The sequence below is a fragment of the Thamnophis elegans genome, unplaced genomic scaffold (assembly GCF_009769535.1).
Source record: "Thamnophis elegans isolate rThaEle1 unplaced genomic scaffold, rThaEle1.pri scaffold_92_arrow_ctg1, whole genome shotgun sequence".
Classification (NCBI taxonomy): domain Eukaryota; kingdom Metazoa; phylum Chordata; class Lepidosauria; order Squamata; family Colubridae; genus Thamnophis; species Thamnophis elegans.
The window spans coordinates 1-144,179 of record NW_022473915.1 but is presented as its reverse complement, the minus strand read 5'-3'; the positions used below and the strand labels follow the sequence as shown (position 1 = coordinate 144,179).

At 42.4% G+C, this 144,179-nt stretch overlaps 1 protein-coding gene across 1 annotated transcript; it reads left to right on the top strand.

Moving 5' to 3' along the window:
* The first annotated feature begins 54,281 nt into the window (after positions 1-54,281).
* On the top strand, positions 54,282-144,008 carry LOC116523681 (short transient receptor potential channel 6-like). The gene is made up of 12 exons (XM_032238811.1): positions 54,282-54,494; positions 102,039-102,813; positions 106,271-106,450; positions 108,951-109,115; positions 114,909-115,125; positions 121,613-121,846; positions 122,922-123,186; positions 125,330-125,525; positions 127,176-127,379; positions 130,319-130,402; positions 132,174-132,249; positions 143,582-144,008. The coding sequence occupies exons 1-12, from the start codon at positions 54,352-54,354 to the stop codon at positions 143,731-143,733; spliced, it is 2,691 nt and encodes an 896-aa protein (XP_032094702.1). The 5' UTR covers positions 54,282-54,351; the 3' UTR covers positions 143,734-144,008.
* Positions 144,009-144,179: the final 171 nt, after the last annotated feature.

The window sequence follows — 144,179 nt, the reverse complement described above, 5'->3', positions numbered from 1 at the left end:
GCGCTTTTTTATTCTGGTGAAAGTAAGAGTGGCTATCCCAAGGTGTGATAGCAGAACAAACATTGACATGGGGTGGGGGGGGCTGATGCCGCAGCGTCAGCAACATCATTGCCCTCCTGGAGAGGCCCAGGGAAGGGCTGACTTCAGATATGGGAGACATGGAAAAAATAACAGCGAGAGGAGACAAGACCTTGTAAAGTGAGAAACAGAGACAAAAGTTGTGAATCAACAGAAGAAGAGAGATAAGACTCACACAAAGAAGTTATAATCTGAGTCACATAAAGACTAGCAAGAATTAAGTTAAACGGTTGTTTGTCAAATAACTGAAAGGCCAAGATGGAAGTGGCCAATTAATCTCTTCGAGCAGATTTTTGTGGCTCTGTGAGCTGGGTGTGCCATGTACCATCCTCCTGCCAGGCACATGCTCCCATCGGCAAAGACAGTTATAGCGTCTTTGATAGAAAAAAGCTGTTGAAGGAGGCTTCCACTGGAGTGGAAGGGCTTTTGTAATTAGGGCTGCAAAAAGGGTGGGTATCTGAGAAATAGTGGACAAGTGTCTGAGATTTTTCAGCACTCTAAAAGGGAGGGCTTCATAGACGGGAGCAGCGCCCGTTATGTCAACGGGAAAAGCAGAAAGAAGTTCCAGATCATCTGGGGTAAGAGAAGGATCGGCTCGGGCAGAAGCCAAACCACGGGCCACAGCACTGCCAGCCATAGTAGGGAGAGCGAGAGAGGATGCAAAATAAACGCCGGCAGGATCAGAAGAAGGAGGGGGAGATGATGTGAGCGAAATGTCGGAAACAGAAGGAGAGGGAGGGGGGGAAACAGAGGGAGAGGAGACAGACGGGACAAAATTTGAAGGGCGATCTAAATAAGGAGGCGGGGGAGCAAGATCAGGGGGTTCTATGGGAAAAACAGGAGAAGGATCAGAATAATGGAGTCTAAGAGCAGCAAGTATGACCTTCCAAGTCAGGAGCATCGGAGTAGGAGCACGAGGTTCCTGATGGAGATATGTGCCTATTTTCACCCATGGTCCAGGTTTAAGGGAGCCATGGTGAGGATAGGAGGGGCAGTTTTGCCAAATGTGTATTAACAGTTGGCGTAATTCAGATTTGGTAGGAAAGACAAATTTCTTTGTTAATTGACTTTTAGAAGCTCTGAGAATCTGGCCAAGTTCTGAGCTACCTGCTCCTTGGACAGATCCGCCCCCATACTTACGAAAGATCAGTCGTTTCCACGAACGACGACGAGCGCGCGGGTAAGCGATGGGGTCTCAGGCACGCGGCGGCGAGGCTGCGTCGGTCCGGCGGAAAAAATCACGTCGGGGTCACCACTTGTTATGCCTCAGTCCGTCCCTGGAGGAAACGGCTTCTCCAGGGCGGCACCTGGGCACAACAATCAAGGGGGGTCACCCACGAAGCCAATCCTAGAAAGAACTTGAGGACACGAGATCTCTCTGGGTGAAATGACAACTTTATTATGTAGCAAAGCTGAATATATAAACTTTCATACGCAAATGAGGTTTGCAAACCTTGCAAATGTCATTGGTTACAAATTATGCATCTAGACCAATAACAGAATTGATAACTGCGTGCTTCCTAAGTTTCACATGTGCCCTACTTTAGCTGTTTTCCAAGCAAGTACAAAACAAGCAGACAGGTGTCAAGAACAGTTTGTGGTCGGCTACATCCGTCCTGTGTGGCTAGACGTGCAGACTTTGCAAGTCCTACCTAGCTACCTGTCTAAACAGTGGAGGCATGCAAGGAAAGGCATTCTCAGAGAAATAGGATAGCGACACCTGCGGTTATTTTTTCTAAAGGGTTAGGGGTGCAAGGGTCTTGTAACTTGACAGCTTTAAGACTTTCACACTTCAATGCCAGAGTTCCTGAGCCAACATTTTGGTTGCTAAGCAAGAGCGTTGTTAAGTGAGTTTCACCACATTTTACAAGTTGGCCATGCCCACCCAGTCACATTGCTGGCAAGCCACTCCCACCCAGTCACATGGCCGGCAAGCCACTCCCACAAATCAGGCCACACCTACAGAAGAGGTTCTAAAAAAATTTGAAACCCACCACTGCCTTGCACATATGTGCTAGTTGGTCCCGACTCTAGGGGGCGTGCTCATCTCCATTTCAAAGCCGAAGAGACAGCACTATCCAAAGACATTGCCATGATCATGTGGCCAGCATGACTAAATGCCAAAGGCGTACGCAACACTGTTACCTTCCCACCAAAGTTGGTTCCTATTTTTCTACTTGCATTTTTACATGTTTTCAAACTGCTAGGTTGGCAGAAGCTGGAACAAGTAACGAGAGCTCATTCCATTACGCACCATTAGGGATTCGAACTGCCAACCTTTTCTGATCGACAAGCTCAGCATCTTAACCACTGAGCCACTATGTCCCTCAGGACAATGTTAATAGAGGACTGCAAATACTCATACCTTGTACGGCTCAACATATACATTATGAACATGAGTTTAGTTTCAGGATTGTTTGTTTTAAGAGGGATACCTGGGTAATTCTGCTTAGATATTTGAGACAAATCATGAAGCCACTGAGGATATTTTAATGGGACATTTAGAGCTCTAAATTCCTTTCAAACTAAGACTATGAAATGAAAATAGGAGTTTAAATGTTCCAGATTTTCAGTTGTACTCTTGGGCATATGTAATATTTTCAATGTCTTGTTTGTTTTTGGAATGTAAATGAATTTGAATATTAACTCCTCTAATAGTTTATTATTTGGAAAAACTTTGGAAATCCTATCAAGTGCTTGATTCTAATTTTAGTTGGAATTTAGATGTTTTCTCAGCATTAAAGTCAACAAGATATATTTGGAAGTTATTGGGAAAAAAATTAAGTTTCATCCTCATGAGAAATTAAATCTCTGGGATAGTTTTATTTATAATTAATTTGCAAAGCGTTTTTGTTTTTATCTGGGTTAAAATGGGGTTAATAATTTAGAAATGCTTATTGCTAACAACAATTTAAAGAATTTGATCCTCACAAAAAAAATCCCACCTTCCTAATAATATAACTTGCCTGATACTGTTAAAACTAAATTAATAGCAAGAGGTAGAACAAACAACTTTAGAATTGACAGTGACGATATTGAAGTGACAGACAACTTCTTCTTTTTAGCATTAACCGTCAACAATAAAAGAATAAGCAGTCAAGAAATATGCCACAGATGTGCACTTGGTAAAGCAGTCATGAAGGCCTTGAAGAAGATATTCAAAAGTTGGGCTGTGTCTATACTGTACATTTAAAGCAGGGGTCACCAATCTTTCGGACCTCAGGGACCACTAAATTCATAATTTTAAATCCTACGGACCACTAATATGATCTACCTAATGACTGTCCAGGTGGGCGTGGCTAAGTGGTCATGTGACTGGGTGGGCTTGGCCATCTCGATGTCATTCACATCGAGGGGCACCTCGCCAGCCTCTACTCGCCCCTCCCCTCCCAGCCATTCCCTACCTGCCTGCATGGGATCCTTAGGGCCCCAACAGGAAGCAGTTGCTGGAGCTAAGCAGCCACCATGAGAAAGAGCTGGCAAAATAGCTCAGTTCAAATTGGATCTGACCGAGGAGGAGGCTCAGTAGGTGCACCTCACTGAGGACTATGAGCATAGGCTTTCCAAAAAGAGGGAAGACCTGCAGGAGTGCAAGGTCAGGTGCCTGGAGGCTCAGCAGACTGAGAAGGTCATCCAGTTCCAGGCCATGATGCAGTCACAATGGAACAAAGCCCTCTGGCTCTTCGCCACCAGTGGCGCTTCCCTCCAGCCTTCGCCCAAAGCCTGACACCAAGAGGCTGAAGCAGACCCCAAGTCAGAATTTCTGCCCCACTCTGACCCGCACAAAAAGACTCGGAAAGGGGAGACTCTCTGCAGCAACACAAACATTCATTGCACGTATCTGGCCCAGAGGCTGTAGATTGAGGACCTCTGATTTAGTGCAGTATAAAAATGTAAATAATTTTTCTGCGGACCACCCAAGCCGAGGTGGCGCAGTGGTTAAATGCAGCACTGCAGGCTACTTCAGCTGACTGCAGTTCTGCAGTTCGGCTGTTCAAATCTCACCGGCTCAGGGTTGACTCAGCCTTCCATCCTTCCGAGGTGGGTAAAATGAGGACCCGGATTGTTGTTGGGGGCAATATGCTGACTCTGTAAACCGCTTAGAGAGGGCTGAAAGCCCTATGAAGCGGTATGTAAGTCTAACTGCTATTGCTATTGCTAAATTTTCTCACAGACCACCAGTGGTCCACGGACCACCAGTTGGTGACTGTTACTCTAAAGCAGCATTCCCCAACCTTTCCGGCCTGGTGGCCTGGCATGGAGAGGAAGAGAGGAAGAGGGGATGGTTTTGCATGAGGATCAGATGCACGGCCAGTGGTGGGATTCAGCCAGTTTGCACCACTTCGGGGAGAACCGGTTGTTAACTTTCTGAGCAGTTTGGTGAACTGGTTGTTGGAAGAAATCATTAAGGCAGAGAACCGGTTGTTAAATTATTTGAATCCCATCACTGTACATGGCCTATTTGCAGTCGGGCTGTGTAAACAACACTCTAGCCAAGAATTTTTTCATGATAAATGTTATGACTGAATCTATAGAGATTCTCAGTCATCCAGGTCATGGTTGTCCCAAAGGTGCTTTTTTAGGAGATATCTGGACTTTCTTGTTTTTTTCTTTTGAAGATGTTTCTCATCCATTGATATTCCTTGCCGAAAACGACCCTCTGAAAGGATGCAAATGACCAGCTGTCTGCAGGGAATATCAATCCTTCCATTTCCCACCATTCAATCAGAGCTGAAGAAGCTTCTCGGATGAGAAGCAAAATGTCTTCAGAGGAGAAACAAGAAAATCCAGTTGCCTCCTGAAAAAGCATCTTTGCGACAACTATGACCTGGATGACAGAGAACTTCTACAGACTTTTAGCTATACAATTTGGGACGAACACCCTTTGAAAGGATTTCCAGAGGAAAAATGGCAAACTATAGGAACCAGGAGCACCACTCAGGTGACCCTGAAGATACAGATAAACCCCCAAATGCTTCAACGACCCTCTAAAAGGATGCAAATGACCAGCTGTCTGCAAGGAGTATAAATCCTTCCATTCCCCACTATCCTGTCAGAGCGGAAGAAGCTTCTTGGATGAGAAGCAAAACATCTTCAAAAGAAAAAGAAGAAAGTCCATTTGCCTTCTGAAAAAGCACCTTGGGACATATCATAAAATAGGACCAATAATTTTATTTTTAAAATAGCAAGAACTATTAAGCAAAATGTCAGTCATCTGGCCAGCAAGATTTAGACTGAGTTGTGCAGCCAACCATAAAAATTATAATAATATTGATGAAAGAAATGTCCTTTTGGGTTTGGCTCCAAGTGGGGAAAAAGACACTGGAGACATGGAGGCTGCTTGGAAAGATGGTTTATTGGTGGACAGGATCACATGGCTTGAGTCCTGAACAGAAAAGGTGATCACATGCTTCAATGTTGGTGGAGAAGAAGAGAAGGGCTGAGGGAGGGGCTTGCTAGGCTTTTTATAACCTGTTCAGTCCCACCTCTCTGTTTCCTGTTCCTGTGTAAGAAATGTATTCTGATTGGTTGTCAGACTCCCATGGGGCCATGCAGGGGCAACTCTCTAAGCTGTGTTTTGAATCCAGGTTTGGTTGAGTTCTCAGATGCCATGTGGTCAGTTGGGGCCAATATTATCATGCTTTAATCCCATCCCCCTGGAGCTGAAGTGGAGAAGCCTTTATTATGTAAAGTGGACTAGCTTGGCCTTCTTAATGGCCCACTGACAAAGTGGGGGTGGGCAGGAAGCTACAGGCAGCTATTCTGTCTTTTAAAACATGTTTCTTTCTTTTCACATCCAGAGAAATATTTTGCCTTTTCAATATTTCCTAGGATATTTCATTTTTCTCGTAGAGGGCTGGTGATAACTTCCTACAATAGCAAGCAAGCCCATTGAATCAATAGTAAGATCTAGGGACTCACTCTTGGATACGTTCACTAAATGAATAAATATGTAAACATATTGTACACATTTCTCAATTCGTCCAGTATTATATATAAAGCAGAACTTGCAATTTTTGCAGACTAAAATCTTTCATAGTCCAGCATTTTCTTTGTAAAATGGGTAACCAGACCTCTGGCTCCTTTGTGAAATAGCTAAATGTATAAATCCACATTAATTTATAATAATACATGGATTCAGTCTACCTGTCCCTCATGACAATTAAGTTATTGACATACAAAAGTTTATAAGATGAAATTTAATTTCCAGTTTCTGTCCTCAGCTGTTCTTTCACTGAGCTTCACTACATCTATTGGAGAAATACAGATTCCTGGGATGGATGTGATCTCATTTTTATAGCTGACAATGTTTGTCATAGACAGACTGGTTAGGAAGCCAGAGATGAATGCGTCCTCCAAGACTAACATATTAACTTCAAACTTCTAAAATTGATTGGGAGATATGTCAAGAGCCAAGATATCATTGTCAAAGCTCTCTGCTTACAATGGATTTCCATGTCACAGTTTATGAACTATAGCGAGACAGAAGGCCTAGATTCTACTTACCCATAAAACAGAGATGCTGTATAAGATGTACCATATCACTCTCTCTATGCCATCTGGATGCATTCAAAATTGCATAATGAAATAATTCAAAAGCATTAACAAATACAAGGACTTTAATATATATCTTTCTCTTCATTTTGGGGGACCAGGTCCCTCAGTGGCTAAGACGCTGAGCTTGTCGATCAGAAAGGTTGGCAGTTCAACGGTTCGAATCCCTAGCACCACGTAATGGAGTGAGCTCCCATTACTTGTCCCAGCTTCTGCCAACCTGGCAGTTCGAAAGCATGTAAAAATGCAAGTAAAAAAATAAGGACCATTTTGGTGGGAAGGTAACAGCGTTCCGTGCACCTTTGGTGTTTAGTCATGCCGGCCACATGACCACGGCAATATCTTATGACAGTGCTGGCTCTTCTGCTTTGAAGCAGAGATGAGCGGTGCCCCCCCTAGAGTCAGGGATAACTAGGACATATGTGCTAGGGGAATCTTTACCTTTACCTTACTAATAGAGTTAAAACAATATACTTGGCCAACATCTGTAATAAAATCCATTCAGTCATCATTCATTCATTCATTTGTGTAAAATATACCAAACACAAACCCAAGAAAATTACTAGAGATTAGTCTGTGCATTAAGAGTTAGAGAATATAATGGCAAAAAGTACAATTGTGGGGTTTACTGTATCTAGGATCTACTGTATAGAGAAAAGATGACACTTGGGATGTCTGCAGAAGAGACAGTAAATAATCAAGATTATAGTTTTGCTTGCAAGGTTATGGCTACTGTCTGGACTATTTTCATCCAGTCTTTATCTGACCCTGATGTTATGTGACATCCATGCCTTGTGATATCAGGTGAAAAAACAATTTAGGAACAATTAATAGACTTCTAGGTAAACCTACCTTCACATAAACATAAAAAACACATAAGGTAAATTGGGAAACCCAGGAGAAAGAAATAAAAAGTGGCAAGTCAGACTTGCCAGTACCCTGTTTCCCAAAAAATAAGTCCTCCCTGGATAATAAGCCCAATCGGGCTTTTTAGCGCATGTGCTAAAATAAGCCCTCCCTCCAAAATAAGCCCTCTCCGAAAATATTGCAACACAGCAGCAGCCATGAGGTGACAATGCTCACTACCTCCCGCACCTCAAAAATAATAAGACCACCTTGAAAATAAGGCCAAGTGCTTATTTTTTTGGGGGGGGGGGTGTTCAAAAGAAAATAAGACCCTGTCTTATTTTTGGAGAAACATAGTAGAATTTAAAATCTTCAGTCCATCACAATTTGTCCAGTCATAATACTGGACTTTCCTGAGCACAAAGAAAAAGAGAATTAAAAATCCAGTTGGTCTATTCAGTTCAAAAAGGTTTCTTCAAGCAGGTATCCAGCATGATTGGAACATAAACATTCTCTATGGGCCTCCATAAACCAATTTTCCACACCGAGGCCTTCTGTAGAAGAAATACCTTAACTGTCTGGGCTGATTAATAAAATTCAATCTCCAGTGTATCTTCTCTTGCTTTCTTCATTGTTGGGATAAAAATGTTATCTGATTGGACTGTTGCTTTTATTGCCTGAGCTCCTGTATTTTTGGCCACAGCAGAACCCCAATCATCCAAAGTGAAGTGATGCCAAATGTGTGAATACATCCCCATTTTCCTCTTAATAATAGCCACACAGAATACATTTTTTTCAGAAAATGCATGCGCCTGTATGCATTGCCTCCTGTATAAATAGCTGCAATTCTAGAACAGGGGTATCAAACCCGTGGCGTCACATTGTCGTCATGTGATGTACCGTGACTTTTTCTTCCTTCGCTAAAATGGGCATGGGGGGGGGGTGGCCAGCATGTGACACATCCGGCCTGTGGGTCAAGAGTTTGACGCCCCTGTTCTAGAACACATTTGGAAGAGCAAATCATTATGAGGACAGAAGAACTATATAAGGATTTTTAAAAAAACAATTGTTGCGAATTCATGCATATGAATTTTAATGCTTTAACTTTCATTAATGTAATTAAATATAAATGTATATATGAGAGCCAGTGTGGTATATTAATGAAGGCATTAGGTTCAAAGAAGGGACACTGTGGATTTTGGACTTGCCTTAGGCACAAAGCTAGCTGGGTAATCTTGTTACTGAAGGGGAAGAAGAGACAGATATTGCGGGCAGAGTCAAGAGAGGATTCAGCCTGGAATCGTAACATGTCCACAAAATGCTCTAAGTCAGGTCCAAGTTGCAAGAACTGGGCCTGACTGGTCTAGTGAAAAGAAGGACCAGGGGAGACCTGATAGCAGTGTTCCAATATTTGAGGGGCTGCCACAGAGAGGAAGGGGTCAAGTTAAGCTATTTTCCAAAGCATCCGAAGGCCAGACAAGGAATAATGGATGGAAACGGAACAAGGAGAGATTCAACCTGGAAATGAAAATTTTCTGACCGTGAGAACAATCAACTAATGGAACAGCCTGCCTTCAGAAGTTGTGGGAGCTTCATCACTGGAAGCTTTCAAGCTTTCAAGGAGAGACTGGATTGCCATCTTTCAAAAATGGCGTAGGGTCTGTTGGGCGGGGGGTGGGTGGACTAGATGACCTACAAGGTCCCTTCCAACTCTGTTAATCTATATCTGTATCTGTCCCCTCTTGGATTCTGTCGGCTCTAATCTAGTGCCAGTTTAGTACTGATCGTTAGTTGACTAGCTTCTTATGTGTAGGTTTGAGCAATACATCATCTTAACTTAATGGACGATCCTGATTTTTGGTGCCTGAAAGTCACTTTCTCTCAGTCCTAAGAAGGGGTGTAATGGAACGTAGGATAACCTTGAAGAAAGGGAGGAGGAGAGGCTGCCTAGGAAATTATCAGACAAGGGAAGCAGGGATCTGCAATCAGTGGCAGATTAAGACTCACTGGTGTCCTAAGCACTGACAAATCTTGGTGCCCCCCTCCTTTGTACATACTGTACAAATCTTCATTGGTTTTTATTTCTCTTTCTCAACTTTGTGGTGCCCCTTTTGGGCCTGGTACCCTAAGCACATGCTTAGTCTGCTTAATGGTTAACACACCACTGTCTGCAATGATGAGAGGAAAAAAACTGGAAGGACCTGCCCGGATGGATCCTAGTAGTTAAAAGTGATGGGCAGAAGACTATACTTCCAAGACTTGCAAGAAGGGATGGAGCTTCTTAGCTGCAGGAGATGCAGAACAACAAAAAAACAGCACAACGATGGTGCATTTTTTGTTCCTTATTCTCAGCATTTCGAGTTGGCAGAACTGAAGCCTGAGGGTCGCATTTCAATCTGCACCTTAGGTTTTGGTGAATGAAAATGGATCTTGTTGATTCAACCACTGTGAATTTCGAATCAAAAAGTCATTTTACATATAAGTAGGGCTGGCGCGTAGCCCTTTCTTATACATAGTTCTAGCCCTAGAGAACTTTTAACATCCCACAAGAATGGAAGAAATGGGTTGAACCAGCATTTGAATCCCAAGGCAGGAGGGCACATTTTTTCCCCCTGAAACTCCTTGGCAACACATCCCACACAGCCTATTTTGAAATGAGCGGGGCATATGTAACAGCTATCCAGGAGTTTTATGAAGAAAAAGTGCTCCAGCTCCCATTTTTCTGAGGTAAATAAACTTCTACTTAAGCCAGCTGAGAAAATAATAGGCTTTTCCGTTCTGATGGGCAACACGGTTTTAAGGCATTAAAGCAGCCCGGGGATCCTTCCTCTCAAAGTGTTGCCTTTTGTGGTAAATTGGTAATTGCTCTATTACTTAAGGGAGTTTGTATATTGGATTTCGATGGTGATAAAAAGGAAAGTTGATAAAGCATAGCCCCCAAAATGCAGAGGGCAGAGGAATCATTTGGGGAGAACAAAGAGGAAAATGTGATTGAATCTTGCCATATAATCAACTCTGTTTTATTTATTTATAATTGTATGTACTTTATGACAAAGGAAGGAGGCTTTTGTCCCTGAGCTTACTTTTTCTGCTGGAAAATGTAAAGTAGCAATAAAGGACCCCAAATATAGCACCTGATTATAGAAGCTATTGTGATAGAAATCCTGAGTGATTATTTTTTTCCCAGGGCCAAGTAAATATGTAGCCCATGATTATCACGTAACCTTTCAGCGTGGTTTTTTTTTTTAAATAAAGGCATCACAATTTCATTTGGGGAGGATTAAAAAGAAAAGAAATCTTATTCTTTCCATCCAACAAAGGGGATTGGAAATATGAAAGATTTAAGGAAAGTGCTAAGTCCTAGAAGATTTGTTTTCTTAAAACAACTAGGAACATAACTTGGATTTCTCATTGTTCTTTGTACAAATGGATTAAAGTCAATTTCGTGGGAGACACATTTGCACAAGTCTTCACAACCTTCATGCAGCAAACAGAAAACCTCCACAGCACCAAATTTCAGTGTTCCCAGATATCTTCATTTGTAGATTATGGAATATACTATATGCCATAACCTGGAATACAGTACCCAACTCTGCCATCTAAAATAAGACGTGATTGCTGAGAATTATGAGGAATAGACAAGAATACTGCGTTTACAGGAGACAATGAATATTTGTTATTCCCAAATAATCCGAATTGAGGATGAGGAGATTGTTACATTTAGTGAGAAGAAGAGAAGTCAAATGTTGAAGCCAAATAAGGTAGAGATGTTCATAGATATCATTGCTGAAAAGCATGGATGCCTCTAAAACTTTGGGTGCTTGGTAATACACTCACCCATACAACCGATGGGAGGGACATTGGAACTTCCCCCACCTGTCTATCTTTCCCCAATTCTTTTTTTTAAGGTTTTTATTGTTTTTATTAAAGAAAAAAAACACACACACACAAACACACACAAAAGAATCATCTTTCATTGCATCTTGTAGAAAGCCTGTCAATTGGTTACAGGTACATTTCGTATGTTTCTTCCAAAATCATTACATATATTTCATTCAGGTTAAGTTGTACATTTTAGAATTTATGTATTTTACTATCACTGTACCACAATTTTCATTTAATTAGGGTTTTAAGGACACAACCACCTATTGGCATTTTTTTTTTTCAATCTCAATGAATCTGCCATAACTTTACATCTTTATAACATATTCTAAAAGAAAGTCGGTTAAAAGGATATCTAACATTCCCTCTCCTCCCCCCCCCAACTCACAGATTAACGCTTCTGTCCATTTTACTTTTACTAGTACAACACACCTGTATGTATCATTAAATATTATCCATTAACATTTCTTCGTTATTATTGTAGTTAGCTAAAAATTATTTACTATTTATCTTACCTCTCCTTTCCACAGGCCCAAAAGAGATTTACCTTTATAACCATCTCTAAACAGAAATTTATTAATAAGATTTATAGGTCTTTTCCCTAAGTCCCAGATTAGTTAATTACGTGTTAATGAAATAACCATTTAAAATCTAAGACAATCTAAAAGATGTTAACATTTCTACTTAATAATCACCAAAAGTATGCATTAACATTTACTTATTATTATTATTATAGTTAAAAGAATCCCCAATTCTGACCTGCCGGGTCCCAAAGGACTCAAGATTTCTCCCACACCTTGCTCCACCTTTCTTTTCTGAAGTCTGTCTTTCCAAAAGACAATGCATTTCCAAAATGCATGTCGCATTGGCTGCTCACACATTGGCATGCTCACGCAATTTTCCATAGTGTATCCTCTGTTGCAGTTGTCTTGAAGAAAGAAACTAATTTGAAGAGACAATGCAGTACCCAACTCTGCCATCTAAAATAAGATGTGATTGCTGGGGATTATTAGGTTTAGACAAGATGCTTTCATTATTGTTTCATCTCCCTGCATCTGTCTAAGACAGTTTCTTTAGTTGACTGATGGTGGGTCTGACCTTGCATTGGTCTACCAGATCTGGGCTGCAAAACATCACTTGATGGCAGTCTTATGTATCTTGTATTGTGTGTGTGTGTGTGTGTGTTGCTAACTAGTGGTTGTCCAGATTTTAGTAGTCTGTTAATTCATGCAACAGGAAAATCAACAATCTCTGGACTTGGTGAGGTTTCCTTGAATAGCATAATATATATATGATAAAGTAACCCTTGCACAAATATAGTCTGGAGATCCTTAATGGAAGTACTTAATATAAGAGGGAATCTTTTTTCAGAATGAAAATCAGTTGAAAGATAAAAGGTAAAAGGTTCCTCTTGCACATATGTGCTAGTCGTTCCCGACTCCAGGGGGTGGTGCTCATCTCCATTTCAAAGCAAAAGAGCCAGCACTGTCTGAAGACGTCTCCGTGGTCATGTGGCCAGCATGACTGAACAGCAAAGGCACACGGAACGCTGTTACCTTCCCACCAAAGGTGATCCCTATTTTTCTACTTGCATTTTTACATGCTTTCGAACTGCTAGGTTGGCAGAAGCTGGGACAAGTAACGGGAGCTCACTCCGTTACGCGGCGCTAGGGATTTGAACTGCTGACCTTTCTGATCGACAAGTTCAGCGACCTAGCCACTGAACCACTGCTCTGAAAATCAGTACTACTCTTCAATAAAAATAGTGAGGGCTTAGAGAAAGAGACCTCAGCTAAGCAGGACCTTGACAAATACAGTATTTTTTTTGGAGGTAGACATATGGAGAAGAATACTGCGTTTACCTGAGACAATGGATATTTGTTATTCCCAAATAATCTGAATTGAGGATGAGGCGATTGTTACATTTAGTGAGAAGAGGTGAAATGTTGAAGCCAAATATATAAATGAGTATAAATCTTCCATTCTCTAACATATAGTCAGAACTGAAGAAGCTTCTTGGATGAGAAGTCAAATGTCTTCAGAGAAAAACAAATATAGACCACCTGTGGGATAAAGACACCCTCTAGCAAGTGGCATGGGATGAATGAAATCAAGTATTCAAGATGTTAAATATTCTTAAGAATATGAAAGTCTTTACATTAGCTAAGCTGGGCTCTATTTTCTGCTACAAAGAACTTTCAAGATATGATGTTCATAAAAAAAAATATTTGTTCCAGAGCTGAGGGTCATTTTATCCCATACATGTTAGGCACTGAATTTATGCAGGGAGAGGAAATTAGAGTCAGCTTTAAGGAGATCTTAGAATGAATAACCTGGAGTTTTTATTTCAGGAAATAACAGAAATAAGACGGTGACGTTTGCAAACCACCTATTTGTTTCTGAACCAAATTGCAGTGTGGGAGGTAATTTGGGGAACAAATTTGCTAGTTGGGGTGGAATCCATTTTGCCCCTGAGTGGAAAATGCTGCTACTTAAATCATATAAGTCACCCAATAGTAATGCATTAGAAAAAGCTGGAGGCTATTTTCCCACTAAGATTTAAAGGTTGAACAGAGATTGTTGCCCTGTGCTTTTCATAAAGTCTTGAGATGAGAGCAACTCCATTTTCTTCCGTATGAATTAAAAAAAAACCTTGCAAACACCACAATTCTACAACCCGAACACCTGCAAACTCCATTTTAGCAACTTTATTTATCATTTCCGTTTCCAAAGCATCTGCTTGGCGATGACTCTGGGTGGTTTACAGAGGATTAAAAACAATGAAAAAGACCGGAATAAGAATAATGAATATAAAGTGGCCCCAGCAGTATGGATAACAAACACAGTAAATCACTTCTATTTTAAATGGCATTCCTATGTTGTTCTGTAGGAAGTTAGCACCCATCCCTTTCCTAGAAAAATTAAATATCCTGGGAAATATTCAAAAGGCAGAATATTATATATCTCTGGATCAGAAATGGAGAAACATGTTTTAGGCAGGAAACAGGCTCACTCTTAATAGACCCCACCTTTGTCAATGAGCCATCAAAATGTCTGTGCTACTCTACATAACAAAGGTAGGATTAGCCCTCTACATAACAAAGGTAGGATTAGCCCTCTACAGAAACTAACCACTTGGCATCTGAGAACTCAACCAAGCTTGGTACGCAAAAGGCGCACAACCTAGAAAGTTAGCTAAGACCCCCTGCCCCTGGGAGTCTGACAACCAATCAGAATACATTTCTTACACAGGAACAGGAAACAGAGAGGTGGGGCCGAACAGAGAGTATAAAAAACCCAGGAACTCTCAGCAAGCCCCTTTTTTATCTCCTTTCTTCTTCACCCAACATCTGGAAGCATGTGATCCCCATTTTCTGTTCAGGAGCTCAAGCCATGTGATCCTGCCCACCATTAAACCATCTTTCCAAGCAGCCTCCATGTTTCCAGTGTCTTCCCCCCCCCCTTGGAGCTGAACCCAGATGGACATTTCTTCCAACAGTTGCTACCTGTGGAAATAGCCAATTCTTTAAAGCTCTGTTAAAGCAGGATCAGAGCCATGAAGACCTGCTGGGAAGATGCAACATTCCCTGAACATTTTTATTTATTCACTAGGGGTTTTTTATAAGTGCTAAAATCATGTAATAAACTCAGTGTACTTTTGTGTGGGGATTTCCCTAATGTAGCAACAGCAATAGCATATAAACTTGTATACCACTTCATACCTAGTTTATTGCAATGATATAAGATGTCATTAGAGGGAGAAGGTGCTGATTTTTATTTTCTCTATTTATATTTCGTTTGCTAATGGCAAGGTTTAAAACACTGAGGTTATTATATAATCAGATTTGTATAGCTGCCCATCTCATATAATGACTCTGGATGGCATACATAATAAAACAGTCAAAATACACTAAAAACTATTAAAAAACACAATTAAAATTTCTTCTTCTTCTTCTTCTTCTTCTTCTTCTTCTTCTTCTTCTTCTTCTGCGTCTTCTTCTTCTTCTTCTTCTTCTTCTTCTTCCTCCTTCGTCCTTCTTCCTTCTTCCTTCTTCCTTCTTCCTTCTTCCTTCTTTTTTCTTTCTTATCTTCTTTCTTATCTTCTTTCTTATTCTTCTCATCTTTCTTATCTATCTTATTGTTTCTTATATTATCATTATATTATATTATCATTATATTATATTATTATATGTTTTATGCTGTATGTATCTCATTCCAGCATAACTCTGGAGTGCCTCGAGCAATTTACTGGTGGGGGGGGAGAGACACCACTGGTGTGTGTTTGTGTGTTCCAGCATAACTCTAGAACACCTGGCCCATTAAGGAGAACGAGTGTGGTGTCCTAGAGTGACAATTGTCTGTAATATCAGTTCCTTCTCAGCTTCCTCTGGAAAGCCATCCATGACATTCACCCTCCAATGGACCAATGGGGAAGCACCTGATGGATTTGGGGCAAAGTGCCAGGATCGCACACAGGGCGGGGAAGAGGAGTGCATGGAAGGGAGAAAGCAGAGGGCAGGGATGATGGGGTCCCAATGGCTCCCTGTCAGACAAATGCTTCAATGTCTATAGATACCCGGGCAATGCTGAGTTATCAGCTAGTTAAAAATAAAAAAAACAAGATATAAGCAAGTAAAAACAGAATGACGGCAAAACAGTGTATACCACTAACTGTCCTACTGTCAGGCGTGAACAACCACACCCACACTTGTAGAGTTCAAACAAGCTACTTTATTGTTCTATGCCTATTTCACAAGAATCTCCCCAGACTGGTAGCTTTCACCTGGAAAAACTAGATAAGACTCAAAGGCATTTAGGAAGGGAACCTGTCAGATTTAACCCTCTTGTGTTTACATAATGATTCCAGACTAAGTTCCCATTTGTATCCTCCTCCTCCTGCTGGGATGGTTGCTTTCCAACATATCTAACAGGCTCCACCCTGTAATTACCTTACTGGCAGAACCATGTTTTATGTGCCTTCTGGAAGACCAACAGGGCTGTGATGTCAGGCTCAAGGAATTAAGAATGACATGAAGAGTTACTCAGAGTATTTTCTTTATAAGCAAGGAATCTTGCCAGACGAATGCATAAATCTGGATAACTGTAGATCTATCCTGTGAAGGGTTGGGGAGGGGTTCACCCTGGCTCTCTTTCTGCATGCCAAGGATTCCAAATCTCATTTGGGAAAGAAACTTTCCTTCTGTGTCTCTGTACCACATTCCACCACATGAGGCCATCTTCATCTCGTGATAATTGATATTCCACAGGATGGGGGCCATGGCAGAAGAGGCATTCTTTGAATGTTCTCCTTGGCTAATGGAACCTATAACAGTGATGGCTAACCTTTTCATCGCCAAGTGCCAAAAGCACATGCATGCATGTCCATAATGCAATGTGTGCACCACCCATGCACCTCGCGCACCCTCCACATTCTGCCTCATGCACCTCCACCCCATTTATGTGCACCCTCCAAATGCCCCCCATACACATGTGATGCCCTGCATGTGCGCACATGACCCCTCCCATGTGCACTGCACCCCCTGCTCATGCACAGTAGAGACCTCAAAACCAGCTGGCTGGCCGAAGGCACGTGTGCTTGTGCGATGGAGCTGAGCTGGGATGACAGCTCGTATGTCAGCAGAGAGGGACCGTGACCCGACAAAAGGGCGAACGACAAAACCGCGCCTGACTAAACCGTGTCGCTAAAACCGCAACGTCATCAACGCACCGACAACAGCGCAGCAACAACAGCGTGGAGACAGAAGGGCGCTTTACAACAGCTTGGAGACAGAAAGCCGATTTAACTTAAGGTAAGGGTTAGGTTTAGGGTTAGGTTTAGGGTTAGGTTTAGGGTTAGGTTTAGGGTTAGGTTTAGGGTTAGGGTTAGGGTTAGGTTTAGGGTTAGGTTTAGGGTTAGGTTTAGGGTTAGGTTTAGGGTTAGGTTTAGGGTTAGGGTTAGCGTTACGTTTAGGGTTAGGTTTAGGTTTAGGTTTAGGTTTAGGTTTAGGTTTAGGATTAGGGTTAGGGTTAGGGTTAGGTTTAGTTTTACCGCACGCTTCTGTCGCCACGCTGTTGTCGGCGCAATTCAGCGCTCATTCATCAGAGCACTTTAGAACAAGTGGTTTTGTCACCGCGGTTTAGTCAGGCGCGGTTTTGTCGTTCGCCCTTTTGTCAGTGAACCAGAGGGACCTATCTTCTGGCATACAACATATAGCATGAATCTTCTGCTGCAGCTGATGGAACAAATAGATATAACAAGAGCGGCAATCCCTAAAATATCCCAATCTCATGACATGTGGGGCATTTAATTCTTTTTAAAATGTGTAAAATAATCACACAACTATAACTTGGTAGTTTGAACTATAGCTTCAAGGAGATTCAGGGCACTTCCAAAAAAAAACCCCGCAAACCACCCCCACACGTAGGAGTTGCCTTCCTACAAATGTTTCTCCCAGGTTTCTCAGCCATCAAGTCTTTTACTCAGCTATGATTGCAAAGAAATGAACCAGAGTAGTTCACATGATTGGCAGCCCAATTAAGGTGAATGAGATTTGCATGCCTATGATTCACGTTTTAATTTTGTAAACTGAGTCATAAATTCTTGAAACAAATGCCCTTTTTAAAAAAGAAAGAATTAATCAGATTCTCATTACTAAAACCCAAACCAACCTTCCAAAAATCTAATCAAGCAAACTCAACCTGTTGAATTGTATAAAGTATTATTTGGTTTCTTCTAGATAACCTATACAGAATGAACATTTCCTTGTTCTTCACATGAAGACATACTGTATCTATTTATTATTTAAATTTTTATCCTGTTCATCTCACTATCCAAAGTGACATACAAAGATGATATGACTTAATTTTCAGAAATGCTTTTCTTAAGGAATTATGTCCTGGTTTCCGATAAGCCTTAACCTAGTGGTCTTAAATCAGATTTAGGATGATATCCAAACCATCACACAGAGGTTCAACAAATCAGTTTTGGTTTGTAAACCTAATTTCTGTTTAATTTTCCTGGTTTTCAAGTTTGTGCTTTCCAAAAATTCAACTTATCTGTAGTTCTAAAGTATACTTTATTACTAAACTCAAGAAAAATTATTTGCCCTATGGTCCAATGAGCTTGTAATGATAATATGGATAATTTAGAAATAATAATAATAAAAATTATTATTATTTATAAAATTTATATGCTGCCCAATCCCGAAGGACTCTGGGCGGCTTACAAAAAAGAGGGGAAAAAAGACACATAACGAACACATAACGAGAAAAAAAAACGGTTTAAAATCGCAACTCCACATACATTCATTCTAATTGGGGCTGGACCTCAACAGTGAGGTCAACAGCCCCAGGCCTGCGGGAACAGCCAGGTTTTTACAGCTTAAATATAGTATTAGAATTATTTCCTCTTTCTTTCCCAGGCTTTTACAATTGATTCTCTAAAAGGTGGCCTACTAAGTCTGTGGACATATTGCCAAATATTCCAATCTGGCCCTAATTTGTTGTTAAACCTAAATCTAGTCAGCCTCCTACATTGACTACTAAAAGAAATGACGGAACACACATACATAGAACAAATACGCAAAGCATGGTATTTAAAAAGGCACTACATAAAATTCTTGCTGGAGGAAAGGAAATAATTGATTTTCTTCTTAAACTGTAATAAATGAATTTTTTTTTATTTCCTCAAACCAGCACCATATGCTGTGCTAAATTTTTATCTACCGCATGGGATAACTCACTACTGTAGCATCTGCGCTGCTTTATTATTAGTTATACAAAGTCAATTGAAGGGATTATTTTCCAGATTAGATACAAAAATTCCATCTTCTTGTAAGAATCAATTTTCTTTGCAGCAACCAACTTTGGGCTAATAAATAGAACACGTTGATTGGAAATGTTCATTGGTCAGAGTACATGAATCTTCGCGTGTTCACTCAAGCTCATTTTCAAACAGGAAATCATATAGATTAAGTTGATGGATAGATAGAATTAATTAGAATTAGAGAAGGAGAGAAGAAAGGAGGGAAGGAAGGAGGGAAGGAAGGAGAGAAGGAGAGAAGAAAGGAGGGAAGGAAGGAGGGAATGTAGGAGAGAAGGAAGGGGGGAAGGAAGGAGGAAAGGAAGGGGGAAAGGAAGGAGAGAAGGAGAGAAGAAAGGAGGGAAGGAAGGAGGGAAGGAAGGAGGGAAGGAGGGAAGGAGAGAAGAAAGGAGGGAGGGAAGGGGGAAGGGAAGGAAAGAGAGAAAAAAGGAGGGAAGGAAGGAGGGAAGGAAGGAAGAAGAAATAGGATTGTTGTAAGATAAGATGGATTTATGGGATGGTAAGAAAGCAATTTCAAGTATATTGTCAACTGTAGGGGAGAAAAATTGTTACAAATACATATTATTAATAACAGTTATGAGGTCATATAATTGTGAATGTATATATGAAAAATTTATAATAATAATAAAAAAGATAGAATTAATCCTCAATTTATAAACACAAATGGGGCTGGAATTTCTGTTTTACGTTAGTGTGGTCATAACATGAATAATCAGGTAACTGAAACTGAATTTACAACAATTTTCACTACGGGCGTTAATTGAATCGTCCTTTTCTTAAGCAAATCCACCTTCATCTGGGAAAGTCACAAATTATGATTCTGTAAGACACTACAACTGTGATAAATGCAAGCTGTTTTGCCAAGCACCTGAATTGCAATCACATGACTGCAGGGGTGGCGTGACAGTTATAACTTCAAAGACAGGTCGCAAGTGATTTTTTCCTGAGGCCATTGTGACTTCAAACCAGTGGTGGGTTTCAAATTTTTTTAGAACCTCTTCTGTAGGTGTGGCCTGCTTTGTGGGAGTGGCTTGCCAGCCATGTGACTGGGTGCGCGTGGCTAACTTGTAAAATGTGGTGAAACTCACTTAACAATGCTCTTGCCTAGCAACCAAAATGTTGGCTCAGAAACTCTGGCATTTGAAGCACGCAAGTCTTAAAGCTGTCAAGTTACAAGGCCCATGCACCCCTAACCCCTTTAGAAAAAAAAACCCAGGGGAGTTCAAACTTGACAGCTTTAAGACTTGTGGACTTCAGCTCCCAGAATTCCTTCTCCAGTCATGTTGACTCAGGAACTCTCGCATTGAAGTGTGCAAGTCTTAAAGCTGTCAAGTTACAAGGCCCGTGCACCCCTAACCCTTTAGAAAAAAAACCCAAGGGACGTTCAAATTTGACAGCTTTAAGACTTGTGGACTTCAACTCCCAGAATTCCTCCTCTCGCTCTTCATCTTGATGATGTGCGGACGGGTGGGGGGAGGGAGCTGGAACCGGTTCTAAACGGCACTGTAGATTTGTGGAGCCTTTTCTATAGAAGAGGTTAGAACTGGCAGGAACCCACCCCCGCTTCAAACCATCATTCGATGGATGTTCCTAAGTTGAGGAGTATTAGTAGTTCAATAGTTAGAGTTGAGCTGGTTAAGTAAGTAAACCTCCATTGCTAAGCAAGAGAATTGTGAAGTGAGTTTTGCTCCATATTTCGACCTTTCTTGCCACGGTTATTAAGTGAATCGTTGCATTAGCAGTATGGTTGTTAAGTGGATCTCACCTCCCCATTGACTTTGCTTGTTAGGTCTCAAAAGGTGAATGTATGACCTTGAGATAATGTAACCCTCATTCATTTAGTCACTGTCCGAAGTTACCACACCACTGAAAAATGTGAAATGCTAGTTACCAAGTGTCCAAATTTTGATCATATAACCATGGAGATGTTGAAACAATTGTAAGGTCATTGAAAAAGTCTTTTTTTTTTCAATGACCTTATAATCATTACAACATCTCCATGGTCATGTGATCAAAATTTGGATGCATGGTAACTGGCATATCACATTTTTCAGTGGTGTTGTAACTTTGAACAGTGACTAAATGAATGATTATAAGTCGAGGACTACCTGTAGTCTATCCAGGTGATAATAAAGGCATACTGTATTTTTTGAAGTATAAGACGCACCTTTGCCCCCCCCCATAAGAGGGTGAAAAATTGGGTGCATCTTATACACCAAATGTAGCCCTCCTCCCCCACTGGCCCCCACCTTTTGGCTTCTGCCTCCCAGCAATTTACTTCCTTGTACCAAACGGAGAAAATGGGGCTTGCGGAGGCAGCAATAGGCTATGGCAATCCCTGTAGCCTGAAACAACTGATCATCAGGAGCTGTGCTTAAACTGAAATTGAAAGTGAAACTTGCTGTTTGCTGCGACGAGGCAAGTTGCTGGGAGGCAGAGACAGATTTTTCTTCTAATCAGGCTAAACTGAAACAGGCTGTTTGCTGCAAGGAGATAAGTCAATAACTATAAATGCCTACAGAATGTTCAAATTATTAGACTTATTTTTTAAAGACTGCTTTATTATTGTTCTAGACAACTTAGCAAAATGAAGAAGCCTTTTTGAAATAAACGCTTGATCTGAAGAAGCCCAGTGCTATTGTATCTTCTTTTAAATAGCAGAGAATAATGTATACTTCCAGAAAGCCACATCAATTTTAACAGCATCTGTACAAGTATAGCCTGAAATGTAACACCGTAAACAGTGTATATCTTCTGGGTTCCACCACAAAACCGCGGTAGACTAAAGCGCGCTCGACGAAAGCGCGTACGTGACGTCATCACAGCGCGACGAAAATAGCACGCTGTGAGCGGTAAAGTTAAAATTAACGCGTAAATCTAAACCTAACCCCCCCAAACCTAACCCTAAACCTAACCCTAACCCTAACCCTAATCCTAACCCTTAACCTAACGCTAAACCTAATGCTAACCCTTAACCTAACCCTAAACCTAACCCTAACCCTAACCCTTACCTTTACGTGAATTGGCTTGCTTTAAAAGCGCTTTTTAAAGCACCCTTTTTTCTCCGCGGTCGTATTTGTTGCGCTGCTGCTGATGTCACGTACGCGCTTTAATCGGGCGCGCTTTAGTGGACCGCGGTTTTGTTGTGCCACGTATCTTCTGTACCGTTTGCTGTTTGCTTCAAGGAGGCAAACTGCTGGGAGGCAGAGGCATTTTTTTTCCTCGTTTTCCTCCCCAAAAGCTAGGTGCGTCTTATACTTTGGAGCGTCTCATACTCCGAAAAATACGGTGAGTAATTCTAGCCAGGACCTCTTGCAGAAGATAAGACCATATTTGATGTGCTTACCAAAGATGGCAAGGCATAGTTTTCACTTGTTGTTTGAACAGGGGCCATGAATCCAGACGGACTCCCAAATCATGAACCTGCTTTTTCACAGGTGATGTTTGCCCATTCTGTCTTTCCTTGGAGGATTAAGTGAAATATGCCGTGTTTTTTTGGGTGTCGCATCATACGTACAAAACATCCTTGCACTTTTGGTTTTGGTTTTGATGATTTCCCTTGGTTTTGCCAGGCAGCTTATCAGTTCCTCATTTCTGATTTTGTCAGCCCAGGTAGGGATGCACAGGTAGGGATGATTACCGTATATACTCGAGTATAGGCCGACCCGAATATAAGCCGAGGCACCTAATTTTACCACAAAAAAACTGGAAAAGTTATTGACTCGAGTATAAGCCTAGGGTGGGAAATGCAGCAGCTACCGGTAAATTTCAAAAATAAAAATAGATACCAATAATGTTTTTGAATATTTATTTCAAAGAAAAACAGTAAACTAGCGGTGTATTCAATGAAATACTTCACTCACCTCATGATGCTGATGTCCCGCTGTGATGATGATGTCCCGTGCAGGCGCGGGAGCGATGTCCCGCCTCCTATGACACACGGCACAGTGATTCCTATCATTGGATCACTGTACCAGAGGAGGTGGGACATCGCTATGTGGCTGCTTGCCATAACAAGGAGGAGGTGGGACATCGTTGCAGAGCGGCAGGAGGGGGAGGAAGGGGAATCGTAAGACAGCCCTGCATTACATTAGAACGTGAGGAGGGGGGATGGTGCGGTGTGCGCTGCGCGGCAAACTGACACAGAGGGAGGGGAAACTCACAGGGGCACTGGGCCATTCACGAGTGTCACCCAGCGGCATGGCCCCGCCCCTTTTTCTCCTCCATTTCGGGCAAATTTTTCACTGACTCGAGTATAAGCCGAGGCGGCTTTTTTCAGCCCAAAAAGTGGGCTGAAAAACTAGGCTTATACTCGAGTATATACAGTAAATAGAAAATACTGCTGTTAAATAATTCCACCAGGCGCTAAGGAATTACTTAATTCACTGAAATTCATATTAATTCATTGCTCCATTATGTATGCTGAAAATATGGTCTCTGATATTTGCAGTGCTTGTCTTCTTTTTGTTTCTTGATGAATTACGTACATCTGTAAAATGACAGCATAGTCATTAAAAAAAGATAAGTTCCAAATAGCTCACAAGCTGATCTTAAGATTTAATGTTCCACCGTTAATTGAATCCTCATAAAAATTCCCTTTTCTGTGCTTTAACACCAAAAACACCCTTTCATTGAACAGATTTTCAAATGAGTTGCTTTGTTGCTCCTGTTACTCCTTTTGCTTTGAGAAGCAAAATGAGCCTTTCCAACACTTCAATCAACAAATAGAAGGGGGAAATATTATCTTATTTAACACCATTAATCCAGTACAAACACTGATTTATAAAATGGTGTGGCACAGAAAAGAGAAAAGTAAATCGAATTTTAGGTAGTACCTAAAGTTTGTTCCTAAAGGATGTGGTAGCTCAGTGACTAAGATGCTAAGGTTGTTGATCAGAAAGGTCGGCAGTTCGGCCCTTCGAATCTCTAATGCTGCGTAATGGAGTGAGGTCCTGTTACTTGTCCCAGCTTCTGCTAACCTAGCAGTTCGAAAGCATGTAAAAATGCAAGTAGAAAAATAGGGACCATTTTGGTAGGAAGATGACAGAGTTCCATGCGCCTTTGGCATGTAGCCATGCCATCCACATGACCACCGAGACGTCTTTGGACAGAGCTGGCTCTTCCGCTTTTAAACGGAGATGAGCACCGCCCCCTAGAGTCAGGAACGACTAGCACATATATGTGAGGGGAACCTTTACCTTTAAAGTTTGTTCAAGGGAAAAGTATCCCAATTCAGGTAAACTCATTTTTTGAGAGAAGGATGGGGTGAAGTTATTTTGCTAACTCAAGATAGGAGAAGAAGATGTGCCAAAAACAAAATACAGTTATCAGTAAAATCTTCGCATTGCCCAAACCGAGAAACAAACTGTCTCACACATCACAGCACAGGAACATTTTGGCTCTCTTAGAATTCCAGGCTGTCCGTCTGCCAATGCATCTATGGGAGCTCAGAAAGACTGGAAAACAGTTTAGTGAATATGGCTTAATAAAATGTGGGGATTTAGCAAAGTTGTGTAAAAATAAAAACAAAGAAAAATCAACAGGGTAAATTGGAGCCAATTTCTCATTCTCCCAGCTCTGGGTAGGAAACAAGGACATCAGAGGTGGTATTCTAAAGTTTCGGCCCAGTTCACCTGAAATGGTAGTGGAAATAACCGGTGGCCCCACCCACCCACACCCGGCTCTATGGCATCCCACGTAGTCCCTTTTTTCACCAAAAGCACATGCGCGGAAGGCTTTGGGCATGCACTCACATTTGCGAACTGGTAGGGAAGATAAGTGCATACCACGCTGAAGGACATGCCACTTATATAAACAGCCCCCCCCCCCAAATCTACAGGGACTTTTCCAAGGAGTCGCCAAGAGTCAAGATGGACTCAAAGGCACAAATATGCTACATACTAAATAAACAATAAATCAGGATGAGGTCATTCAACAGCAAAACCTGACTTGGGTCCAGGGTGGGTTGCTGCCAGCATTACTGCCAGTTCGGTGCCTCAAACATTTTGTGCGCGCTTCACTCGCATGCCAGATGTGCGCTCTGTGCACGGGCACATTTGCAAATAAAAAGGTCTGCCCATGCGCAAAACCTTAAAGAATGAAAAAAATAAATAAATATTTGCACTGAAATTTGTTCTGCACATGTGCAAAACCGAAAAACAAGATGGCGGCCCTGTGGGAGAACTGGTTCGGGGCATAGCAGGCCTGGGTCACTGCTGGTTCCAATGACCCAGGCTGCAAAATTACTACCGTTTCGGCCAAACCTGCACGAACCAGTAGGAACCCACCTCTGCTTGGGTCTTTAACAGAGACCTGACTGGAAGAGGCTAGGGATTGAATTGAGACTTCTGTAAGTTTGCTCCTTGCCCACTGTCTGGTGGACTTCCTGACTGAGATCTGGTCTCAGATTGGTGTGCGATAGAGATCCACTGGGAGATTTCACTATCCATTTTGGATGTGGTTTATCTAGAAGGACTCATGAGTTTGTAACAGACATAAAAACTGCAGTACAATTCCATTTGCGGGAGTGGCTTGGTAGTCATGTGACTGGGTGGGCGTGGCCAACTTATAAAATGTGGTGGAACTCACTTAACAACCCTCTTACTTAGCAACCAAAATGTTGGCTCAGAAACTCTGGCATTTGAAGCACGCAAGTCTTAAAGCTGTCAAGTTACAAGACCCTTGCACCCATAACCCTTTAGAAAAAAAACCCAGGGGTGTTCAAACTTGACAGCTTTAAGACTTGTGGACTTCAACTCCCAGAATTCCTCCTCCAGTCATGTTGGCTCAGGAACTCTGACATTGATGTGTGCAAGTCTTAAAGCTGTCAAGTTACAAGATCTTGCACCCCTAACCCTTTAGAAAAAAAACCCCCAGGGTTGTTCAAACTTGACAGCTTTAAGACTTGTGGACTTCAACTCCCAGAATTCCTCCTTTCACTCTTCATCTTGATGATGTGTGGATGGGGAGGGGGAGGGAGCTGGAACCGGTTCTAAAGAGCACTGTAGATTTGTGGAACCTCTTCTATAGAAGAGGTTAGAACTGGCAGGAACCCACCCCTGCCATGTAAGAACATGTATCCTATTGGCTGCTGTAGGGGTCATATAGCTGGCTCTGTATTTTGATCACAGAGTTAATGCACAATGCAGGTCGCATCTTGATTTGGCATTTATTCAGAGCAAGGATATGTTCCATGATTGAGGTCACCCTAGGTTTACCTCCTGGCATTAGCAGAGTGGAAGTTAGGTTTGGATTACAGGTATCTGAAGGGATAGTGCATTTAGGAGAGTGTCCATTCTAACAGGTTGAACAATTAATTAAAGTTGTTATTGCTGTTAGTTAAAGTTGTTGTTGAGGTGAGGTCCACGATAGATAGTCTAAAGTTAAAATTATGGGGGTTTGGGGATGCAACAACAGAGTCAGGTAGAGCATTCCAGGCATTGACCACTCTGTTGCTGAAGTCGTATTTACTGCAATTGAGTTTGGAGCAGTTTACCTGGAGTTAGTATCTCGTCTTGTTGGCTCGTGTATTATTGTGGTTGAAGCTGAAGTAGTCATTGACAGGTAGGACATTGTAGCAGGTAATTTTGTGATTTGCGTTTAGGTAGCTCTAGGTTTTCCAAGGCCAAAATTTCAACCCTGGTGGCATAAGGTATTCTGTTGCGAGCAGAGGAGTGGAGGACTCTTCTCATGAAATACCTCTAAACTGTCTCAGTGGTATTAATATCCATTATACAGTACAGATTCCAGGCAGACGAGCTGTATTCTAACAAAGAATACAGTCTAGCAAAGGTTCCGAATACCCCGGTTTGCAGTACAATATTACTCGAGAAGAAGCTTCGCAAGATTAGGTTGACAATAAACTTCAACAAAGAAAGAATTTGCGGTTGTTGTTGGTTTAGGAGGGGTTTTTTTTGTGGGTTTTTTCTTTTCTGCAGATATGGCATTTGTGAATTCATAGTTGGCTGAGTTGTGAAGGGGCAGCTTTCTCCTCTCTCTTTTTTTTTTTTGCTCTGGAGCCCTCAGAGGTTTGTTATCACACCTTGAATTAGTTTTTTTTTTTGCAAGTGAAATCTTTCGTATACAAGTTGATCAGGGTGTCAACTTTGAAGAAGAGTCAACTAGGGGTTGTATTTAGTCACTCCTCTTATATAACTAGACTGGAAGAATTTAATAGAGCCGAGGTGGCGCAGTGGTTAAATGCAGCACTGCAGGCTACTTCAGCTGACTGCAGTTCTGCAGTTCGGCTGTTCAAATCTCACCGGCTCAAGGTTGACTCAGCCTTCCATCCTTCCGAGGTGGGTAAAACGAGGACCCGGATTGTTGTTGGGGGCAATATGCTGACTCTGTAAACTGCTTAGAGGGGGCTGAAAGCCCTATGAAGCGGTATATAAGTCTAATTGCTATTGCTAATTTGTGATACCCAAGAATGTGAACAAAGTGTTCGGAGCAGTGTATTCTATCAATTGTCTCCTAGGTCAGCTTCAGTGGTGGGATTCAAATAATTTAACGACCGGTTCTCTGTCCTAATGACCAGGTGGGTAGGTGGGGCTTAGTGGTCATGTGACCATGTGGGTGTGGCTAACTCAACATTACTCAGGTTGATGTGCACTTCGGCTTAGCTGTTACAATGTAATAAGGGTTAACTGGAGAGGCAGTTTCTGTAAGGAGGGCAATAAAGGTAAGGCTAGAAACAACACCAGAGTTTCCTTGCTGCCTTCCTTACAGGATTAGCCCTGTAAAGCAGAAAAAACCAAAAGGAAATTTCTTCCAACAATCGGTTCTCTGAACCTCTTAGAAAGTTAAGAATCAGTTCTCCCAAATAGGTGCGAACTGGCTGAATCCCACCACTGGTCATCTTGGTCTATAACCTCTAGATGGGAAGTTATTAAAGATGTCTTAGTTAACATCTGTCGTTATATTTTTCCAAATCTGTGAATAAGTATTTTTAATAGCTCTTACTGCTTTTTGTCAAGTAAATTCCCAACTGTGAAAAGAATATGAATAATATGTGGAGGGAAAAGTTACAATGTTTTTCCCTTTGACATGAAATGATCCCATCTTACAGCCCTAATTCTGCCCTGCCTGGAATGTTTTAATGACTGAAAATCTATTATAGGTCTGTTTAAATGCCTCTACATGGTCTCATATTCTGAATCTGCTATCATAGTGGCCAGTGTTGCATCTGCTAAATAACTCTGGTCTCTGTACTCGTGTCATTGACTTCTCAGTGGTAGAAGAGCAATGGTGGGATTCAAAATTGTTTACTACTGGTTCTGTGGGTGAGGCTTTGTGAGCATGGCAGGGGAAGAATACTAAAAAAAATCCCCATTCCTTCCCCACTCTCAAAATTTCCGCTACCAGTTCTCCAGAACCAGTCAGAACTGGCTGAATACCACCTCTGTAGACATCAATGCAAAGAAGTAGTTACAGTTGGTGTAAAATATTTAGATGGAAGTCTACTTCAGACTAGAAGTTTACTGATTGATTAAGCACAACCTCACCCCCCCATAGGATTTTTGTAATGGGTGAAAAATTGAAGTAACCACTGTGTACAGCATTCCTGTTGAGTTTCTAGAGAAGGGACAGAACCAGGGGTGGGATTCAGCCGGTCTGGTCCGGTTCAGGTGAACTGGATGCTGATTTTACATCTGGTTTGCTGAACCGGTAGTTGGAAAGACTGGCTGGCCCTGCCCACCCCATCCCTCCCCTCCCAGGAATCTCCACACGGCCCGTTCATCATACCAGGTAAGTCCAGGGCCCATGCAAAGGCTTTGGGAGAGCAAAAAACAGGTCTCCCAGAAGTTCCAAAAGTCCGGAAATGGGCCTGTTTCTGGCCTCCGGAGGGCCTCCAGAGCCTGGGGGAGGCCGTTTTCACCCTCTCAGAGGCTTGATTAAAGCCTCTGGAACCTGGGGAGGGCAACAAATAAGTCTCCCGGAAGTTCCAGAAGTCCAGAAATCGGCCCATTTCTGGTCTCTGGAGAGATTTGTACCATAAAATCTGTCTATGTCTGTGGTCAGCACATCTAACCTATGTTTCACCCTCTTCCCTCACACACGCGTACAATTTTTTAATGCAAATCTTTTCAGCGATAAGCTCAGTGACCAGTGTATCACCCATAGGCAATAAGTTATATGTTACAGTATTTGTTACAGATGAGAACCCGTTATTCCTCCCTTCCTGTATTATCCACTTCTTTTCCTGACATAATAAAGGAAGGTCAAGAAATTAAATTGCGCATTTGAGCAGTCAGGACAAAAAAACAAAGCAAGAAGATAAGACACCAGATTGCCAGAGATTGCCAAATGCAATAAATACATGTTATACAAGCCCGAAGAGCAGTTGAGGTTCATGAGAAATTATAATATGATTACATAACTTGATTGCTTGCATAATAGTGTCATCGTGCAACTATGATGTTAATGTCATTGTGCTTTTTAAAGGATAGCATGGATAGTAATATGGAATGGGTTTATGGCACATGCTTCAAAACTTTACTAAAAAGAATTACCCTGCCTTCATAGAATTTATTGATTGATTTGACTGACTGATTGATTGATTGATTGATTTAATTTGTATGCCGCCCACTCTCAAAGAGACTCAGGGCGGCTTACAATAAAAAAGGGGGAGGGGGACATACAAAAACAAGACAACATTAAAAGAACACAACATTCACAACTAAGGGTGGGGCTGGACAATTCAACAGCCCCAGGCCTGCCGGAACAGCCAGGTCTTGGTCACTTTGCGGAAGGCCAGAAGGGTAGTGAGGGTCCGGATCTCAATGGGGAGATCGTTCCAGAGGGCCGGAGCAGCAACAGAGAAGGCCCTCCCCTGGGGAATCGCCAGCCGACATTGACTGGCAGATGGAATCTGGAGGAGGCCTAATCTGTGCGATCTTATAGGCCTTAGGGAGGTAATTGGCAGGAGGCGGTCTCTCAAGTAGCCAGGTCCGATACCATGTAGGGCTTTAAAAGTAACGACTAGCACTTTGAAGCGTGTTCAGAGACCAATGGGAAGCCAGTGCAGCTCGCGGAGGATAGGTGTGACGTTGGTGTACCTAGGTACACCCACAATCGCTCGCGCAGCTGCGTTCTGGACTAACTGGAGTCTTCGGACACTCTTCAAGGGCAGCCCCATGTATTATTTGCTTACAGATCAATTTTAGCAATAGCAATAGCAGTTAGACTTATATACCGCTTCATAGGGCTTTCAGCCCTCTCTAAGCGGTTTACAGAATCAGCATATTGCCCCCACAATCTGGGTCCTCATTTTACCCACCTCGGAAGGATGGAAGGCTGAGTCAACCCTGAGCCGGTGAGATTTGAACCGCTGAACTGCAACTAGCAGTCAGCTGAAGTGGCCTGCAGTACTGCACTCTAACCACTGCGCCACCTTGGCTCTTTTCAATATATTATTTCAATTTTCAATATATTAATTTCTAAACAAGTTTATCGCCAATCAATAGGCTTTATCCCTTAATCAGGGGGCTTAGAGCTACAATCTTCAGTTGTTCAAAAGAAACAATTTATCAGAAAAAGGCATTATTGAAAAAAAGGATTTTTTTTAAAAAAAAAATTATTTGATTTTCTGCCTACTGTCAATTAAATGACACACAATACAAAGGATTGAAAGGAAGAGTAACTTGTCTCCTAATTCCAGCTTTGATTACATTAGATTTTCACTTAAAAGAAGCTCAATTATATTATGAGGAAGTCTATTTTTGTGTCTATTATGAAGTTTTAATGGTGTAATCATAAGTAGAGCAAGCAATGGCAAAATCATAGTTTTTTCTTTCCTCTTGAATGGAATGGAACAATCTCATTACATTGTTTATAAGAACAGTGTCTGATGTTTCGATATTAAAGAGTGAATAATTCAGGAATATATGTATATATAAAAAAGAGGTGAAAGTTTGCATACTTTGCCTAAATAGTTCTTGTTCATTCTGCATAATGTCTAGGCATTATATACAATGCCTAGGGAAAGTATAGCACAAATTAAAATAACACAGACATTTAATACTTTGTCTAAAAACATGATGATGATGATGATGATGATGATAATGATGATGAAAATCTGCCTATGCTGTTGTTAAAAATCAACAGCAACTTGGGCACAAAGTCAGCTCTTTATCCTTTGGTGGCATAACAGAAAACATATATGAATGACTTTTCTATCCTAAAGTTTTGTCATGGTACATACTATAGTTCTAAATGTATAAATGAAAAAAAAAAACCCAGACTATTTTTATTATGTAATTTTTCCTAGGACATTTATTAGCTTATGGTACTTGTGTGTCTCTGTGACCATTTAATCAAAAGATAAGTTCTACTCTTTTTTCAAAATACAGCAAAAGGATTTTAGCAGCATTATCACATTTTGCAAAAAGCTTGCTGGAATTGATTTTTCTTCCTTTTTTTTTTAGGGCAAGTTGTGTAAAGGTGGCTCAAGGCAAACCAAAACAAATCTCAAGTTTTTGGGTCAATGTGCAAAGCAATGTATTAAGATACACATTATATAGCACAGGTAACAAAACAGCTGAATTCTAAGTGAAATCTGTGAAGATTCTCCTGCTCAGAGCCTATAGCAACTGCATAAAAGTTGGTCTTTGTTTAACAGTTTATGTGATAAGATGTGCACTTCAGAGAGAAAGTAAGAAAAAAAATGCAAGTGGTACAATGAAAAAGTGGTAATAAAAAGGGGGGGGGTGGAGGAGATAAACATTTAGGAAGTGAGATGCCAAGAACTCCTATGATTCCAGATTATGGTATATATTGATGACTCAATAGAAATCAGATGCTAGGTATTTTGTTTGTTATATAATGCCTTAGAGCAGGGGTGTCAAACTCAATTTCAATGAGGTCATATCAGGATTGTGTTTGACCTTGGAGGGTCTGGGGTATGTGGCCAGCTGAACATCACTCATGTCGGGGGTGCCTGTGGTGGCCCGAGTGCTCCTGAGCTCCATTTTCAGCTGCCACGGCCTCTTGCAACCCTCTGCCAGGGAAAATTGGCTCCCAAGCTCCATTTTTGCTGGCAGAAGCACCACAGGCCGGTCACTGTTTCCAGGGTGGCCCCACCGACCAGATCTAAGTACCCTGTGGGCCGGATCTGGCCTGCGGGCCTTGAGTTTAACACCCCTGCCTTAGAGAAATATCTTAAGGACAAAATTTTCCAATTTACAGAAATTGGCGTATCATCTGCACTAAGTAAAGCACACTTATATGTAATTCCAACTTTTGCCCATTTCAATAATATCCTAGAGTGGTTTTCGAAAGGGAAATGCAAGCATATCTTTTTAGAGCAATTGAGAGTAACATTTTGGAAGCACTCATGCAAAATGGCTGGGAAGAAGGTGACGTGTGTGAATGGGGTGAGAAGAATATTTCTTTACAGAGCGACTTGAAAAAAATTCTTTCAAAATAATTCTCAGGCTGTTGCTTGTTTAAGAGTGGCATCAAAATCAACGGCACCATTATCACAATTACCTGAGATTGGCACCATGATATTACTTAATGTCTTGTCATGCAGAGAACTTCTGTAAAACTCCTCTAAGTCTAGACTGGCAAATCTTTCATGGAAAGCTGAGTGAGTTTTAGTGTTTTTTGTCAGGACAATCTGGTCTACCCAATTATGGGACGGAGCATACTGCTTCTGTTTTTGCCTTTCAGCCCCAATCCAGGAGCCTTCACAGGCAGTCGCTTTCATGACAAACTATTTTTATGTTGAATTTATCTTCTACCGACAAAGAAATAAAGGGAGACTAATAAAAACACTTAATCTTTCCCCTGGTATAGTCAACAAAGGGAGGCTTTGAGGGTAATAAAGTAAAGGTAAAGGTTCCCCTCGCACATATGTGCTAGTCGTTCCTGGCTCTAGGGGGTGGTGCTCATCTCTGTTTCTAAGCCAAAGAGCCAGCGGTGTCCGAAAACGTCTCCGTGGTCATCTGGCCAGCATGACTAAATGCCGAAGGTGCACAGAACGCTGTTATCTTCCCACCAAAGGTGATCCCTATTTTTCTACTTGCAATTTTTACATGCTTTCGAGTGCTAGGTTGGCAGAAGCTGGAACAAGTAACGGGAGCTCACTCCATTACATGGTGCTGGGGATTCGAACCACTGAACTGCCAACCTTTCTGATCGACAAGCTCAGTGTCTTAATCACTGAGCCGCCATGTAATACATCTACCTAATATGCAAGTAGCCCAGGTTCGAATCCCACAAAAGTATTGTTAGCTGATGAGAACTAAATAGCTTGAAATAAATCTATATTAGTCTTCCTTTATTCCTTTATCGGTAAAAACATAAATTCAACACTGAATGACTTTTCTTCTTCTTATGGTTCCATTTTCTAGGGCAGTGTTTTTCAATGTTAGCAACTTAAAGATGGATGGATTTCAACTCCAGAATTCCCTAGCCAACATGGCTGGCTGAGGAATTCTGGGAGTTGAAGTCCACCCATCCTAGAGTGGCTAAAATTAAGAAACTCTGCTCTGTTAAACTTTCCCAATGGCCCTGCTGAAGGGGAACTTCTGAGAATTAAACTCAAAGTGTGATGATCTGTGAGAATAACTTTGGGAAAGCAGAGGAAGGAATACAGCCCAGACAATTGCTGAATCAATTGTCACACCTCATGTAACTGGTGAGCTCAAAGAAGGCCTTTTTAAAGCTAGTCAACATAAAAACATCATCTTAAAATGCGGAAGAGTAAATTTCCAGGCAGTTTTAGAGCAAGTCAATGAAGGCTTAGCAGTGTCCCCTTCCTACAGTCCACTCAACTCTCAGACCCACTGATTCCCCCTCTGCCTAGTTTCCACAGTCCCTCACATCAATAATGACCAATCGAGGTAAAAAAAGCATACAAAAGGAGGCAAGAAAAGTAAGCTGATCCAAGCTTCCTGCTTGTCTATCACAAGGATGGACAACAGAACATTTGGGGAGGGGAGAAATGAATGACTTCATTCTCAGCCCTTCCCTAAATTCTGAGTAGAGACCTGAGTTTTCTCTCTCTGCATCCAAAACAGTGTTTTTCACCTTTTACTGGTGTAAGTAGGGCAGTCTGGATTGCCAGCTACACTTTGTGTTCTACTAACATTTTCATTGCAATGTACTGTTATGAGATCTGACAGATCTACCACCCAATCAATCCCTCTCCCTGCAATTGATGGCTACTTCAAATTGACCTGCCTGCCATGAGATATTGAATATATTCTTTTTTTTAAAGGTACAGTACAGAGGTGGTATTCAGCAGGCTCTGATCATTTATGGAGAACCGGTAGCAGAAATTTTGAGTAGTTCGGAGAACCAGTAAATACTACCTCTGATTGGCCCCACCCCCATCTATTCTCTGCCTCCCGAGTCCCAGCTGATCGGGTGGGAATGGGGATTTTGCAGTAACCTTCCCCTGGAATGGGAAGGGAATGGAGATTTTATAGTATCCTTCCCCTGCCACGCCCACCAAGCCATGCCACACCCACCAAGTCACGCCCACAGAACCAGTAGTAAAAAGAAATGAATCCCACCATTGGTACAGTAGCGATATAGTAGTGGAGTTCTAAAATGCTATCCATGCATTTTTATTATTAGTTCATTATTTTTAAAAAACTGGATAAAAATCTACTAGAGTTCTGCCCAATATCCCCTTTTAGTCCAAGTGGTAGGAAGAATTGGAAAATTTAGTTGCCACAATGCGTTTATCGACAAAGATCAGAATTGTGCAAGGATTTGGTATTCCCTATGGCAGGGACGTCAAACTTACATTGTCACGGGGTTATCACAGGATCCATGGTGACATTTTCCTGCTTCGCTAAACCGGGCGTGGGTATGGCCAGCGTGTGACGCACCTGCCCATGGGCCGCAAGTTTGACAGCCCTGCCCTATGGCATTCTGTGGAAGTAAAAATTGGACTTTAAATAAGCAGGATAGTAGGAATATTGATGCAATCTCCAAAGCCCTGTCACCACAGTTGTCCCCCCCCCCAAAAAAATCAATATTACAATTCCCAGCCAATTTGAGCCAAGTTCCAAGCAGGTAATAAAGAAAATTGTTAGCACATAACATGCTAACGAAACATTCTTAATATAGTTAAAAGGCCTAAAAGGAAAAATAGTCCAAATTAATTAATTCATTCATTCTTGAAAATCTTGATCATTGTGTGACCCAACCCCACACATTTCTATCTTTGCTGATACTTCATTTAAACTAAATTTGTACACAAAGTACTGGGACTTGCAAATTGAAATTGAGTGACTGTGGAAAAAGAAATCGTGTGTTGTCCCGATTGTAATTGGAGCTCTTGGAGCAATACCTAAAGGGCTACCTTGGTATTTGGAAATTTTAAATTTATCAGACTTGAACATTTTGATTCTACAAAAAAACCACCCTGCTTGGAACAGCTTATATCCTCCGACGTTACCTTAACAGTTCCTAGGTCCTTGGTTAGGACTCAAGCTGTTGAGCTATCAACCAGCCCCAAAGACTGTGAATCTCACCAAAGATTAACCAAATTAACATAATAATAATAATAACAACAACAACAACAACAACAACAACTCCGCCGTTGCCGGTCCCAAGCCTGGATGAGAAAGGAGGAGGGTTGGGGTCAGGTTGGCAACTGGCCCCATAAAAAACCCTGCCAACCCATACAATATGGTGAAAGAAACGAATAAAAATTTTATACCGCATTGGTCGTCGCACGGGTTAACAAGGGCCGCGGCGGATGTTGGGGTCCCTGGACATCCGTCGACAAGTAGGCTACAAGTGGACCAGCCAACAAAACGACAAAAATATAGTGCAGGTGAAAACCGTGCCATAATGGCCTGTTACTACAACTCAGAGCCAGAAAAAAGAGGTTATTTAAAGCGAATGTATGAATTATGGAAAGAACAATATCCAGATTTAAATGTTAGTGAACAACGACTAGCAGATCAAAGGCGATTTATTATACGGAATAAAGTGTTTAGTGAAGTTGAACTTGAGGAAATTCAGGCAAATTGCAAAACCAAAAAAACAATATCACAAGCAGAAATAACTGATATTCAAGACACAACTAAAGACATTATAATAGAACTCCCAGAAGAAGCTGTCGGGGAGGAAATAACACCACCACCACTAGAACCAGTTATCACTGAACCAACTGATGAACTAACTCAAAAACAAAAAGAATTGAAGGATAAGATCATGGAGCATTTTCTGCTTAATGAAGAAAGGCAACGTTTACCATCACTAAAAACTGTGCCTAAGAAAATTTTGGCCCCTATCATGAAAATGGTTAATGCAGTGTTTTCAACAATTGAATCGGGATCCATCTTGGAAACGAACCAGTTAATGTACAGTACAGCTGTAATAGTCACTAATGAACTAGGCATTAAAATCAAAGTACCTAGTCACACAACAGAAAAAGCATCAAAGCCAAAGTGGAAAATCCGATTAGAACAAAAAGTCAAAAAATTAAGGGCAGATGCTAGTAACTTAAAGAACATGCATGAGCAACAGCTTAAAAACAACAAAACCATAGATCGGCTAATCAGAAGATATAGATTGGATACAAGAAACATCAATGAAGCTGTAGAGATTGTAAAACAGTGGATAACAGCAACAGCTAGAAAAATTGAAAGATATGAGGCACGAATCATCCAATATAAACAAAATCAGCAATTTCGATCAGACCAACGGCGTTTTTATCAAAGTCTTAATGTGAATGGTGACACCAAAAGTGAAAAACCAGAAAAGCAGGCCACAATTGAATTCTGGAAAGAATTATGGGAAAATGCAAAGGACTACAATAAGGAAGCAAAGTGGATACATGATTTTGAGAAAAGCATTGGCAACAAACAAATGCAAGTATTAGAAATAACAACTAAGATGGTCAAAAATTGAGTAAAAAAGGTAAAGAATTGGACATCACCTGGAAAGGACCAATTACATGGTTTCTGGCTCAAATATCTGACCAGTTTACATGCAATATTGGCCAGGCAACTGAATGAAATTTTTACAAAAGGGCCAAATTGATGAATGGTTGACAACTGGAAAAACATACTTGATTCAGAAAGATGCAACTAAAGGAACAACACCTGAAAACTACAGACCAATAACATGCTTGCCAACAACCTTCAAATTACTCACAAGCATTATTGCAGATAACGTGATGGATTATTTGGAAACAAACAACATCTTGCCAGTAGAGCAAAAAGGCAACAAAAGAAGGAGCAGGGGCTCAAAAGATCAGCTCCTAATTGATAAAATGATATTAGAAAATTGTAAGAACAGAAAAACAAACTTGAATATGGTCTGGATTGATTACAAAAAGGCATTTGACTCACTGCCACATATTTGGATCATAAAATGCTTAGAAACAATTGGCATTAGCAAAAATATTACATCCTTTACTGAAAAGGCGATGAAACAATGGAGAACTGAGTTGGCAGTAGGGAATGAGATCTATGGAATGGTTAATATCAAGCGAGGAATTTCCCAGGGTGATTCACTTTCACCTCTTCTCTTCATCATCACAATGATCCCACTATCAGTAATCTTAAAAAAAATGAAATTAGGCTACCAAACAGCCAAAGAAGCTGAAAAAAATTCGCATTTACTATATATGGATGATTTGAAACTGTATGAAAAGTCAGAAATAGAAATCCAATCATTGACAAACACAGTCCGAGTATTCAGCAACGATATTTCAAGGCAGTTTGGCATGGAAAAATGTGCCACTGTATCCATAAAAAGAGGCAAAATCACTGCATGTAAGGGAATTGAAATGCCCAATGGCCAACTAATTGAATACAATGAAAATGAAGCCTATAAATACTTAGGCATTCTGCAGTTGGATAATATCAAGCATGGAGAAGTAAAAACTATTGTCAGGCGAAAGAACACCAACAGAGTTAGGAAAATTTTGAAATCTAAATTGAATGGTGGAAATACAATCAAGGCCATAAATACCTGGGCAATACCAGTTATAAGATACACAGCTGGTATAGTTAACTGGACACAAGCTGATTTGGACCTTTTGGACCGAAAAACCAGGAAACTAATGACAATGCACTACAGTTTACATCCACGTGGTGATACTGATAGACTGTATCTGCCCCGAAAATCAGGTGGCAGAGGATTATTACAAGTGAAGCAAACAGTTGAAGAAGAAAAACATGCACTGGCTGATTATTTAAAAGAAAGTCAAAAACATCTATTAATCGAAGTAAAGAACAAAAATCTACTGAAGGCCCAACAGACGAAACAAGAATACAGAAAAGATGTGATAAAATCAAGAATGGAGAGTTGGCAGAACAAAGCACTGCATGGCCAATTTCTGGAAAAAATAAAAGATAAAGTGGACAGTGAACAAACTTGGTTATGGTTAACAACAGGTACATTAAAGAAAGAAACAGAGTCACTAATCCTGGCTGCGCAAGAACAAGCTATCCGCACAAATGCCATTAAGGCCAAAATTGAAAAATCCTCTGAAGATGCCAAATGCAGACTTTGCAAAGAAGCTGATGAAACTGTTGATCACATACTCAGCTGCTGTAAAAAAATCGCGCAGACTGATTATAAATTGCGGCACAATTCAGTAGCACAAATGATCCATTGGAATTTGTGCAAAGATTATAATATTAAAACAGCAACAAACTGGTGGGAACATCAGCCTGAAAAAGTCACTGAAAATCAGATGGTCAAGATCTTGTGGGATTTCCGTATACAAACCGACAAAATACTGGCGCATAATACACCAGACATCACACTGGTTGAGAAAAATAAGGTCACAATCATAGACATCGCAATACCAGGTGATAGCAGGGTCGCCGAGAAGGAAGATGAAAAAATCGCAAGATACCAGGACTTAAAAATCGAAATTCAACGACTATGGCACAAACCAGCAGTGATAATTCCAGTGGTAATTGGCACACTGGGTGCTATTCCAAAAGCACTGGAATTACATTTAAAACAGTTAAAAATTGACAAAATCACCATCAGTCAAATGCAAAAAGCCGCACTGCTTGGATCTGCACGCATATTACGAAAATACGTTACAACGTCCTAGGCCCCTGGGTGGGACCCGACTAGTAACCAATGCCAAATCCAGTGAAACAACTGGCCGCTGTGATACAATTGTATAATAATATGCCATTTCCATCTTTACTCAATTGACTTTGGCTGTCCGCTTTCTGCAGAATGTTAAATGTTCCTCACAGCTAACAAAAGTTTAATTACCTCTGTATAAGAACATCTTTAGATGACCTTGTGATAAAAGTATAGGACTTTTCCTTTTTCTCCTTGACTGCCTCCAAAGGAGACCAAAGAATGCATAAATAAATATAATGTGCTGAAAAAGAATTGAAGGTAATATTTAAACTTTTTTTTAAAAAAAATAATACTCTTGGCTTTCATAGAAATGGCAGCATTTTCCCCATTATGAAATTCTATTTTATTCATATCTTTCATTGATAATTCCTCATGCGTGAAATGAAAATTCATCTTCTTTCAGTCCATAACTCACAAAAGTTTGATCTGATTTTCTCCCCCACCATTTTTAAACATCTGCTCTAAATATTGAGTCATGGGAGAATGAAGCAAGATTAAACTTCTAACAGAACATAGCTTACTGATATTTATAAAGTACCAGTTGGCTATCATTTTGCCCTATAACATAATTTAGGAACCTAGAAAAGGGGATACCCTATGTGGGGTAGTTTCTTCCAGATAAAATCCTTATCTTTATATATACTGTGCGCATTTAAAGGTCTTTCTTGATTCCCTCTTGGGCAGTGTTCAATGTTATTAGGGAAGGTTTCTCACATAATATAATTTGAATGTATTGTGATGTCTGAATCCAGCTGTAATTAAAGTTTGAAGTTTTGTGGGATGTCTAATCACAGCCATAGATAAAATGCATCATAGTTTAGTCATAATAACATTCCTTTCCCCGAGAGTCAAGGCCATTCTGCCCTGCACCTGGAGGGATGTGGCTAGGAGGTATCTCCAGTTGGGACGGTGCTTTGATTGGACCATGTGATGGACATGTGGGTGCTGGGGCAGGAGCTTGAACTTTCTTTTGGGTGGGGAAAATCTGGAAGCTTTCAGATTCAGGTTTTCACAGATGTGCCAATGTGACATATCTCATAAAATGGAACTTTGAGTCTTCTTTCCTTGCGGGTGTTACTTGGAATTCTGACAGGAAGGCTGAGTCAACCTTGAGCCTGGTGAGATTTGAACTGCCAAAGTGCAGGCAGCCGGCAGGCAGCAGAAGTAGCCTGCTAGTAACCCACTCTAAACACTGCCACCGTGGCATTTACTAGCAAACAATTTCCTTACTTGAAGTATAAAGTTGGAGCTGCATTATTTTTGAGAGTTCCTAGGCTGTAAGTCTTGAGGTATTTCAACAGTCATGCTAAGGCCTGATTCTCAGTAATGGCTCTAGAATTCATGGGTTTCATAATTTCCACAGACCAGCAGGATACACCTTAGACTAACACGGAGAAGGGTCTTCCATAGATGGGTGAATCAGAGATTACTCTTTTGTTATGGACAGATTGCTATCAGGCTAGTGTTACCTCTCTTCCAGAGGAATCTGGGGTGTTTGGGGGTCCCTGAAATTGCCTCTGGATTATTGGGACTGTAGGAAGTTAGCTCCCACCCCTCTCCTAGAAGAATGAAATATCCTAGAAAATATTGAAAAGGCAGAACATTATATTTCCCTGGATAAGAAATGGAGTAACATGTTTTTAGGCAAGAAAAAGACTCTTAATAGCCCCATTTTTCTTAATGGGCCATTAGGGGCCCTGGGCTAGATAGGATTAGCTTTCTATAGAAACTCACCACATGGCATCTGGGAACTCAACTAAACTTGGGACTCAAAACACAGCCCAGAGCATCGCCCCTGCCTGGGAGTCTGACAACCAATCAGAATACATTTCTTACACAGGAACAGGAAACAGAGAAGCAGGGGCGAACAGAGAGTATAAAGCCAGGAACTCTCAGCATTTCGCTCTTTTCTTCTTCACCCAACATCTGGAAGCATGTGATCACCTTTTTCCCCAGGACCTCAAGCCATGTGGTCCTGTTCACCATTAAACCATCTTTCTAAGCAGCCTCCATGTTTCCAGTATCTTTCCCCCCACTTGGAGCTGAACCCAGAAGAACTTTAGTTTGCCACAATATTCTAACTTTAATCCTTCAGTCAAGAACTTGGTGAAGGCTTGGGATGACCAACTGGTTAGCATTTAAGCATTCTCCGACTGTCTTCTAAGATTGTAGAAGTCTCTAGATTTTGGGGGAGATGCAGACAATTCAATGCACAGGCAGACAGAGTGCAGGCCATGGTAACTCACAAATGAATATGAATGATCCACCTAACTGTCAGTGACATAAGTGGCAAAACAAACACACAAAATAAGCTTAGAATAAACAGGAAGTCTATAAGGGAAGGAAAAGTCTTTCCTCTCCATAGTACAGAATATCACTTAATAGAATTTTCCGGGTAGTGTTAAATGCTGACAAATCTTGTAAACGTTGGTTTCCTTGTCACTTGGCAGTATCCTGTGAGGTGTATTAATTAATTTTAGTATATATTTCTTGATTAAATTACTGTGGGAAGACTGAAGTAAAGGTAAGAGGGAGGAAGAGGCCAATGCTTCTGTTTGTCCAATTTTATTGGATCAATTTATGCTTAATTAAACTTGAACACATAGATGAGATGCTTAGATGAGCCCAAGGTTGACTCAGCCTTCCATCCTTCTGAGGTGGGTAAAATGGGGAGCTAGATTGTTGGGGGGCAATAGGCTGACTTTAAAACCACTTAGAGGGCTGTAAAAGCACTGTGAAGCGGTATATACGTTTAAGTGCTATTGCTATTTGTTAGTACTGTGCAGAGAGAGATTTGCTGAAGCAGGTATTACGTTTTATTAGTAATATCTCTCCTGCACGGAGAATGATGCAGCCTGCTTGAAGTGTCATAGTACATCCCCCATTGAAAAAAATATCTTTAGATTCCGTCCTCTCTGTTGAGAAATATAGACCAAGTCTCTACTTCAAAGGATTGTGAGAACAAAGTCTAATAATATCCTGCAGGTCCTCAGTTTCAGAGGAAATTGGGCTGTTCTGAGTTGTTCTATACAAGAGAACATTTTAAGATGTTTTTGTTCGCCTGGTTTCTTTTAATCCCAAATTTTCATACCAAGCAATTATATATATATACACACACAGGGTATATCATCTTTGCTGACCCTCTAAAAGACATGCTGCAGAAGAACTCAAAAATATATTGAGGAATATGAATGATAATTTTAATGACCAAACGAGCAATAGTAATCATTAATTTATAAAAAGGAAGAAATTGTTTTCTCAATCAGAAAGAAAAAAAAATCTACACAGAGGAAATAAAGAATGGGGAAAGGTTAGGAGCTTTTTTCAACAATTTAGAGGGGGGAAAAAACTGCTGAATGAAAAGTACCTTCAAGAACTTAGTGTAATATAGAATGAGATTTGATTATGTCAGTGTAGAAATGAGAGAGAGAAATAAGATAGATGATATAGAGATAAACAGAAGATGTGTGTGTGAGAGAGCAAGAGAGTGAGAGAGAGAGGATAGATAATAGAGATAGATATAGTGACAGACAAATAGAGAGATTGAGATATAATAGACATATGATAGAAATGATGTGTCTGTCTGTCTGTCTGTCTGTCTGTCTGTCTATCTATCTATCTATCTATCTATCTATCTATCTATCTATCTATCTATCTATCTATCTATCTATCTATCTATCATCTATCTATCATAATATTGTCAGGCAGAGGTGCCAGCAGTCAAGAGGGGACATAGAAATCTGTTGCTCTCTGATCATTTTGAACAGCATTTTCCCACTCCCCCCGAAAAGCTTCTGCTTGATCTATTCCATCATTACTCTTTATAAATATATTTTTAAAAAACAGTACTGATTGCATTCACACAGTAAGGATCATTTCCTGTTTAGTAATACCATTTTAGCAATCTTCACCAATGTTGTGACCTCTACATGTGTAGAGATTAAAAAACAAACAAATAGATTCCCCCATTGTTATGGTCAACAGCTAAGCTAATTTATAATCCTCCAACATCTAGACAACACCAAATTAGGGAATCTGTGTAACAATTCCACACCAAACTCTGGGTTTGACAGATCTTGGACCGTGAATTGTAGCTTAATTCAGAATTGGGAGTTACAATAGTAACAATAGGCGGCAATTTAAAAAAGCATATACCCATGAAAATCTATATATATAAAAATGGCTCTGTGTGTGTGTGTGTGTGTGTGTGTGTGTGTGTGTGTGTTCCAGCATAACTCTGGAACTCCTCAAGCAATTTCAACCAAACTTGGTACACAGATGACTTATTCTCTGGACACAAATACTGTGGGGTGAGAGACCCCTAGCACCTCTCAGGGTGTGTGTTCTGTTATGATACAATCTGTTGTGCCTGAAAATGCCTTCTACTGTACTGCTATAAAATGACTTCTACTGTACAGTGCACCAGAGTTGCCATGGAAACATCTTCACAGTAGTCCACAAGGGGGCTCCCTCTGGTAAGGGGGAAAATCCAACATTAGAAATTACATTTGGTCCAGACATTTTCCCCTATAAATAAATACCCGGGCAATGCCAGGTTATCACCTAGTACATTACCAAATAAAGAAAATACCCTTATATTAAAAATCCAAAAGTGATTCATGCAGCGACGATGTCATTTCATATTTATGTAAGATGTTGGAGGGGTTTTGAAACATATGTAGAAGTTTAATATAAATAGAGTAACAGTACGTCATCAATAGCTATTAGTTATCACAACATGCACCAATATTTCGGACAGAGGTGATCTTACAGAAAGACTATTGGGAGGAAGTACAGACCGAGCCAAAAAAAAGAGTACAAGCTTCTTCAAGATTTATTTATAAAAAGGATTATAAAATGTTAATCTTCGGTAGAAGGTCATGTTGACAAAAGGAACTTCTCTGAAGAAGATTCTGGAGGACTTGGAGAAACTTCTTCTCACATTATTCTGTTGCTAATCTACTTAGTCATCTTCTCGATCTCTCTCTTCAACAACATCCATCACATATTCTGTTGTCACCAGCCTTGACTTTCATGTTCTTTTCCACAGCAACCGACTCTAAGCTAATTGTGCCAGTTGGGCAAAAAAAGCTTTTATAGTACAACTAAAGCATTTTTCTATGACTACATTTTACCTCTAGTTTACCGCTTTTAATTCAGCCTTCACATTTAGCTTCCACATGTTTGTATGCAGGTGCATAGAAAAAAAACCTTATAGAACGCCTGCTACATTTATGAATCTTACCTTGAATTTTCTTTCTTTTCCCATAAGAAGAAAAGTTCATCTGCAATAACATGAATCAAATTGAATAGATTTTTCTCCTGGGGAGAATCTCAATATAATATGCTTCTGTAAGTCTTTTTCTAAGGGACGCCATGGCTCAGACACTGAGCTTGTCGATCAGAAAGGCCAGCTGTTTGGCGGTTTGAATCCCTAGCGCTGCGTAACGGAGTGAGCTCCCATTACTTGTCCCAGCTTCTGCCAACCTAGCAGTTCAGAAGCATGTAAAAATGCAAGTAGAAAAATAGGAACCACCTTTGGTGGGAATGTAACAGCGTTCCGTGCGTCTTTGGCGTTTAGTCATGCCAGCCACATTACCATGGAGAACGTCTTCAGACAGCACTGGCTCTTTGGCATTGAAATGGAGATGAGCATGGCCCCCTAGAGTCAGGAACGACAAGCACATATGTGCGAGGGGAACCTTTATCTTTAAGTCTTTTTCTGTATGTATATACTGATAAGCTGTTGATTGAAGTTGTTTTTACTTTCTTTACTCAATGTGAGGTTATAATGACATGGAATCTGACATTTTATATATAATCTCTAGGCTGAAGTAATTAAATAAAAATCTATTGAATTATTTTTAATAAATCAATTTGGTATGCACATTTTAAACAGTGAATGAAATAAGGAATTTGGGATCCCCATTTTTTTAAAAACTATAGAAAACTGTCTTAACTTTTCTTATAAAAACCTTAAATAGTTCTTAGACTACAGCTTGTGCAATGAAAAATAACACTTTGGACGTTGGAACTCATTGCATTTATATAGAAAGGGAATGAATAAATTATTTCGTTAATGGAGATGAAGTGGGAAGAAATCTTCATTGAAACTTCCGTGATAGCTTATGTTTGCACATATTAATTTGAATTTGAAACCAGTTTTAGTAGCTTCAGACATCTATATTATTTTAAACTACTGTACACATCTATCACATGGAAACTGATGGCTGGGCAGTGAAAATGGATTCTCTGTGTGCTTCATTGCCAAACATTGAACATTGCAAAAATAAATGTATAGCTCAAAATATTCAATTAATTGAAGATCTTATGTTAGCAGCGATTTAAGAACTCTTGTAGAAATAGACTATACTGTATGACTATTGCAATAAAATATTTATTCATTTGTCATATTTAAGAACATGAAAGTATTCATGACTAGGGGATCATCCTCTATTAAAATGTTATGTAAAACTATATCTATATCTTTAGCAATCTTTCTCTATGTTTACCTCTATATCCATATCTATCTTTAGCATATAGCGGGTGTGTGTTTTGTGACTTTGTGTCTTCTTTTTTCTTCCATTTCTTTTTTTCTGTTCTGCTCAATTAATAAGAGAAAAAATACTAATTAAAAAAGCAGTTAACTGAGCATCTTATTTCTCAGCCACTGTCATGTAATGTTAGAACAAGAGTAATAACAACAATAACAACAACAGCAACACTCAAGTACATAAAGACTTTTTCTCCAAAGTCAAATAAAATCATCACTTCATGTGCTTGGATTTAACTTCAGTTAGATATTGGCCGGTGCAAAGGGCATCTTGCATCTGGCAGTGCTATAAGCTTAATACTGAACATTTGATTTAGAACATTTGAACTTTTCAATTTAGAGAGGCTTTATTATACATTTGCCCATTATACAATTTATGCATAATTTGTACAAAGGGTAATTAATGAAAATTCATGTTTATGGTCAAATTTCAGTAAAGCCTGTATCTAAATACCTCACTTTGCTTACACTATGTAGAAGATTTGATAATGCCTTGAAAAGTCAACAAATATCACATTGATGATATTTCTACATTTTCACTGTAAAAAATGTCACAATGTTTTATTTAGGGGCTTGGAACAAGATTCCATCTTCATCAGCACAATTTAGGCTGAATGAGTTTGCCATTTTCACTACAGCCCTTCTAATACTATTGTAATTCTCTTCTAAATGTTTGTATATTAATTGAAGTATGTAACCTTCCAAGTCATAATTTCTTGTCATTGCAAATAAAAGTACTTACAAGTTATAGAAAAAAAAATCAATATTTAAATTGCAATTAAGTATAAGATGCTTGCATATTTCTGAATGCAGAGTTCACATGTACACACATTCCAACATATACCATGAGGAAATATTTAATATTATTCAGCGAAAACTAGTAAGTGGCATTTCTCAATGGATATGATCCTCTGAACTTTCTATACTAATATAGCCTCAGCTTTTAATTGGTAACTGTATCTATTTTTAGTTCTCATGCCAACAAAATGTTGTAATCTTCCCGTTTTCTTCAGAATACAGAATAATTTCTCATAATGGCCAAATATTTATAAGTTATGATGATGAACATTGACTACATTCCAAAAATATGCAAAAAAACCTTTTAAGCAATAATGTTCAAGTATGTTTATACAAATCTAACTCTAACATATAACTGTAGCTACTGGAGCCTATGATTTTAATAAACCAAGATCCTTCCAAAACAAAGTTATAAATAGTATTTACCTTATTAGATCTTACAGTGAAGGTTCCAAGTAATGAGCCCAACCAATCCGGCAACTCTTGAGACTTTTAGCTTTCGCAAACAACTGATTTATTGAGTACATCATTTCAGCACAGTTGAAAAACAAAACCAGCTCTAATTAATTCTTTCAGTATAATTTAAGAATAGACAGCTCCCTCCCTCCAATGTCACAGGTCACATTGTCCAATTAGGTGTTCTGGCATCCCCTTGGTAACCTCTTCCAGTCTCTGACCAGCACCTGTTGGGTTGACCTTGGTTCCCATGAGATAATAAATTGTTGATGTCTGGTCTAACAATCCAAGCTCCCTCCTCCCCCTAAAGTGTGTCAAGCTGAGAAACTGGCTGTGATAGGCCTGGACCATTTAGAACAAGGGTGTCAAAATCAAGGCCCAGGGGCCAGATCTGGCCCGCAAGGTGCTTAGATCTGTGGGGCCACCCTGGAAACGGTGAAGGACTGGCCTGCAGTGCCTCTGCCAGTGAAAATGAAGCTCAGGAGGGCTGCGTGTGGCCACCTCGAGATCCTTTTTCGCTGACAGAGGGTTGCAGGAGGCCATCACAGCTGAAAACAGAGTTTGCAAGGGTCGCGGGTGACACTCCCAAGCTTCTTTTTCGCTGGCAGAGGGTTGCAGGAGGCCATCGCAGGCGAAAACAGAGTTTGCAAGGGCTGCAGGTGGCACTCCCAAGCTCTGTTTTCACTGGCAGAGGGTTGCAGGAGGCCGTTGCAGCTGAAACTAAGCTTAGGAGCCTCTTTCTGCTGGCAGAGCACTTGGGCTGCTACGGGCACAATGCCTTCCCTGGCCACATTCACCCTGAAACCCCCCCCCCCCCAAATGGTCAGTCACAACCCTGATGCGGCCTTCAATGAAATAGAGTTTGACAGCCGTGGTTTAAGAGTTGACACTTACATTGTCAATCTCAATGGAAAATTCAGCATTCCATTCAAGAAATCAGATTTCACTAAACATCCTAGTTTCTACCTTTCCCGCTTTAAAGCTGCACTTAATTTCCATTTTCTCCTGGTGCAGCCATATCATGCCAATTATTTTTGTCAATTATTTATGAACAGCAACATTTGAATACAAGCAAGTGAAACCAGGAACTAACTCTTTGCCAATGGCTCAAACTGCAGACTAAAATCTTGGCCAGGATCCCAGTACTGGACTTCATAATAGTCCTACTGATGTATCAAATCCTTCTTGCTCTCCACAACTTTCTTTCATTTCCATAAGGAGAGAAAAAAAACCATATGAAAATGAAAGAGTTAATTGAAGAGATAAGGAGAATAAAAGTTTGATATTGTTTACGACAAAACATAGTAATAATGGATACATATAATGCATATTGTTTGTTACAATAATAGATTGGTAGTTGACTGTGAAGGGACGCGGTGGTTCAGTGGCTAAGACGCTGAGCTTGTTGATCAGAAAGGTCAGCAGTTTGCCGGTTTGAATCCCTAGCTCTGCATAACGGAGTAAGCTTCTGTCCCAGCTTCTGCCAACTTGAGAGACCGCCTTCTGCCGATTACCTCCCTAAATCGACCAATTAGATCGCACAGACTGGGCCTCCTCCGTATTCCATCTGCCAGTCAATGCTGACTGGCAACCACACGGAGGAGAGCCTTTTCTGTTGCAGCTCCGACCCTGTGGAACGACCTCCCCGTTGAGATCCGTACCCTCACCACTATCCAGACCTTCCGCGCAGCCCTCAAGATCTGGCTCTCCCAGCAGGCCTGGGGATAGGTTCCCAATTTACCCGCCCGAGTGTTTGATTGCTGAATGAAAGTTGTGTTTTTTACTATTTTTTCTTTGTTCACATACTGTTCTGTTTTTGACACTGCACCCCCCTCCCTTGTGGTTGTAAGCCGCCCTGAGTCCCCTCAGGGAAAAGGGCGGCATATAAATCCCAATAAAACTCAAACTCAAACTCAAACCTAGCAGTTCGAAAGCACATAAAAATGCAATGAGAAAAATAGGAATCACTTTTGGTGGGAAGGTTCCATCAGCCTTTGGGGTTTCGTCATGTCTGTCCAAAGACATTTAGAGATGTCTTCGGACAGTGCTGGCTCTTCTGCTTTGAAATGGAGATGAGCACCACCCCCTAGAGTCGGGAACAACTAGCACATATGTACGAGGGGAACCTTTACCTTTACCTTAGTTGACTGTAAACTGAGTATGAGTTAGTAGTGTGATGATGCCACAAGAAAGTCATATGCAATTTTAGGTTGCATCATAGTATAGTTCTGAGCACTACACTTTAAGAAGAATTAAGAGAAACCAGAATAGGTTTAGCAAAGTGTGACTTGGGAAGAAAGAAATCAAGTCCTATGAATGGCGATAGAAAAAACTAAACAGGTAGACTTGAGAAGACTGAGCAGTATTATGGTAGCTTTTTCTGAATACCAAAAAGATGTTACACCAAAGGTCAAAGCCCCTTAACCATCATTCCAGAGGGTAGGATGTGAAATAATGGCTACAGCAAGGCAGATACCAATTAAACACTAGGAGAATACTTTCTAACAATAACAGCAGAGGGAACCCAATATTGAATGAAAATAATTGGGCCTCCCATCACTGGATATGGTAAAATGGAGGTTAGAAAACCATCTTGGATACTATAACTTGGATTCTTGCACTGAGCAAAGGACTTGGTGGCCTAGATGGTTTATTTTATGAGTCTGGTTATTGTTATTTTTCTTGTAATTATGATAATCATTCTTCCAATCGCATGGCTATCATTTTCTGAACAATTGGTCTCACAATGTTTCACGTGAACAGGTGTGGAAAGTTTGAGAAGTTAGAGCACACACAGCTCAGTTTTGCTGTGTTGACAAATACGGTGGTAGTAGAAGTCAGCTGTGGCAATGGAACTACATCTGCATGGAGACAAGCATGCATTGGGCCACCTCGAGGTTCTGTTTTGGGCCAGACCTCTTCAATATCTTCATAAATGATCTAGAACTTGAACATTGGGCACTATCCAATAAAATGATATTCAATGGTGAAAAGAGTAAGGTTCTACATTTAGGCAACAAAAACGAAATGTACAGTTACAGTATAGGTGGTACCTTCCTCAATAGTAGCAACTGTGAGAGGGATCTTGGAGTCCTAGTGGACAACCATTTAAATATGAGCCAGCAGTGTGCAGCAGCTGCCAAAAAAGCCAACACAATTCTAGGCTGCATAAACAGTGGAATAGAATCAAGATCACGTTGGGTGTTAATACCACTTACCACTCATAAAGATGATTAGGGGACTGAAGACTAAAACATATGAAGAAGGGTTGCAGGAACTGGGCATGTCTAGTTTAATGAAAAGAATGGACATGGGGAGACATGATAGCAGTGTTCCAATATCTCAGGGGTTGCCACAAAGAAGAGGGAGTCAAACTATTCTCCAAGGCACCTGAGGGTAGAACAAAAAGCAATGGGTGGAAACTGATCAAGGAGAGAAGCAACTTAGAACTGAGGATAAATTTCCTGACAGTTAGAACAATTAATCAGTGAAACAGCTTGCCTCCAGAAGTTGTGAATGCCCCAACACTGGAAGTCTTTAAGAAGATGTTGGATAGCTGTTTGTCTGAAATGGTATAGGGTTTCCTGCCTAGGCAGGGGGTTGGATTAAAAGACCTCCAAGGTCCCTTCCAACTCTGCTATTGTAGATGAGAGGATAGCTCATCAAATATGGGGAAATTTTCTAATACTTTGGAGAATAAGATTTAGACCAGTGGTAGTCAACCTAGTCCCTACCGCCCACTTGTGGGCATTCCAGCTTTTATGGTGGGCGGTAAGGGTTTTGTCCGATACTGAAGCACTTTCCTTTTTTTAAATTTAATTGACTTCCCTACTTTATAAATCACCATTACTGTGGAACTGGTGGGCGGTTAGAAAATTTTACTACTAACAGAGATACAAAAGTGGGTGGTAGATATAAAAAGGTTGACTACCCCTGATTTAGATTATAGCAGGATGTCCAACAACTAGGGAGAAATTTACAACTTTATTCTGAATTGTGGGGAAATTACAAGCAACATCACACAAATACACAATACAGAGAGTTGTCGACTTACAACCACAATTGAACCCAAATTTTTGTTGCTAAGTGAGACATTTGTTAAGTGAGTTTCCCCCCATTTTACAATATTTCTTGCCACAGATTTTAAGTGAACCACGGCAGTTGTTAAGTTAGTAATGCAGTTGCTAAGTGAATCTGGCTTCCCCATTGACTTTGCTTGTCAGAATTTCACAAAAAGTAATCACATGACCCTGGGAGACTGCAACCGTTATAAATATGAGTCAGTTGCCAAGCACCTGAATTTTGATCACATGACCATGGGGCTGCTGCAACAGTTGTAAGTGTGAGAAACAAGTCAAAAGTTACTTTTTCCCCACTGCTGTTGTAACTTTGGTCACTAAACAAACTTTGTAAGTCAAACTTTGTAACTTTGTACAGGAACTACCTGTACATTACAGTACTTATAACCGCTAGAAATTCTGCAAATACAATCAGTAACAATAATTCAAGGGGAAAAAAACTTGTTTGATTTGAAAGTTTAAATTATTTCTTTTTCTTGCATCAATATCACAGTATATAGTGCCTTGAAATGTAGCTACACTTTATACCAGTATAGAAGTTATAGTTCGTTATTACAATACCTCAGTCAAAAGAATTGAAAATCCTTTTTTAAAAAAATGTTGCAGAAAATGACAGGCGTTAGACTTCTCAGGATACAGGAAAAGTTTATTTGGCACCCAGGTTCAGAAAGCTAGCCCATGGCTAGCATTGCAAGTTCTGAGCAACCTTAATTATCGAAGCACACATTCTTATACATTCTCAAAAGCATTGCAACATGGAAATACTTAACACATTTCTTAGTGGTTACCTTGAGGAGAAAGCCTTATAAGGAGATGAGGGTCTTACTTCTCCTTTTGTTTCAGGTATGGCTTACGTGTTATTAACAAACTTTAATTGAACTTTGGGGTTTGGACTTTTAACACAAGTTTTGACATAGGGACGTTGGCGAGAACATCCTGTGGTTAGTGAATGGGGACACTTCCTTTAAGTAACTTCTAACTGTCCCTGTTATTCTATTGCAAGTTCCAACTCTTGTCTATGTGACTTTTAATATAGAAAGGGGTTCTAAGAGGCTGTCCAGCCTGACCCAGTAGATTTCACACTTAATGTCCAAATCTCACTTTACGGCTGCTTTAAAAGAGCATAAGAAATAATGGAATATGAAAATAAGGAAGACTGCAAATGTGCAAAAATCTTTCCAAAATCATTGCTTTTGGAAGAGATCTGGATGAAGTCATTTTAATTCTTTGTGAATTGCAGACATCTGTACTGAACAAGGAGCAGAAATCATTATTTTTCTAGCTTCACCTAATGGGGTTGAATTTAATCTGAACAGTTGGCAGCTGGTCTCTTACAATAATAATTTTCTTCGATCTTATGGATATTTAGGATGTTCTGACCTTCTGCAAACTTTCCAGCAATGCTGTTGCAAGGCTTTAAAATAATCGTCAAGCCAAGTAAGTTTGCAGGTAAAAGTATTATCTGTGGGTGAAAAGCATTGCCAGAATAGACAATTGCCAGATGCATGGCACGACAAAACCGCGAAGCCCTTATCCGCGGAGACATAAGCGCGTCGCTAAAGCCGTGATGTCATCATCGCGCATCATCACCGCCGCGACAACAGCGCGGCAACAGAAGGGCGCTTTAAAATGGCGCCGCGGCAGAAAGCCGATTTCCATTAAGGTAAGGGTTAGGATTAGGTTTAGGGGTTTGTTTTAGGGTTTGTTTTAGGGTTAGGTTTAGGGTTAGGTTTAGGGTACTGAGTGCTTGGGAATGCGCGGATTTGCCCTCCGCAATTATGTCATCGCGGTAGGGTCGAGTTTTTCCTTAGCGCTTTGAACGGCGCGAATTAGTCTTCGCGCTTATGTCTCCGCGGATAAGGGCTTCGCGGATTTGTGGTGGAACCGCCAGATGCTAGTTGCACAACACAACAAACAACCCCAATTCTAAAGAGTGATGCATCCAGTCAAATGTCATTTCCAATTTGCCCATCTTCAGGAGATGGTAATAAATTTTCATTACAGAAGTTGTCCATTCTGTTCACAGTCACCAATCCCCGATTCTCCCTTTTCTTTTCAACCAAGCAACGTTCAGATTTGCTTAGCTGTTGAATGCCAATGGAGCTGATTTATCAGATGCATTGCATAACCAGGTACCCAGCCCTGAGAGAACCTGCCTCCAGAGCAAATGAACGGAGAGAGGCAGACAACAAGATACTTCGTCTGAATTCTCCAGCCTCCGTTATTCAAAGCTTTAAGATCGCTAAGCGCTGACTTAGAAAACTGGCGGTGGCAAGAGCTTTTCATTCAATGAGAAAACCGAGCCCCAAAAAACAAGCAGCGAGGGGACTTCGCCGGCGAAGTTACACAGGTTGAGGATCTTCGCCAGACAAGTAGTGGGAAGACTTCGGAATCCCTTCCTTCGCGTGATCGCCCAAGATGATGTAAAGCGATCCGAAGGGGCAGATGGAAAAAAAAACAACACGTGGGAAGAAGGGCCGGTGGTTATTTCGCCGGGGCTGGTTTATCCGGCGTTTCGCCATTGGACCTGTGGCTCTCCGCCGCCCACGCATGGCTTTCTGGCCGGCGGCGGTCGCGTAAACTTTTTAAGCCCCTCTTCCCCCGCCTTGCCTTTCCTCCCGCTCCCCACCCGTGGAGGCTTTACAAAAGCTGGTTGAGCCACTCCGGGCACGGATGGCTTTCAGAGAGAGGGGAGAGGGCTGGTTGACATAGTAACTCCGTCCTTTTTATCCCCCCCCCCCTTCTCTCTCTCTCCCTCGGTGGCTATCCGCAGGCTCGGCGAGGCGGAGAAAGCCGCCTGCTTTGGACCGGAGGGGCTGAGGTGGGGGGAGCTGGAAGCGAGACGTCCGCGAAGGTCCGCCTGGGGGGCTCGCCCTTTGCTCTCCCCCGCCACGCAGAAACGACCTTCTCCAGCCCTCTTTTAAAATGGGGACGCTGCGCCACAGGTAGCCGGAGGAAAAGGCGGCGAGCGCTTCGAGCCATTTTTTTAAAACAACAATATTGGTTTTAAACAACGCCGGGCGCGCGGGCGGGCGCGCGTGTATCTCTTTTTCTCTCCGGGCGGCGCGCGCGCTCCTGTATTTTATTTTACTGAGGGAGAAAGGGGGGGGGTTTCCCCCTTTGGGGCCCTCCTGAAGAAGAGGGGGGCTTTTTTTCCCCCCCGGGACCCCCCGCATCTCTTCTCCAGAGGAAGCGCCATGAGTCACAACCAGGTCTACGCGCCGCGGGGGAACGGCTCGCCGGTCGTCGGAGCCCCCAGGAACGACAGCCAGGACTATTTGCTGATGGATTCCGAAGCGTCTGAGGAGAACTGCCTGGCGCCTTACGCTTACTACCCCAAGTGAGTGGGTTTCCCGCTTTAAAAAAATGAAGGAATAAATAAAAAGAGAGGCTCGCGGGGCAGACCGGAGGGTGGCGGGGGGGGGGGGGCGTCGGATGTGCTGGACCAGGTTGAGGGGACGGTTCAGGTTCAGGCTGTTGTTGGGCGCCACGTGCTTAACCTGGTTACTGGATTGCCCCGTTTGCTACTGTTATATATCCAGACTAATTCTAATCTACCCTAGCTACCTTTGCCGAATACTTTCCCCACGACTCCTGAAACGGCGCGAATTCCCACTGCACACTCAACCCTGTCGACCAAGAACGAAACAAGCCTGTTGCACGGGTGCAGCAGTTCATGACCAAGCTGTCCTCACAATCACACATGCAGTGGTGGGATTCAGCCAGTTCCCACCAGGTGGTTAACTTCCTGAGCAGTTTGGCGAACTGGTTGTTGGGAGAAATCATCAGGGCAGAGAACCGATTGTGAAATTACTTGGATCCCACTACTGCGATATGCGCGTGTGGCACCCCACACTGATAAAGCGCCATGGGAAAGAAACTGGTGGAGTTTAAGCGGGGGTGGGGGGGAGAGCGTTGAGTGGGATACAATATAGCAGTGGTCTCCAACCTTGGCAACTTTAAGACTTGTGGACCTCAACTCCTAGAGTTCCTCAGCCAGCTTTGCTGGCTGAGGAACTCTGGGAGTTGAAGTCCACAGGTCTTAAAGTTGCCAAGGTTGGAGACCACTGCAATATAGCACCTGACGACTTCCTTTTTCTTCGCTCCTCAAAGTGGGTCTGACAATTGCATAGTGGGCAGAAGCCGGCCTTGAAGCTCATTTCTGAGAAGCACCTGTTGCAGTTCCACCTCTTTTATTTTATTAAAAAAAATCGGCTTTGTCAGCAGTTGGAGAGAAATTATAGAAAACTTTGAGGCGAGGAGGAGTGTTTGCTGCAAAGAAACATGGGGGATGCGAAAGGATGGGTTTATGATTGCTACCTGAACACGTGCCCAAAAATATGCGTGGGTGATAAAGGTGTTTGTGTATGTGTTTGTGAATGTATATGTGTGTGCTGTTTAAGCTTTTAAAAGGGACTTGAAGGGCCCTGGTGGGATGCAGAATGCTCATTGGACAACCCTCCAATTTTCTTCTCCCTCCATCCCATCTCTGCATTTTCCTCTCCGTTATTGTTGTCCATTAAAGTCAATGGTGCAGGAAATAGGAGCATATGGGAAAACCCGAGACATACTGAAATAACTCTTGCGATTATGTTTGGACTGATTAGTTTTACTGCCTGTCGAAGCATAAAAGGCTAAGGCGTGTTATGGATGGTCCTTCGGTGACAATCCCTCAGCAATAGGCCATGCGTAATGAGGCAGAGAAGTGGTCCTACTCGCCATAAAAATGTTTGTGATAAGGATTGGTGGTGAAGGTGGCCTTTTGTTGGGTTGTGGGGCAGAAGGGGCCCTTTGCACAGGGATGTGCAAATCTCTAGGGTTGTGGAGAGAATGGGGTCATTGTAGAATAAGAGTTTGCCAATCTCTTGTATTCATGGCACTAATATCACATAATGTCTACCTCTCCACAGCAGGGATGAAATTAGAGCTGGACTTGGCAAATAGAAAACCAGCATGAAGTCTTACAATTGCTGGTGCCATCTGATATAACATTTTTCTCCTTGTGGCCCACTGTATTTATTCTCAGATATGACAAATCATCAACTAAATGCCAATGTAAATAAGAACATTGAATCCTGGCTCCAAAAGTATGGTAGCAAAAGACCAAATGATTTTGAAAGTAAATTAAAGTATTGATCAGCCCACTTCTATTGCTGTATTGATGGCAAAGCCATCCCACAGTGCTGGAAGTTTGTTTCATGATTACGCTAACGTTAGGGCAGAGTAGTTGATGCACACCCGTTTCTGCCCTGGTTGGCATACCTGCGCTTTGGGTGAATCTGTTGTAAGATGCTTTATCTGTGATAAGCAGTATTTGTGTGTTAGTGGAACAACAAGATGTGAAGTAGAAAAGTAGATAATTCCTGTGCCTTTACTGTAGATCAAGGACATATTAGAGGTGAATGACCTGCTGGACAACACCTGTGTTTATGTGCTTGTTGACAAAACTGCAGCAGGTAGTTGAAAGTGAATGAGTGCAACATAGGGGAGAAATACAAGACAAGAGACAGTATTTGACAGGGAATGACAGCCAGGAAAGCTGCAGGTTTTGATCTACATAACATAGTACCAAATCTCTGAACTTTTCCATCTTAAAAACAGCCATGGGTGTTATATGTGCAGTAGTTTACTTCTTAATGCACATAGTTAAAGTAGAAAGGAGAAGGATTGTGTGTGTGTGTGTGTGTGTATGTGTATATATATATACACACATACATAAACATACATATATACATACATACATACATACATACACTGTGTATGTGCATTCTCACATAGTAATTGGTTATGAGGAGTGAGAATCTTAATGATCATTAATTGGTTGGAAGTATATCTCTATCTATCTATCTATCTATCTATCTATCTATCTATCTATCTATCTATCTATCTATCTACCTACCTACCTACCTACCTACCTACCTACCTACCTACCTACCTACCTACCTACCTACCTATATACCTACCTATATACCTACTGATACACAAGGACAGTTTTACCCCCATGCCATCATTCTGCTAAACAACTAATTTCCACAACACTATCAAACTATTTAGCAAGGCTGTATTACTGTTTTTCTTCTCATCTTTTCTATTACCTATCTCCTTTTCTATTTATGGCTATAATTTTGTAGCTTGTATCTTTACAATTTATATTGTTTTATTTAGTTTCCTAATATGTTTTATGTTGATTGCTTGCTTAGTATCCTATGATTATCACTAAGTGTTGTATCTTATGATTTATGATGAATGTATTTTTATGTTAACTATGATCATGATTTATCACTTATGTACACTAAGACCATATGCACCAAAGGCAAATTCTTTGTATGCCCAATAAAGAAACACTTGGCCAATAAAGAATTCTATTCCATTCCATTCCATTATACTCTGCCCCTGCCCCTATTTCATTCCATCCTTCTCCTTATTCTATTCCTATTCTTATTCTATCCCATCTATCTTATCCTATCCTATCCCATTTCCTACCCCACCCCACCCCTATTCCTATTCTATCCCATCTTTCCTATCTTATCTATCCTACCCTATCCCATTTCCCACCCCACCCACCCCTATTCCTATTCCCATTCCATTCTATTCATTTAGATGCCACTCATCACCCTGTCCAACTTGGAATATTTTGGGCAGGACCTGGAGGTGTGCTGTAGAATATGACACAGGAGTTTCTTTTTGCTAACCTTTGCTGAAAAACCATTTTGCTATGCTACTAGAAGCATGCCTCCTTTCTGACTGAGGACATCATGTGATAGAGAATTTGGATCAGCACTGTTCTGATTCAAACTGATTCAAATGTCCTTTCCCCACCTTACAATGTCTTTCATCCAATACATCATCGCAACATTTGCTGACCAGGATACCGAGATTTCTTTCTTGAAGGTGAATACTAACGGCACTATTCACTTCGTCTTCCCTTACTCTATTTAGAGGTCCTCGTTTAGCATCCACAATTAGGACCAGCAATTTAGTCATTAAGCAAAGCAGTTGCTAAGTGAAACCACAACTGTGCTTATGATCTTATTTCAGCTTCCCTTTCCTTTACAGACCTGCAAAGGTTGTAAATGCAAGGATTGGTTTTAAAGTTATTTTTTCATCACCTATGTAACTACAAAGGGTGGCTAAACGAGGCATGACGCACACGAATTCTCACTGAGCTCAGTTCTGAAAAAAAGAAATCTAATGGGGCAAAATGAACTTGAGTGAACAATGGCTAAAGTATATATTAAATGGATGCAAAGTGTGTTTAATTCTAAGGTGTCATCTGGCCAACCTTGCCTAAGCTCAGAAGGTAAACAGATTTGGTGCTGGTTGACACTGTAGAGTAGAGTAGAGTAGAGTAGAGTAGAGTAGAGTAGAGTAGAGTAGGGAATAGAACAGGGAATAGGATATGATATAGAATATGAAATAGAGTACAAAATAGACTAGAAGGGCTAGACTAGACTAGACCTTGGAGGTCTTCTAATCCAGCCCACACTCCAGCAGGAGAACCTACCATTTCAGATAAGTGTCTGTCCAGGCTCTTCTTAAAAACTTCCAGTGATGGAGTGCCCATGATTTCTGAAGGCAAGCTATTCCACTGGTTAATTGTCCTCACTGTTAGGAAGTTTCTCCTTAATTCCAGGTTGCTTGTCTCTTTGATTAGTTTTCAACCATTGTTTCTTGTCCTGCCATCTGGTACTTTGGGGAATACCGTATATTCCACCGTATATATATATTATATATATATTCCGATTGGGCGTATAAGATGACCTCCTACTTTCAGGCCCCCGCGAGCCGGACTTTCATAGTTTGAGCTCAGCGCCTTCCTCCTCCAGACTGCCAGCCAGACCTTACTAAGCCATCCCAGTGCTCATCCATCCACGTGCCCAGGCAAGGAGTGCCGAGGTTGCCGATTGAAAGGCCGGCGTCTGCGCTGGTGGCGGTGTGGCTTTTTGCTTGCCAGCGTTGCTTTTTCTTTTCTTTTGTTTTTTTGGTATGGCCTTATACCCAGCGTATAAGATGACCCCCGATTTTGTAAATTATTTTTTGGGGTTAAAAAGTCATCTTATACGCAGGAAAATACGGTAATTTGACTCCCTCTTCTTTGTAGAGAATAGAAGGACTGCAAGCTACTGCAGGTTTTGACATATTCCTTTCCATTCCTTGTGCAAGTTTAACATATTCCTAACTATCTTGCCTACTATTATAAAGATGGCAGATATTTTAATGAAATGATCTATCAGGGTTCCAAATAGCATCCTCTATAAAATAATAATAATAATAATAATAATAATAATAATAATAATAATAATAATAGCTTGAGGCAAGAAGTTCCTCAAAACACCAATTTATTAGAAGAGCCATGTTGGCACATCTGGGAAAACCCATATCTGAAAGCTTCCAGGTTTTCCCCACCCAGTTGAAAGTTCAAGACCCTGCCCCAGTACAGGTCCATCAAATGGTCCAATCAGTTACTGCCGTGTATGAAGATTCCTCCCATCCATATCCGTCCAGGTGCAGGGATAAGGCGACCGTGACTTTCTGAGAAGGAATGTTGTTATGGCTACACAACTCCCAAGCTCCATATCATCCCCCCTCCCAGTTTCCCATAGTAACTACGTTTGAATATGTGGCAGGCTTGAGATTTTTGTAGATTTTTTTGTAGATTTTATTAATATTTGTAGGCCGCCCTTTTCCCTGAGGGGACTCAGGGCGGCTCACATAAAATCGGGGAAGGGGAATACAGACATTAAGATAAGACATATAATAAAATAGTAAACAACATACATTCATCATTCGGGAGGGGAACTATCCTTGTCCCCAGGCCTGACGGGCGAGCCAGTTCTTCAAGGCTGTGCGGAAGGCCTGGACGGTGGCGAGGGTGCGAATCTCTACGGGGAGCTCGTTCCAAAGGGTCGGGGCTACTACTGAGAAGGCCCTCCTCCTTGTAGTTGCCAGCCGACACTGGCTGGCCGATGGTATACGGAGGAGGCCTAATCTATGTGATCTTATTGGTCGCAGGGATGTAATTGGCAGAAGGCGGTCTCTCAAGTATCCAGATCCACTGCCATGTAGGGCTTTATGGGTGACTAATAGCACCTTGAAGCGCATCCGGAGATCGACAGGTAGCCAGCGCAGCTCGCGGAGGATAGGTGTTATGCGGGTGAACCGAGGTGCACCCACAATCACTCGCGCGGCCGCATTCTGTACTAGCTGAAGTCACCGGATGCTCTTCAAGGGCAGCCCCATGTAGAGCACGTTGCAGTATTCCAGCCTAGAGGTCACAAGGGCCCGGGTGACTGTTGTGAGAGCCTCCCGATTCAGGTAGGGTCGCAACTGGCGCACCAGGCGAACCTGGGCGAATGCCCCCCTGGTCACAGCCATTAAATGGTGGTCAAACGATAGCTGTGAGTCCAGGAGGACTCCCAAGTTGCGAACCCTCTCTGAGGGGTGTAGAATTTGACCCCCCAGCCTGAGTGATGGAATATTGGTCGAATCTCTGGGAGGGAAACACAACAGCCACTCGGTCTTTTCTGGGTTGAGCACGAGCTTGTTAACCCTCATCCAGTCCATAACAGCTTCGAGGCCGCGGTTCATCACGTCTGCCGCTTCATTGAGTTGGCACGGGGCGGACAGATACAGTTGAGTATCGTCCGCATATTGATGGTATCTAATCCCGTGCCTGCGAATGATCTCACCCAGCGGTTTCATGTAGATGTTGAATAGTAGGGGGGATAAGACCGAGCCCTGAGGCACCCCATAAGTTAGGGGCCTAGGGGACGATCTCTGCCCCCCCACTAACACCGACTGCGACCTGTCCGAGAGGTAGGAGGAGAACCACCGCAACACGGCGCCTCCCACTCCCACCTCCCGCAGTCGTCGCAGAAGGATACCATGGTCGATGGTATCGAAAGCCGCTGAGAGGTCGAGGAGAACCAGGATGGAGGAATGTCCTCCATCTCTGGCCCTCCAGAGATCATCGGTCAATGCGACCAAAGCGGTTTCTGTGCTGTAACCGGGTCTGAAGCCTGACTGGAAGGGGTCTAGATAGTTTGCTTCCTCCAAGGACCGCTGGAGCTGGAAGGCCACCACCTTCTCAACAACCTTCCCCAGAAAGGGGAGGTTGGAGACTGGACGATAATTATTAAGGATAGCTGGATCCAAAGATGGCTTCTTCAGGAGGGGTCTCACCACCGCCGCTTTCAGTGCGGCGGGGAAGTTCCCCTCCCGAAGTGAGGCGGTGACAACCGCCTGGATCCAGCCTCGTGTCACCTCACTGCAGTTAGTAACTAACCATGAGGGACACGGGTCCAGTACACAGGTGGAGGTACTTACAGCCCTCATGGCCTTGTCCACATCCCCGGGGGTAACGTCTTGAAACTCAACCCAGAGTTGTTCAAATTGATCCTCCTGTGCCTCGGCTGGAGCTGCAGGGGTGGAGTCCAAGTCCGACCGAAACTGAGCAATTTTGTCCGCTAAGAATTGGGCATACTCTTCGGCTCTGCCCTGCAAGGGTTCCCCCGCTTCCCTTTTGTTCAGTAGGGAGCGGGTTATCCTAAACAGGGCGGCCGGGCGGGACTCAGCGGACGCAACCAAGGTGGCTATATGGGATCTTTTTGCAGCCCTAAGTGCCCTGGTGTATTCCTTGGTGCAGGTGGTTACCATTGCTCGGTTCGGTTGAGGCCCTATCCCCTGGATGGCTTTATATACTACTGTACTTAAACTCTTGTTGACGTGTTCCTTAACTGAGTGAAATAGTGCAGTACAGGGCAATAAGTTTTGACCAAGGTATCTCAATATGGGCTTCCTTACAGAATGTGTCTAAAATCTGAGACATGACTCCTGACAGAATTAAATTTGGGAAACCTGTAGCTGCTTCAGTGCTACTGGCTGCAGGTGCACTGTGGGGCTGCTCCTGTGGTTCTTATTTTCAAGGTTCTTGGTGTGTACCAAGGACCTGTGGGTAGCCAGAAGAACTGAGGCAGAGACAGGAATAAAAGGCTAACAAGTTTATTCCCTTAAAGTACAAGCTAACACTTCAGAACCGGCTTAGATAGGAACGCGCGCTGCTCGTTTGGACAGCTCCCTATTTATACAGGAGCTGTCAAACGATCAGCCAATCAGCTGTCGAGCGCTTTCCCGCTCAAACCTCTAGTCAGCGCAAGCTCAGAACACAACACTCCTCCCCCCTTAAGTTCGCGCAGGCGTAGTCCTGTAAGTAAGCTGGACGCCGCCTGATGCGGCCTGATGCCCTAGGCCCTTCTGCTTCGCTTGAAGGCTCCGGCTATTCGACCGAGGACTCTGCATCGGATGACGGCGATCGCCTGGGCCGCCGGAGAACGCAGGATGGTGCTGGCCCACCAGGTAAGTCGCCACTTCGGTTTGGGACTGAGGCTGCTGGATCTCGGCTGACCTCCTCGTTTCCTTGCTCTGCGTTGGTCGGCGTGCCCGTCGGGGTTGGCAGAACGGTTGACTGCTGCTGGCTTGTTGGTGGTTGGTGCCTGCTCCGCAACTGGTCGCAATGGCGTTTCCAGACTCTGCCGTCGAGGAGCCTGACCCTGTAGGAGCAGGGCCCAGTCTGGTCGGTTATTATTCCCGGTAGCCACAAGGGATGCCCTACATAATTCCGGGCATACACTGCCTCCCCCTGGATGAAGGAACGAGACCCTCCCCGGGAATCTAATGGGGTGGCAATGGAATAAGTGGGGTGCAAACGGTCTAAAGTTGTCCGCAACCGTCGTCCCATGAGGAGCTCGGCTGGGCTCGAGTTTGTCTCTGGCGAGGGAGTAGTATGTTGGGCTAACAAGAAGGCGTCAATCCTTTCCTGCCAGGGAAGGTGGTCTAGTTTGGATAGAGCCTCTTTGACGGAGCGGACAGCGCGCTCCGCCGAGCCATTGCTAGAGGGATGGAACGGGGAGGTGAGGGCATGTCGGATGCCTTGGGAAGCAAGGAAGGCTTCAAACTTGGCAGCTGTCAGTTGCGGTCCATTGTCGGACACCAACACATCGGGCAGGCCGTGGGTGGCAAACAAGCGATGCAGGGTCGCTATTAGCGCATCTGCAGTGGTAGTGGACATGTGGACGACCTCGAGCCATTTCGAGAAGGCGTCCACAACGACAAGGAGCATGTGGCCGTGAATAGGGCCAGCAAAATCAATGTGAATGCGGGATCATGGAGCCGAAGGTGGCTCCCACGTACGCGGCTCAGCTTTTGGTGGCAGTGCCTGGGCACCTTGGCATTTCGGGCAGTCGGCGACATGGTCGGCGATGCCTTGGTCTAGCTTAGGCCACCATACATAACTTCTACCTAAGGCTTTCATCCGGACAATTCCCGGGTGAGCGTGATGTAGCTGCCGCAAGACAGTAGTCCTCAGTGAGGCAGGTACGACAACCCTATGGCCCCATAGCAAACAGCCGCGCTGAACGGAGAGCTCCGCTAGGCGAGATTTAAAGGGAAGGTAAACGGTGTCTACGGGGTCTTTTGGCCACCCTCGCTTAACCCAGTCTAGCACCCGGGAAATTACCTGATCCCTTGCGGACTCCCGGGCGATGTCGGCGGCAGAGAGAGGAAGGTTGAGGTCGTCAATTAGGAAGACAGGCGCGGCAGCAGCAGGGTCGTCCACGGCCTCTGGCAGGGGGCAACGGCTGAGAGCATCGGCGTGGGCGATCTGCTTCCCTGGTCTGTGTTGCAGCTGATAATCGTAGGAGGCCAGGAACACAAACCAGCGGGTCATGCGTGGGGAAAGAACCTGTGGGGCAGGGCGATCTCCAGCCAGCAGCCCGAGCAGGGGCTTGTGATCGGTGACAATTTGGAATGGGCGGCCGTACAAGTAATGGTGGAACCGGCGCACCCCAGCCACAATGGCAAGAGCCTCTTTATCAATTTGGGCATAGTTACGTTCAGCGGCAGAGAGCGTGCGGGAAAAATAGGCAACTGGCACCTCTGCTCCGCTGGGTAACTGATGGGACAGGACGGCGCCCACCCCATAGGGTGAAGCGTCACAAGCGAGCACAAGGGGCAAGTGCTCGCTGTACTGCACTAGCACATCGTTGGAAACAAGCAGGTGCTTGACTGCTAAGAACGCGGAGGCTTCCCGGCGGCCCCACACCCAAGGGGCACCCGAGTCAAGGAGGCGATGCAGTGGCTCAGCGACTGTCGCCTTGTGGGGAAGGAAGACAGCGTAAAAATTAAGTAGGCCTAAAAAGGCCTGTAATTCAGCTCTGTTTTTTGGAGCAGGGGCCTCAACGATGGCTTTGGTTTTGGCAGCCGTGGGGTGGATGCCCTTGCCATCGATGAGGAACCCTAAGAATTCTATCTGGGATACCGCAACCTGGCATTTGTCTCTCTTAACCTTCAGACCCACTTTCTGGAATCTCTGGAGAACCATGCGCAAACGTGCCATGAGTTCCTCCATGGAGGTGGCTGACACAAGGACGTCGTCGAAATAGGGGACGACGCCTTGCAGTCCTTGGAGCAGCCTTTCCATTAAGCTCTGGAACAGTCCCGGGGCAATGCTGACCCCAAACTGCAGTCTCCGGCAACGGAATGCACCCCGGTGCGTGACAATTGTCTGTGCTTCAGCTGCTTCATCGTCCACGACCAGCTGTTGATAGGCTTGGGCGAGGTCGAGCTTCGCGAACACAGTCCCCTCGCCCAAAGTGTGCAGCAGATGTTGAACCACTGGTACTGGGTATGCGTGGGCAGGCAAAGCGCGGTTGATTGAGCAGCGGTAGTCAGCACAAATCCTCACACTGCCATCTGGTTTGATGGGTAGCACAATGGGTGTTTCCCATCTAGCATGGTCCACTGGCTCCAAAATGCCTTGAGCCACTAATTTGTCCAACTCAGCGTCTACTTTTGGTTTGAGGGCGATGGGCACCCGGCGAGGCTTCATCCGCACTGGCTGTACGGACGGGTCGAGGTTAAAGGAGACCGGCGTGCCAGTGTATTTGCCCAATTTGCCATCAAAAACGTCAGGGAACTCGTTGACCAGGCAGTCGAGTGCGTTGGAGCTGAGGTGGTGAATTCCGCTGATCTGCAGACCCAGGGACTGGAACCAGTCGAGGCCGAGAAGGCTGGGTAACCGTCCGTCGACTACGATGAGGGGTAGACGGCCATCAAACCCCTTGAATTGCACTCTGACCTTGCGGGTGCCAATTATTGGGATCAGGTTGCCCTGATAGTCTCTCAGCGTGAGATGGCAATCGTTTAGCTGGCGTTTAGAAAGCTTTGGCACGATGCGTTTGATGGTGCTCCACGACACGATAGATGTGGCAGAGCCGGTGTCGAGCTCCATCTCGCAGGGCTTCCCTTCCACCATGACCTTCAATTGAATTTTCCTCTGAAGTTGGTTGCACGAGAGGCCATGGTGCGCGTTGCGGAGAATGGAATGGCAGTCCACTCTCGCTTTCTTGGGGCCCTCTGTTCTGGGACGATGTGGCCGCGACCGCTCGGTCTGTGACTCGGAAAAGGACATGGGCTGTGCTGCTCGGCATACTCGGGCGATGTGACCCTTTCTGCCACAGCGCTGGCAGAGAGCTTGCCTGAATCTGCACTCAGCTCTTTCGTGGTTACCTCCGCAACCACTACATGCAGATTTAGGTCTGCTCTTCTGCCGCTGCCAGCTCTTTCTGCTCGCCTCGTCAAGGCGGTTGATGTCCTCATTATACGTTTCAGCATCGGAATCTTCGCCTTCCGAGTCTGACTGACTGGTCACTGTGTTAAAGGCATTGGCAGGCTGCGCGACGTTGGCAGCCCGGGTCTTCGCAATGGTGGCTAGCGAGGCAGCAGCTATTTCGGAGGCCCGCACTTCGTTGAAGGCTTTCTGGAACGACAAGTCTGACTTCGTTAGAAGCCTCTTCTGTAGTTTGAGGTCGCGGAGACCACACACTAAACGGTCGAGAAGAGCTTCATCCAAGTCCCGGAACTCGCAGTGCAGGGCGGCGGATCGTAAGGCAGCAACGTAGGCACTCACGGACTCCCCCTCAGCTTGGCTTCGCTGATAGAAGGCGTGCCGGCTGGCTATCTTAGACGGGGACGGAGCATAATGGCTCTTCAGTTTGGCCATTAGCTCAGGCCACGGAACGGCCTTTATAGGGTCAGGAGCTGTCAGAGCTCTGGCTGTGTGGAAAACGTCTGAGCCACACACGGACAAGAAAAACGCGCATTTCCTCTCATCTGTCAGCTCGGTAAGGTCGTGTGCGACCAGGAAGCATTCAAATCGAGCCGTGTACGACTCCCATGTCTCAGCTCCATAGTTGAATGGCGCGAAGTTTAACGTGGCCATTCCTGTCAGAACCAACGACGTCTCGTCGCGGTATGATTAAGCGCGGTTCTAGTGACTCAGCGAGTGACTTCAGCTATCAGTGACTTCAGCTTCTCGTACCTCAGTTTGGCAATCCCATCCTCGTCGCCAGTGGTGTGTACCAAGGACCTGTGGGTAGCCAGAAGAACTGAGGCAGAGACAGGAATAAAAGGCTAACAAGTTTATTCCCTTAAAGTACAAGCTAACACTTCAGAACCGGCTTAGATAGGAACGCGCGCTGCTCGTTTGGACAGCTCCCTATTTATACAGGAGCTGTCAAACGATCAGCCAATCAGCTGTCGAGCGCTTTCCCGCTCAAACCTCTAGTCAGCGCAAGCTCAGAACACAACAGTTCTGTGGCAATTTCCCAGCCAGTCTCGCAGTCCCTCATTCCCCATTCAGCAGCACCATTTACCTACCTGCTGGAAAGGAAAGAGAAGGGAGATTTATGATGCCCCCTGCCAGATTCCCACAAGGAAATGTAATGCTCTTGCTCCCACTGTTTTTTTTGCCTGCCCTTGGTCATTCTGTTTTTTTTTTATTTAAGGAAATATATCTGAAACTATGATCCAATGCGACATGGGTTGTCTAGAACAGAGATGTCAAACTCAAGGTCCGCGGGCTGGATCTGGCCTGTGGGGTACTTAGATCAGACCCTCGGGACACCCCTGAAAACAGTGAAGGACCGCCTCGCAGTGCCTCTACCAATGAAAATGGAGCATGGCCCTCCCAGGCTCTGTTTTTGGCCGTGATTGTCTTCTGCAGCTTTCTGCCAGTGAAAATGGAGTTCGGGGAGGTCATGCACGGCCTGCAGAGGGCTGCAGGTGCCCAATGCAGCCCAAAATGGAACCTCAATGAGTGATGTTGAGCTGGCCATGCCCCCCATTCCCCCCCTCCCCGAGGTCAAACACAACCCTAATGCAGCCCTTAATGAAATTGAGTTTGACACCCCTGGTCTGGAACATCTTTAAAATTGTTGAAAAACTCAGGTTCAGTCATAAATATTATAACCTATAAATCTATTTATAATAATAGTTCACAACGAAGAACACCCAATCAAAAGAAAAAAAAAGATTAACATAAACATTCAACAAAAATGTGGACTGGGAAAATAGGAGGGAAATCTGGAAAATATATTTCTGGGAAAGGATAATAAATGTGCATGGGAGGTAGCACCCTGTTGCTTGTCTCCTTCTAATTATGGTCTGTGGGATGAGAAAGATGTCATTTGTAGCGTTAGTGAATCCATATTTTGTTATATTAATCACATATCTAGTTTACCGCATCTATTCAGTGTAAAAATAGTTACATGCATATTTGAAAATTAAAAAACAACAACTAATAAAGCTAAATTGTTGTGAATTAACCCTGCTTTCTTCCATGCTTCAATCAGAAATATAGGAAAGGAAAACATCCATACAGAAACAGGTTAAATTCTGTTTGCTATTGCAAGGTAAGGAAACACTGTTTTTAAAAATAGAATCTGGGAATTTTAGGATTAAAAGGTCAGTAAAGCTCAGGGGCGGGTGAGCCCGCTTGATTGTCAGAGTGAACCAGTTCGCTCCCAGCGGATCAGTTCATCCGATCTTGTCCAAACCGGTAGAATCCCACCTTTGGATGTTACCTACCACAGTTTTTGGAGTATGAGATGCATGGAAATGTTGGTACGTCTTATACACCGAATAGAGCCATTTTTGGGCTTCAGAAGCCCCACCCCCTCCCATTTTTGCCAAAAAAAGGGTGTTTTTTGCAATAACAGAGGCATTTTTGCCTTCCCCCAGCCCCCAGAAACACACTGCATGCTTCAGCATGGCTGGAAGAAGGCAAAAACGCCTCACTTTTTGTGAAAAATGGCCCTTTCCCCCCATTTTTTGCAAAACGGGGGCATTTTTGCCTTCCCCCAGCCCTGCTGAAGCCTGCAGAATACTCCTTGGGATGGCGAGGACAAACACTTTTTTTTTTTCCACTTACCTCTTTGAAATCTTGGTGTGTCTTATACACCGGTGCATCTTATAGTCCGAAAAATACAGTATGTTTTACTTTACCATGGTAAGACAATTAAAACCATCTGTATTTTATTTTTGTTAAATCTTTACACTTGAGTTGGAGATTGTGCGAAGAACAGCCAAGATGAGAGCATTACAATTGCATTGTGTACATTTATCCTTACTCTTTTGAAGAGGCAAATAAAAAAAAAGTTTTTGCACTCTGCAGACCTCCCCAAAATGGCTCATTTTTTTTGTGAAAATTGGCCCATTTTCTTTTTAAAAAGGGCATGCATAGCCTGTAGGGGGCTTGTAGAGTTCTCCTGGGGCCTGGGGGAGGCAAAAACAAGCAAAAAATGACCCATCTTTAGCTCATTTCTGCCCTCCCCAGCCCCCAGGAGCGCTCTGGAAGCCTCCTAAAGGCTATGCTCGGCCATTTTGATGAAGGGGCGGGGTTTCAAGAGGCCAAAAATGCTGTATTTAGTGTATAAGACGCACCCAGATTTTCACCCTCTTTTTTGAGGGAAAAAGGTCTGTCTTATACTCAGAAAAATACGGTAGTTTTGGCATTTTCACTTAATAAACTTTTACTCTGTGTCTAGCTTCCACTGTCTGCAGTAAAAGGTGTGAAATGTTGACACTTAGTTTGGGATGTAGGTCACCATCATCTCAGTACTTTTCATGTAAAAACAAAATCTTGACACAATATCTCACTTTCGTCTCTGTTTCACTGCTGAACCAGGTCTCTTCTGGGTTCTGAAGCATACCTCAATAAATATATTTTCTTCTAGTGGAACAGTACACTTAGATTTAATCTTTTACTAGTTCTGTTTGGGACTATTTTAAATTGGAGTCCTAGCTTGAATAATTTTTAAAGTAGGTAACCCAGAAAAATAATTATTCAAAAAAATAATAACAATAGAATTTTAGGAATAAAAATTGATTTAGATTTTAGGATTTAGAGAAATTTCATGAAAGGGTATACAACTTTTTTAAAAAGCTCTTATTGTGCTTAAGAAGTAGTTTACAAAGTTGGTAGAAGTATTCAGGAAATGTGACATCAATTCAAAAACTAATATTTAAATGTATTAAATTGATCAAATACATTAATACAATAGTCTATCATATAGTTATTAATTCTTCCCTCCAATCACATAAAAAACTAAATTTGGTAGCAATTTGGAAGTTTACACGTGGATTTAAGATCTGATGGTACACACTTTTGAATTCTTTGGACTTTCAATAAAACCAGAATAAACATTGTGGCTTCCAATTCATTTTAATTTAATCACAACATCTTGCATACAATACTCTTCCCTTGAGATCAATAAATAATTATATTAGAAAGCATGATGAGAATCTAGAATATTCAGAGATGGCTGTAGGAGATATGTTTTCTATCTCACTAATAGTCTAACTTTGTATTTGAACTTTTTAACGTGGATCATTTTGTTATGCATCTCCTCTGATTTATACAAGTTGAACTTGCCAGAATATATTAATATAACCTAGCACAGTTTTAGAGTGCTGGTATGAGAAGGCAGCAGATTAAGATGAAGTTTAAGGTTATAAGAATAGATACTCAGAATAACAGCATTGGAAAAGGTCATTGAATCCAATCCCATTTAGTAGAGGATTTCATATTAAATCATCAAAGCCTCCATCTGTACACCTCTCAGACATAGAGACATAGCCTCCATCTGTACACATCTCAGGATAACACAGCCCTTCCAAAGAAATAATGAACAGTTGTTTAATTCTGTTAAATATTATGCAAATGTTAAAATATTATATGCAAGACTCTCGCTTTGAGATCATGTGAAGAATAATTACCAATACCTATGGGCTTAAGAACATTGAAGAAATGATAATTCTATTGGTTGGGTTCAATTGAAAGTTCATTAGGTGGACCTTGGAAAAGATGGAAATAAATTAGAGAAGTTGGAATCAGATAGGAGACAGAATGAATGTGACTATGGTTGACTACCAATTTTCTCAAATTGAGCTCATTCTTGATGCATTGGATTGCAACCCAACCACCTGTCAGATGTTAGCTGGAAGTGATGAGAATTGTAACAGCTATCACAGACTGGGAAAGGGAATGGAAAAGGGTTTTTTTGAAATTGCTTTCTGCTTTTAGAATATTCTATGCAGAAAGCTTACTTGGTGATTGAAAAGCTTTACAAACCCTAGGAAACCTTTTCTATTTTTGCAAATATTTATACTAGATGACCTACTAGATGACTAATTGCAATACGTCATGTGACATGATCGAGCTTGACATGCGTGACCTACAAGGTCCCTTCCAAGTCTGTTATTCTGTTATTTTTGTTATACTGTTCATATCTCTTATTTCAAGTGTTCTTAAAAAAAATCTTTGTGGATTTAGTTTATATTTTGTTTGTGTGTGGATAAATAGATAATAGATGAATATATGGACAAATAGATAGATAAATAGTCAGATAGATAGTCAGAGAGATAGATAGAAATTAATAAAGTGTCATCTGACATAAACTTGAGTGTTACAGATTTGTTTGTTTCGCAATAATATGGATGTTGTTAGCCATTGGCCACTGTTTCCCCCCCTCAATTTCTCAGCATGATTTGTAATCTTAGTTTAGTTTAGTTTAGTTTATTGTTTATTTGTATGCCGCCCTTTTCCCTGGGGGGACTCAGGGCGGCTCACAATCAAAAGGAAGGGGGGGACAGACTTTTACATATAAGACAGTACATGATTAAAACGCAACATTCATACCATTCGGGCGGGTTACAATCTTTAGCCCCAGGCCTGACGGGATAGCCAGATTCTAAGGGCTGTGCGGAAGGTCTGGAGGATGGTGAGGGTACGAAGCTCCACGGGGAGATCATTCCATTGGGTCGGGGCTACCACCGAGAAGGCTCTCCTCCGCGTGGTGGCCAGTCGGCATTGGCCAGCGGATGGAACTCAGAGGAGGCCTAAACGATGAGATCTAATGGGTCGTGTGGAGGTGATCGGCAGTAGGCGGTCTCTCAAGTACCCAGATCCAGTACCATGAAGGGCTTTATAGGTGGCAAGTAGCACCTTGAACCGTATCCGGAGATCGACAGGTAGCCAGCGCAGCTCGCGGAGGATCTTGGGATCTTTCATACCAGAACTAACCAGGTCCAACTCTTCCCTGCATGTTGAGGTCAGCCACATGTGGCAGGGTGGTTATACTTCATGTCAAACTTAGTTCATATTTGCTCAAAAACTTATTTGATATCCTTGCTTGGAAAAACTAGTCGAAGGATTATAGTACACTTACATAGCAGGCACTTCGGCTACTTAGTATTTAGTGCATCATATTAAGTTACTTAAGCATGGTTTGATGCATAATCTGCTATTGGTGGGGTTCACACGACGTAATAATAAATCCAAACAAAAACATGGATATATATGTTGTGCAAAATTAACCTTTTTCTTGGCTTTTCTATCTTTTCTCTGTACTTTCACACTTGTTTTATTACTAGATGACTAGATGACCTACAGCAGGCCTGTCAAACTGGCAGCCCACGGGCCAGATGCATAAATATACATCCCATTCCAGCTCTGCAAAGGCAAAAATGTTGCAATACGTCACATGACATGTAATAAAACAAGTGTGAAAGTGTGAAAAAGGCAGTAATATGAACATTTAAAAATCACTGTTGCTCCACTGCTCATCATCATCATCATCATCATCATCATCATCAATAATAACACATATTTTCTTTGACAAATAAGAATTCAGGTTCCTTGGTCCAAAGCCAACATTCTAATCCTAAATCACCCAGATAAAGCATCCTAGACCAGTGATGGGCAACCTTTTTGGCGTGGTGTGTCAAAAATCGGCAAAAAATCGAGCATAACTCGCGTTGTGTGTCACTTCGACAAAAACATAATTTTGCGCAATTTATAGTTTAAACTACAAAAATGTATAATTGCAATATATAATTGTATTTAATAAACCAAAAACAAATTATTTAACATACCTGCTTAGTAACTTCTTTGTTCATCAGTCGATTTCGTATGTTGCCCTTGATATTATTGAACTTGTTTGGGGTGCCGTGAACCAGGGCTGTGGAGTCGGCTGCTTCCAGCTCCACGTCCTCATCAACATGCCGCTCCAGCCCGCCCCAAGAGAACTCAGATATTCTCTTAATAATTGCATCTTTATTCTGCATATCGTGAAATAGAACTGGCGCACATCTTAGGAGAGTTTCTTTAATAAATTCTCCCTCATTAAGCGCTTTTGCATGCTGAGCTATGGAGTGAGCAATGCTCAAACTTGCAGAGTTTAAATTTGTAGAGCCTTTCATAAATAAACAGCGCACTGTTCCCATGCTCCTCTCCTGCGGGTCCTCCCTCGCCGCGCTGATGACGTGTGTGCGCACGGCGCGCACGCCTTACCAGCAGCCCCTGCGCTCAGAAAGGGGCGGTGGCGATACAGTAAGTGAGTGTGGGCGGGGGAGATCACACGTCCTGCCCCCCCCGTTCCTCCAGCACAGATTCTTTCATCCTCGGCGGCCGTGCAGGAGCCGAGGATGAATCGCATGAAATCCTGTGCGTGTCACCCCAAATGGCTACGCGTGTCAGCACTGACACGCGTGTCATAGGTTCGCCATCACTGTCCTAGACTATACAAATAAGCAAATATGCTAGCATGTCTTTTTGGGTTAGGTGCTTCAGATCCACTGATTTCTGTCTGACCATCATTAAAGAATGCAGAGAAAACATTTTGCTTGATTAATGTAACACACCCTGCATTACACCCTACATGTTTTTGAAGATCTTCCAGAAGCTTCAAATGGTCTAAGAATACAATGACATGGACAGTTATGGGCATACCAGTGGTGGGTTCCGGATCCTGTTGCAACTGGTACGGTGCATTGGGGCTGGGCGTCCACCACATTAACATGTGCACATGCGTGCAGTGTGCGCATGTGTACTTAATGCCCGTGACGCTCCGCAACATCTCCACAATGCTCCAGCTGCTTAGCGGAGTGTTGCGTAGGCGTCGTACACTCTGTGCACATGTGTTGAAGCCCCGAAAACCTCAAATACTGGTAAGGAGCATGGGTGGGTGGATGGGCCCTCCGGAGCACCATACCAGAATGGTACCTGGTGCTCCCAGCAGGCACCGGTACGCCCGTACTGGGTTGTAACAGGGCTGGTGTGCTCTTAGTTTATTCTCTGTTGCAGCACCTGCCTTCTAGAATGAGTTTTCCTCTTGAGATTGGGGAGGCCCCATCCTTTTGGTGTTGGAATGGGATAACTTGCTGCAGCCAACTCACCATGGCCAGCTTGCCATGGCCAACTCACCACAGGACAACTCACCATAGGACAATTCAACAATTCAACTTAATTATTTAAATTATAATTTAAAATGTAGCATATTTTAATTTTTGTCATTCACATTTCTCTTCGCCCCTCCCTTTGCAACCTTTCTTTAATGATTCTAGTGAATTATTTCTTCAATATTAGTGTAACTCTTGTCCTGTGGCTCATTGTCCCACAGTGAGTTGACCATGGCAAATTGGCCATCCTAGTAGTTTGACCCTTGGCTCTTTGTCCACATATTTGGTTAGGATATATATATAATCTCCTCCAGGGAATATGTATATTTTGTTGCTGCCTTTTTTCTTTTTCTTTTGCCATTTTTTTATTCCTTGTTTTGTTTTATTGTATTTACATTGGGCAGTGTACATAAACAAACAAATAAATGAAATAAGCATATAGATGCTGTCATTAAATCCATAGTAAAAGCAGAATATAAATTTATTGAATACAAAATAAATAATAGATGAAAGTGCAAATCATGTATTAAAGCACACTGGAGCTCCATTGAGTCATTGCCTATTTGTTTGGTTGATTTCAATGGTATGTTGTGAGTATTTCTAGTTCAGGAATCTAATTCAGGAAGTCCAAATTAAAATCTGGGATATTGTTTTAACAAAGAAGTAAGCAAGGCATTAGGACCCTACAAAGTTCTGTACTGGAAATTTAGAAGAAAATGATAATGTTAAGGACAGAAACAGGATAGCAAAAGTGTAGTGAAAAGTGTGGGAAAGGTTGACATGGAGGAGGAGATACAATTAGTGCAGGTGTAATTCTGAAATGGAGAAAATCTAAAAAAGTGAGACAAAGTGGGATGGAAAGAAAATAGATATGATAGAGGTGGAAAACAAATCTTACATAGAATCAGAGCAATGTACTAAATAAATAAGAAGGAGGAGGAGGAGGAATGATTGTAGCATTAAGCCAGCTGGTTTGAACACAGTATTCCAGTACTCTGTAAACTTGGCAAGTAGGAATGTGAGAAAACAGAACAAAATATTTTTTCCCCTTAATAGATTGCCTGGTAGATAGATTAGATAGATTAGATAGGTAGGTAGGTAGATAGATGGATAGATGGATAGGTAGATAGGTAGATAGATGATAGATAGATAAGGTAGGTAGGTAAGTAGGTAGGTAGGTAGGTAGGTAGAAGACAGACAGACATCAATCTTATTGAGAAACTGGTTACTGGTTGTTTACCATGTTTATCATGAGATGCTTCTTTAATAGCTTAAATCATGGTTTAGCTTTAGTAAGTGGCTTAAATATTTTTTTTAAAAAAATATCCATACCCACTGGGGAAATTGGTAGTCAAGTTATTATAGTAAATGATTGATTTTTAATACATTGAATAAATTGTTCTAGTTAATGTTACTCACTGAGATGATTACTTTAAATTTAATAGCAGACCTATATACTCCTTTTCTGTACGTTTAATGGAATTAATGCCTTGAAATGAAATAATGACCATGATTTTTCAGGTAACCATTATCTATTACAGGGGTGTCAAACTTGTGGCTTGCAAGCCAGATGCGTTAATGTGCTGGCCATGCCCACTCCCATTTTAGCAGAGGGGGAAAGTCATGATATATCATGTGATGACAATGTGGCACAATGAGTTTGACACCCCTAATTTATTATGTTAGTTTGCTTATGGTATTATTTACAAAGAAAAATATACATGGTTATTTTTTGCATCTTTACTGATGATCTTTATAGTAATGGCAATAAATATTTCACATACTTAACACATTACATTTCAACTGTATAAATCACCCATACATTCTCCCCAGCATTTATAAAGTTGTTATGAAGGTTTCTCATTCTTGTAATCCCATTGGTTTGAGTTATATTATTATTCTCATTGTGCAGCTGGGGACTGAGGCTTAAAGCCAATACCCTCTTCAAACTACTCAGAAATTCATGCAGCTGGAATCTCACTCATCCCATACACCATGTGATGTATAGCATACACCTAGCTATTAAACCTTTTTTCTCTTCCCCAATATCATTTTATGTGGTATGAGAAGTATGTAAACTGTAGTCTGGGAAATCATGTTTTCCATACAGAAGATCAGAGATCCACTTTGCAATATATCTAGATGAAGTCAGCTTTCTTAATTCTTGGTGACCTGTTCTGGAAGACATCTTTGGGTAGCTTCCTGAATTGATTCCCACTCCCCCCCCCACTCCCAAATCTCACAACATTTCTTTTAGCAAGCTTTATTAGGATGAAATTTTGCTATAATCCCTGCAGCAAGAGTACTTAGTTTTCAATTGGATCTCACATTTCTATCTTTGCAAACTTTCTGACCCTTTTCTCAAAGACTTATGGGGTTCAACACCAAGAAATTCTCTGTTCACCAATAATGAGGATGTTTGCAGTAGATTTTTGCATAATATTGCCTAAGAAGCCCCTCCTACAGTGGGCAATGTGGATCTAGGTAGTAGCTTCATATGGAGTTGTTTCATTAGAGTAGCTTCAATATGGTATCTCCCTAATTGATTTTTATTTAGTTATTTTTATCCTGCCTTTATTATTTTTATATACATAATTCAAGGCAGCGAACAGATCTAATATTCCTTTCTCCTCCTATTTTCCCCACAACAACAGTCCTGTGAGATAAGTTGTCCTGAGAGAGAGTGACTGATGCCTTATATTATATTTTATATATTTTTGCCTGATGCCTTAACCATTAGATCAAATTGGTTCTGCAACTTCAATTTGTGGCACTATTAGAGCAGAATTTTGGAACAGAAATCCAGGGTGGCACCGGGCCATGGCATGCCAGAAACAAACAAAGCATCATCCATGGAATGCAGACAGCATGTGAAACCACACGGTCTCCAGTCCGCATAAAAACTGTTCTCCATGGATCCAATCCCTAGTGCCCAGAAGGTTGGAGGCCACTGTCTAAAGTGCTACACAGTTTCATTGCCATAAAAAGTTCTCTTATATTATTACCATATTTTTCGGAATATAAGATGCACCTTTTTCCCTCAAAAAAGAGGCTGAAAATCTGGGTATGTCTTATACACTGAATACGGCATTTTTTTGCCTCCTGAAACTCCACCCCATTCACCAAAATGGCTGCGCATAGCTTGTAGGAAGCTTTCAGAGAGCTCCTGGGGCTGGAGAGGGCAGAAATGAGCAAAAAATGGGGCATTTTTGGCTCAATTTTGTCCCCCCGCAACCACCAGGAGGACTCTATAAGCTTCCTAATCCCCTTTTTTGACAAAAATGGGCCCGTTTTCACAAAACACGGGTCGTTTTTTGCTCATTTTTGCCCCCCAACCCCTGCCTATGAACACTCTACAAGCCTCTTAAGGGATATTCATGCCCCCTTTTTTTAAAAAAAAACAAAAACGAGCCCGTTTTTGCAAAAACGAGCCATTTTTGGGAAGTTTGCAGAGTGCAAAAACTTTTTTTTAAATTTGTTTCTTCAAAACCTTGATGTGTCTTATACTCCGGTGCATCTTATATTCCAAAAAATATGGTATATTAACAATTTAAAATAACCTTGTTGTACTTTTGAATCTACTAGATGTCAGGCTTCCAAATAACATCCAAAATTAAATCAGAGTCCAAGGCAAAGTATCCAATTTATTAAGAGAATCATGTTGACACATCTGGGAAAACCCGAATCTGAAAGCTTCCCGGTTTTCCCCACCCAGTTGAAAGTTCATGATCTTGCCCCCACACCCACAAGTTGATCACATGGTCCAATCTTCCACTGCCATGCTGGCAGTTCCACCCATTCAGTTCTGGTCAGGTGCACAGGTGTAGAAACGAAGGACGGCCTTGGATTCTAGAAAGGATTTTTTTTTATTTTGACAACAACACATTCAACTCCTTACTATTCCCCCTCCCAATTCCCCAGTAATGAAACAGCGTGGTAGAATAGAATATTAGTGTGGCAGGCGACTGCAGGCCAGACACTAGATATATCCAGGGAAAAACACTGTAGCAGTCTTTACAGTTCTCCAAAATTCTAAACTACCATGAATTATTGTGTTCTGTCACTAGTGATACTATTATGGTTACACAAGACGGATATCATTTAGTATAGAGGTCATTAATAAGAAATGAAGGCATTTGGATATATTAAGTTATTCATTTTTACTCTTTTGTAAAGAAACATTTCATTCCTCAACATGGGGATTAAACTGAAATCTCCATATATAATCCCAAGAGAAGCGACCTGACCATACATTAAAACAAAACTTAATTATAAATTCTAGGATAAGAAAATGAAGTAAGTGAAACACCCTGCTATACTTGACTTTTGCAATTAGCATGGCTAATTTGTACTTAACTCTAAATAATACTTAACACTTAACTCCGAAGCCTTAATGGATAAATTTGAGAATTTGAGAAATACAATATATCTATAGCAAACTGTAACCATATTTTTGCACTGCTGATTTTTATTTCTTCATAAATGTTTAAATAATGAATCAACTTTGAACAGAAAAAGGAATTTGTTTATTTAGAAAACAGGTTCAAAAATCTTTTCTGATGTTACAGAGTGAATGGCTCATATCTTCCACCCACTGGTTTTAAAAAATTATTATTATTATTTGCTAATTCAACCCCAAGCTATAATAATGCACAATTCCTATTCATTTCAAAGTGGCTTGGACAACAGATGTAAAATCAGCAAAGTTATATATGTTTTATAATCATGAAGCAATCAAACAAAATCAAAATCAGTCATTTCCTCCCTCTAAAGATGTAATTTAGCAAAGAATTTTGGAAGCATAAGTAATATTTTAGAATAAGACATTTAGTAGTACCAAGTTTTTACAATTTTACTAAGCTCATTTTTCTGCCTTACTTTCCAGAATAACAAATTTCCATGTTTCTTTACCAATCCAAAGAAATTTAATATATTGATCAATTCCATTATAATTTTGTATTATTTAACTAGAAAATAATGTCTTCCTTATTTTCCATCACCCAATAATCTAGATTTTTCAGGCAATATACATTTGAATATTGTCTAAATGGCTTCCAATAAGAATTTTCTAAAGCATAGTTATTCCATATTATTTTTTTAAAAAAATCTTATGTCAGACATCTCCATCCCAGTTTGGCATCCTCCACATGTATCTGGACTGAGGTTTGTAGAATTCTTACACTTTTATTATTTTACCAGGAAATACAGAACAATACAATATTTATATAGCCACAAGTTGGGAGAAGATTGCTTGCTTGCTTGCTTGCTTGCTTGCTTCCGTCCGTCCTTCCATCCGTCCATCCTTCCGTCCGTCCTTCCTTCCGTCTGTCCTTCCTTCCTTCCTTCCTTCCTTCCTTCCTTCCATCCATCCATCCGTCCGTCCGTCCGTCCATCCATCCATTAATTATTTATACATCATAAATCATGGTGCACAAATCACAAGATCAAGATCTAAGCCAATACTAAGCAAGTCTCAGAGTAACTTAGTATGATGTCTAGATCTGGCCATTGCAGAGGTGGTATTCAGCAGGTTCTGACCAGTTCTGGAGAACTGGTAGCAGAAATTTTGAGTAGCTCGAAGAACCGGTAAATACCACCTCTGACTGACCCCACCCCCATCTGTTCTCTGCCTCCTGAGTCCCAGCTGATTGGGAGGAAATGGGGCTTTTTCAATAACCTTCCCCTGCCACGCCCATCAAGCCACGCCTATCAAGCCACACCCACCATGGCCATGCCACACCCACAGAACCGGTAGTAAAAAAAATTGAATCCCACCACTGGGCTATTGTCATTATTTCTTGTGATATATCTTCTATTGTGATGTTCTTTATACTTGTTTTGTAATTGTCTAAGTTGGCCAAGGCCAAAAATCTGCTCATAAAAGACAAGATAGGAGCCTTCCTCCTCTATTTAGTTCAGCATGAGGAATTTAGAATTATACCATGGTTACTATGGTTTTAATCATGCAGATCAGAAAATTTTTGGCAGGTGAAGTTTCTCATGCTTAGAAGCTGTGCTGGGTGAAATTTGACACAGCTATTAAAGACATGAATATGAGTTTTATTGTTATGTAACAACTCTTTTTTCCCTCTTATCATACAAATGGTATTTATAAACTACCCAATAATCAATTTACATTTTCTCTTTCTGAAATGGGTACACTGTGTTTTCACTATAAACCTCCACTAAAAGGACAGGCAACTATTAGTGCTAAGCACTGATCCCTTACTATTTTTTTTTAAAGTATTGGGTCTATTATCATTGTGTTATTCTGGAGTGGACTGTTAAATAAAGTCTTAGATATGTTTCTTAGTATGTGGTACTTTGGTTTTGTGTAGCAGTTTCAATAAAGCATTTTTAATTTTTTCTTTTCTTTTGGAAAGCATGGTGAATGACTTTGGGTAAAATGTGTTTGTAGCATAATCCATTTTTGGAGCCTTTGATTGAATCGTTTCCTAGAGACCATTTCAGGAAACATTTAAAGCATTGTGGAAGCAAATAGAGTTAGTTTTGTGAAAAAAACATAAAACAAATGGACAATGTCTAGAGAAAAATTACAACAGTACAATAGTGACAACAAAAAGAGAATCAAGTATTTTTTTACTAATTGCAAGGCATGCTAATTAACAATGATCTGAGGAAATGTAAGACCTGAATGGAAAAACTCCTGGAATTGCTTTGGATGCAAATATGGTAGAAAATATGTACAGTTATTTTATAGTACTTCTATATCAACATTATAGACTAACTGAGAAGATAACTGCTATCCTCTAATTCTTAGAAAAGATGCTATTAAGCATGTCTTGGTATGTATTTCTCAATCCTATCACTGTATTGCAAATCTAATATACAACAAGAGCACATTTACAGAGTGGAAATGTAAAAACAAACTTATTGTAATCTTTTATTGTGAAACTAATATTTATCCCATTAAATTAGTTTCTATGTTACTTGCAGAAACTTCCGCTTGGGCAGATTGGAAAATTAGGCCTGTATTTTATTATAATATGTGCATTAGAACCATATTACTTAACCTAATAGTGTTCATTTTTGTAAACTTCTGTTTTTTTTTAAAAAAATGTATTAACTACATTTGTCTGGCGACAGGAAAACAAGATATAGCAGTTAATGAACTTTGCTTGTTTCCCATCATGGACAAAAGTAAATCTAATAGAATTGTAGAAAAAGCTATTCGGTACACTGCATTCAGTGCATGGATTCAAAATAAAGTTTGCACAATATTTGCCTATACAAACACTACTTTGGGCTGTTTTCGCTGGCAGAAGGCTGCAGGAGGCTGTCGCTGCCGAAAACGGAGCCTCGATGAGTGACTTGGAGATGGCCAAGCCACCTGGCCATGTCCCCCCCCCCCCGCAGCCCTGTGAGGTCAAACCCAATCCTGATGCGGTCCTCAATGAAATTGAGTTTGACAACCCTGCTCTATGTCAACATTAGGAAAGAAGTTCCAGCAAAAACATTTCTGAAAATACTGCCAAGAAAACTGCAGGGACCAGTCATAGAGTTTCCAGGAGTCAATGCTGATGCCTAAATTTCATTCATTTTCATTTCATTTCATTTCATTTGTCTTGTATGCCGCCCACTCCCGGAGGACTCCGGGCGGCTCACAACAGACAAGGGAAAGGGGATAAATAGACAAGACAACACTTAAAAAAAAAGGCGCAATATTCACAATTTCCGTGGGGCTGGGTGTTTCACAAGCCCCCCGGCCTGCTGGAGCAGCCAGGACTTGGTGGCTTTGCGGAAGGCCAGGAGGGTAGTAAGGGTCCGGATCTCCATGGGGAGGTCATTCCAGAGGGCTGGAGCTGCAACAGAGAAGGCTCTCCCCCGGGGAGTCGGCAGATGGAATCCGGAGGAGACCTAACCTGTGCGATCTTATCGGTCTGAGGGAGGTAATCGGCAGGAGGCGGTCTCTCAGGTACCCAGGTCCGATGCCATGTAGGGCTTTATAGGTAGCGACCAGCACCTTGAAGCGGATTCGGAGACTAATGGGTAGCCAGTGCAGCTCGTGGAGGATAGGTGTGACGTGGGTGTACCTAGGTGCACCCACAATTGCTCGCGCGGCTGCATTCTGGACTAACTGAAGTCTTTGAACACTCTTCAAGGGCAGCCCCATGTAGAGCGCAATTAAAGCAGTAATGGCTAACCTTTTTGTCATCCATGCTGGCGTGTTCCCTCCTCGCGTCCTTCCTCCTTGAGCATGCACGTGTGACCCACCCATGCTCCTCCCGCACATGCACACGTGACCCCCTCAGGCCCTATTTTGGGCCTCGAAGGCCTCCTCCTCTCCCCGCACATGCATGCCCATTTTCCGCATGCACCCCCCCCCATGCATGGCAGAGACCCAAAAACCAGTGGCCGGGGGGGAGGCATGCGCACGTGCGTGGTGGAGCTGAGCTGAGGGGATGGCTCGTGTACCCGCAGAGAGAGCTCTGTGAGCCATCTGTGGCACATGTGCCATAGGCTCACCATCAGGGGCGTAAAGTATTCTGATACCAATAAAATAATAGCAGTAGACTTATATACCGCTTCATAGGGCTTTCAGCCCTCTCTAAGCGGTTTACAGAGAGTCAGCATATTGCCCCCAACAATCTGGGTCCTCATTTTACCCACCTCGGAAGGATGGAAGGCTGAGTCAACCCTGAGCCGGTGAGATTTGAACCGCTGAACTGCTGATCTAGCAGTAGCCTGCAGTGCTGCATTTAACCACTGCGCCACCTCGGCTCTAGGAGAAATAAATAAAGGAGAAATAAAGAAGAAAATAAATTTCTTGTGTAAATAAATACAGACATTTAATGTTAAATGAAAGCTGTTACAGTGTGGGTATATTTGTATGCATATGTGTGTGTGTGTGTGTGTGTATGGAAATTTTGTACATTTTCCCTGTTTGACTCATGAAAAATGCAAAACTATTCACCTGTTTTAACTCTACATTTGTGTCTGTGCTGATAAATCTTTCACCCCTTGCATAACTTTTACAATTGTTTGAGTAGTTGTAAAATAGTCCAGAGTTGCAGTGCGGTCCATTTAATCCCATGTCCTTTCATGTCTGATACAATCCAACTTTCTTTCTGGAGAGAAAATTTCCTTCTATGGCTATTACTTACTTCACTGGGTGTTAGCCAGTTTTCTCTGGTAACTCCGCTAGGTTTTTCTTATTTGCCACACACAGACACACACACAACATATTTTCTGCTGCTCTCAATGCATGCATCATTCTAATACATGTCTGTGATTCCATAAAATCAAAACAGATATAAATTTATATCAGGAAGAAGAAGAAAAAATCAGAATTCTTGTGGTTTTGGTGCTTATGCTTTGCTAAGAAGCGTGGGGTGGAATGCATGAAATGGAATTGAATGGCTCATAGCCAAGCATTTGACCACTTACTTCAAAAGCTTTAAAATTTGTTTGCTTTCCAGCTCTTTAAGTTACTGCCCATTTAATCTTGTTCTTGTTTTCATCTTTCCTGCAGCAAACTATATATAACATTCAAAAAGATGAATGACAGTAATTTTAAACAAAGGGAAGCAAAATTGATAAAGGGGTAAAACAGGTTTGAAATACAGTGCATGGAAGATCTGGCACTAGGAAATAGTGAGGAGTTCTGTCACCCCATAGTGTGTTATTAGCTCTCAACAGGATCAGGAGCCTGCCAAGAGCAAACCTTTAAGTCATCTTCTGCTAGTTAGATTTTATGGAATGTATTATAGAGAATCTGGAGGCACTTAGAAACAATTAGACGCTTGCTGCTTCTCCAAAACTCGTTATAATGTTAGATAAAACTTCCTTCCTTCCTTAGCCTTTGCCTAAGTATCTCTGCCAAGTCCTAAATGCAGAGTTTGCAATCCTGCCCTTTTCCTATGTGTTTGCTGGCAGGATACTGACTTGAATGTCCTGCTTATAACCAGAAGATGGTTTCTCCTTTCCTTTGCCTGGTAACCACAAACCATTGTTTGACATTACAGGCAAAATGGAAGTACTATGGTTTGTTAATAAGAGAACAAATGCAAAAAGGTCTGAACTTGAACATTCTCTCTTTCACCTGACCTCTATAACCTGATAATTTCTAAACTTGGTTTGATATTGCATCAGTGGTGGGACTCAATTTTTTTTTTACTACCAGTTCTGGGGCGTGGCTTGGTGGGCGTGGCAGGGGAAGGTACCTGCAAAATCCCCATTTCCTCCCAATCAGCAGGGATTGGGGAGGCAGAGAATAGATGGGGGCGGGGTGGTATTTACCGGTTCTCCAAACTACTCAAAATTTCCACTACCGGTTCTCCAGAACTGGTCAGAACCTGCTGAATATCACCTCTGTATTGCATCGATCTCGGAGGAAATCAGTAATATTAACTTTTCAGCAGAAGTCAGTGAATTATTGTATTGTTCAACTAGTATCTGAGGCACACCGGAAACATGTTTTCTCTCTTCCTCCCTCCCTTCAAGAACTTCTGTTATCATGGTAAAGTATGATACAGACTGGTGAACCTATGGCACACGTGTTCAAAGTGGCATGCAGAGCCATGTCACCTGGCATGCGCGGCATCGCCCATTCCTCTTCTGGGTTTTTGGGGCGCATGCACGTGACAATCAGCTGCCCTTCGTGCATGCTTTAGTGCCAGGAACTGGAAGATCTGGTCTTCCGGTTTCCTGTGTGCGTATTTGCACTGGACAGCAGATGGTTGCACATGCATGCACACCAGTAACCGGAAGACTAGTGCATGTGTGCACCAGAAACTGGCAGCTCCTCTTCCGGGTTGCAGCCCTGATGAAAAGGTTCACCATCACTGGACTAAAAGAAAAGAAAACAGAAAAAAAATAAAAAGTGCAAAAGAAAGAACAAACAAATGAAAGAACAAGAATATAATACAGATACTGTATGTGTGTGGGAGTTTTTGACTTCCAAACTTCATCACAAGTTTAAACAAATTTAGTGACTCTTCACCCTCTCTAGGATTACAAACAATTATCTCTTCATCCCATCTCTTAGCTAAACAAATCCAAAAAATATCAATATTTCAGTTCTGGTGTCAGCAAAACCCCATAAAAGGTTGCCACTCAGAAGTAACAACGTATCTTGTAATGTATCTTGCATATAATGTATCTCCCTGGGCTTTTCCACATGAAAGAGATGAAAGCATTACAGTAATTTGCAGTGATATAATATAAGTAATTACCCAACCTTCCTCTGTGTTTTGATCAGCTCAAACTTTTACTAAAAGTACTAGATAATTGCTGAAACCTTACTGATGATGGGATATGTAAATAAGGATATTAAGGAAGCTCCCTCTGCCTTTCCCATTGTCTTTGGTGCCATATCTATCAACATTTCTTCTTGTGCTTATTAATGTTTGAAAGAAAAGTCAGTAAAACCAAGGCTTTTAGCGGAGATTTTCTCCACATTCAGTTCTGCCATAGCTACACTATGTAAATAATTTCATGCCTTTAATAATGTTTTCTCAGCTTTAAGTGAAAAAACATAAATGCCCATTTGTTTCAATGGATGACAACCACTAGGGAGCTTGTTAAGAGATACTTTTAACACATACAGTTATATGGCTGCTAATGGTCCAAATACAGAACCACTTCTGCTGGTTTGGCTGCTTTTGACTTCCTTTTCCATCAAGGAAACTTTATAATCACATACTTTTGGGATACAAGTTGAAATAAACGACAGTTTTTGGCCTACAGTGTCCAATAGAATTTCATTTAGCATAAAGTGAAATGCACTCACCACTCTACATGGGAATAATCTGCATTCTGACATTATTTGGGGGAAGAGAAAGGAAAAAAAACCCTCAACATTCCAGTTTACTGTAATTGAAGTACTGCACATTTTTAAACTTAGCATTCATTTTGTGCCAGTTTTAAAAGAAATGGTTCAAATGTTTAGGCTCTGATTTTAGATTTATTTATTGATTTAAAAGATTTAATGAGCCACGGTGGCACGGTGGTTAGAATTCAGTACTGCAGGCTACTTCTATTGCCTGCAATTTGGCAGTTCGAATCTCACCAGGCTCAAGGTTGACTCAGCCTTCCATCCTTCCGAGGTGGGTAAAATGAGGATCCAGATTGTTGGGGGCAATATGCTGACTCTGTAATCCGCTTAGAGAGGGCTGTAAAGCAATGTAAAGCAGTATATAAGTGTAAGTGCTATTGCTTTTGCTATATGGTTGCCCATCTTAAAACACAACTCTGGGCACTTGCCATAACAGTAAAACCTCAAATTAAAAACATAAAACAAGAACAAAACCCAGCACCTTGTTTATCCCTTCGGGATGCTCCAATAATGGAATAGAATTCTTTATTGGCCAAGTGTGATTGGATACACAAGGAATTTGTCTTTGGTGCATATGCTTTCAGTGTACATAAAAAGACATGAAAATATACATTCATGAAGAATCATAAGGTACAACACTTACTGATAGTCATAGCGTACAAATAAGCAATCAATATAAATCTAAGAATACAAGCAACAAAGTTACAGTCCTGCAGTCATAAGTGGGAGGAGGTAAGAACAAATGTAAAACACCCTCACTTTGCACCAGTACCTGGGTCAAAAATTTTTTTGGTCTTGATTACTTTCTTGAAGGCTGAAAGGAAGGGGACCTAATAAATCTACAGCTTTATGTTTATCTCATTCATGAAATCATTGGGAACAAAGGAATCAAAACTTTGAGAATTACAGGTGAAACTTGAAAAATTGGAATATCATGCAAAAGTTCATTTATTTCAGTAATGCAACTTAAAAGGTGAAACTAATATATGAGATAGACTCATTACATGCAAAGCAAGATAATTCAAGCCATGATTTGTCATAATTGTCAGGATTATGGGTTACAGCTCATGAAAACCCCAAATCCACAATCTCAGAAAATTAGTATATTACATGCAATCAATAAAACAAGGATTGTACATAGAACAATATCGAATCTCTGAAAAGTATAAGCATGCATATGTAAACCGCTTAGAGAGGCCTAAAAGGCCTATGAAGCGGTATATAAGTCTACTGCTATTGCTATTGCTATTGCTATTACTCAGTACTTGGTTTGGGCCCCTTTTCCAGCAATTACTGCCTCAATGCGGCGTAGCATGGAAGCTATCAGCCTGTGGCACTGCTGAGGTGTTATGGAAGACCAGGATGCTTCAATAGCGGCCTTCAGCTCTTCTGCATTGTTTGGTCTCATGTCTCTCATTTTTCTCTTGGCAATGCCACATAGATTCTCTCAGATGAGTTTGCTGGCCAATCAAGCACAGTAATCTCACGGTCATTGAACCAGGTTTTGGTGCTTTTGGCAGTGTGGGCAGATGCCAAGTCCTGCTGGAAAATAAAGTCAACATCCCCATAAAGCTCATCTGCAGAAGGAAGCATGAAGTGCTCCAAAATCTCCTGGTAGACAGCTGCGTTGACCCTGGACTTAATGAAACACCGTGGACCAACACCAGCAGATGACATAGCTCCCCAAATCAGCAGACTATGGAAACTTCACACTGGATTTCAAGCATCTTGCAGTGTGTGCCTCTCCATTCTTCCTCCATACTCTGCGTCCTTGGTTTCCAAATGAGATGCAAAAGTTGCTCTCATCAGAAAAGAGGACTTTGGACCACTGAGCAACAGACCAGTTATGTTTTTCTTTAGCCCAGGTAAGACGCTTCTGACATTTGTTGTTCAGGAGCTGCTTGACAAGAAGAATACGACATTTGAAGCCCATGTCCAGGATCCGTCTGTGTGTGGTGGCTCTTGATGCACTGACTCCAGCCTAGTCCACTCCTTGTGAAAGTCCCCAACACTTTTGAATGGCCTTTTCCTGACAATCCTCTCCAGGCTGCGGTCATCCCTGCTGCTTGTGCCCCTTTTTCTTCCACACTTTTCCCTTCCACATAACTTTCTATTAATGTGCTTTGATACAGCACTTTGGGAACATCCAACTTCTTTTGCAATTATCTTTTGAGACTTTCCCTCCTTATGGAGGGTTTCAATGATGGTTTTCTGCATAACAGTCAGGTTCAGCAGTCTTTCCCATGATTGTGATTCCTACTGAACCAGACCGAGAGACCATTTAAAGGCTGAAGAACCCTTTGCAGGTGTTATGGCTTAATTAGCTGAATAGTGTGGGACACTTTGAGCCTAGAATATTGCACCTTTTCACAATATTCTAATTTTCTGAGATTGTGGATTTGGGGTTTTCATGAGCTGTAAGCCATAATCATCACAATTATGACAAATCACAGCTTGAACTATCTTGCTTTGCATGTAAATGAGTCTATCTCGTATATTAGTTTCACCTTTTAAGTTGCATTACTGAAATAAATGAACTTTTGCATGATATTCTGATTTTTTGAGTTTCAACTGTACTCTCTTGGTCAGTGTTTCTCAACCTTGACAACTTTAAAGATCTATAGACATCAACTCCCAGCAGGAACAGAGATCCATGCATGTTATTACTGTTGGACACTTCATCCCATCCATCAAATTGATTCCTTCATGATGCAGAATACAGTAGGGTTCATGTAGTGTTCTATGTTCCATCTCTATTCCTCTGTAGATACATAAGTGGATTAAACCCAGGACTCAGATTGTTGGGAACAATATGCAAATGCAATATGCAAATATGCTTACAGAGTAAGCCACATAGAGTGCTATGGGGGCAGTATATATGTCTAAATGCTATTGCTATCGCTAAAGTGGAATAACAAACCCCTCTCCTTTTGGGTCTCTCCATTCTAATTACTCATAGAGTGTTTCCAATTGGTTCTGAAAGTTCTATGCCTTTTGATATAGATGGATATTCATAATGTAGATTGTAAATATTAAGGCCTTTATTCTTTTTATCTGGTAATTATTTACCATATTTTTTGGAGTATAAGATGCTCCGGAGCATAAGACGCACCTTAATTTTTTGGGAGGAAAATAGGAAAAAAAATTTTGCCTCTGCCTACCAGGTATTCATTTGGCTAGTGTCCTAACTTGATCAACTTTAGCACATTAATTTGCTGGTTGTGGATGAGCGCGTGCACAAAAACATGATGTGCAGAGGCCAAAAACGGGGCGTGAGGAGGCCGAAAACGTGATGCGCGAAGGCAGCGATTGGTGGCGATGTGCTCTGCCAATCCAAGCAGCCTTGAACAGGTCTCAAACAGAGTGTTTGGAGGCTGAAAACGCAAGGCGCAGAGCACAAAAACTCAAGCCATTGTCTCTGGCAATCTCTGCAGCCAGGAAGAGGACACGCAGAGGCCAAAGAATGGGGGTGGGGTTACATTCAGAGCATAAGCTGCACCCCAATTTTCAGCCTCTTTTAGTGGGGGAAAATACGTCTTATACTCTGAAAAATATGGTATGTCTCTTTTGCACTGTTGCAGTGTCTGCATGGTCACATGATCTAAATTCTGGAACCTGACAATTTACATGTATTTGCGATGGTTGCAGGATTCTAGGGTCATGTGATAACCATTTGTCACCTTCCCAGCTGGTTTCTGACAAGCAAAATCAGTGGCGGAAGCCAGATTCACTTACCCATCATGTGACTCATTTAACCACAGTATTCACTTAACAGTTGTGCAAAAAGGATCAATTGGGTGTGACTCACTTAGCAACTGCTTTGTTTAGCAATGGAAATCCTGGCCCCAATTTTGGTTGTATGTTGGGGACTATGCACATAGATTAAGAGAAAATAGGTACCAATCAAAGTAGGAAGTTATTCTGAGTAATTTTCTAATAATCAACCAATGAATAAATGTTAGGAAAATACTGTAACTATAGCAATAGCAATAGCAGTTAGACTTGCATACCGCTTCATAGGGCGTTCAGCCCTCTCTAAGCGGTTTACAGAGTCAGCATATCGCCCCCACAGTCTGGGTCCTCATTCCACCCACCTTAGAAGGATGGAAGGCTGAGTCAACCTTGAGCCGGTGAGATTACAACCGCTGAACTGCAGATAACAGTCAGCTGAAGCGGCCTGCAGTACTGCACCCTAACCACTGCGCCACCTCAGCTCTGATTTACCTATATTAGAAATGTCAGGAAGAGCTGCGAGAATTGACTTGTTTCCTTAAAATAACGTGTTGAAAGTTTTCAGAAATGTTAAACACAGAACAATTAAAGAAGTTTAATTGTTTTCAGGCTAATATTAATAAATAAAAATAGAAAATATGTTGAATCATAAATGTGAACTGGTGCTTCATGAATTCTAAGTCAACGGTGTAAGATGAAAAAGTTACGTAAGGCATAAAAAAACTGTACAGCTGCATCCCACAGATGGTAACAAACCATTGTGTTAGTATCAAAACCACAAGTCAAAGCAAGTGAACTAAAATATGGCATACATGATTAACTTGGTGGAATCATTTGGACAACATACCAGTATATTAATGCTTATTGTGTATGAACTTTGCCACCGTCTCATCTTACAATGAATAAGATTTTGAATTCTTGTATTAAATATTGAATAGGTGCAGTTAAATATCGTATTAGTGTACCCCACATGCCTTTGGATATTCGCTAGAGAATGTTTTAAAATAAAAATGAAAATGGGATTCTCAAGGATTCCTATACCAAAATTCTGTTAGAACAGAATCAATAATAGTGTCCATACAGAATTGCAACCATATGCATTGCTTTAAAAAAAAAAGCATTGTGTGTTATCAGCAGGCAGCCAATTAGCCTTGTGGTACTGAACATAATGAAATGCAGTTAGATGGGTATTTCTTCTGACATTATCCAAGTATTGGTTACTGTTCTCCAAGGATTGCCTTAGCTCTTAGCATCTTGCAGTTATTGCACTGCTATTCCCACTGGCAGTAGCATATGTTGATACACTTACCACCATCAGAGTGCATAGTTCACCACTCCCTTAATTGTACTGCCGTCTTCCACCGAGGGAGGATAAATATTCCATCCCTCTTGCGATGGTCCTTCTTAAAGAGCTACTGACTGATGCTGAAGCATCGTTTAAGAACATCTCTGCTACTGGGGCTCTGCCTTCAGTTTCTAAATCTTGGATTAGCTCTTCCTGTCTTCATACAGCAAATAACTAAACTCCATCCATTCCGAGATGAAAGGTATGCTCTACTGTCCTAGCGTTTCTGCTGAGATGTTATCTCCCATGTACAACAGAGATGACTTTTTAGGCTTTAAGATTTATCTGGATGGGCGGGTCTATAGGATGATGGTGTGAGGTGCATGTCTTTTGTTCAGACATCGTTCAGCACCTCTGGTTTAAAGATAGCCAAGAAAAGCTAAGCAAAGCCATAGAGAGGAGGTGCCAGACCAAGCAGACAATATTAGGTTAGTTGAAGAAATGGTTCAATAGATTAATAGTTTTGTGTTTGATTTTAATAAACCAACCTACTTGGCTCAATCCTGAAAGCAAGAGAATAGAATAGAATAAAGAAGTAGAAAAGAGAATAGAATAGAATAAAGAAGTAGAGAATGAACAGAATAGAACAGAACAGAACAGAATAGAATTCTGTGATTGGACACACAAAGAATTTGTCTTTGGTGCATATGCCCTCAGTGTACATAAGGAGAATAAAATACAATGGAGAGCTTTAAAATTAGGGATTAATTAGAAAAAATGGGGTGGTATGACCAAATAGGGTGTTAATTACATGTAATTAATTAGTGTGCGTTTTTAAAAAATAGATTGTAAGAAAGTTATCCTGGAAGACTTGAGTCTTCTATAGGACCAAATTATATTCCCACAGCCCTTTCCTGATGTTTTGTTATATCACTGGATGTTATGAATCTCTGTGAGGTCTTGTTTGTGTGCTTTGGATTGTCAATGTTCACCTAAGCAAGTTGACATGCTTGAAAACATGCACCTTTGTTTTTGTACAATACAGTCAACAGAGATCATTTTAGTCTTTCAGGGAAGGTATCTTTTAGAAACCTCCGGCATCAAGCAAAATAACCACCTCTAGAAACCAAATAAGGAATTCTGATCCTGCATTTCTTTGTTTTGTTAAAATAACGCCAAATTCTACCATAGAATTCTCAGCAATGAAAAACCTTGTAGCGCAATGGACTTTATACATCTGTGCCTTCTCTGAGTTCCATGTTATGATCTGATTTACAGTAGATGGTACAATATTTATTGTAAACATCAGTTTGGTGCTAAAGAAAATTTAATAGTTTTTTCTGTTCTAGGAGTGAAATCCTGGTGCAGCTGAAATCAGTGGCAAGTTTCTTGAGACACCATTATTATTTCTTGGGATACATTGTTTGGGAAATAACAAAATTAACACTACAATCCTATGCATGTCTACCCAGAAGTAAGTCCTTCTTGTGGGTCCAATTTATTGGTTGTATACATAAATATGTAGAATGATGCATCCAGATGAAGTTGGTAAGCTGGTAAGAAACAAATACTACATGAAATAATTTCCATTTAATTTCTGGAGAGTTTTAAACAAATTGCTTATAATACTGCTTATAAAATAGGAAAAATAACATTTCTCTATCCCATGAACTGAAGGTTGGCTTTTTAAATATAATTTCTCATGTTTGCTTATCAGAGTTTACTAAACTTGCAACACTGGAATTCAGTTAAAGAAAGAAAGAGAAAATCTTGAACTATGGTAATGGACAGAATATGTTTCAAAAAATATACAGTCCACAGACAAAGATTCAGATTTCTTTTTTGCCCATCTTTGCACTTGATGATCCAACCAAAGATAAGGGTTTGAATAATGTATTTTCTAAGCATTGTTTTCTTTTTGCTTTAAAATCAGATTATGTTCTACATTGTTCCCCTTCTGATGCTCCTCTCAATTAGAGAAGTGTCTTTCTGGACTCCTTCCTAATATTATCTGTATATTCTGGACTTAAAAATGTTTTAACCCTTTTGCTTAGGCAATATCTTTTATCAAGGTCACCTTCTTTATTCTACAAAGAACTATTTATAAAGATGGCAAATATAGATTTTTTTTTTTAAAGATAAAATTCTGGGAGGTCTTGCAACTGTTGTACAATTTCATTCAACTTCCATGGGTTTTTAGGATAGTTATCTAAATGCTTGCTAAATTTTAAACAGGAATGCCAAAGTATCATGAGATTTAGTGATTTCCTAAGATTTTGGCTATTTTATTCATCTATTCATTTTGTTAAAATTGCATTCGTTTTCACATAATATTTATGTCCATTTGGAAGGGAGCTCATGTACAGCACTGTCTATGGTTTATGTATGGTTTTCAAACTTTCAGTGTTAATGCTTATGTATTAGATTTTTATCCTTTTATTATTTTTATAAATAATAAAGAGCCGAGGTGGCGCAGTGGTTAGAGTGCAGCACTGCAGGCTACTTTAGCTGACTGCAGTTCTGCAGTTCGGCTGTTCAAATCTCACCGGCTCAAGGTTGACTCAGCCTTCCATCCTTCCGAGGTGGGTGAAATGAGGACCCAGACTGTGGGGGCAATATGCTGACTCTGTAAACCGCTTAGAGAGGGCTGAAAGCCCTATGAAGCGGTATATAAGTCTAACTGCTATTGCTATTGCTATTATAAATAACTCAAGGCAACAAACATGCATAATACTCTTTCTTCCTCCTCCTATTTTTCCCCACAACAACAATCCTGTGAAGTGAGAAAATGTGATTGGCACAGTCACCCAGCCAAATTTCATTTGTAAGGTGGGACTAAAACTCACAGTCTCCTGGTTTGTAGCCTGATACTTAACCTGGCTTTTCACATAAAATTATTGTGATCCATATAAAGGAAAAAGTTGGGAATTACTGTCTTAGGAGCTCCCCTTTTGTCCCGTTCCCCTCACTACATCTGCTACTATAGGGAGAAAGTAGCTGATCTTTAGTCTGTTAAACACTTATTAATTTACAAAGTTCATTCCCTAAAGTTATAATGTTAACTTTTGGATCTGAGTATTGTTCAAAAACATTGCAATTTTTCTATCTGAAATGTACAGGATTTTTGTTTAGTTGGGTACTACCACTCTCCTACACGTTTTGATATAAATTTAATTGGCAACTCCATTTGAAAGAGTTTTCAAAAAAGCATTTCTGTCCATTTAGATCTGATCTCTAATGCACTTATAATTGTGGAATAAATGGGACTTTTCAGCAAAATGCCTTATTTAAAAAATAAATGTGTTTGAATAAGTCTATTAAATTGCAACCGAAAGTCCATTAGTATGACTTACGTTGTTTATTCCAAGAAAACCGTGGCATTGTGTCATAATGGTCAGAAGCCATGATTGGATTAATGCAGTTGCTGAGAGCAACTCTTAAACATGGATTTGCTACATTTTTTTAGTGTTGGTCCTGCTTGCAGGATCCACTTGTTATTCATTGTAGTTGCCTACAGTTTGATACAGCAAAGTCATCAAGGCATTGTCATAAGGGTTTATTTTATAGCAAACTAGATGCAGAAACTGACACTGATTGGGGCTGAATGGCTTAAGGTCACCTAAATCAGGGGTCTCCAACCTTGGCAACTTTAAGCCTGGCTGGGAAATTATGGGAGTCTGCCAGGCTTAAAGTTGCCAAGGTTGGAGACCCCTGACCTATATGGCTTCTGTGCCTAAGGAATGACTGCAGGTAGTTCTCTACTTATGACAAGTTGCTTAACAATCATTGGAAATTACAACAGGCTTGAAAAGTTACTTAGAATCCCTCTCAAAGTAATGATTGCCACACAACCTCCGCAGTTATGTACCATATTTTCCAGAGTATAAGACGCACCGGAGTATAAGACGCACCAAGGTTTTGAAGAGGCATTTTTTTTTAAAAAAAGTGGGTAGGTAGATAGAGGGATAGAGAGGGAGAGAAAGAGAGAGAAATATAGTAGGTAGGTAGGAAGGAAGAGAGAGAGTAGTTAGGTAGGTAGGTAGATAAAGGGATAGTTAGATTGATAGATAGATAGATAGATAGAGAAAGAGAGAGAGAGAGAGAAATACAGTAGGTAGGTAGGGGAAGAGAGAGAGTGTAGGTATATAGGTAGGTAGAGGGATAGAGAGAGAGAAATAAAAAGAGATAGAGAAATACAGTAGATAGGGAGAGAGAGAGAGAGAGAAATAGAGAGAGAAATACAGTAGATAGGGAGAGAGAGAGAGAGAAAGTAGGTAGGTACGTAGGTAGAGGGGGAGAGAGAGGGAGAAATACAGTAGATAGGTAGGTAGGGAGAGAGAGTAGGTAGGGAGAGAGAGAGAGCAATACAGAAGGTAGGTAGGGAAAGAGAGTAAGTAGGTAGGTGGATGTTTCCAGATGTATTTATCCATGTGCTGGAGAAGGAAATCACTGAGAATCTGCAGCACCTAAGACTTTGTTTCTGCTGGCACAGCACTTGATCAGTGTAATAGCAATAGCAATAGCAGTAGACTTATATACCGCTTCATAGGCCTTTCAGGCCTCTCTAAGCGGTTTACAGAGAGTCAGCATATTGCCCCCAACAATCTGGGTCCTCATTTTACCCACCTCGGAAGGATGGAAGGCTGAGTCAACCCTGAGCCGGTGAGATTTGAACCGCTGACCTGCTGATCTAGCAGTAGCCTGCAGTGCTGCATTTAACCACTGCGCCACCTTGGCTCTCATCAATCAGTTAAAGAGCTTTCCAAAAGGGGGGGAAGTTTTTGCACTCTGCAAATCTCTCCAAAATGGCCCATTTTTTGCGAAAATGGGCCTGTTTTTTCCCCAAAACAAATATGCATGAATAGCCTGGGGAGGGCTTGCAGAATGCTCCTGGGAGGGGGGGGCAAAAACAAGCAAAAAATGGTCCATTTTTTGTGAAAACGGGCCTGTTTGTTGTCAAAAAAATTGCATGCATAGCCTTATGGAGGCTTATAGAGTGCTGCTGGGGGCTGGGGTGGGGGGCAAAAAAGGCACATTTTTTGCTCATTTCTGTCCTCCCCAGCCCACAGGAGCACTCTATAAGCTTCCATAAGGCTATGCATGCATTTTTTTTGACAACAAATGGGCCCGTTTTCGCAAAAAATCTGAAAGCCTCCATAAGGGTATGCACGGCCATTTTGGTGAAGGAGATGGGGCTTCTGGAGGCAAAAAATGCTGTTTTCTAAGACACACCCACATTTTCAGCCTCTTTTTTGAGGAAAAAAGGTGCTGTAATCAGTGGTATTCCAAATCTTTTCCCACCAGTTTTATGAAAGCACGCTTTGTGTGCACATAGCACTCCAAGAGTGCCCTTGGTGTCAGTGCTGGTGAGCTGAGCTGTTGTTTAGCTCAGCTGAGGTGCGGCAATCTGCTCTGCTCCGCAAATCAGCTAAAAACAAGGGAATATAGGACAGGGAATGGCTGGGGCAGAAGGGCGGGGCCAGCCAGAGGTGATATTTGCTGGTTCTCCGAACTACTCAAAATTTCTGCTACCAGTACGCACGAACTGGTTCGAACCCGCTGAATACCACATCTTACGTAACCATATTTCAAGCGCTTGTCAGCCAGCTTGATTTACAACTGGTTGCAGCATTGATCAGTCAAATGATCAGGTTTTGTGACTTTTTTGCCATTTCCTAGTGAAAAAAATCAGCAAAAACTGGATAAGCCGGATTTGGATTTACAACCACATGATTGACTTAACAAACTGGGATGACTTGATTAGCAATCATTGTAAAAATGGTCATAAAATTGAGTCTGGTCACATGATGACTGGATTTATGTCCTCAATGACTTGAAAACAAAATCCCAGGCTCAGTTGTAGTAATAAGTCAAAGACTATTGGTACAACAGGGGTCTCCCCAGTTGAAGTCCAGCATGTCAACTACTACACCAGAATGGCTCTCTTGCCCTATTTCTGTAGCTTCAGTTCAAAACATGTCATCCTTCTCAAGGGTTGCTTTTTATTTGCGGGGCAAAATATGGTGTTTAGTCATGCAGGCCACATGACCACGGAGACATCTTCGGACAATCCTGGCTCTTTGGTTTTGAAATAGAGATGAGCACCGCCCCCTAGAATTGGGAACGACTAGCACATATGTGCGAGGGGAACCTTTACCTTGATAGTTATGTAATTGCAAATGGGAATCACATTTTGAAAATTTATTGCCCAGCATTTATTTACATACGTCTCTTAATATGTTTTAGAAACACATTCATTGTGAGAGAATCTAAGCTGTTAATGTGCTTTTTGCTACTAAAAGAACATGCAACTGTATAGAAGAATGTGGGAAGCTTAAAAAAAAAGGGCCTGTAGATAGTACATTTTATCACTGACATTTCAAACAGAGATAAATGGTTTCATTTGATACTACCTTGTATATTTTGCTATGTGGTGTCAGAACTGCACTGGTTCACCAAGAGTGAAAAATAAAGAAAAATAAGCTCAGTGAAAATCTTTAAACATATTCATTGCAGAGCCAACTCTGCTTGGATGGGGAAAAAATGAGTATTCTGTTGAAGCCCACACATCTTCATGTTGCCAAGTTTGAGGAATACTGGAATATACTCTCCTGAATCACACATGCCTCAAATAGTTGCTAGAGGGTGATGGTATCAGAAGACAGTCCATATTCATGAGCTTCCTGAAGACCTCTAACCAGTCCAGTAGGATTGGATGAGTTGGACTGTAGGGTCTAGTGGTGGGTTGCAGATGGTACGCCCTGGTGCGGGCGTACTGGAGCCTGCCTGGAGCACCAGATACCATTCTGGTCCGGTGCTCTGGAGGGCCCACCCACCCGCCCAAGCTCCTTACCTGTGCTTTAAGCCTTTGGCGCTTCTGTGCATGCACATGGCATGTATGGTGCCTGCGTGATGCTCCACCGAGCAGCTGTAGCATTGCCGAGGCTTGCCGAAGCATCACAGGCAAATACGACTCATGCACACGGCGCACGCATCCATGTGGGTGATGTTGGGGCCGTTCCAACCATACCAGTTGGAATGGAATCCAGAACCCACGACTGGTGGGGTCCCATTGCCTGGGAGCTCAAGGACCGGGCTGGGTGCTTGCCCTCCACTGCCTAGGGCTCTGGACAACCTGCACCACCATCCAGGAGTCCTCCACATGGCCTGAGAGGGACGGCGAGGCTCCTCTGGAAGACAAGGGTTTGGCGTTCTCCCTGGTCTCACCTTCTTCCGCTGGAGACAATGGTTCCCCCAGCCCCACCCGGGCCACCACAGGCACCCCCGACACTAGTGATGTAGAGCTGGCCACACCCACCCCACCATGCCCACCCCACCATGCCCACCCCGGCCATGCACCCTGACCACACCCCCTCCCCCCCGAGGTCAAACACAACCCTGATGCAGCCCTCAATGAAATCGAGTTTGACATCCCTGCTCTAAACTGTTCTCTCTCTCTCTAACTTAGAATACTGGATTAGATGTCACAAAGGTGCCTTTTCAAGAGGCAACTGGATTTTCTGGTTTTTCTTTGAAGACGTTTTGTTTCTCATCCAAGAAGCTTCTTCAGCTCTGATTGGATGGTGGGGAATGGAAGGATTTATATTCCTTGCAGACAGCTGGTCATCTGCATCCTTTTAGAGGGTTGTTGAAGCACTTGGAGGTTTATCTGTGTCCTCAGGGACACCTGAGTAGTGCAAATGGGTGTGGAACCTTCTTGGAACTGCTGAAAGGACTATGAAGTTCAAGAAGTCTCCACATCCATTTGCACTACTCAGGTCACCCTGAGAACACAAATGAACCTCCAAGTGGCCTCAACAACTCTATCAAAAGAATGCAAATGAGCAGCTGTCTGCAAGGAGTATAAATCCTGCCATTCCCCACCATCCAGTCAGATCTGAAGAAGCTTCTTGGATAAGAAGCAAAACGTCTTCAAAGAAAAACCAAGTTGCCTCTTGAAAAAGCACCTTGGGGACAACTATGACCATGGATAACTGAGAATCTCCATAGACAGCTGTATTAGATGGGATTGCCTTTCTTTGTATTCTTAATTGGCCAAATGTATCTATCCTACTATTATTAGTGTTAGTATTATTAGTATTATCCTAGTATTCATGTCAGTTTTATTTCAGCCAGATGCTGATTATTCTGCTATTTTTGAAAAAGTTGTAATAAAGACCCATCAAATTAATTATTTTCTCTAGCAAGACATACATGGTAACAAAACTGAACAAGCATCCCAGTTGCTCTATTTCCACATGGTTGGATGTTTCTATGATAACCATTCCACGACTCACCTCCAGATTTTTGCATTCCATGTGAGTCATGTGCTTCAGTTGTTAAAATTTCACAAATGTGTCTACTTCAGACAAATTCTGTTCATTTTCTTTGTAAGTCTGGATAGGAAGTGAATTTTCTTATATGTGGGGACGCAGGTGACTTAGACTGCCTTTTTGGCAGGAAAATGTCTGCAATTCTAACTTTCCAATTTTTATTTCAAAGCAAGGCAATTCAGTTTAAGAATTTGACTCTAGGAAAGTTCTTCAGATTTTTGTTTTATTTGAAAAGATTGTCTTGCAAGTATACTTCACAGTGCATCTATTACAATATTTAAAAGTTCTGGGGAAGGATAGTGAGCAAAGTAAATCGAAGCTACTTCAGATAACAAGCAAATTTTCATCAGCTGTAATTAGTAATGATTACTAGACAGTTTTTAAAATATAAAGCTTAAGCCAACATTTCATGAACTTTAATTTATGAGCAAAATGGATCTGACAGCCCTTTAAAGACTAAAGAATTCAGAAAGGTTTTCCAATTTCCATCTAAGTCTCTGGTGCTAATCTCAGATGATATTGGAGCTTCTAATATATTATTACAGGTATATTTTTACAGTTCCAAGAAAATGCAGAGTTTTGAAAGTCACCGATTAGATATGGATCAGGTTTTGAAATAATTATCCTGTTGACCCTAAATACATTGTTTGTATATCTGAAGAAAATAATTTTCAAAGAAAAACCATATAATTGCAATCAGGTGAAGAGATAATTACAATGACATTGATTTAAGTGGAAATTAAATGCAAATGAGTACATAGGATGAATCAGTAGCCAAGATTACTATCGGCAGTTTTCATTCTTTCTTCCTTAAGGTATTATTTTAGTTCTACCGAATGTAAGGCAAATTGCAAGCAAATTCCTACAGGCCAGGAGTGTCAAACTGGATTTCTTCGAGAGCCAGACCAGCATTGTAGTTCTCCTCTGCGGGATGGCAGAGATGGGATGGATGGCTCCTGTAGCACCTTGCTGGCCAAAACAGGCCATGCGGAGGCCCTGCGATACCCCCGCATGGCCCATTTTCGACCTCCAGGAGCACTCTTCTGGCCAAAAATGGGCTGCGCAGAGACCTTTGCGCGGTCTGTTTTTGGCTAGCAAAGTGCTACAGGAGGCTAGAAATTGGCAGCGTGTGTGCGCACATGGATCATTTTGGCCAGCAGAGGCACTGTGGGCTGGTCCTTTGATATTTGCAGGTCAGCCCTGCGGGCCGGATTTAAGCACCCTGGAGTCCGGATCCAGCCCATGGGCCTTGAGTTTTACACTCCCACTAGAGGTGCTGATCTACTACTTAGATATTACTTATATGGATGTAGTTATTAGAATTTAAATAGACAGAAGTCATTTTTGTCCCATCATTGCAAAGCTGCCTACTCAGCAATTAAAACATGATCAAGCTAGGCATTTAAATATGCATTATGAGAAAACTTTGAGTAAAAAAAGGTAGGTAAAAATGTAAAGACATAAATTGCATAAATATGCAGCTTGAAAATATACTAGTGTAAAAAGTATATGATATCAAGCTTGAAAGCAACGTGAAGAGAATATGGATTAGAAATAAATTCAATATTTTTAGTGGTTATTAAAGGAAACAATTTCAATACATAAAATTTTAAATCTTTTAATACTATTTTCACCCATTTCCAGGCTTTGTGGGGTCCTTGGTGCTCTCTGAATTTGATTGGTTTCTACGTAGACATTTCATTATCCAACTAGTTAATATCATTCTACCAGCAGACAAAGGCCAAACCATGGTCATCATGAACAGATCACAATATGTACAAAAAGTCAAAGAATTACTGGAAGACAAAGCCTAACACTAATGATGACACCTGGTTGGGTCTCTGCAAGAAATCAACCAAGCTCAAAAACTACCAAGGACCCCATAGTTCAACCCTGAGCTACAAATACTCTTTTCTGAGCTTGTTCATCTGTACTATTTGGAGGCCGACATATAATATAATGGGGAATATATGCCAAACATTTGTTAAAAGATAAAACTGGATAGTTTTACTGGATAAGATAAAAAACTGGTCATTGGATTTAATTTTAATATAACATTAAATAGAGTTAAGCATAATTAATTCAATATTAATTTGACTAATACCACCCCATGAATATAAACAATTAAGTTTCCTAGCACATTAAACATTACAATATAGTAAAATATTTTGAGCATTCTGCAGCCCACATTCAAGCAGACAGTGCAAGGATCACAGGATATGCATCTTTTTCGAATATTAGTTTTATTTTGTTCGTCTGTACCCTGTTTCCCTGAAAATAAGACCTCCCTGAAAATATTGCAATATAGGAGCAGCCATGGGGTGACCCAGCTTGCCACCTCCTGAACCTCAAAATTAATAAAACCTCCCCGATAATAATGCCAAGTGCGTATTTCAAGGGTCAAAAGAAATTGAGACCCTGTCTTATTTTCAGGGAAACATGGTAGAGAAGTTGAAGAGCTGGCTGAAGATCTAGCTTGATGGTTTGCATAGAGCCTGAAGTAAGATTCCACAAGAGTCTTCAAAATGTTGTGGAATCTGGAGGTGAGTTGAGGGGAATATTGAAGAAGCTGGCTAACCTTGAGTCACTGATGGGAAGGAAGCAGCTGAAAGGAGACCAATGTATACCTAGTAATTTTGTATGTATGTGAGATTTAATGTGACCAGATTCCTGTCTACAGACAAATAGCAATGAGCATACCAATGTGTTCAGCTCCTTGTGTCTCTCTCCTTCTTCCTTGCACTTGACAAATCAGTCAGTAGTGGGATTCAATATTTTTACTACCAGTTCTGTGGGTGTAGCATGGCTTAGTGGGTGTGGCTTAGTGGGCGTGGCTTGGTGGGCATTGCAGGGGAAGGATACTGTAAAATCTCCATTCCCTCCCAACTCCAAGGGAAGGATCCCCATTTCCTCCCAATCGGCTGGGACTCGGGAGGTGGAGAATAGATGCGGTGGGGCCAGTCAGAGGTGGTATTTACCGGTTCTTGAACTACTCAAAATTTCCGCTACCGGTTCTCCAGAACTGGTCAGGACCTGTTGAAAACCACCTCTAATACCACTGTGTTCAGCTTCTTGTGTCTCTCTCCTTCTTCCTTGCACTTGACAAACGTATCCTTAAAAAAGGGAAGATGGGCAAAGCATTAATCCTCTCTTTCTTTTTAGTAGAGGTGCTGAGAATCGTCATGGCTTCCGCCAACAGACTGTAGCTAGAGAGAAAGGCAGGAGATCTGCTATTCGGGGCCCGGCATATATGTTTAATGACCACTCAACCAGCCTTTCTATAGAGGAAGAGCGTTTTCTGGAAGCAGCAGAATATGGCAATATCCCTGTAGTTCGTAAAATGTTGGAGGAATGCACATCGCTCAACGTGAACTGTGTGGATTACATGGGCCAAAATGCATTACAACTGGCTGTGTCAAATGAGCACCTGGAAATCACGGAGCTTTTACTTAAGAAGGAAAACTTGTCACGGGTTGGAGATGCGCTACTCTTAGCCATTAGCAAAGGCTACATACGAATCGTGGAAGCCATTTTGAACCATCCCGCGTTTGCAGAAGGGAAGAGGTTGGCTACAAGTCCCAGTCAATCGGAGTTGCAACATGATGATTTTTACGCCTACGATGAGGACGGAACTCGCTTCTCCCATGACGTGACCCCCATTATCCTCGCTGCCCACTGCCATGAGTATGAAATTGTGCACATCCTGCTGAGGAAAGGAGCTAGGATTGAGAGGCCGCACGATTATTTCTGCAAATGCAGCGAATGCAACAAGAAGCAAAAGAATGACTCTTTCAGTCATTCTAGATCCAGGATCAATGCCTACAAAGGTCTGGCGAGTCCAGCTTATCTGTCATTGTCAAGTGAGGACCCGGTTATGACTGCCTTGGAACTAAGCAATGAGTTGGCTGTGCTTGCTAACATCGAAAAAGAATTCAAGGTAAGATGTTAATCAATGGATAGGCATGACTTATGATTACATAACCTCTTTTGGATGGGATGGTGGCTGAGCTTGTCGATCAGAAAGGTTGGTAGTTCAGTGGTTCGAATCCCTAGTGCCGCATAATGGAGTGACTTCCCGTTACTTCTCCCAGCTTCTGCCAACCTAGCAGTTCGAAAACATGTAAAAATGCAAGTACAAAAATAGGGACCACCTTTGGTGGGACGGTAACAGAGTTCCGTGCGCCTGCGGCATTTAGTCATGCTGGCCATGCATGACGACGGACACGTCTTCGGACAGTGCTGGCTCTTCGGCTTTGAAATCAAGATGAGCACTGCCCCCTAGAGTAGGGAATGACTAGCACATATGTGCAAGGGGAACCTTTACCTTTAATCTCTTTTGGATCAGAGTAAATATCTTAAATTCTTTTCCATTACCATAAAAAAAACCATAAACCATAAAAAAGATTTTAGCACTAGCAACAGTAACACTTAAACTTATATACCGCTTTACAGTGTTTTACAGCCCTCTCTAAGCGGTTTTACAGAGTCAGCCATATTGCCCCCAACAATCCTCATTTTACTGACCTCAGAAGGATGGAAGGCTGAATCAGCCTTGAGCCTGGTGGGATTTGAACTGACAAATTGCAGGCAGTCGGTAGTCAGCAGAAGTGGCCTGCAGTACTGCACTGTAACCACTGCGCCACGGGGACTCATCAGTGGTGATGACTCATAACTTATTTTCTTAATAGGTTTGTAAATTGGCCATAAATTCCAGGGCTTCTGTTCCTTGATTGTCCATTGCTTGATCATTCAGTTATGTATTAGCTATATTTTTTTTATTAAATTCCATCTTCCTTACACAAGTAGTAACACCAACAATTTTTTGTATGATCTGTAAAAGCCTTCCATTCCTTCCTCCTGATTCTCAGTAAATCAGTAGAGTTGGTTATTTCATCAGGGTTGCTGTGGCCATCCTGTGGATGATGAATTTGCCTTATTATAATTAGGCAATCGATTCCTGGGTTTTATAGAAAATGATTTTATTTTTAACATTTGATTACTCATCTCTCTGATTTGATTCATAGACTCGAGGAGTTATGCAGCACTCAGTAGATCAGATCAACCTATAAGTCCAGGAAATATTTATCGACTTACTAAACACACCCACCTAATCCTATTTTGATATAGTCAGAATTGCTCAAAATGGAACCTATGTTTTATTATCTTGAGCACTGCCCCACATTATTTCAAGTTGTTCAGTATAGCAAATATATTTTGAAGGCCAAAAGAAAATCAGATTTTCTATCTATTTTTCATCTATCTATCTATCTATCTATCTATCTATCTATCTATCTATCTATCTATCATCTACCTTCCTTCCTACCTACCTACCTACCTACCTACCTACCTACCAACCAACCAACCAACCAACCAACCAACCAACCAACCAACCAACCAACCAGTGGTGGGTTCCTACCAGTTCGGACCGGTTCATCTGAACCAGTAGTGATTTGGCAGCCTGGGTCGTTGGAACCGGCAGTGACCCAGGCCTGCCACACCCCCGAACTGGTTCTCCAGGTGGTGCCATAGGTGGCGCCATCTTGTTATTCAGTTCTGTGTACGTGCAGAACAATTTTAGTGGCACTGTGCATATGCGCGTGGCACGCAAACCAGCAAACTGACAGTAATGCCTGCAGAACACGGTTCCACCACAAAACCGCGAAGCCCTTATCCACGCCAACATAAGTGCGGAGGGCAAATCCGTGCCGTCCGAAGCACTAAGGAAAAATGTGACCCTACCGCGATGACATAACCGCTGAGGGCAAATCCGTGCTTTCCGAAGCACTCAGCACCCTAAACCTAACCCTAAACCTAACCTTAAAGCAAACCCTAAAGCAAACCCCTAAACCTAATCCTAACCCTTACCTTAATTTAAATTGGCTTTCTGCCGCCCCTCTGTTTTAAAGCGCCCTTCTGTCGCTGCGCTGTTGTCGCGGCGGTGATGACGTCGTGGCTTTAGCGATGCGGTTTTATCACTGCTATTTTGACGAGCGCGGTTTTGTCATGCCACGGCAGAACACACCCCTGCTATTTATCTACCTATCATGCTGCCCATTTTGCCAGAGGTGAGTTGACGTGACTTACGGACATTCAGTTAAAATGTACTCTAAAGCATTAAAACAATAAATGGTCATAAAATTAAAATTAATTGAAACATCTGGCCCCCGGACCTTGTGTTTGACACCCCTGGCCTATAGCTTTAAAACATTGGTTAAATATTTTTATTATTCTTGGCACATTTATTTATTTATAGCCACCCATTTACCAGAGTTCTTCTGAGTGGCAATAGAAAACAGAAATTAGAATTTAGAAAATCATTAAGAAATTTAAAACTCTACATCTCATTACTAACATGTCAACAAAGCCACCTTCCAAAAGGATACTAGGCCCAAGCCTGTATCTTGGGAGAGAGTATTCCACAGGCAGGAAACCTGACAGAGAAGCCATGCTTCCTAGAACCCACCAAGTTAACATTACTTCACTATTGGGACCTGGAACAGGCCATTCTGCCCAATGTAATGCAATGGATGGAGACAATTGAGAAGAGACAGTCTCACAAGTAACCCATGAAAGGTCTATATAAAAGGACTGTCCAAGTGCTGGGGAAATAAGAAGATCCAGGCAGTTCAAGTGGGTATAAAGATTTATTGCAAGGTTGAGTTGTCTACAGGAATCTAAATTACTAATCATCATCATCATCATCTTCTTTCAATGACCCCATAATCCCTTGCAGGGTGGAATCTGGGCAACTGAATGGAGCTGAGTGATTACTGGCCAGATGCCATCCCTGTTGCAAATGTGGAGTTATATTTAGGAGATACACTGTATTCTCATTGTGCCCAGAGAGAAAAATATTTGCCTCTACCTGGGATCGAACTCGCAGCCTCCTGATTGGGAGGTGAGAGCTCCACCTCTAGGCTACCACACCACTCAGGAATCTAAATTACTAATGGTCAAAGTAAATTGGCAGTAGATAAGAGTCAAAGAAATTCAAGGTGGACTTATATCTCTTGTGAGCATGAAAGGACTCCTTTGCCCATTGGTCAAACATGTCATCACTCCTTCACTCAGCCCAGTTATCTTCTGCAAAGGCTGACCTATGATGCCTAAGAATTGCATTGCTATATTTAACATTGCATGCCAAACACTCAACCCCATTATCTCGTAGTCATATCTAATTACTTGGAAGTTAATGTTCACTGGTATTAACATTCACTAATCTACACCCATTGGAGAACAGAAAATTCCACAGCTAGACCCAAAGTAGAACACGTTCTGTAGTAGAGTCTTCCTACTTGCAACAGCCTACTTACTAAGAGAGTTCCTCTGTACACTTCTATTGCTGGGAACGGGAGAGACTGTTTATTTACTCATCAACTTCTTTTCCTTCAAAGAACGATTACAAAAAATTGTCAATGCAGTGCAAGGACTTTGTGGTTGGACTTCTTGATTTGTGCAGAAACACAGAAGAAGTGGAAGCTATCCTCAACGGAGATGTTGAATTGAACCATGGGGAGCATGGACGTCCAAGTCTGAGCCGCTTAAAACGGGCTATAAAATATGAAGTCAAAAAAGTGAGTTCTAAAATTAACTGAGGGGTTTTCAGTTAAGCCCCTCACAATTATTCAATACTATTAGCATGGAACACCAAAAATAGTCTTAATAGTCAAAGCAAGCATCCTGGAGCATTTAAATTTTTGATATTCATATATCCTGGAGAACGATTGGTGCTGATCAGTCTACTTAACTTGATGGCATTTTTTGTAGGCTTTCCTTGCTTTCAAGGAATTACCCACAATATGTCATTATTATTATTTATTATTATTTATTTGTCTTGTAGGCCGCCCACTCCCAGAGGACTCCGGGCGGCTCACAAAAGACAAGGGAAAGGGGGGAACGAGACAAAGACAACATATTAAAAACAAAACCAACATTCACAATTTCCGTGGAGGTAGATGCTTCTCAGCTCCCCCCAGCCTGCTGGAACAGCCAGGACTTGGTGGCTTTGCGGAAGGCCAGGAGGGTAGTAAGGGTCCGGATCTCAACAGGGAGCTCGTTCCAGAGGGCCGGAGCTGCAACAGAGAAGGCCCTCCCCCGGGGAGTCGCCAGCCGACATTGGCTGGCAGATGGAATCCGAAGGAGACCCAACCTGTGCGATCTAATTGGTCTGAGAGAGGTAATCGGCAGGAGGCGGTCTCTCAGGTCATCAATAAGTCCCACTTTTTGACATCCATTAAAAATCATGCTGCCAAATCTTAGTGGATAATACAAAATAGCAATAGCACTTAGACTTCTATACCACTTCATAGTGCTTTATAGCCCTCTCTTTACAGAGTCAGCCTATTGCCCCCAACAATCTGGGTCCTCATTTTACCCACCTCGGAAGGATAGAAGGCTGAGTCAACCTTGAGCCAATGAGATTTGAACTGCCGAACTGCAGCTAGCAGTCAGCTGAAATAGCCAGCAGTGCTGCACTCTAACCACTGCACTACCTTGGCTCCCTAGATATACAATTTTCTAGTATGTTTAACTGCAGAAAATTAAAATAATTAGTTGAGTCCATCATTACTTTAAATATAAACTTATAAGGGACCACCAAAGAGAAAACTCCCAACAACTCAAAGAGAACTAAGGACTCCATAGTTCAACCTTGAACTACAGATATTTTCCGGGGTGAGGGACAGGAGGATCCTTCGTGCTCTTCCCAGCACTCCATGCTCTCCGCGGCTCGAATCCAGCCGGCGAAGCCGTTTCCAGTAGATTGGTGCGATGGGGGGGGCCTCTGGGTTGGGAATCCCTAGCCTCTAGCCTCCCGATCGCGTAAAAAACCCCAGGGATCGGTGCCATATGCTTGGCAAAGCCTAAAATGGCTGCCACAACCTCAGCGCTCTCTCCGATCCCAAGGATACAAAGTAACACTCCCTGGTGATTAGAAAGGAAAACCACATAGAGCTACTTGCAGTCTAGAGCAGAGAGCTAGCTACGGTGGCTGCAGAGGCAAGGAGGTTCCAGTAGAGATAGAAATTTCAGGAGAAGTTAAAGATATGACTCATCCTTTAGCCAGACTGAGTTGAAGTGGAGAAGGAAGGGTGGAGCACAAAGGCATGTTCAGCTTCATCCCAGTCTCGTGGCCAAATGGGCGTGTCAATACCATCCACTGGAGCCTCCTGTCCGATCCCCAAAAATAGCAGTTCAGGTAAGACCAACTGCCATTCTCTTCTGTTGGGACTTGCCAATTATATGCAGCTTCACAGTTACCAAGATCAGCTGCTCAAATTCAGGATAAATGTACTAAGATGGCACATATGTTGTTGTAATGTATATATTAGTATTTCAAATCCCCAGTATATTTAACAATATATATTAACACCGCTAAAATTCAAAAACAAGCAAATTAAATCTCTCTCTAAATTTTTTTTTAAAAGCCCTCCACCTCTCCCTGCAGCCTCATAAAGATTGAACAATTGAGGTGCAACTTCATGTAAGCAGAGAAGTGAAAAGAGAATTAAAACTCTTTAATGCTCTTGGATACTAGCGATAGAGATGGTGTTCAAATATGGCTATTAAAAATCCGAAACATATTTTTCATTTTCAATGCCAAATTGCTCCTGTACTTCTTTTATGAGATGCTGTAATATCATAAAAGGAATGGCTCCTGCCATCAGATTCGTGTTGCAGAAATCCCAAAGATATTATTAAAGTAATATCTTAACAGGATACAGTAAAATATACCATTGACTTGACTCAGTCTAGCACATTTTATGCTCTTATTTGTAGTAGTCTTCACCTGGGGACATTTTTTGGAAGGAAAATCTTTTTAAAAGCAATATTGCTGAAAACCAAATTCAGGATTTCTTTTGTTAAGTAATCAAAATTCTCTACTTTAGAAAAAAACATGGCACATAAAGAGGTTACTACCACTTTAAGTTCCATGCTTCCTTTGTGACTGTCATGTGAAGATTACTTAGATAATTTTTTTTTGTTTTAATATTATTTTAGCATTCTACTTTTGAGGTGAGTGGCAGATTACGACTAATGCTTCTTTGTGTCCCCCCCCCCTCTCTCTCTTTGCAGTTTGTTGCACATCCAAACTGCCAGCAGCAGCTTCTCTCAATCTGGTACGAGAATTTGTCGGGTTTACGGCAACAGACCATGGCAGTGAAGTTTTTAGTGGTTCTTGCTGTAGCTGTTGGATTGCCATTCCTTTCTATGGCCTATTGGATTGCTCCATGTAGTAAGGTACGAGTTGGTGCTCAGATGGGCCTGACTTTTTAATAACTTTGGGGTTTGGTTTGCATGTAGATGATGTAATGGAATGTGTGAATGACCTTGGGGATGAAGGCAAGAGATGCTGCCTAGGGAACCATCAGAGAAGAGAAGCAGGAGCCCCAGTGTCTCAACAGCCAGAGAAATAACCTTAGCAAGGATTTGTCTTAATGGATTAGACCAGTGGTCCCCAACCTTTTTATCGCCGCGGACCAGTCAGATGAGCCTCCCTCGGCCTTCCAGACCGGCGGGTGGGAAGGCGGCCATCCTGGGCGCGCGTTCCGCAGGGCGGGGGGGGGCTTCCTTCACGCCAAGGCCGACAACCCGCGAGGCCGCCCCGCCTCCTCCTCCTCGGCTGCCGGGGGAAGGGAGGGGGAACCGACCCCGCGATCCGCTCGCTCGGGCAGCCCTTTTTCCTCGCTGCAGTTCGGCGGGGGAAAAAGATGGCGCCGTGTCCTACTTCGGGCGGGCGGGCGGCTGGCGCGGCGGAGGCCGGCTGCTTCCGAGGGGGTGGGCCTCCGCGCCGCGCTCCATGAAGGGAAGAGGGGGAGAAGGCGGGCTGCGGCCGAAGGACCCCCGAGAGCCCGCCGGCCTGACGCAAAAAGCGCTTCGGCGGAGCGGCGGGGGGGAGGGGCGGGAGGCAGGTGACACTCCAGGAGGGGGGGCAGAGCTGCGCCGCGAGTCTTACGTAAAGCCCCCCCCTCCCCGCCTCGGCGGAGAAAAACATTTCCCACCTGGGTGGGGCTGCGCGCGAAGCGCCTCTCGGAACAGCGAAGCTCCCCAAGTTCCCCCGAAATGGCCGCGCTGCGCCCCTCCCCCCCGCAACCTTAGTTTCTCCTTGGGAGGAAAATGCAGTGCCGCCGCCCCCTCCTGCCCCCCCCTCGTCATTCCACGGGGCAAGCGGGCCGGGCGAGTCCGCGGACAAAGTTTCGCCTCCCAGGCAGCCTCCGCCAGCAGCATCCCAAGTTCGGGCCGAGGCCGCCGCCGCCGCCCCCTCCCTCCCGGGGCGAGCAGAGCAAGAGGGCGGGGGGGGAGATCGGGCCTCCCCTCGCCCCCCCAGCCCCGCACATCTGGGGCGGCGGGGGGGGCAGAGAAAGGGCGCGTTCATGAGGACTACAAAGTTGCAAATATGGCCCCCGGCCGCTGCAGCGATCATGGCCCCCGGCCGCTGCGCGGCCCGGTGCCAGGTACTCCACGGCCCGGCACCGGTCCGCGGACCGGGGGTTGGGGACCACTGGATTAGACAATTAAAAGTAGCAGTGAGAAGTTTGTATCTTAAGACTTGTAAGGTTCTGTTAATGTAGTCTTATAATAAAGTAGAATTAGCTCGTCTAGTTGATTTTCCTGTCTGATTTACTTGAGATTGTTGACTGATATAAACACAGAGGTAGTTTTTTGGACCATTATCAGTTGCAATAAAATGAATCACATGCATACCAAAACTGGGAGACTGTAAGTTCTAGCAAAATGTTTTCAAGGGGAAAAAAAAGAAAAGAAAGTCCAGTTGATTTTTGGAAAAACACCTTTGGGTCCTGCTTTGAGTTTGCATTCTTCCATTGTGATCAGAAGATTGCAGCAACCCACTTCCAAAATTAAAATATTTCAAATCTGAAACATTTTACTCACGCCTACTTTAAACCATGAGCTTGTCGTACTTGAGTACGTTAAGTGTATGTCAACAAAAGGACTTAACTTATAGGCACTCATTTTGATTGGAAGGAAGGAAGAAAGGGAGGGAGGGGGGGAGAAAGGAAGGAAGTGTTAAAAGACAATCTCTCTTAGATTGCTTAACATCAAACAGATATGTCATTTATATAAAGACTGCAGGCAAATTTGTTCATGCAGTGTATTACAATGGTGCTTAAACTAAAGATACAAAAGAGCAGGTGGTCAATATGATTACATTTTGATTGATCTTTATTATAAAATACAGATTATTAGGCACAAGGTTTCAGCCCAAGATTTTCCATGTGCAGTCCCTGTGCTTTGCTAATAGACCACTTGTGGTTATATAAACTTCCATGCGTAAGTTCCAAATGAATAAAAATGAATGACATTTCCCATGCTGATAAAGTTTGTCAGGATAGGGGGAGAAGAGAGAGTTATTTGTCATACTAATAATGATTATCAAATGAGTGAACAGATGTAGACTATAAAAAAAGCAAGCCTTGTCATAAAAACTGGTTCCTGCAGTTTTCTTGGCAAGATCTCAGAAATGGTCTGGAGGAATGTGCCTGACTCCTGGTTACCATCCTGATGCCTTAACAATTACCACACTTTCTGTCTGTCTGTCTCTCTGCCTGTGTCTCTGTGTTTCCTATTTTAAAATATATAAGACAGAGCCGTGGTGGTGTAGTAGTTAGAATGTAGTACTACAGGTTACTTCTGCCGATCACCAGCTGCCAGCAGTTTGGCAGATTGAATCTCACCAGGCTCAAGGTTGACTCAGCCTTCCATCCTTCCGAGGTGGGTAAAATGAGGACCCAGATTGTTGTGGGCAAGAGGCTGATTCTGTAAACCGCTTAGAGAGGGCCGTAAAGCACTGTGATGGTATATAGGTGTAAGTGCTTTTGCTATATATGAATATGTCTTATATGTGTGCACACACACGTACACCCCACAAGAGCACTTCTCTCTCTCTCTCTCTCTCTCACACACACACACGCACCCACACATATATATGCATGCTGGTCTTGTTGTATTCGGGTCTTTTCCCATGTAAAAACTTACATGGGAAAAGACCTGAATACAATAAGACCAGCATACCTACACCCGTGAAAATCTATGAAAACACAAACACACACACACACACACACACACACACACACACACACACACACAGTATATAAAGTATTCTTGGTTGTGTCCATCTTTGACCGTGAGATTTCAATTCAGTCATGGATGGGATTATCCCAACTGGATTTCCCATTGTAAGATTTTCTTTATTAGCACTGCTTGGGAATGGAGATTACTACAGTGGGTTAAAAAATATGGGACTGTGGGTCAATTTCCTGTCTAAATTTACCTTTTAAAAAAACCTGCATATTCATATATTTTTTTCCTTTATGAGGCACTAAGGGGTGTAAATAAATGTAAATAGCAATAGCAATAGCAATAGTTAGGCTTATATACCGCTTCATAGGGCTTTCAGCCCTCTCTAAGCGGTTTACAGAGTCAGCATATCGCCCCCACAGTCTGGGTCCTCATTTTACCCACCTCGGAAGGATGGAAGGCTGAGTCAACCTTGAGCCTGGTGGGATTTGAACAGCCAAACTGCTGAACTGCAGTCAGCTGAAATAGCCTGCAGTGCTGCATTTAACCACTGCGCCATCTCGGCTCTTAAATAAGTAAATAAGGTACCACAACCATCTCTTGGTTGTTTTAAACCGTGATGCATCTGGGTGTGTTAGATTATAATTCCCATAATCCCAGTTAAACAACTTCTACCCACACAACCCCATAGCTATGGTGGTTGGTAGAAGATGGACATTATAATCTAGCATATCCCCAAAATGTCGTGTATGATATTTACTACAGGTGATGCAAATTATTATTTTTTTATTGTTTATTTTTATTGCACAATGTTTCTTTACATGTCTCTATCACATATTTAACAGATCTCTGGCATTATTAATACAAGTAGAATCAAATTAATCCTTCTCTAGCTATTCCGCCATTACCTTGTTTTACTTTGATAATTTTTCCATAGTGATGCTTCATTCCCCTGCTTTAGTTTTTCCTTCAAATTTATACAGATTTAAATACAGATACACAGTCAATTTAAAAGAATATAGCCAGGCTTTTTATAAAGTGCATTTTAATCATCAAAGTCTTTAACTGTCCTTTTGGCAGCTGTAACAAAAACTTTCTCAGATCATTAGTAAGAGTGATTAGGAACGGTGGCCATCTGGCCATGGAAGACAGCTGCCTATTTTTCTGAAGAAAGGCAAAACCTATTTTAGGAAGCCCTCTGAGCAAACATAAAACTTACAAAATGCAGTGAGTCTCCCTTTGGAATAAATGCACAGTGTTGCGCTTAGCGTAACTTGTTGATTTGGGAAAGTTATACGTTAGTCCCACACACTGCTTGCATCCATCCATGAAGGATATACATGAGCAACATATTCACTGTGTACTTAGGAAATGTGATGATGACCTACATCTCTGATAGAATGAGCTTCAGTAAATGTATTTAAGGTGCTATAATCCTCTCTTGGTTGTTTTAGATCAAGGGTGTCAAACTCGATTTCATTGAGGGCCGCATCAGGATTGTGTTTGACTTTGGGGTGGGGTGAGGTGCAGGGTTCCACCACAAAACCGCGGTAGACTAAAGCGTGCTCGATGAAAGCGTGTACGTGACATCATCACAGCGCGACGAAAACAGCACGCTGTGAGCGGTAAACTTAAAATTAACGCGTAAATCTAAACCTAACCCCCCCAAACCTAACCCTAAACCTAACACTAAGCCTAACCCTTAACCTAACCCTAAACCTAACCCTATACCTAACCCTTAACCTAACGCTAAACCTAACACTAACCCTTAACCTAACCCTAAACCTAACCCTAACCCTTAATGTAACCCTAAACCTAACCCTAACCCTTAACCTAACCCTAAACCTAAACCTAACCCTTACCTTTATGTGAATCGGCTTGCTTTAAAAGCGCTTTTTAAAGCGCCCTTTTTTCTCCGCGGTCGTATTTGTCGTGCTGCTGATGACGTCAGGTACGCGCTTTAATCGGGCGCGCTTTAGTGGACCGCGGTTTTGATGGGTCACGGAGGTGCAGTGGGTGTAGCCAGGGTGGTTGTAGCCAGGGTGGGCATGGCCAGCTTGGCGTCACTCCTGTCGGGGGTGCCGGTAGTGGCCCGAGCACTCAGCCAGCGAAAACAGGCTCACGAGCTCCGTTTTAGGCTGCCAGAGCCTCCTGCAACCTTCTGCCAGTGAAAACGGAGCTCGGGAGTGCTCCGTTTTCACTGGCAGAAGAACAGCATGGCAGAAGCATGGCAGGTTAGGGTTCGATGTTTCCAGGAAGGCACCATGGGCCAGATCTAAGCACCTCCCAGGCTTGAGTTTGACAGCCCTGTTTTAGATCATGATCCATCTAGGTGTGTTTGAGTACAATTCCCATAATCCCAGTTAAACAACTTCTCTCCACCCAACCCCATGGCTATGGTGATGGAAATTGTAATCTAGCATATACAAAAAATACCAAGTAGCAGTTGACAATGTCCTCCAAGCCTCCAAATACAGGTAGTCTCTAACTTACAGTGGTTTGTTTAGTTTAAAATTACAACAGCATTGGAAAAAGTGACTTGTGATTGTTTTTCATACTTACGACCATTGCAACATTCCCTATGGTCCCGTGATCAAAATTCAAATGGTTGCAATTGATTCATACTTAGGACAGTTGCAGTGTCCCGGGGTCATGTGATCCCCAGGGTCATGTGACCTTCTGACAAACAGAAATTAATGGGGGAACCAGATTCACTTAAAAACTACGTTACTAACTTGACAAACTACAATGGTTCACTTAACAACTATGGTAAGAAAGCTCATAACATGGAGCAAAACTCACTTAACGAATGTCTCACTTAGCAATGTAAATGTTGGGTTCAACTTTGGTCGTAAGTCGAGGACTGCCTCTATGCTAAATTACATGTGGCTTAGCTCATAATTTTACTTGTTGCGTTCACTCATTTCTGATACTTTTCCCAGTTTCCTCTAAATCTAATCTGAAAGACGTTTTCTTTTTTGACTTGTCTTGCAGTTGGGTAGAATCATGCGTGGGCCCTTTATGAAATTTGTGGCCCATGCGGCCTCTTTCACCATTTTCCTTGGGCTCCTGGTCATGAATGCGGCAGACAGATTTGATGGCATCAAACTAAAGCCCAACGAAACCATGATAGATAATGCAAAACAGCTGTTTCGAATGAAGACATCGTGCTTCTCCTGGATGGAAATGCTGATCATCTCATGGGTAATAGGTAAAGATATTTCTTTTTTTCACAATTTTTTTTTATTTTCATTTTCATTTTCATACACTCACATGTATACTGTACATAACCAACGCCATACAGCATTAAACAAAAATTGCATCAATTCCTCTTGTCAACAATGCCTCAGAAAATAAAAACCCAATATAACTCTTCCGCTCTCCATACACCTCTTTCTTCCACCACCCTCCAACTTTCTATCTTCCCTCCATCACCCCCTCTACCCTACTTCCCCTCCCCCTCTACCACTCCTCTCTCCACATCCACTCCCCCCTTCCTTCTCACCTTTCCCTCTCACCCTCTCTCCCATCCCTCTCTGCCCATCTTTCTTCTTTCCCACTCCTCCTCTCCTTGGTGTATTTCCGCTACATGTCAATGTACTTGGCCTATCCTATTTTTAAAGAAGAATTAAAAAGAACAGTATACATGTGAAGTCACATTACATTGAGATAACACATCTTATCTAACCTAATATATATCCTTCACCCCCACCCGACCCCCGACCCCCCACATCCTTCCCCCCCCCCCGACTTCCCAGAACCCGTACACGGTATAGATTTTTAACAAACACAGTCTAAAATATATTGAGAAGAAAAGAATAAGAAATTAATAACTTCTCTACATTGAGCTTAGCTCCTTCTTGCTAAGGGTAAAGATATTTCTTGAAGTTCTGTTTTGCAACAGTAGCAGAGGCTACATATGTTTAAAGATTGTTGTGGCCCGCCAGTGGCCAGCAGAGCTGGCAGCAGATTCGGACAGTGAGGATGTTGGGGAGGAACATGGGCCAGTCCTGGAGTCTGGGGAAGGCTGTGATGAGGGCTCTGTGTTGGAGGCAGAGAGGGGGCCAGAGCCGTATGCCAGTTATCAGCTGTTATCAGAGTCAGACATCAATGAGGCAGACAAACAACTGGAGCCTGTTCCCAGTGTGCGCATGTGCAGAGTTGCCAGAGGAAGGGAACAACTAAAGAGCAGGGGTTGACTTGGGAATAAGGCTAGATGATGAATGGCCCCTCCCAGAGGAAATAAAAGAGTAGTGAAAGGGGAGTTTGCAGAAGACTCCTTGTCAAGTTCTGCAGATATCGGCCTGTCAACTCCTTTGAAAGACTTTGCTGGCTGTGAATGAGCAGCATTCACAGTAAATTAATAAAAGTGTTTTTTGCTGGGACAAGGAATTTGTTTCATGCTCTTGGGAAGCCTAGGTCAGAACATAGATGTTTTGCAGGTAGTTCTCAGTTAAGCACGATCATTGGGACCAGAATTTCCATTCATCATCATCATCTTCTTCTTTTAACGATCCCATAATCCCTTGCGGGGTGAAGTCTGGGCAACTGATTGGAGCTAGCAGAGTGTTTACTGGCTGGATGCCCTTTCTGTTGCCAATGCGAAGTTTTGTTCACCAGATATATTCTCATGGTATGCAGAGAGAGAAATATCTGCTTCTACCTAGGATTGAACTCACAGCCTCCTGATTGTGAGACAAAAGCTCCACCTCTAGGCCACCACTTCACTCTTGGGACCAGAATTTCCCCTGCTAAGTGACATTTACAGGTGCAGTGCAAATGGCAGTTCTGGCAGTTCCCAGTTACCATAGTTAAGCAAGCATGGGCTGTTAAATGAGGAACTCATGTGATCACAACTTCCCTCCAGCTTCCCCATTGATTTTGCTTGTGCGAAGCCAGCAGGGAAGGTCACAAATCATAATTAGCGTGGATGGAAGGTTGACTCAGTCTTCCATCCTTCCGAGGTTGGTAAAATGAGGTACCCAGATGGTGGGGGGGCATAGGCTGATTCTGTAAACTGCTTAAGAGATGGCTGTAAAGGGGTGTACTCACTTTTATTGCTAGCAGTTTAGACATTAATGGCTGTGTGTTGCGTTATTTTGAGGGGACAGCACATTTACACTGTTATACAAGCTATATACTCACTACTTTACATTGTAGCCAAGTGTCATTTCTTCAATGTTGTCACATGAAAATATATATTTAAATATTTACAAAATGTGGGGGGGTGTACTCACTTCTGTGATATATTGTAAGTCTAAGCACTATTGCTATTGACAATTAGAAACCCAGGCCAATGCCAAGTACCCTGGTCATCTTGTGACCATTTGAGATGCTGTGCCAGCCAGGACTTTCAGGACTGGTCATAGCTACCATTCATTCAGCACAATCACAAGTTTGAATGGTTGCTGCAATATCACAACATTGAAATACAAACTAAAGGAATTTACAGTTATGTATTACAGTCCCAAACCAGGAAAAAGACCAAGCATAGAATGCATTGCTTATTCATACAAGTCAGATTCATTAGAGCTGGACCAATTAAACTGATCTCAATGTCCATATGTTATACATTCATCCCTGATAATACATTTCATAGTTGCATTAAAAATAGCTTGCAGCTGACATGTTATTAATTCCATTGCAATTTACATTTCACAATCCTAGGAAGAAGAATTCAAGTTTTAATATACTTCCTGACCATCTGCTTATTGGATTTTAGCCATATGCTGTGAAAAACAAGGTCAAACATTATCGTGAAAGCACTACAGAACAATTAGTCTGTAGAATTAACAATATACATCAATTGAAAAAGACATTTCTGGCTGTAGTATCTATGTAAATATAGATATTTTGTAGCAATGTTTTTTATAAAAGAATTTGTAGGTTGACATGACATTAGTAAGCGTATGAAATACTGTTGGTGAATTCTAGAAAAAAGTTGTATGGAACACAAGAGAGAGTCAGCTTCATCTTCCAGATAACTACCTTAAGTACGATTCTTGAGAAATGAATATAATCATATTAAATATTAACAAATATTAAATGCTCCAACACTGGAAGTTTTTAAGAAGAGATTGGATATCCATTTATCTGAAGTGATGTAGAGTTTCCTCCCTAAGGTGAGGGATGGACTAGAAGACGTCCAAAGTCCTTCCAACTCTTGTTATTCTATTCTATCCTACCCTACCCTACCCTACCCTACCCTTCTCTATTCAATGTAATGAAAGTAAATAAGAACTGAAGGGTAAATAAATTAGTGGGATTCCATGAAATTGTTTCTTTTACTTCATAATTAATATTTTTTCATATATAAAAAAGAGGAGCACACACACTTTTATCGTAAAGTGCTCAAATGTGGCCTAAGCAAAGTTATTCATCAATGACCTCTGTTTTATCAGTCCTCTGTATGATTACGAAAAACGATGTAGCTGCTTTAAGGAGCTTGACTTGAATAACTCACACAACACCTGAAAAAAGTAGAGTTGCTTGAAGGAACAGCAGAAAAGTTTTCTGCTTTGCTTGAAGTTTAAGGGCTTCTTCTGAATCGTATTTAAAACATACATTGAGCCATGAAATGACAAGTCTGTTGTACGGTAATATATGCTCATTGAAAATGCCAGCTTGAACTCAAGGTACCAAAAAGCAGCTGTACTTTAATGCTTCCTAGTGCAGAAAAATCTGAGACATAGCTTGTCTCATCTGTTTTTTTTTCCCTTTTTGGCAATGCCTTTGTTTGCAGCAAATCATAATGGTTCCACAAGGAACGTAGTTCAAAACAATTCTATGTTAGATTAAATATTCAGGTCAAATAAATCTCAACTGTGCTGAAAAGAGAAAGTTTGTGACTTTTGTAATAAAATAGAGCTGACATCCAGGTCTTGATCTATTCCGTCTGTTCTTTGTCTCACCCACTTCCCTCCCTTCTCCCCCCTTCCTTACATTACAACTTAACTAATTTGACTGTTCTCAACTGACTCTAAGAAAAAAATGTTTTATGGGGTCTGCATAGACAGCTGCACCTCCTTGTTTTCTGCACAAACATTTGTACCTCCTTGCTTGCTAAAGCAGGTTTGTTTAGCTTTTTCTGGAGGGAGATGCATCCCACCATTAGAAAGTATTAGGAAGCCACACCATAAGGGCATAGAACAAAATAGGTTATAATAGGTAAATAATTGGTGAAGGAACACTTAGCTGCTTTGAATGAATCCCAGAGGGCTAAGGAACTGGTGGATGTGATCTTAGAACCTTTGACTGTTCTGTCAAATACAGTAGAACTATTGGAAGACTGGTGAAGAATGAATATTTTTTTCTTATTTTCAAAATAGGAAAAGTGGACTCAGTAAGCTACAGGCCGGTTATGGTGAACCTATGGCACAAGTGCCACATATGGCACACGGAGCCCTCTCTGCGGGCACACTAGTCATCGCCCCAGCCCACCTCCATTGCACTTGCACGCGTGCCTCCTGCCCGCCAGCTGGTCTTCGGGTCTCTGCTGTGCATGCGTGGGGAGTAGGGTGCATGCACGGGATGCATGCGTGCATGCTCGGGGATGGGGCGCATATGCAGGGGGGGCACTCGCATTGCATTTTGGGGCCTTACACGGCACCTCCGCGCCCCATTTTGCCTTCCAGGTTGGTGCAGGAGGCCTTCCAAGCCCAAAACAGGGTGCAGGGTGCTACGTGAAGCCTCAAAATGTAATGCAAGTGTCCCCCTGCGCATGCACCCGAAAACAAAAAGGTTAGCCATCCCTGCTATAGGCTGATCAATCTCATACCACTACCAGAGAAATCCTTGAAAAATATAATCAAGCAGTAGAGATACTTAGATTGAAATAGGCATATTGCTGGAAGCCGGTATAGGTTTGTTAAAAATATAAACCTAAATTTACTGCTTTTGGGGATGGGGTGGGTTGTTGTACTTTTGCTGGAGGAGACCACTAATACTTCAGAAGACAGACATGAGACTTAAAAGAATCTTGATAGAATTAGCCATTGGGCCCTTTACATCTTAATTCAAACCAGTCGTGAAAAAAAAATGTAGCGTTCATATAGGAAAAATGGGATGCACAGCTGACAACATAGATGACATTTGTTTCAAGAATGGTACTTGTGAGAAGGTTATAGGTCATCTGGTAGAACACAAGTTATCATGACCCAGAATTGTGCTGCAGTTGTCAAAATAATTAATGCAGTCTTGGGTTGATCCTTGATGCTTTTCCAAAAGGCGACTGGACTTTCTTGATTTTTTTCCCCCTTAAAAATGTTTAGCTTGTTATCCAAGAAGCTCCTTCAGTTCATTGAAGTTCGTTTCATTGAACTGAAGAAGCTTCTTGAATGAGAAACGAAATGTTTTCATAGAAGAAGAAAAACCAAGAAAGTCCAGTTGCTTTTTGGAAAAATACCTTTGGGACAACTGTGACCTGGATGATTGAGAATCTCATTAGCAGCCTTGAGTTGCATCAACAGAGGTAGAATGGTGACATAAGGGGAAATGATAGTTCTGCTTTATGCTGGTCAGATTATCCCTGTGTCCAGTTCTGATCACTACAATTTAAGCAAGAACTGGAACTTAAAGGAACTGAAAAGAATGCAGAGAAAATCCAATTAACATGGTGATGATTCCATGAAAAGTGATGAAGAACTTAGATATGCTTGACCTAAAGAAGAGAAGATTAAGGAGAGAGATAATAACAGCGGTCAAATCCTTGAAGGTCTGCCACAGACTGCAGGTATTTATGCTCCGTAGCTCCCAGAGATTAACTGGGCATGGAGACTTTACAGAGGGAGAACCAGACCTGAAATAAGAAGAAATTTTCTGACTGTGAGAATAGATACTCCTCACTTAATGACCATTCAATAACCATTCAAAGTCACTGAACATATGGTACTTAGTCCTCAAGGTTATGGCCACTGCAGTGTCCCCATGGTTGTGATCAAAATTTGGGTGCTTGTCAGCTAGTCTGCATTTACAAGTGCAGCTCATGCTTCAGCTACCCCTCCCACCTGCCTATCCGCCCCCATCTCTGTTCTTTTAACCATTGTGCATTGTGTTGTTGTGGCCTGCCGGTGACCAGCGGAGCTGGCAGCAGAGTCAGACAGTGAGGAGGTTGGGGAGGAACATGGGCCAGTCCTGACGGCTGAGGGAAGCTCAGACGAGGGCTCTGCATTGGAGGCAGAGAGAGAGCAAGACAACAGTGAGGAAGAGGAGCAGCTGGAACCTGTTCCCATTGTGCACATGCACAGAGCTGCCAGAGAACAAGAACAACTAAGAAAGCAGGGTTGACTTAGGAGTAAAGTGACACCTTGGATATGATTGGCCCCTCCCATAGGAAACAAAAGAGGAATGAAGAAGGAGTGGGCTTTTGCAGGAAATAATTCATTCGTTTCAAGAGTGGAAAGTTCTGTTTGTGACTATAAGAGACTCTGTGCCAAGTATTGCCTTGCCCTGCATTGGGTAAGTAGTTATCTGGCAACTCGCCACGTGAGATAAGGTTCATATTGATAAATATTCCTCTGAAAGACTGTTTGCTAAGACTTGCGGACTGTGAAAGAAAGGAATTCACCATCTTGACGGGACCAAGACTCTGCTTCATGCTTGTTTAGAAAGCTTAGGTCAGAACACGTGTTCAGAATCTTTTGAAGGGAAGGAGAGGCATGAAGTCTAAAGCTAATGCTCTGTTTTCTTCTTTCTTTTAGGTATGATATGGGCTGAATGTAAAGAAATTTGGTCCCAAGGTCCCAAGGAATATCTGTTTGAGTTGTGGAATATGCTAGATTTTGGTATGTTGGCTATTTTTGCAGCCTCATTCATTGCAAGGTTCATGGCCTTCTGGCATGCTTCTAGAGCCCAGAATATTGTTGACGCTGATACAGAGTTGAAGGACTTGTCAGATGCAACATTGAAGCCCAGCATAAAGTACTACACTTTGGGTGAGCAGCTCAGATTTATATTGTTATTCTGAAGTGTACTGTATATACTTATACATAAGCCCATCCAGAAATAAGCCAAGCCTCATTTTTTTTAACCAAACTTGGCTTATCTTTGAAATGAAACAGAATAACACCACATAAACGTGTCCTTTTCCTTCTAAAGTAAAAGAGGTTTTACTGAATAGTCATGAAAGTAAATTAAATGCTATAAAATAAATATCAGCCAGACATAAACAAGCCATTTCCAGAAAATATACAGCAATTTTTAAAACATTTTTTTTCAAAATATGACACCACCCGAATCTGATGAGACAGCAACTCTCAAAATTCTAGCTTTCTTGCCCTTCACTGGCTGGGAGTTGCAAAAAAAGTTGCTATCCCAATTTATAGTAAAAAGCAGCAGGATATAAAAGGTTGGTTTAACTCTTCTTATGAGATGCAATAATTTATTCAAGTTTATCAGCCATCATCTGCAGGAAAAGTGATGTGTTCATTGCAATCCTGAATGTAAACAGTATTGAAGCCAAAGAGAAACACTTCTGCAGATTGTTGCATGAACTCAGTTCCAGAACAAAGGAAGAGCCTCTCATTTTGTTTTATTTCATACAAGGTTAAATGATACCTAGGCTACAGGTAGTAATGCAATGGTCATAAGTGTGAAAAATGGTTGTACGTTTCATTGCTGTTGTAACTTCAAACAGCCACTAAATCAGGGGTCAGCAACTGGTGGCTCTGGAGCTGCATGTGGCTCTTTCATCCTTCTGCTGTGGCTCCCTGTCACCACAATTGATAGAGCTTTCGATTAGAACAGATAGAGGAAAAAGGATTGCACGCTAGGAGGAGACACTATGGTGGGGGAACCGGACTTCCGGTGAGCTCCAGAACTGAACGGGGGTCTTCTGCTTAGGACCTGTGCAGCTCTTTGAGCGTTTAAGGTTGCCAACCTCTGCACTAAATGAACTGTTGTAAGTCGAGGACAACGTGTACTGTGGTTGACCTAATGTTTTGAGCAGGCAAGTAGAAGGACCAAAGCTCAACATATTAAACTAAAACTCTTCTATTTCTTTCCTTTTAGCAAGAATAGACTGGGATCCATCTGACCCTCAAATCATATCCGAAGGCTTATATGCAATTGCTGTGGTTTTAAGTTTCTCACGCATCGCCTATATTTTGCCAGCTAACGAAAGCTTTGGACCCTTGCAGATATCACTTGGTAGAACTGTGAAAGACATATTCAAGTTCATGGTCATATTCATCATGGTTTTTGTGGCCTTCATGATAGGAATGTTTAATCTCTACTCCTATTACTTGGGAGCAAAGCAGAATGAAGCGTTTACTACGTAAGTTAATCCTTATGGAATCTGTGAATGATTGTATTGGAAGGCACTCAGCTGCATTAAGTCTTTTGGACTTTGTAACATTCTTGGAGTGAGCAGAATGTATTTGATTCCCTTGTCATAGTTAGCTGTGTTTGTCGACCCTGAAACATTTGTTTGCTGTACCGGTTTTTTATGCTGTTAATATCGATGCCTTCAGATCTGTGAAATTAGATTAGGTGAATGTTTTCATGAATGGATTGGAGGAAGAATTATTCCTTTTAATCGGTGTGATTTTTTTTCCCCTCATACTGTTGGGTTGCCAGAAAATGGATTGATAAGATTATTAGAGAAAGCGGAACTAGGGTGCCTGTACATTTTCCTAAGAAGAGATATTATGCAGAAGGAAGTTTATGAAATACTTTTCATATTCTTTACTCTGTGTACATTCAAAATTCAATATTCCGAAGCAGATGTGTGAGCATGCATTTAGTTAGTTTATTTGGTTATTTATTTGTATCCTGCCTTATTATTTTCACAAGCAGCCCAAGGCAGTGAACATATCCCGCACATCTTCCCCCAAGGACTTTCTGTATACAGAGAATCTTATGATCCTAAATCCAGCATTGTGCATGATGAAATAAACTGGAAAAGGGCTGTATCAAAATACTGTAAATTGTTGCAGTTTGGGATTTCAGCCAATTCTCCACCTGTGCCTTCAGCTATATTTTGGATTTTTTTTACACACTTTCCCAGATGTATTGTTTTCCTTTCACTATCCAGCACTTTATGCTGACTAACAAGCTCCAGTTCTAATTGCTCTATTTTGTTTCTCTTTATATTCTTTCTGTCCCATTTTGCTGTTATTGAAGCATTAGGGTTTTCCTAATCCAGTACTGATTTGTTTGTGTGTGTCTCTGTGTGTGTGCGCATAGCATTGTTGTAGTTTCATCAGGACCAACACTCAAAATAGTTGAGATTGCTGTTAATATGTAAAAGGATATTAAGAAAATGTCCAAATCAGATTATGCCAGAGCATGCCCATTTCTTTCAAACATGCTAAGAAAATGCAAACATGTAGAAAAAAGGAAGGCGATAATATTTAAAAGAAGTGTGGGGTGGGGGAGACGATTAGAAATATTTCTACTTTTGACTTGCCAAAGTAATTGCATTTTTCCTATTTTTTTCTAGCAACATCTGATCATGTCTCACTTAAAAATTTGATCTTTATGTTATTGTAATTTTTTTTATTGCTGTGATCCACCCAGACTCTCTGAGGCCTAGAAGTTTAATATATTATCAAATGAAAGAAACAAAATATTAAAAAGTTATGATATTTATGTAGTTACTTATCAAGCACATCTAAATTCTATTAAAGTAACCAAAATACTTTTACAATCCCCAAGGCATGTCACAACTTTTGGGCACCCCTAATGTTTGGAAATTGAAAGTTGGAAAATTTGACACGTCCAATTCGTTGTGATATTTGTGTGTATTCACAAAGATGAGTCATAAATGCAAGATGATAGGTATGATGTCACACCATCTTTGAATGTGAGCATGGCATTGTTATAGTAGAAGCAGGTAGGCTTTAGATTGAGACAATGCACCTTCATCTTGCAATTTTCGATATACAGGTAGTCCCTGACTTACAAGAGTTCATTTAGTGATCATTTGAAGTTACAATGGCACTGAAAAAAAGTGACTTATGACCGTTTTTCACTCTTATGACCAGTGCAGCGTCCCCATGGTCTTGTAATCAAAACTTAGATGGCTTGAACTTGGCTCATATTCATGATGGTTGCAGTGTCACCTTTTGCAACCTTCTGACAAGGGAAGCTAATGGGGAAGCCAGTTTCATTCAACCGTGTTACGACTGCAGTGATTCACTTAACAACTGTAGCAAGAAAAGTTGTAAAATGGAGCAAAACTCACGTAACAAATGCCCCACTTAGCAACAGAAATGTTGGCCTTATTTGTGCTCATAAGTGGAGGACTACCTGTACAAATATACAATGCATATCTTGAAAACACCACCCATGGCATGCTATCTTTTCAAGTATTACTAATTAAAGATTGGCAGGTTGCTGCTACTGCAGTTCATGATTTTCAAGATCTTTTTGCAAGATTTGTTCATGCTTCTATTTATTCTTTTTTTTTTTTCCAGAGTGGAAGAAAGCTTCAAGACTTTGTTCTGGGCAATATTTGGACTTTCTGAAGTAAAATCTGTGGTCATAAATTATAACCACAAATTTATTGAAAATATTGGCTATGTCCTTTATGGTGTTTATAATGTCACCATGGTTATTGTTTTGTTGAACATGCTTATCGCAATGATTAATAGTTCCTTCCAGGAAATTGAGGTAATATTCTGATTAAACCGATATGGGTTTTCCTCAGAGACATTAAAATGTTGTCTATATTCTTAATTAGGAACTACAACCAAGCTAGTAAAACAAACACAGGAAACATTGTGGCATTGAAGCAGTCTTTGAGCTAATAGAGCTTTTCTTTAAAATTATTACTGTTCATTGCAATTATATTTACGGCTCTGCCGATAGTTAAATATGAGTATTCAGCAATAAAACTTTATATTTGCATCAGTCTTCTGTTTTGGCCAAGGCCTGTTCTGGAAGATTGTCATGGGGGCTATTGCCTTCCTGAGTACTTCTGGGTGTTGCTTTCTTTGGACAGAATTATGTTCTGGCCAAATCCAGCAAGACTATTCTGTTACTTTTATATCTAATTTTCAACACTGTGATTTAAGTAAGATGTTGACAGGCTAGAACATGTCCAGGAGAAGAGAAAAGAGAAGATGCATAGCCTGCACACTGTACACTGCAAAGAAAAGTTGAAGGATGTTATCTTGTGGGGAAAGCTATTAAAATGATGTAAAACTCACCTTCTGAAACTATAGCTAGATAATTCTCTGCAGAGGTGGGTTTCTATCAGTTCGCACCGGTTCAGGCAAACCTGTAGTGGTAATTTGGCCTGGGTCGCAGAACCAGCAGTGCCCTAGGCTGGCCACACCCTGAACCAGTTTCCCGGTCTCTTCTACCATTGCCGGCATGATTCTGTGCATGCGCAGGACAATTTACAGTCAACTGTGCATGCGTTAGGAATGCATGGTTGGCGCGTATAGGAACCCAGCCCTGGTTCTCTGCCATTCTAGAAGATAAGACATAAAAAAGCAGGATAGAATAAAAAAAAGGATTTTGATTAAATTCCAGGAAGAATCACCTGACAAAATAAGGTAATAAACTATGGGAAAAAAGGAGAAATATTTTCAGCACTGAGGGAACCAGTTTTTTATTTCCTAGCACCAAGCAAAGAAGTTTTTTTTGAATCGCTCAATCAGTGTGCTGATTTTTTAACATCTTGCTGTTCAGAAATTTGCATTCAGGTTGCTTCTTTTATTTTATTATTTTAGTGGTGTGCTTTTTAATAATTGTTAATTAATTACATATTTCATGTATTTGCACTTCATGAGTTTCCTTAACAATATTTATAGTCAGCTCCAAAAACCTAACATAGATCACCCTGAGAAAATGTTGATTTTGAAGAATGGCATCTATTTATTTCTTTTTGCAACTTTGTAATCCCTGGCATTGGGGTGGAGTCAGGGCGACTGAATGGAGCTAAGCGCTTACTGGCCAGATGCCCTTCCCTGACACCTACATGCAGTTCACAGCAGATATTTTCTCTTAGAGCCCAGAAAGAGAAATATCTGCTGCTGCCTAGAATTGAACTCTCAACCTCCTGAATGTGAGGCAAGCACCTTAACGTCTAGGCCACTGCACTGCTCATACGTATATTAAAAAAAATGTGTGTGCATGTGTTTGTATGAGAGTGTGTGAAAGAGAGATGACACAGAGAGAGAGAGAGAGACAGACAGACAGACAGAGATAGCATTTGTAGGTGTTTAGACAAATCTGCAGCTCTTTAAACAAGTGTATATTCTCTTCTGTGTCCCACTGTTTCACATAGCCGCGACTGTTTTCTTTGCCTTCCAGGATGATGCTGATGTAGAATGGAAGTTTGCCAGAGCGAAACTCTGGTTTTCTTATTTTGAGGAAGGCAGAACACTTCCTGTCCCTTTCAATCTGGTTCCCAGCCCCAAATCTCTGCTGTACCTCTCCCTCAGAATAAAGACGTGGATTTTTAAAATACTGTTTTGCCACGCGACAGGTTTCCAGGAGGATGCTGAGATGAATCAGGTAAACCAGCTGCCACATACTAGAATGACATATATTTTTCCCGTAGTTTTGAGTTGGAGGAGGAAGTAGGTGCTATTCCTATACCATTCAACACAATGGCTGCCTCGGGATGTGATCTTCCAGCAAGTAAAATCACGAGCTATTACACAGCTGCCCTACTGTTTCAGGAAATGAGGCAGCATACTTACCATTGTCTAAAGCCAGTTTTTAGACTATTAGACAGTTGAAAAATGTGCAGACTTTGTGCACCCTGCCACCACGTGTCCACGGACTGTAATGCAACGTAATTTCACTTGGGCCTTTTAAAATTTAACTGCCAGTCTTGAAATATTATTACACTGAAACAATTTAATGCAACTACCTCATGAAATCTGCCTTCTGCTTTTTATGTCTTACTTTCAGAGGGACCGAGAATTATTTCTGACTTTCTTTTAGTGGCAGTTTATTGTAGGAGGTCCCTGCTATTGCTAGTGGCCCTGATCTTTCCATCACTTTGAATTAGAAAGCTCTGCAAGGATAAAGTTTCTTTATTACGTCTTCTTAACGGAAGTATGAAAAATCAGAAGAACTGTAGATTGCCGAAGAGATGATTTTATGTGAAAAAAGAGAAATTGATGCATATATTGTGGACTTTAGAACTAAACAGCTGCAGATGCTCCAGACTTCTTTTCTGAAAATTTTTTAGAAAGGAACTTCTCTTTCATGAGAGAGTTAGAAATGAAAATTAGAGATATATTTTTTTCTGCATAGCACTAAAAATAATTGTTCCTTTAGATCAGTGATGGCGAACCTTTTTGGCACCGAGTGCCGGAAAGGTTGCAGGAAAACATGTGCATGCGCTCATCGGGGCCACACTCCGGAAAACCTCTGAGTTCTAGCGCACATGTGCACCTGACAATCAGCTGGCCAGCATGCATGTGCAGGCCAGTTTTTGGCATTGATCCGCACGCAAGATCGTGCTCCAGAAAAGAATATATACACATACATACATACATACACACACACACACACACATACGCATACGCATATACATATACATGCATACACATCCATATATATATATATATGGATGGATGGATGCAAATAGAATTAAGCCAATTATGGAGATTCAAAAGGACAAATTAAGTGTATTACAGAATACTCCAATAACTAACTTGCATGTTAAGCTTTCTATCCTTAAAATGAAGAAAATAAGGATAAACCAAGCTATTTTTTTTCCCTTAAGAATACCAATCTTTGGCTTAGGGGAAGGCAAAGGAAAAACAGGAGTGAAGAAGGAGATGTTTATTTTATTTTTCTCTTCTAAAGCTCCTATGAATTAATAAATAAAATGATAAGTCTTTTGGAGCTCATCTCTGATAGTTACTATGTTCAGTATGACGGCTTGCTCTTCCCTTATCATGTTTGTAGCTAAAGCTTCAGTCATTTGGCGAAATAAGAAAGTACTCCAGCAAATATGAAATGTGATTTTTGAAAATACTTTGATCCATGCGAACATGATCCTCAAGATGAGTATGTAACCATTTAATTTAGTAAAGCAGAGAGTCTGTATCCTCAAAAACTATCAAGTTCTTAATATAATCAATACAAAACCCCAAAAGAGGAGTGTGGAAAATATGCAAAAAAAAAAAATCAACAAAAAATGAAATACTAAAACGGGCAAGAAGTAATGGATAGAAATAGAATGCCTACTAATATAAGATCTGTGTTATTAAGATATAGAATAGAGGTGGAAATCAGAAAGGAGAAAATATTATTATCCATATTCTTATATAATATGTTAATATCAGTATGAAGATGAAAGGATTAGAAGTTGGAAGTTGATTGTATTATGTACAATGTACATTATACAATATACATTATAATAATGTATGATCAATGTAATTAAGGTTACCAAATTTTCAATATCCTCATAATTATTTGGTATCAAAATTAACAATGCCCAGATGCCACACTTTTCATGTATTTAATACTGATATATATATATGTGTGTGTGTGTGTGTGTGTGTGTGTGTGTATGTTATATTTATGCTGATAAATAAATAAAGGGAGACTAGTATAGATCTATTTCAAGCTATTTAGCTCTCATCAGCTAGCCACACCCTTACTGGGAATCGAACCTGTGCTCTATTGCCTATAAGGCAGATATGTTAACCATTGAGCTACAGGGCTCGACTCCTTATCAGTGAGGCCAGGGTGAAAGGTATATATTTAAAGTCACAACCCCTGGTATGCCCAAATATGGGAGGAAGGTCACACTTCCACTCTCTGTCTTCGGCTCGTCACAAGAGACCAATAGAGGCAATAGAGCACAGGTTCGATTCCCAGTAAGGGTGTGGCTAGCTGATGAGAGCTAAATAGCTTGAAATAGATCTATACTAGTCTCCCTTTATTTATTTATCAGCATAAATATAACAAATATAACAAAAAGGCAACAGTAAAAAATATTGGGTTTCTGTCTGGATGGTCTCTTGTGACGAGCCTAATGACAGAGAGTGAAAGTGTGACCTTCCTCCCATATTTGGGCATACCAGGGGTTGTTACTTTAAATATATATATATATATATATATATATATATATATATATATATATATATATATATATAAACTATCATCAAGTTCCTAGATAAAAAAAATAATACAGAAGACTGGATACAAAAGACTATGAAAAGAAAGAAAATAAATTGAAATTATATATATATATATATATATATATATATATATATATATATATATATATATATATATATATAACCCAATTGTTAGTTGGTGACAATTAATAAAATTGTGCCACTAAATAAAAAGATTCACCCATTTTTCCTTGGCTTATATTTGGGGGTTCCTTGCTTATCTTCTTTGAAATATTCAGTAGGTAGAAAAACGGAAGAAAAATAAGCTGGAATTATCTAGGAAAACTTCTCATTATTTCTTATTTTCAGATGGAGCATAATAATCTACCAAATATAATAAGCACAGATGACATCAACTTAAACAGCTCAAATAATTCACCGGGAAAGTACCAGGTAAGTATCAAGTTTGCATCTTATGCTTAACTAGATCAGTTAAAGACATAGTTGTGGCATTTGCATAAGAACTTAGCCAAGTTTAACCTGGGCTATATTTTTTTTTTTTGTAAATTAATTTGTCAACTGGGGCTACCAGATCTGGACTGTAGAATTTAGGATTTATATAAAAGCAAAGTGCTAGTGTTTTGTTTTTGTTTTTTTAAACTATACATCCGTATTTTTACAGTCCAAGTCTCATAACCTGTTGGGTTGGTTGTGGTTTGTTGTATTCTGCAAACTGGAAAGAATTGGGTTAATTCTGCAAGTTACAAATCTAGTGGGAATCCAGCCATTTGGAACCCTGTAGGAAATTCAATAGACAAAATTCTGCAGAATTTTAGTGCAACGTGTAAGACATATTCAGTCTTACATGAAGAAGTCACAAAGAAAGAGAGAAAGAGAGAGAGAGAGATGAAAATTAGAGGATATTTTTTCTGCATAACACTAAAAGTAACTGTTCCTATAGATCAGTGATGGTGAACCTTTTTGGCACCAAGTGCCCAAAAGGTTGCAGGGAAACGTGTGCATGACCTCACCAGCTTTTTGAACAACTGGTTCTATTGGCTGTTCTCATTGTACAGAAGTTTTTTTCCCCTAACTTTCAAGGTGGAATCTCTCTCTCTATCATGATTTCTTTTCCTATGGGGTAATAGCCAACTTATCTTGGCCTTCCGAGTAAATGGGTTGTGCTGAATATGGATCTTCTGCATCACATTCAGTTTGGGTCAAATATAGGGAATTTTAAAATTAAGCAATAAATCCTACTATGTTCAGTGGGGTTTCTGAGTTAACATACTTAACTAGCTGATAAACCGGTGTTGCCCATGTATTTGTTTATAGGGGGGAAATGTCGGAACAAACATAATTTGTAATGTTGGATTTTCCCCCTTATCAGAGGGAGCCCCCTTGTGGAGTACTGTGAAGCTGCTACCATGACAACTCCACTGCACTGTACAGTAGAAGCCAGTGTGGCAGTACGGCACAACAGGCTGTAACACACACACACACCAAGGAGTGTTAGGGTGTCTTATCCCCAGAGTGTTTTTCTCCAGAGTAAATCATCTGTGTACCAAGTTTGGTTGAAATTGCTTGAGGCGCTCCAGAGTTATGCTGGAACACACAGACAGACACACACATCATGACGGGCTGTGGATCAGCATTGGGCCACTGCATGTCAGGAACAGGACCATGCAAACAAGTGAAGCCGGATACAGGCAGCATGCGAAACAACACCCCCTCCAGTCCATTGAAAAACCTCTCTCTATGGAACAAGTCCCTGTGGAATGAGCTGCCCCCAGAGATCCGGGCCCTGCCCACTCTCATGGCCTTTCACAAAGCCATTAAAACCTGGCTTTTCCGGCAGGCTTGGGGCTGTTGACCCCCTTGATGGAGGTCCAGCCCCCTCCTGATTGGGTGTCTGTTGTGTTTCTTTTTAACTTTGTTGTGTCCCATTGTTTTTAATAATTCTTTTAATTTTTTTTTTCATTTCTGTAAGCCACCCGGAGTCCTCCGGGATTGGGCGGCATAGAAATTCAATAAATGAAATGAATGGTGCCCTAAAGGTTGTGAGCTGCTAATATACATGACACAGCAATATTTGTATAAGCATCAGTTTGGTTATAGCAAGATTCTGAATAGTTCCTGGAGGGCAAGCCAAGCGTTAGTCAGCTTGTAGAATTGGGATCCTTTCATCAAAGCTAAAATCATTTTTAATGCTTCTCTTTTCTAGAAGATCATGAAACGTCTTATTAAACGATATGTACTGAAAGCTCAAGTAGACAGAGAGAGTGATGAAGTCAATGAAGGTGAGATTGGTGAATGCCTATAATTCTAATATTAGATAAAAAAAGATTTCTGGTTTCTTTGTATCACCAAGATTTTAGTTGCATTTTTGCTGCCAAACATGTATTTTTAATCTATGGCCTAGAAGTGTCAACTCAAGATTACGTGCAGTTGTAGAAGTTTCAACTCAAGATCGTGCTGTCCAATGTTTGTTAGCAAATTGATGAATAAGAGAGAGTTTTCAGGTCATGGCTGTAGAAAGCAGAAAATGTAAGGGGTGATCCCAACCTAATTGCCCAATGCAGGAATCCATTATTACAGTAAAGTGTAGTAATTGAATCTTGGATGGGCTTAATATACCTATAAATATACAGTATTTTTCGGACTATAAGATGCACTGGAGTATAAGACACATCATGATTTTTTGCACTCTGCAGGCCTCCCAAACCCTCTGCATGTCTCTTTTTTGGGGGGGCGGGGCGATGCAGAGTTTTGGGAGACTCTTACTGTGCTCCTGGGGGGGGGGAATGAGTAAAAAACGGCCTATTTTTTTTAAAAAGAAAGAGCATGCAGAGGTTTTGGGAGGCTTGTAGAGTGCTGCTGAGGGCGGGGGCAAAAACGGCCAGTTGTTTTGCTCATTTTTGCCCTCCCCAGCCCCCAGGAGCACTTTGCAAGCCTCCCAAACCCTCTCTGCATCCATTTTTGCAAAGAGGGTGGGTTTTCAGTAGGCCAAAAATGCTGAATTCAGTGTATAAGATGCACCCTCTTTTTTGAGGGAAAAAGGGTGCGTCTTATACTCCTAAAATACAGTAGGTAGTCCTCGGCTTATGACCACAAGAGAGCCCAAAATTTCTGTTGCAAAGTGAACATTTGTTAAGTGACTTTGGTCCCATTTTACGAGCTTTCTTATCCCAGGTGTTAAGTGAATCTCTGCAGTTGATACGTTTATAATACAACTATTAAGTGAATCTGGCTTCCCCATTGACTTTGCTTGTCAAAAGGTCACAAAAGGTGACCCCAGGACACTGCAACGGTCATAAATATGAATCAATGCTAAGCAACTAGATTTTGATCACATGACCCTGAGATGGTGCATAAGTATGAAAAACAGCCATATGTCACTTCTTTCATTGCTGTTACAATTTGAAGTGGTCACTAAATGAACTGTTATAAGTTGAGGACAACCTGTATAACTTTTCTTCAACACACAAATATACATAAAACCCCCCAAATCAAAATCTTTCCCGTTTATCACAAACACTATTTTTCTTTCTTGGGGGCAGTAAAAAAAAACTATATTTATTTTTCAAAAGTTTGATCTGTTAGTATACCAAGAGGACAGTATTCCCTTGGCTAGGAAAACTACTGCATAATTTTAAAATATCCAAAATTAAAGGGATGCCTTTCAGAACATTGAGTGACCAGACCTGCACAAAACTGAGGCTCGTTGAAGCAGAGTTTCAAAACTTTGGAGCCGAAACAAATAGACACCCTGAGCAACAACAGAAAAAGAAAATGATACGACCGACTGGCTGAAGCATAAGAGAGACATGAGATGGAGTTGGGAACAAGGGTTAAAATATTCCAACTCCACTAATGAATTATCTACAGATAGTCCTGACTTCACAACCACACCTGTGCTCGGAGCTTTACTCATAAGTTCTTAAATGGGTTACCACATGACTTGATTCTACTTTATGAGCATTTTTACAGTGATCATGAAGCGAATCACCACAGTTGTTAAGTGAACCGCACACTCATTAAGCAATTCCAGAATGTCTAATGGACACATGCTTGTGCTGCGTGTGTGTACGTGCATGCTGCGTGCCTCCATGTGGGGGGATACTGGGCTCCGTTGTACCGTACCGGTACCATTACTGGTGCAATGGTTACAGTGCAAGTATTGCAGGCAAATTCTGCCCACAGCCTAGAACTCTATCCTGACTGGGCTAAAAGTTCACTCAGACATCCAAGATTGGTAAAATGAAGACCCGAATTGTTGGGGGCAATATGCTCTATAAGCCACCCAAAGAGTGCTGTAAAGCACTGTGGGATAGTATATAACAGCAATAGTATTTAGACTTGTATTCTGCTTCATAGTGCTTTACGAGCCCTTTCTAAGCAGTTTACAGAATCAACCTCTTGCCCCCAACAATCTGGGTCCTCATTTTACCCACCTCGGAAGGATGGAAGGCTGAGTCAACCATGAGCCTGGTGAGATCCCAACTGCAAAATTGCAGGCATCCGGCAGTCAGCAGACATAGCCTGCAGTGCTGCATTCTAACCACTGTGCCACTGTGGCTATTATTATTGCTGTACGTTGTGCTACCAGTGATCTCATTACAGAGGAGCAGTAAACGTTGACTGAGGAGGGCAGCACTTTTATATATCTGTTTATTTTTCCTCCTGGCTGTGGGCTTGAGTCTCTGGTGGATCCAGAAACCTGACCTCTGCAATTTGTAACAGGATATAGAGTCTCAATCTGCAAGTCATAATACGAGCACTGGTGGATGTGGATAGAACAGCACTTCCACATTTGACTGCGAAACTAAAGAAAGGAGCAGATATCTGATGTGAAAAAAATGTTGGAAGTTTTCAGCAGACTTGATTTTTCAAAGGGAATTTCACGTTGAGCAGTCAGTCTGTCCTAAGGCCTTAAATTGTGCTTTGATGTCAGAGGCAAGACAAGATAAGATAAGGCCAGTTGGCATCTTCTCTGAAATGGGTTTCCCAATGTAATCCTTTCCTGGAATTTGAGGTCAAGACGTGAGAATGAGGCATAACACTTTGCGCTCTGTGCAGGACACGACACAAACCAACAAATAAAGGCTCACCTTTATTTGCAGAATATCCATTGCTAAGCAAAATGGTTGTTGAGTGAGTCATGCCCAATTTTACAAAAACATTTTGCCACAATTGTTGTTCTGACCTAGGCTTCCCCAAAAAGCATGGAGCAGATTCCTAGTCCCGACAAAACCCTTTTTCCAGAAGAGGGGGAGGGAATGGTCACACGTGGGTTGTTGTCAAAGCCTGATTGGTCCAAGACTGAGAGAAAACGCTTAAATACTGGTGCCTTCCATTCCTATCCCAGTTTCCTCTCAGTCTTTTCTGGTCCAAGAACTGTTGAGAATTACTGGTAGGATTACTTTATTCAATTTGGTCTTATTTGGTTTAATTGGGCATTTAAAAGATTTCTAAATTACTAAATTCAGCAGCTGCGGCCCCAAGGGACAGTTTACTGCCCCGGGCGGTGGGGGAGGGCCCAGTGGGGCATGCTGCCTCCCCCCCGCAGGCCCAGAGTCTCAGCCCGTCCCCGGGTGCGGGGGTGCCAGATCTCCTTTCAGCTGCTGGAGAGGCTGCCTTCTCCTTTAAATAGCCAGGAGAGGCAAGAGAATCGGCTCGGACTGCTACGAGCATTCCTGGGGGAGGGGGAGCGTGCCTGAGAGCCGCGTGGCCTCCCCCGTCCTTGCCTGCCTCAGCACGGCCTTTCAGCAGGCCATCGGAGCCGCAGATCGAAAATGAAAGTTCCGGCGGCCATGTTGGCTCTGTCGCCACGTGTGCGAGGACCGGGCCTCGACCCAGGTCCATTGGCTGGTGCGGTCTCTTCCTTGGCATGGCAGGCAGCAGAGAAAGCAGGCCCAGGTCCCGGTGGGGCCTACAGTGGCTTGGAATCCTCCATTCCTTCCGGCTGGACGCGTAAGTGGGGAAATGGAGGGGGGGCTTGGAGTTTCCCCAGGGCCAGGTGGCAGACCTGGCGGCAGGTGAGAAAGCCCTTGCAGGGGGAGGGGGAGGGTGTTCCCCCCCCCCATGTCTTCCTCTGCCCTGAAGTCCTTCTCGTGGGAGGAGGTCAGGGGCTGCATTGTGCAGGAACAGTATTGTGGCTCGGAGGTTTCACATTGCAATTAACATAAGGTCTAAATAGCTTGAAATGGACCTATACTGGTCTCCCTTTATTATAAGGCTAGCTGATGAGAGCTAAATGGATTGTAATAGACTATACGAGTCTCCCTTATTTGTTTATCAGCTCAAATACAAATATATATATATATATATATATACATACATATATGTACAAACGCACTTCACAACTGTGCTTAATTCAATGCCAGTAAGGGATGACTAGCAGATGAGAACTTAAGGGCTTGCAATATTAGTCTTCCTTTTGCTACTGGTGCCCGGGGCTTCTACCCGGGCCTACTCTGGGTTGGCTCTGCCTTCCTCCTTCAGAGGTTAGCCATTTGGGAACTGTTGTCCTGTGGGGCCCAACAGAGGGCCGTGCACATTTCTGGGGACTTGCATCAGGCCTACATGTATGAGCCTTTGACCTTATCCCAGGGTCTGGGGTTGGTCCCGCCTCAGGCCTTTTTCCCCCCAAATCACTCCTAGGGGTTGGTTTTCCTGCCCTGGGGGTCCCAGGCAGGTTTCCCCTTCCTTCCAAGTAGAGTGGGGTTCCTCTCTCCCTCCCCCACTCAGGGGGTCCAGGGGGTGGTGGTGAGTCAAGGGTGTGCAGGTAGGCTCTCCCGGGGCCTGGTTTTGCCTATGGTGGTACGGAGGATTAGATGGTTCTCCGCCCCTTCTAGACATGGAGGTCTGGGCCGCGCCCATCGTTGGGCTATGTTCCCCCCTACTTGATCCGCGGTCAATGATGAAATTGGAAATTTGCTAGGAAAATAAAGTGGACTAAAAGTTAATGAATAAATAAATAAATAAGTTAATAATAATAATGATAATTAAAAAAAAAAAAACATTCTATTGAGGCCAGGGGTTCTTCCTGGCCTGCTTAGATCTGTAGCATTCCCTTTTGGAGATTGAGTTCCAAGATGCCAGGTGGTGAGTTTCTGTTGCAGGCTAATCCGATCTTTGTTATGTAGAGTAGACCGGCTCAGGCGTTTTAATCGCAGCTGTGGCCCTGGATGGGCCCATCTCTGGGCGTCTTGGCTCAGACTGTTTGCTGTGCCTGGGGCAGGCTCGGTGCATGGCCAGCTGGTGGGGGGGACCTTGATGCCTCCACCCACTGATCCTGGCAGGACTACGTTCTGCCACGGCCATGGTCTGGAAAGAGATCTCGACTCCTCCCTTGGCACGGAGGCGCTGACCACAGTGGACGCATTCCTCCGACCTGTCTGGGGGCCTGGGCCATTGGCTCTAGAGTAACTGGGCCCTTGCCTGGGCGATCCAGTTGCAGTCCGTCACCTCTAGTGGCTGCCCTGGTTTCATCGGGCGCGCTGAGCTTCTAAGATGTCCTCCCGTTGCCGCTGCGGGGGTCGCCCTCTGTGGACTCAACTCCCGGTAGTTTCGTCAGGCCTCGGTCAGTGACTGGGGCAGCGCCGGGAGCGCTTTCACGTCCCAGGGAGCCTCGCCGCCTGGGTCTCTTCTGACTCGGGGCAGCCCGCCCTTCCTCCCTGGGGCGACTGGGGCTCGCTCAAGTTTGCGTCCAGGATGCTGACCACTTCGGTCACGTCGTCCGGGCTTCGTTGCCGGCGTCACTGACTGAGGACCGGCTCGGCCCGCTGTCTCTGGATGACCATGCCTTCGAGAGGCCTGACCCCTTGGGGGGGGGGGGCTCTTCCCGGTCCGAGGATGGAGACACGGGACAGTTCGCCCACTTGTGACAGCTGAGCCGGATCTAAATCTTCTTTGTCATGTGCCAGCATGGATTTCCGATTCTGTCAGTAATCTTGCGTTTTTCTCTTCCATTTGTAGGCAGTTCTCCAGCTCATCCCTCAGGAGCGCCTACGGCTCCCTCCTCTGGTCCAGACGGTCCAGCCACAAGGGGGGGGGGCAGCACCCCTTCCGCTCGGGGGGGGGGGGCTTGACCTCGGGTCGTCCCATTGGAGGCCATCAGCCGCTAGGCGTGTTCTCAGAGCGGCCGGCATTGGACGCTTGGGCACGGGCCTCTGCTTGCCTCGCTCCCGCGTTGGTTCTCTCCACCCCGCCGGCTCTTTGGGGGATCCCTCCGTCCGGGAGCCGGGGGGGGGGCTGCTACCCGGTGGTTCAGGCCATTGCCCTTCTCTTCGGCCTTCGGGGAGTGCAGATGACTCCTCCGGATGACCAGGGCCTGGAGCGCCTCTCGCATCTGTCTGCGGTTCGGACGGGTGGCCGGAAGGCTTAGCGGGCCCTCTCGTTTCTGCACCGCTCTAGTGCACAGGCGGGGAGAGCGTTCTCCCCCCTTTTGGTCCTTCGGGGTTTCAGACAGGAGGCCCCTAGCCTGGTGGCTCTTCGGGGGGCTTATCTTCGTTCCTCGGCTCTGGCCGGCCATCGCGGGTCCCTGAGGTTCCCCCCTGGGGCTTTTCCCTTGGTCTGGTCTCCGTTCTCCGGATTTCACTAAGGCCTGGCGGCCCGGGCGACTTGTCCGCGCCCCATCCTGGGGGCTCTGATTCCTTGGCGGGCTAGCCTGTTCAGGTCTTCGGTTATTTAGCGCCTGTTCTAGGAGCCCGGAGCCCCGTCCTGTTCCTCGGCTGGCTTCTCCGGCGTCCACCTCTTCCCTTTCCGCTTGCCTGGTGTCGGTCATAGGCTCCATGTCAGGGGAGGGGGTGAGTCTGTCCAGGAGCTCCACCTCGGCCTATGCCCGCTGGCGTAGCGCCTTAGGGATGTTGTTCGGTTTCAACCTCCCTCTATCAGATCGGGCGAGATGTTTCTTGAGCAGGGATAGTCCCGCCCGCCGGACCCTTGGACTCTCCTGGGGAGCCTCGTCCTGGTTAGGGGGCTCCCGGTTCGCTCTCGGCAGGTGGTCGCTTTCGGGGCTTACCCTTCGTCACTGGAATGGCACTAGTGCTGTCCCGCTGGGCTCTGCGCTTCCCTTGGGTCCCGTAGCTGGGCATCGCATGACCTCCCGTTGGCACGGGGACCGCTCAGGCCCTCATCTGTCAGGGGGGGGGGGTCTTCTCCAGCCCTCGACCGGAATGCTCGGGACTGGACGTCTGGGCGGTGGGGCCTCTGTTGCTCCCAGAGTCGAGAATCTCCCCAGGCTCTCCTGTCTCCGGGCGGCTCGGCAGCGTCGGGCGGCCCTGACCAGGGGAGCGGGCCTACTCCCTCAGTCGTCGGTTCTTCCTTTTTTGGCAGATCTGTCGACAGTTCGACACTCCCTTGCTCGCCGCGTGTTCTATTCCTCCCTGGGGTTTCACCCATTTCCTATCCTGATCTGTGGAGGGCGCAAGTGCCCTCGAAAGGAGGTGACCTGCGGTCTCGGTATGGGGCCTCCCGTCCCCCTGGTTCCAGGTCTCCCCGGAGGGGGGTGGCATGGGGACCCTGATCGTGGGGGTGGGCCATTAGGACCTAGGGGCCTTGGTTCGCGGACCTCGTCCAGCTGTCGGTGGCCCTCCGCGGAGGCGCCCGCGGGAAGGGTTGGCCTGGCAGCGGGGGGTGGTGGTCCTGCTTCGCCTGGTCCCTGGGGTTGCATCCGGCCCATGACTCTTGTCCGGCAGCTGTTGGAGGCTGGTCTAGCCAACGGGGTCACTCTCGACTAGGGATGCCTGGGGGCCTTACGGACCGCGGCTGCGGTTCCACCTGGGTATCGTCCGGCGGTGTTATCCGCCTGGCCTCCCCTGGCTTCGCCTGGCAGGGCACCTTTCTCTCAAACGTCAGGAGTTCCTGCAGGAGGGGCCTGACTTCGGAAACCCACAAGATTGTGCCGCCTGGTGGCGGAATTGTTTCAGCCCTGGAGGGGGTGGGGGTTCTCCCTCTCTCAGGTCCCCCTGATCGAGCTTCTCGGTAGGGGGCGGCTTCTGGGTCTCCCTCGGTCCGCGGGTTCCCCGTGTGTTCTTCCCCCTTGTGCTCAGGGGGGGCTTCTTCGAATCTCTTCGGTATGCTCGTCGGCTGGCTCCCTTGTGGCGGTTGTCTCCGCCCGGGTACGTGGAGTTGGGCACCCTGCTCTGAGGTCGTTCCCGTCGCCTCTAAGGGGCGGGGCGAGGCTTCGCCTTGCTCGTGCCTTCTTCCCGTAGGTGGCCACTTCCTTCGCTAAGCTCTGGCATTGGTTGGGTGCGCACCGCGCCCTACGGCCCCATCGCCAGCGGACCGAGGGGTCCGTAGGTCGAGCCCTTGTGGACTGATCCTCCAGCCGGGGGTCGCTGGGTTCGAGCGTGTCTTCAGCCACAGTTGGCGTTGGCTGCGCCGGGCCATTGCGGAAGCCCTCGGGGTTTCGGGTCGACGGGCCAGTCCCGTCAGAGTTCACAGCCCAGCCTATTAGGAGCGACACAAGCGTGGCCTCGGGGGCCGCGGGGGGGCCAGTTGAGGCCGTCTGTCGCACGGCCTCTGGATTCCCCGGCTTCTTCCTCCGGCGCTATGGTCTGGGAGCTTTGCAGATGCGAGTGTGTCCTTGGTGGCAGGACCCTCTGGGGGTGGCGGTTGAGGCTCCCCTTGGGCCCTGGTGATTCTCGTTCTCCCTCCCTGGGACGGTAGCTTGGGTATGTCCCACGTGTGACCATTCCCTCCCCCTCTTCTGGAAAAAGGACGTTGGTCTTACCTGAACGTCTATTTTCAGAAGGGGGAGGGAATGGTCACAACCCACCCTGAGACCTTTCCGTCGGGGCCAAGGGGAGGGCCCGGGTGGTTCCCGGGGGTTTTGTTGTGTGTTGTTTTTTTGTCTTTTCAGTTCTACCGTTCGCCTTTGAGGAAACTGGGATAGGAATGGAAGGCACCAGTATTTAAGCATTTTCTCTCAGTCTTGGACCAATCAGGCTTTGACAACAACCCACGTGTGACCATTCCCTCCCCCTTCTGAAAATAGACGTTCAGGTAAGACCAACGTCCTTTTTATTAAACAAATGTGAATTCCTCTCATTCACATTCAGCAAAGGCGTGGTAAACAGTCATTCAAAGATGAAGTTATGACCACAGACCTTATCTACCTTGGAAAGCTGCCATGTAAATATTTTCCAAACGCAGTGCTGTGCAAGGAAAGACTTGGCACAGAGTCTCTGAGATTCACGGACAGATCTTCACACTCCTGAAACAAACAAATGAATTGTTTCCTGCAAAACAGGAAACTCTTCTTTTATTTCCCATGGGAGGGGCCAATCATCATCCACCTGTGGCCTTACTCCCAAGTCGACCCTAATTTCTGAGCTGTTCTTTTCTTCTGGCAGCTCTGTGCATGCACACACTGGGAAGAGGCTCCAGCTGTTCCTCTGCCTCACTGTTGTCTAGCTCCAAAGGCAGCTGAGAACTGCCAGATGGCCTTGGCCCAGTGGTGGGTTCCGGATCCTGTTGCATCCGGTATGGTGCAACGGGGCCCGGCGTCCACGCACACACGCGCAGCACATGCATTCATCCTTACCTCCTGCAATGCCTCTGGGATGCTCCAGCTGCTCGGGGGAGCATTGTGCAGGCGCCATATGCTCCATGCATGTGCACGGAAACGCTGAAGAGCTCAAATACAAGTAAGGAGGGTGGGCAGGTGGGCCCTCCAGAGCACCATACTGGAATGGTACCCGGTACTCCTGGCAGGCACCGGTATGCCCATACCGGGGCGTACCACCTGCAACCTACCACTGCCTTGGCCCCACCTCTGACTCCAAAGCAGAGCCCTCGTCTTCCCCAGCCTTCAGGACTGGCCCATGTTCCTCCCCAACCTCCTCACTGTTCGGCTCTACTGCCAGCTCCGCTAGCTACTGGCGGGCCACAATTGTTAAGCAAATCACTGCAGTTATTAAGTCAGTCATCTGATTGTTAAGCAAATCCATCTTTGAATTTGACTTTGATGATTAGAGAAACCAGCTGGGAAGGTCACAAATGGCAATCATATGAGCCCGGTATTCTGCAACCATTGTAAATACACCCTGGCTCCCAAGTATCCAACTTTTGATCATGGGACCAGGAGAATGTTGCAATGGTCATAAGTGTGAAGATCAGGCGTAAGTCACTTTTTCCAGTGCCATTGTAACTTTGAATGGTTGTTAAATGAATGGTTGTAAGTCAAGGACAAACAATCATTTGTAAGTATGACAAACCAAAGCAGGGCTAAAACTTCCCACTGTAAAAAAAAAAAAAAAGAATGTGTGTCGTATCTCATAGCATTCTTGGAAACAAAGATGGTATTGAACCTGATGCCAAAAAAATCCCACCATGAAGTTAAAAATAGCTCCTGTCAGGGATCCTTACACTGTAGATATGAAGGACAAGGATGCCTATGGAAACTCTCCCTCATCCAGGTCATGGTTGTCCCAAAGGTCCTTTTCCAAGAGGCAACTGAACTTTCTGGCTTGTCTTTGAAGATGTTTCGCTTCTTGGATCAGAAGCTTCATGGCTAAGAAACAAATGTCTTCAAAGAAAACAGAGAAACTCCAGTTGCCTCTTGAAAAAGCAACTTTGGGAAGGACGAGGATCCTCATATCAATATAGCTGACGTTTATAAAATACTGCAGAAGGTATTTGAAATAGTGGCAGAATTAGTTTGAGTTTGAGTTTCATTTTATTTATATGCCGCCCTATTCCCTACGGGACTCAGGGCAGCACACAAACCCAAAGGAGGGGAAGGGAAAAACACAAAAACTACAAAAGTACAGGGCATTTTAAAAACAACCAACAGCCACACGATTCGAGAGGGGAAGGGAACTCATCGACCCCAGGACTGCCAACACAGCCAGGTTTTAACGGCTTTTCGGAAGGCCTGGAGAGAGGTGAGGGTCCGAATCTCTGCGGGGAGTTCGTTCTAAAGGGCTGGAGCTGCCACAGAGAAGGCCTTCCCCCGGGTAGTAGCCAGATGACATTGGCTGGTAGACGGAACCCGGAGGAGGCCTACTCTGTGTGATCTAATGGGTCTTTGGGAGGTAATTAGCAGCAGGCGGTCTTTGGGAGCCAACGTTAAACCTTATTTCTCTTCCTGAGAAAGATTCTGTATTTCTAGGGGAAAACATAACCTACTTCTTTTGAAAAACAAGATTTGTTATTAAAAATAATAATAATAACGTAAAGGTTTGATTACCTTCATGAAGGTAAAGGTTCCCCTCGCACATATGTGCTAGTTGTAACCGACTCTAGGGGGCGGTGCTCATCTCTGTTTCAGAGCCAGTGCTGTCTGAAGACATCTCTGTGGTCATGTGGCTGGCATGACTAAATGCCAAAGGCACACACAACACTGTGTGCTACCTTCCCACCAAAGGTGATTCCTATTTTTCTACTTGCATTTTTACATGCTTTTGAACTGCTAGATTGGCAGAAGCTGGGACAAATAACGGGAGCTCACTCCATTACGCAGTACTAGGGATTCGAACCGTTGAACTGCTGACCTTCTGATTGACAAGCTCAGCGTCATCATTACTGTATCTTCATTACTGCTGTTTTATTTATTAGCTTCCCTCTGGAAAATAGCTCCTTGCTTCCTATGTTCCTAAGCCTTTGATCTTTTCTCTTTTACAGGTGAGCTGAAAGAAATTAAACAGGACATCTCAAGCCTTCGATATGAGCTCCTTGAAGAAAAATCACAGAACACAGAAGACCTGGCAGAACTTATCAGAAAACTTGGGGAGAAACTGTGTATTGAACCAAAGCAGGAACAGAGCAGAAGATAACAAGAACTTCTTTCTCAAAAGGAAAAGAAGCAAAAATTCTCCAAGCTGGCAGACCCAATGAAAGCCATATCAGTGTTTACTTCCCCTTTGTTCCCCTTCAAACTTAATTGGCACTTTTACAGCAGACACAACTTGAATGGATTTTTTTATTAGTATTTGTAACGGGAGAAACAGCATTTGACTGAGTTGTTCAATCCCATGCACCAAAGGAGAAAGAGGAAAGAAAAAAAGAACTTTTCCAAAATAGTCTTAAAATTAAAAAAAAAAAAAAGACATAAAACACAGTCTGGTAAACTATATTACTTTAATTGCTGGATTCTGTTAACATCGTTCTTTTTCACATATATGACATGTTCAAACACGCCTACCTTATATCTTACATGTATCTGTAATCATAGTCCATTAAAATAAAGCGAGGTTGCAATAAATTAGCTAGGAAAAAGAGT

Coding starts and splice junctions, on each gene's coding strand:
- LOC116523681 (XM_032238811.1), top strand. CDS start 54,352: ATGAGTCACAACCAGGTCTACGCGCCGCGGGGGAACGGCTCGCCGGTC. Junction 115,126..121,612: donor GATCATCTCATGGGTAATAG/GTAAAGATATTT, acceptor TCTTTCTTTTAG/GTATGATATGGGCTGAATGT. Junction 123,187..125,329: donor CAGAATGAAGCGTTTACTAC/GTAAGTTAATCC, acceptor TTTTTTTTCCAG/AGTGGAAGAAAGCTTCAAGA.